The sequence below is a fragment of the Dama dama genome, chromosome X (assembly GCF_033118175.1).
Source record: "Dama dama isolate Ldn47 chromosome X, ASM3311817v1, whole genome shotgun sequence".
Taxonomy (NCBI): domain Eukaryota; kingdom Metazoa; phylum Chordata; class Mammalia; order Artiodactyla; family Cervidae; genus Dama; species Dama dama.
Genome location: NC_083714.1, coordinates 23166359 through 23310537, shown reverse-complemented (window position 1 = coordinate 23310537; position 144179 = coordinate 23166359). Strand labels below are relative to the sequence as shown.

The 144179-nt window shown below is 43.7% G+C and overlaps 4 protein-coding genes, 1 long non-coding RNA gene and 2 other non-coding genes across 8 annotated transcripts in view; 1 reads left to right on the top strand and 6 right to left on the bottom strand.

The window, feature by feature from the left end:
- The window catches only part of UBE2A (ubiquitin conjugating enzyme E2 A), a 9171-nt gene extending 782 nt beyond the window's left edge, over positions 1-8389 (bottom strand). Inside the window, exons 1-6 of the mRNA XM_061137411.1 lie at positions 8179-8389; positions 7977-8057; positions 7564-7589; positions 1859-1948; positions 761-849; positions 1-512 (exon numbers count right to left, since the gene is read on the bottom strand). The exon at positions 1-512 is cut by the window's left edge and continues 782 nt beyond it. Of these exons, the coding sequence (XP_060993394.1) occupies positions 384-512; positions 761-849; positions 1859-1948; positions 7564-7589; positions 7977-8057; positions 8179-8222 (459 nt within the window). The 5' untranslated portion in view covers positions 8223-8389 and the 3' untranslated portion in view covers positions 1-383. The remainder of the gene's footprint in view (positions 513-760; positions 850-1858; positions 1949-7563; positions 7590-7976; positions 8058-8178) is intronic.
- A 10139-nt stretch (positions 8390-18528) lies between these two features.
- STEEP1 (STING1 ER exit protein 1) lies at positions 18529-31776 on the top strand. Its single transcript, XM_061136070.1, has 7 exons — positions 18529-18713; positions 20211-20328; positions 25750-25791; positions 27599-27737; positions 28272-28361; positions 28963-29055; positions 30915-31776. Exons 1-7 carry the CDS (start codon positions 18590-18592, stop codon positions 30975-30977), a joined length of 669 nt encoding a protein of 222 aa, XP_060992053.1. The 5' UTR covers positions 18529-18589; the 3' UTR covers positions 30978-31776.
- On the bottom strand, positions 30670-30776 carry LOC133053240 (U6 spliceosomal RNA). Its single transcript, XR_009692173.1, has one exon. It is a non-coding gene; the product is annotated as a U6 spliceosomal RNA (small nuclear RNA).
- Positions 31777-42638: 10862 nt separating the features above from the next.
- Positions 42639-82201, bottom strand: LOC133052018 (uncharacterized). 2 transcript variants are annotated; one of them, XR_009691988.1, is made up of 3 exons: positions 82062-82201; positions 81028-81211; positions 42639-42807 (listed from the first exon to the last, which is right to left on the bottom strand). It is a non-coding gene; the product is annotated as an uncharacterized LOC133052018 (long non-coding RNA). The 2 variants fall into 2 exon arrangements; XR_009691989.1 differs by lacking the exon at positions 42639-42807 and adding an exon at positions 61004-61187.
- Positions 82202-83658: 1457 nt separating this feature from the next.
- Positions 83659-86454, bottom strand: SLC25A5 (solute carrier family 25 member 5). Its single transcript, XM_061136289.1, has 4 exons — positions 86257-86454; positions 84789-85275; positions 84463-84603; positions 83659-84069 (listed from the first exon to the last, which is right to left on the bottom strand). Exons 1-4 carry the CDS (start codon positions 86365-86367, stop codon positions 83912-83914), a joined length of 897 nt encoding a protein of 298 aa, XP_060992272.1. The 5' UTR covers positions 86368-86454; the 3' UTR covers positions 83659-83911.
- Positions 86455-95194: 8740 nt separating this feature from the next.
- Positions 95195-136936, bottom strand: SLC25A43 (solute carrier family 25 member 43). The gene is made up of 5 exons (XM_061136277.1): positions 136662-136936; positions 128974-129215; positions 123625-123797; positions 98045-98179; positions 95195-97219 (listed from the first exon to the last, which is right to left on the bottom strand). The coding sequence occupies exons 1-5, from the start codon at positions 136934-136936 to the stop codon at positions 97019-97021; spliced, it is 1026 nt and encodes a 341-aa protein (XP_060992260.1). The 3' UTR covers positions 95195-97018.
- TRNAE-UUC (transfer RNA glutamic acid (anticodon UUC)) lies at positions 108893-108965 on the bottom strand. The gene has a single exon. It is a non-coding gene; the product is annotated as a tRNA-Glu (tRNA).
- Positions 136937-144179: the final 7243 nt, after the last annotated feature.

The window sequence follows — 144179 nt, the reverse complement described above, 5'->3', positions numbered from 1 at the left end:
AGCAATCATTTTGTTAAAAACAACATTCCTGTCATCAAGCTATGCATAAGCACCACTTGTAAAACAACTCATTTTAAAAGCTTAGTGTAGAGTAACACAAAACTGCCCTAAAACTGTAAATAAGATACAAGAGAAGGGAAATTAAGCATTAGTATTTTTGCACGTAACCCAGGTACAGTACATTTGATCTCATAGAGGGTGTTCTCTGATGTTTAAGGAGAGGGTAGAAGGGATAGGAAAAGCTTGGCAAGGGAAGATGGAAACGGCACAACAGCTATTTTGCTTTTAATAAAGTAAATGTAATGACACTGAAGAACAGGAAGATGACAAACACATCGATACATATTTTCCTTATGACTGCTGCTTCTTTTCTTCCACCCAGGTCAACAGTCACGCCAGCTCTGTTCTACTATCGCAGAAACACGTTTTTCATACTCCCGCTTGTTCTCCTGGTACAGCTGAGCAGCCTGGCTATTTGCTGGACTATTGGGATTGGGTTCATCCAGTAGAGACTATAGAGACATTTTGTAACAAGTCAGTTCCTCAGTGCCTAGATATATATCACTTGAATTATCCTAGGTAGCAGCTAAATTTGCTCTCAGCATGATAATCTTCAGTTACATTAGTCTGCTATAGCTAGGCAAATATGTTTTCTGGTGGCTTAGGTCTTAATGACCTACTTTTTACTTAACTTATGACTTTCAAAAAACAATTGCTAATATAAATGGATCAAAGGATAGTCACATTAAGGAAAATTCACCTGTATGGATGTTAAAATGGAAGACACATCATAGGTTGGACTCCAACGGTTCTGAAGTATGTCCAGACATATGCTACCATCTGCATAGACTAAGAGCATAGAAGTAGGTTATGTTAAACATAACAAAACCATTAAGGTTTTAACATCATAGTCAAGACAAATAGAGTCAAGAATACTTTGCTTTTGAGGTTTACAAAAGATTCCTAAGCTGCTTCTCAATTATATTCCTAAAAGAAGTGTCATAATCACTACTAGTGAAACAACTGGGATGATCAGAGAATGTCAAATATAATTTGCGTAAAACTGGAAGATACTTAGTGCTTGTTATTCTGAAAAGACTGTCCTGTTATCCAGGAAACCACGCGAATTTTTTTTTAACAGGGTTCCTAGTCATCCACAGGCTTATGGGAAATTCATTCCACCAAATTTCTAAACACTACCTCTTACTGAAATAACAAAAGATAGCTCAGAGTTCACAAAGTTTCGTTTTGGCATGAAGATATCAGGTATTACCTGATGCCCGGGAATATTAACCTGAATAAAAGGCAAATTGTTCTAGGCTTGCTACTAGGAAGGGAAAAAAAGTGAAGTACTAAGTTAGAATCACCTGTGGTACTTTTCTAATATATTGTATACCTGGACCTTAACCACAGAATCTGATATTCAGCAGGTCTGGAGTGAGGCCAGGGGATCCATAGCTTTTAAATGTTCCATGCTAATTCTGATATGCATCCAAAGCTGAAAATGGTTGTTTTAAATCTAGTGAACATAATTACAACACAAAATTACCCCAATCTGGCCTTACATTAAAAGGAAACCTCAAGGACACCTTTATTTTTATTTATTAAGTAAATGATAAAATCATCAAAACCAGAAGGCTCTCAGATTCCAAACAAAGTCAGTGTCCCTTCACAGCTTCATTCTAGGACCTAGACCAAGACAGCAATAGGCCACCATGAACAAGACTAGCTTTCAGAAAACAGTAAGATGCCTACACAAATACTCAGGTTCTACAGACGAATAAATAGGAAATGTGGAATACTTCCCCAAATAAACAGTACAGCAATTTAGAATACTCTATTAAAAAGAGATACTTGCCATTTGGATGGAACATCTTAGAGACAAATCTAACCGTTGGTGGCTTATTCGGATATTCCTCAGTGAATTCTATTGTAAGCTTAAAGGTTCCTGTAATTAGAAAAGCAAGGGTTAAGAAAACATTTATCATTTTGTTCAGTAGTACTTCGTTTTTAATGCTACATGACTTGTTTTTCAAATATTATATGAAATAATGCAAAGATATAGAGTAGAGAGCAAAGAGACCAGGTAAGAGGTACAGCTCTAGGAACTGCCCTAAACATGAACAGTGTGGGAACCGCCACTCAAAGGTGATTCATTTTTTGTTTTTCCATTATTCTCCTCCAAACTTAAATACAGCTATCTTAAACTCAAAATTACTGCCTGCGGGATAACTTTAGCCCCTGTATATTTTGAAGACATCCTTAAAATGACAAGCAACTACAGCCAAAATTTGGCCTTCCTCCTTCAGAAGACTGAAAGACCTTAATAAAGTCCAATTTTCATCAGCTGTCATCTTAAATTCTCCAGTGATTTTTAAATGGACTAGAAAGAATGAGCACAAAGGTTCAAAAACCAATGCTAGAAATACAAATCAACAATCAAATTATTTTTAAAACAGCAGGGAATAAGTATAAAAGTGTTCCCTGGCTCCTTTTCATGTAATAGCAACTCTATAATGAAAACATAATTGAATGTAAGCCAGAAAAAACTTCACAGTCTCTCTTAAAAACCCTTAAGTATGACTCACAAGGTACTTAACTATAAAACCAACTCAATAATTCACACTAATGGAGGGAATTAATGGCAGAAATAATTTAAAAATCACATTAGATTGCATTCGTATCTCCAGTAAAGTTCTTTCTAATGATGTTTGTTTACGCTACCATTGAAACAAATTATTTTTCTTGAATATGTGTCAACTAAGGTCACTGGAGGCCCTAAAACATACTAGGTTAGAAACTTATTTATAAGAAATAGACAAGCTGGATCTAATTCAAGAATTGTTGGGGGACTTCCCTGGGGGTCCAGTGGTTAAGACTCCATGCTTCCACTGCAGGGGAGCAGGGGATGTGGGTTCATTCCCTGGTTGGGGAACTAAGATCCCACATGCCATGAGGCACAGCCAAAAAAAAAAAAAGAATTGTTGGAAGTTGTGATTCGGGGAGATTATTTCCTTCAAGATGTTATTTTTAATTGGTTTTAATAAATTCAAGAAAACAACTGGGCAACTGTTTTTTCCTGACTGAAATTTCTTCAAGTAATCTTAAGGAATCAGTTACTATCTGGTATAAGGTGATGCATGTTCCACTCTATTACTCTGGTCCATTTAATACAATACTTATTCTAATACAATAGACCACACTTCAAATAAGATTATAATGTGTTACTGGTTCCTTCAGAGTTAGGAATTTATTTCTTCCTTGCTTCCATTCTGCCTTTCCACTTAAGAAAAAAGATCACAATCATTTTACTCCTAGATGTTACATAGAACAATACCAAAATGTGTGTTTTCTATCAGCAAACTCACAGTAAACAATTTGCTAACAAAGGTGCCCTTGGTATGAACATGTGTCCCAAAGTTTCAGAATAATGTAAAATGCAACATACGGAGACATATTCAACAAACTATTTTTACTCCCTAAAATTTTAAGTCAGATTTAAGATACTATGAATTATAACTAAGGACAAACAGTATAGTATTTTGAAATGGATAAACATGCTCTAGTCCATCAGAACACACTTCACCTTTATCACCACCTGGTCATAACTCTTCCTATTTTTTTAGGGAGAAAGCATAGTTCTTCCTTTTCGGTTCTACTAATATTATAATATGCAAGAGAAAGTGGGAATGAGTGTGAGTTCAAAACTTTGAGCTTCCTTATGTATCTCAAGCATAAACACATTTGGCTCAGTGTTGATATATACTTAAATTATAGCTTAGAGATTTATCATCAAGAAATTGCTCTAAAATTGGACAGATTTAATAGTGTGCAGAGCTCCCAGGTACTTTAAATTAAAACCATCATTAAATAGGGTACTTAAAGGTGGTAAAGCCACACAGAAGGCAAGCATAAGTATAAACAGTGGGGCAAAGCGGAAGCTTTGCAGTCAGATCTAGGTTCAAATCCTTGCTTTGCTACTTGCTTGTTATGAAACCTTGGGGGAAGCTGCTTGACTATACCTCAAGTTCCTCATCTGTAAAATGGGTTAATAATAATGCTCACTACATAACACTGTTGTGAGGTTTAAATGAGGCAAAGATGCACAGTGATATAAAACAAGTACTTCATAAATTCTACAGTTTCACATCTCTAGACCCAGTTGAAGGAGGCAAAACCCCAAAATCCAAACCATCATCAGTAAGAAAAATACAATTAATGAATTCAAGTACTAGATAGTACTTTCTTTCTGACCTACACCAAACACTCACAGTGAAATGCAAGTTGAGAACATAAGCTGGTGGTTCACAAAACCCTTGACTTGAGCTTTCTGCCTACTGCTTGCTGAAAAGTTCAACAAGGTGGTTACCTAGCTACCAAAGAAGTTAATCAAGTCTTTTAGAACAGCTTACTTAATATCTTGAGAAGTGAAACCACCTGCTTATGTCCATATGAATATAAATTAGTAGGACTTACCCACATCTTACTCAAAGTACACATTTAAAGGGATGTTTCATACTTTTAGCTGCATTAAACAATGAGAACCTCTTCAGTACAAGTTTCATTGCAATTTCTGAGATCCAAAACGAACGATAAGCATATTTAAAATCCTAGAATTAATATTATGCAATTGAGCCTAAGCTTATCCTCTGAATATTTAGAAGGATAGGCTTTAAAACTTAAAGCCTTTGAAAACTTAAGCCTTGCCATTATTGTACACAACCTGTACTGATTTTTTTATCTTCCTGAGGAGGCCATAACATTGTAAGGAAAGTATGAATTAATCCATCTATACCTAGGGACCCGGACAACTATATAAATGTGTTAAATGGCTGATGTGTGGCAATAGGGAGTGATGTGGTTAGTGTATGTTCTGCCTAAAAACAGTCACAAATTCAACTTTTGAAAATATTGTACTGGCCAAAGAAAGCACCTCTGTAGGTGTTTTCTGCCATTTAGCCACCAGTTTGTGACCCCTGAGGAGGAAGCAAAGTACATATAAATTTTTTTGATGATTGAAAAAGTCTGGCTTTTAAGATAATAACCAACCTTCATTACAGGATTTATGTACCTTAAGAACACCCCTTGTGGACTTCTAAGTGATTCATTTAAAAAAAAAAGACACCAAATTCTTCAGAATACATCCACTGAAAAATCAAATACTAGTATCTTACTGTTACCATTCACAATTGTCAGATGATGCGGTGGAGAATACATTGTTTCTTAACCTTAATATTCAGCATACATGCCAAGATATTTTATGAAGACGCATTTACCCCCAATGTTTTGTTTGGTAGTGTAAGCTCTTGGGAACATAGTCCTCTTACTTCAAGTGTGTGAAGTTAAATCGAAATACCTTGAAGAGTTCCTATTTTTAAAAGTTCAGCTCTTTAACTAGGGCCTAGCTGTTCTGGAAATGTCTGCTCCAGATGGTTACAAGGAATCAGCAAAAGTAGTTTTGAAGCTGTTGATTTATATCATACATTGGCAACAGCAAAATCAACTATGCCACTTGTTCCTAATCGGGCCTTTCCAGTAAATTTCCTAGCTGTAAATGAGGTATTTTTAAATGGTAAAAAAAATTCTTGTAACCTTGGTTAGTGTTTGAGACACCTGAGGAAGCATTCAGGGATAGCAGACTACTCAAAAGAATGAATCAGAAAAGGGTACTGTCATTTAGCCTGAGTAATTCCTTTCAGTAATGTAAGGGTGGAGAGACACATCATCAAAAATAGAACCAGTAATGTCAAGGGGGAAGGTCCAGGTAGATAATGGATTCCATAAGTACTTTTCCAATTCATACCACTTAAAGCGAGAGAAGCACCCTTGAAATATTTAAGTTGCCAACCCCTAGCAAAGCGATGTACTATTAATAAAGTTGTGCCCAGCATAAAGCAGTCCGAATAAAATCAGGAGGAAAAAAGAAGCCAATGAAAATAAAGCCTGCTGGAGCTAAAGCAAATACACAGCTAATTTGCACATAAAGCTTAAGTATGAAGAACCAGCACCGATCTAAAGGAGGAAAATTAAGCCTAGCTAGCTTTTGCTATGGATCAGATCAGTTCAAATGATTTACCGCACGCACCAAAGCAGTATGCCTTGAGGATCACACTCCCCTGCTGTCATTTCTTTTTATCAAAGCACTGAAGAACAGTGATATTTACCCAGGAGGTGAAGGCAGAGAAGAAACTAAAAGTATCCAAGTTACTGTCTACAGTCTGCTAGAGAAATCTGAGTGTTTGAGTCAAATCCTAGAACTGGTTGATACTCATTTACCTGACAACATCCTGTGGTTGGTAACATCCAAAGGCAATCTGACTAGGGAACTTTGTTTCTACTGAATAGTTTGTAGAAATGCTTTTGTTGCCACCTTCAAATGGAGGTGTATGCATATGTGTGTGCCTATGTGTACAGATCTCTCTCAAATGCTCTGTGACCAAAGGAATACAAGGCATTGAGAAGAAAATAAATAACAGACCCTTTTCTGTTTAAAAATACCTCAAATATTAAAGATTAACATCTTTAATCAGCAGTTCAAATACTTTTAATCATCTTTTTAAATGCATTAAGCTTTCAAAAGCAATTAACTACACACACACATACACACACAACTGAGTGCACATAAAACTATATCAATGTCAATTTCCTGGTTGTGCACAGTCATTCAAAATGTTACCAAGGGAGAGGGGGGAACAGGTGAAGGGTATACAAGGTCTCTCTGTATTATTACTTATTACAACTCCACACAAATCTATAATTATATCAAAACAAGAAGCTTTAAAAAGTCCTTAAAAAGCAACTTAGTGTGTTTTTAAAAGTCAAACCTAAACCTAAAAATCATGTACCTATAAGTACGTGTAGTATCTTGAAGTAGGTTGGACACTGGTAAGAGAGTACATTAAGGCTCCCCTCAATTGTGAAACTGCCTTGAGATCACTGATCATAAAGTCTTGATAAAAGCACATGCTGAAAACTCATTTAAAAATATGAAACAACAAGCTGGCTATTGAAGGTGTCATTAAAGACCATCTTAAAGCAGTGAGGCTGAAAAGCACTCAATGTCAGATTGTAGAAACCAGACAGTTGTGTGCAAGGGATTCCTGCATCCATTCAACATCCAACAACACACATGAAGCACCTGCTGAACACAGTTCCCACCCTTATGACAGAATTCTGAACCAGATGGTCCCTGGGGTCTCCGAGTCTATCAGCAAGTGGTTGGGTTGATCCTAACTCAGTATCCTGATGGAGGGGGTGGTGGTGCTGAATTTAGCAGGATCACAACCCAAACCTCACAAATCCTTAACATCAGTGGTATCATGCTCCTTTTAAAAAGTGACTGCCTTCCTCAGATTTTTTTTAAGCAGCAGGAAAAAAGGTGCAGTTTTAGTCAAGCGGACAATAGCCAGAACAACCTGCCACAGACTGGACTCTTCTCAAGCCTTTAGTAGGCAGAGGCCAGGGAGGAGCGGGTTATTAAGTAGGAGGCACTTCCAGGCTGACTGGGAAACCCTTTCCCCAGAAGATCAGGGTCCCGAAAGGTGGGTAAAGAAACTCTCTTACCATCCTCAAACGGGGTCCCTTCAGGCCTACAACACAGAGAGAAACAAGTCAGTTCCCGCAGCGGGGGCTCCTCTCTCCCCGGTTCATCTGAGGAGGTGGCTATCATGAGCTCTGCTCGCCCCACCTCTGGTAAACCACCGCTTCCCGGGTTGCAAAGCCACTACCAAGAGAGCTTTGGGGCTCCGAAACCCCAGGCAAGCCGAAGCGCCACCGCTCCCCGCCCCGCCCCCCTCCGAACCCCAAATGGTTCCCCTGGCAGCGGGAACCGAGCTAATCGAGGCACAGGCTCCGGGGAGGCGCCTAGGCCCAACGAGCCCCAAACCTTCTTGCTCAGTCCCCGCCTCCGCACCGGGCCGGTCCCAGGGGGCACACGGGTCCCCCAGCTCTCACCACCACCCGGAACGCAGACTCACCCAAAAATGACCGCGTTCCAAACCATGATGTTGTTCTCGGACGGAGCCCCGCTGACTCCGGCTGGAGGATCCTCCTGCAACCTTCAGGGAAACAACACAGGCACCTCCCGCTATCCAGCCCCCGCCGCCAGCCAAACCCGCTGCCGGCCCCGCCCTGCGCCCCGGCCGCAGCCCCCGGCCCCCAGAGTCCCGGGCGGGTTACCTCTTGAAGTCCCTCATGAGACGCCGCCGAGCCGGGGTGGACATGTCTCTAGCGGGGTCAGGGGTGGGGCATACACCGAGCTCTCGGGTCCCCGCGGGTGGTGAGGAGGCGGAGGAAGCCGGAGGAACCAACGGAGAAGCGCCTAGAGGAACCGCACTGCCTCTCCTAAGTCGAGGGTCGGTCTGGCGCCGGCTTAGCACCACCCCAGAGTAGACCGGGGCTGAACCAACCTGGAAGGAAAGAACGGGGGTGGAACGCCGAACGCCGGACAGGCCGTACCAAGACGGGACAGGGGTGGGGGGAGGGACGGGAACTTGCTTAGGTCATTAAACCCCTAAGGGACGCGGGGAGCCAGGGTGAGAAGCAAGCTGTGGGCCTCATGTTAATTGCCGGGAATGCAATAGGATCGGGTGGTGGAATCGGTCCACCTTCACTTGCTAATTCTAAGACGAACCATGGGAAGATTTTTTTCTGGTTTTCCTTTTTCTTCCTTCTTTTGAGATCAGATCACTTATTTAAAGTGCACACAGTGGTTGAGGGGGAGAAGGATGAAGTCTCAGTGAGGACAGAGTTGACGAAGGCGAAACCGCTTCTCCTAAAGCCGGAACTCTAGGGGGTACACCTCCTACGGACACGGGAAACTGGGGAGGAAGCTGTGTGACTGGTCAAAATCACTGAACATCCAAAGAGTAAATCGACCTCGACGGTGAGGTCGAGGGTCCCTTCTCTATGGGATGCATGTGCGGGCCCCAACGTTTAGGCCGATGATCACCCCCAAAGCAGGATGAAATGATGGTGTGTGTCCTGGGGAGGCAATGAGAGCTGGAGGCAAGCAGAATGAGGCGTTAGCTTTGGGCACTCACAATTTGGCTCTGGAACCACATTCCCCTTGACAGTTCAACAAGCCAAGTGGCTACTATATGTTCAGAAGAGTCCAAGGGTATGAGAATATCCGATTGCAGAGAATTGGAAGAGCAGTGAGTCTGAAGTAAAAGGAACGGTAAGATGCAGGTGAAAAAGCTGTAGGTTGCAGGGAAGAGTCACAGTTAGTATGTGGACCTGCAAAAGCAATAACAGTTTTAAAGAATATTTTTTAAAAAGGTCAACCCCAAATAACATAGAAGGTAGGCAAAATACTCATTTAAGAATTTTTTGGAAACATGAGAAAAGTAGGTTTAGGTTCATTCAGGGAGAGTTTTGAATGCCAAGCTAATGGCTTCCTTGAAAGTTGGTTGAGCAGAAAGGCAAGGTGATCAGAGCTGTACTCATTGGAGACGGGTCCCAGGACAGCAACTAGAAGACTCTTGAAGTATTCCAGGTGAGAGGTAGTGAACCAGGCAATGACAATAAAAACGGAGAGGACTTGCCAACAGAACGTGGGGACAAGAGAGAGGAAGGAGTCTACGGAGGCTCAAGTTCTGGGGATTTCCCTGGTGGCTCAGGGGTTAGGGCTCTGTGCTTCCGATGCAGGGGACACCAGTCAACCCCTGGTCCCAGAATTAAGATCCCCACAAGCCTCCAAGTGCAGTGTGGCCAAAATATGGCTCAAGTTCTAACCCCCAAGATAATTGAGAGTTTGAAGTACCATTACCTGAATAAGGGAAAAGAGAGGGGAAGGGCAGTTTGGGGAGAGAAAATCTGGGGACTTGCTGAGTTCATGGGACTAGTGAGACATCTACCTGAAGATATCCAGAAGATATCAGATATGCAGGAATTTGTTTCTAAAATGGGAAACAGGAGGCACTTGACAATGGTAATGATTCTAGCTACTGCTTTACAACAGGTACTCTCATGGCCAAGGATTTATATCTCCCATTAATTCTAATATATCAGTTAAGCAAATCTCCCTAATATACCATCACATGGCTGTGGTGGGAAGGGGGCACAAAAGTAAATTTAAAAACTTCCTTTTCCTCTCATCTAGGAGCTTGCTGTCTACTAATACACACATATGGAATCAACAAAAGCGAGATTTATGAAAGCAAGTGCATTAGTTTTCTATTGATGTTTAACAAATTGCCACAAGCTGTTAGCCAACTTCAGTTCCCTGTCGTTGCAGGACTGAAGGCCCCATTTCCTTACTGGCTGCCAGCCAGGGACCAGTCTCAGCTCCTAGACGTTATCTACACTCCTTGCCATGTGGCCTACTCCATCTTCAGATCCAGCAGCAGAGAATTTCTCTCCCACCAAATCCCTATCACACTTTTAAAAAATTTATTTCTTTTCCTCTCACAATTTGAATCTCTTTCTTTAGGAAGAGCCCAGCTCACTTTAAGGCCTTAACTGATTAGGTCAGGCCCACCCCAGATAATCTCCTGATCTTCAAATCATTTCATTTGGCACCTTAATTACATCGGCAAAATTGCCTGATAGCAGAACTCAGATTACTATTTGACTGAATAGCTCGAGAAGTGACCAGAAATCTTGAGGAAGGGGGTGGCATCTTAGAATTCTGCCTCCAGAGCAGCAGCAAATTGCGGAGCAGAAACAAGTGACTCCACAGATGCTGAAGAATCTGTACAGCAGGGGTATCATCAATCTGGTGGGGTTAGAGCAAGCTTCCTGAAATGGGTTTATTTCAGTGTTGCTTCAGAAGAGACGAAAGCAGGGCTAGGGAGGGAAGAACACAAGTGGCTCCTGAACAACACAGACGTGGACATGGGGCTTAACCAGGATCTGGGGATAGTGGGCAGATTAGAGAGGCTAATGCAGACTGTCAAGACCTTGACTTGGAAAAGTGAGGATGACAGAAGTTGATTAAATGCCCTCAAGTGTGAGGATGAGGAATTCAGGCTTGCTAGGCAGCTTTTATAGGTGTTTGAGCCTGAGAGAGGTGTACTGAAAACATCCCACTGAGAAATGGTATATAGTATACTGGAGAGGAGGTGAGGTCTGGGAGGTTTCTGGATATAAGGGACTGGGTATAAATGTCTGAAACTCACCGATGGCTAGAGATGCGTGTGAGTGTGTTGTGGGCTTGTCTGTTTTCTGAAACCTCTTTGCTGAATGGCTAAGGAGTAGCTCTTTGGGAGCCCCAGGGCACCAGGGTGTGGGGAGAGCGTTGCCTGACTGCAGAGTGGAATTGCATTGCAGGAACACTGTGCCCCCACATTCCTCATCAGAAGCAGGGTTGTCATAGCAAGCAGCACACAGAAGATGGTTCTCCAGCACAGACGGTTATACGACTGGAATGTACTAACTATAGCAGAGCTGGCCAAGCCTTCCTTCCACCCCCTTCCCACCTTGATATCTTGAAGAAATACCTTCTACACAGGCAAGCATCCCCTCTTCCCTCCCAAGCACAGGGGTCAAGAAACTAGAAGTCCTTTTCAATTTAAAGACAAGTTTGTCAGCGATGTGGGCTTCCCTGATGGCTCGGGGGTAAAGACTCTGCTTGCAATGCAGGAGATGCAGGTTCGATCCCTGAGTTGGGAAGATCCCCTACAGGGGGAAATGGCGGCCCACTCCAGTATTCTCGCCTGAAAAATCCCATGGACAGAGGAGCCTGGTGGGCTACAGTCCATAGGGTCACAAAGAGTCAGACATGAGTGAGCAACTAACTGAGCATGCATGCATGTGTTAGCAATGCAACTGCAGAGAAGATAAAAAATAATTGTTCATAGGCAAGGATTTGAGAATTTTCCTAAAAGGGAGGACTGTGGAAATACGGGACTATACGACTAGGGAAATTTAGACTTTCATTTTTGCTTTCAAAATAGATTGTGATTTTCCTGAACTATTTCAGATTGAAGTGAGAGACCAAATAAAATATCATTTCCTGCCTTATGAGGCTGGGAGTTTGTATTTCTGTTAGCCAGTGAAGGCATGGAATTTATTTTTCTATAGTTTCCACTTCCGTCAATAAAATTTAGTGCAAATGAGTACCAGTGAGATGGATTTTGGACTTCTGCTCTCCAGAAGTGTAAGAAAGTCAATGTGAGTTTTCTTAAGCCACTAAATTTGTGGTAGTTACAGCTAACTACCACTACAGTGGTAACTACAGTTACCACTAAATTTGTTGTTACAGCAACAAAAGAAAATGGATATAAATGGCCACAGTGTTGCATATGAGAATAAAATCAAACCAGCCACACCCACAGGCAGACTATATAACCCAATCCAGCCTGCTAGCTTTTTTTCCTATGGCCAAGGAACAGAAAATAAAATCAAAAGATTTTTCTTGACTCTAATATAAATCTTGGAAGACAAGTCAAGAGGCTCACTTGCAGGAGACAATAGTTGTCACAGTGTGTGTTCTTGGCAGTAAAGGTAATAGTGTGCTGTCCATCTATGGCCCCTAGGACACAAGGAGAGAAAGAGAGGGAGGGAGGGAGGGACGGAGGGAAGAAAGAAATGGGGAAATTAGGGCCATGAACATAGGATTTCACTATCCGCTGAACTGCTGAATCAAGGCAAACAAAGGCATGGCTGAATAATGCACCCTCCTCATGATCTTCACGTCCTAAACCTGTGAACGTGTTACTTTATATGGCAAAAGGGACTTTGCAGGTGTGAGTAAATTTAGAATATTGAGATAGGAGATTAGCCAGGGTTAAACAGGTGGCCCTGATGTAATCACATGGATCTTTATAAGAGGGTAGGAGGAGTCTGAATTCAGAGAAGGTCCTGTGATGATGGAGGTAGAAAGTGGCATGATGCAGCCACCAGCCAAGGAGCCAAGGGATGCTGGAAGCCTCTAGAAACTGGAAGAGGCAGAGAATGACTTTTCCCCTGGAGCCTCTAGGAGCAGTCAGCCTGGCTAACATCTTGAATCTAGACCAGTGAGATGGATTTTGGACTTCTGCTCTCCAGAAGTGTAATACAATCAATTTGGGTTTTCTTAAGCCACTAAGTCTGTGGTAGTTGTTACAGCAACAAAAGAAAACGGATACAAATGGCCACAGTATTGCATATGAGAATAAAATCAAACCAGCCACACCCACCAGCAGACTGTAACCCAATCCAGCCTGCTGGCTTTTTTCCTATGGCCTGCCAGCTACGAACGTGTTTCTATACTTTGAAATGGTTGCAAAAGTCAAAAGAAGGATAGCATTTAATCATATTTCATGACACATGAAGATGATATGAAGTTCAAATTTCAATGTCCATAAATAAAGTTTCACTATGGTTGCTTTTGTGCTGCAATGACAGAGTAGCTGTGACAGAAAGTGTGTGGTGCCCTCACCAGTTCCCACTGTTGGTCAGTCCACTACAAATCACAGTGACATGGTTGTAAAGCAACAGTGTTTTGGGAACCACTTCTTTCACCATGTTTTGGCATTTTTAAAAAAATTACAACTGCATGCCTAGCATGTCAAAACAAGAAAATAAGAAAGTGGATTTTAAACGTTGTGCTTTCAAGGCATGGTGGAGTGTAGATGACTTGGTCATCAATTTAGATGTCAAAACACTGTGTTTATTACATAGTGATGCTATAGCATGGCTAAAAGAATACAATATACCTCGACATTACCAAACTAAGTATTCATCACAATGTTCCCAGTTCACAGGAAAGCAATGGTTAGGCAAATTAGAAAGTTTAAAATAGAACATCTTATCATAGCAGAATTCTTCACAAAAGTGAAAAATGAAAATGAGGTTGCTGCCAAAGTAAGTTTCTGAGTGGTTCATTTGTTAGCCAAGCAAAGAAAACCATCTACTTACTGGTGGTGAGTTAATTAAATCATGTTTTATTGCAAAAGCCAAAGAATGTGTCCAGGGAAAATAAACTTTTTAAAGACTTTCAGCAAGAACAGTGGCTCAGAAATTGAGGACACTGGAAGCAACACCAATAGTAAGTTTTTAAAAACAGGGCAAATGGTTTCAAGTGTTTTCCCTTGGCTCTTGATAAATTGACAGATCTTAACAATACTCCTCAATTGTTGTTGTTTACTCAGAGGGTCAATGCTGAGTTTAAAATGGTGGAAGAATTGGCCTGTATGGATAGCCTGTGAGTGAAAGTCGCTGCTTGTGTCTGATTCTTTGTGACCCCATGGACTACACAGTCCATGGAATTCTCTAGGCCAGAATACTGGAGTGGGTAGCCTTTCCCTTCTCCGGGGGATCTTCCCCACCTGGGGATCGAACCCAGGACTCCAGTATTGCAGGCAGATTGTTTACCAGCTGAGCCTCAAGGGAAGCCCAAGAATACAGACAGCCTGTAGATGACTTCAGATGAGAATATTTTCGAAAAACTCAAGAAAGCACTAATCCAATACAACCTGAAGTAGAATCTGCTAAGATGCATTTTGAATATGTATGAAGGAGAAAAAGGCTTAGTTGGGCAAATGTACAAAACTTGCAAAAATGGAAGCTGCTTAAATCCTATAGTTATTTGTTATCTTACTGAACAATAGGTACTTCACAGGAAAACATTTTAGTCTATCTGTGTTACTCAACCATTTGTGTCAACAGTGAACCTCATTCACTCTCGTGGACTAAACATTGTCAGTTTCATGAATTTTTGTCAGATATAGAGGCTGAATATTTTAACTTGACCCACCAACAGCAGTTCAACAGCTTAGCGGTTGTAAGGGTTTTTTGTCATTGTTGTTTCATCTGTTTTTGTATTTTTATAGCTCATGGCTGGAATTGGGAAAATTTTCTGAGCCAGAAGAACCACCCTCAACTATTCCATTCACTATTATTGAATACTGAATGGAATTAGCTTTTGCTGGAGACTTAATAATGTTATTTAATAAATTTAACCTACAATTACAAAGCAAAAATGCTTCTTACCTGTGACACTTATGCTGCAGTGAAATCATTGCAATGACGACTGGCACTTTTCGAACCACAAGTAATGTCTAGTTACTTAATCACTTCCTGTGCTGTTAAAAGTTAAAACAGACTAGATTTGCATTCCCACACGAATTTGCTGTGGATATATTTTCTGAACATAAAACCCATGGTGTTTTATGGACCCTGATGTGAGTGCAAAGGAAATTTCTGTATTTCAAAAGCAGTTTAACTGTGCAATTGAGGAACTCCCACTTAAACATCAATTGGAAGTGATCATTCTGCAATGTAACAACATGCTAAAATGCAAATGTCAAGAGAAGAATCTGATAGAATTCTGTAAGTGCTATCTAAGAGATGAATTGTTGTTTAGTCGCTAAGTTGATCCCAAAGACTGGAGCCCAGCAAGCTCCTCTGTCCATGGGATTTCCCAGGCAAGAATACTGGAGTGGGCTGACATTTCCTTCTCCAGGGGATCTTCTCAATCCAGAGACTGAACCTGCATCCCCTGCATTTCAGGTGTATTCTTTACTGCTGAGCCACCAGGGAAGCCCCAAGAGATGAATATGCTCAATTAAAACTCAGATGCTTGTAGATTGATATCAGTATATGGCAGCACTTATCTGTGTTATGATTTTTCTCAAAGATGAAACACATAAAATCTCATTACTACAGATAAGCATTAACAGATAAATGTCTGTAGCTGATTTTTATTAAGACCTTTATTAACAGTTGCTTGCAATTTGTCAATTCTTTTGAAAAAATCAAGTTGTAAATTTTTATTACAGATGAAAAATGAGATTCTTATCAATCTTGACAAATTGAAACAACTTATAAACCTTTAAAATTGTATTAAAAAAATAAAAGGGAATTCCCCAGTGGTCCAGTAGTTAGGACTCTGCACTTGCATTGCAGGAGGCATGAGTTCCATCCCTGGTTGGAAGCTGAGATCCCACATGCTGCGAGGCATGGCAAAAAAAAACAACTGTAACTGATTTTGATAATAGGAAACACTCACTTTGAATGCTAATTAAGTGAAATACTATCCTCTTCATAAAAGAATGTCATTCCTCTCACTAGTAGATCTGTATTATGAAAAATTATACTCAATTATTATATTTTGAATTCCATTGATAAAACATTTGGGAAAATTTGTTTTCTCTAGTGATATAAATACCTACATAAAGTTCTTGATTTTGCCTCTTGGCTTTCAAAGTCTAAAATATTTACTCTCTAGCCCTTTGCCCATCCCTGCACTAGACTAAGCCACATGAGGGAGGGAGACTATTTATAACTGATCACTATGCAACCAGAGTTGTATTAATAAGCACATTGCCTGCACACAGTAGAAGATATAGAAATACTAAATAACATAGACTTATAGGGATGACATTACACTAAGACCTAAGGAGAAAATGCTGTGAGTCTTAAAAGACTTGATACTTCTTTTATGCTTTAACTCATGTTCATTTGAAGGCTAGAAGATGGCTTTAAATTCCCACTGGTTTACATCTTGTATATCTAGAACACTACTCTTCTTCCAGCTATTCTGTCAATTTTCTGGTCACCAAACTCCTGCTTTCTTCAGTAAGTTCTCTGTTAAAAGTCCACTATTTTGGTGTCATCCAAAATAGTGTCAAATGGTGTCACTTGAAATGATCCAATGTAAGCTATCTAAATGTCCTTACTCTGGGTGGCCTCAGGTTCTGGTCCTCCACAAAGAGCATTCTGGGAGAGTTTCTTGGTTGAGGAAGGAAGGGTGGGAAGATGTTCCCTAAACCTGTGGCAAACGGGATCATTCAGATGTCTCTATTTGCAAATCACCTGATTAGCATAGAGTATCCAAAAATACATAATGAAGTCTCATGATTCAACCATATAGTAACAAATAGCCCAATTAAAAATAGGCAAGGATTGGAGTAGGGATTTCTCCCAATAAGATATTTAAATGTAAAAAAAAAAGTATATGCAAAGGTGCTCAGTATCATCAGCCATTAGAGAAAGGCAAATCAAAATGGCAATGAGATACCACCTCACACTCACTAGCATGGCTATAAGGAAAAAAAAAGATAATTATTGGTGAGGATATGAAGAAATCAGAACCCCACATACACTGCTGGTGGTAAATGTAAAATAATAAACCTGCTTTGGGTAACATTCTTAGGAGTTCCTCAAAAAGTTAAACATAAGGTTATCATATGACCCAGAAATTCCACTCTTTAGTAAACATCTGAGAGAACATATGCCCTCACAAAACATAAAAGCATAACAACATATGTTCTTACAAAAACCTGTGCACCACTGTTCAGAGTAGCACTGCTGTACTCATTAGATTACAAAAGTGGAAATAATCCAATTGTCCACCGATGAATGAATACACACAATGTGGTATATCCATACAACAGAATATTATCCAGTCATAAAAAGGAATGAAGTTCCTTTTTAGTGATTCATTTTTTTTTTTAACTGATTGATTCATGGTACAACATGGATGACCTTTGGAAACAAAACTGAAGGAAACCTGATACCAATAGCTACATATTGTATGATTTCATTCATTAGAAATTTCCAGAAGAGGCAAATCCAGAGAGACAGAAAGCTAGATTAGTGGTTGCCAGGGGCTGGGAAAGAGGTGGAAAGAGTGCCGGCTAAGGGATTTCTTTTGGGGAATGATGAAAATATCAGGTAGTGGTGATAGTTGCAAAACTTCATGAATATACTAAAACCCACTGAATTATACACTTTGAAAGGGTGAATTATATGTTATGTAAACTAGATCTCAAGTTCTAAGATTCCTCAACTTCATTATGTACTCATCCTGAATCAGTCAGTTCAGTTCAGTTGCTCAGTTGTGTCCAACTCTTTGTGACCCCATGAACCGCAGCACGCCAGGCCTCCCTGTCCATCACCAACTCCCTGAGTTCACCCAAACCCATGTCCATTGAGTCAGTGATGCCATCCAACCATCTCATCCTCTGTCGTCCCCTTCTCTTCCTGCCCTCAATCTTTCCCAGCATCAGGGTCTTTTCAAATGAGTCAGCTCTCCGCATAAGGTGGCCAAAGTATTGGAGTCTCAGCTTCAACATCAGTCCCTCCAATGAACACCCAGGACTGAGCTCCTTTGAAAGTGAAGTCGCTCAGTCATGTCTGACTCTTTGCGACCCCATGGACTGTAGCATGCCAGGCTCCTCCATCCATGGGATTTTCCAGGCAAGAGTACTGGAGTGAGTTGCCATTTCCTTCTCCAGAGGATCTTTCTGACCCAGGGATCAAACCTGGGTCTCCCACATAGGCAGACGCTTTACTGTCTGAGCACCTTTAGAGGCACATTTAAAATCTGTATTATGCATATAAAGTGTAAATAGCCCTTTTTTATTTCTAGTTACATATATGCATATACATATGCAATGTATATAGTAATATAAATGAATAATTTAAATGATTAAGAGTGTCCCAAGTCCCAAGTAAAGCAGTCCCCCAGAACTTAAGGAGGTTCTGGCAGACACCAGGCATCCCCCGTGCCTCTTCGACTAATGGGAAGGCCCGGAAGTTCACGTGACTACCATTGACACGTGACCAACCTTTCAGTTGGAAGAGCCGCGACGCGTGTGTGACGTCACTTTTGCGCGACCCGTAATTTTGGCTTAGCGTTTCCTGGCTGCCGCTCTGAAGTATGCCTAAAGTAGTGTCCCGGTCCGTCGTCTGCTCTGACACCCGGGACCGGGAGGAATATGACGACGGCGAGAAGCCCCTTCACGTCTACTACTGTTTGTGCGGCCAGATGGTCCTGGTGCTGGGTGAGTGGTCTGCAAGGAGTGCAACTTCGGGTTCTCGAGGGCGGATTTCCCCTGGCTGTGATCTGAGAGCCGCGTCTCTTTGAAGATTTTCCCCTCCATTAAAATCCTCCGTACCCCTCGCCGCCTCACTCCAGGGAGCTTTTCTGTATTGTGCTTCATCTTGTAATTCTGTATGCAGACCGCCTTCAAAAGGAAATTCCTCGTTTAGAAAAAATATACTCCTTGTTCTCCCTCTCTGCCTCTAGAAACTTTGTGACCTTTCTGCCCGGTACAAAGATTTTGTAATAGCTTTTATCAAGTGAAAAGAACCCCTCCCCATTGAGCCTACATTTTCCTCGAGCTATAACCTCATTTCTTTACTTTTTTATAGCAAAATTTCTAAAAAGAATTGCGTCTGTGGGCTGTCTCTGCATCCTCATTTCCCATTCCTTCTTGCCCTCACTTTTTCACCTAACCATATAAACGTTATTTGTCAAAGTTACTAACGAAGGTGTTACCTGTTTCAATGATCAATTATCAATGCCCATTTAAATCCCCCCTCAGCATTTTACAGAGATGATCAGTCCGTCTTTCTTGAAACATTTTCATTTGCATCCAAGACTCTGCACTCTACTGATTTTCCTCCTACCTCGATTTTCACACTTCTCAGTGTCTGGCTCCTCTTTCTGTCTCAGACTTTCAGGCATTGCACGGCCCTGTGGCTCAGTCCTCTTACCTGTTCTCAATCTGTACTCACTCCTTAGGTGATCTCAACCATTTCCAAGCTTTAAATACTATCTGTATGCTGATGACTCTCAAATGTTCCTCTTTAACCTGCACCTTTTCTCAAACTTCAGCCTATTCAGCATCTCCACTTGGATGTTTAATAGGCCTCTCAAAAGAGACCATGTTCTCACAACACTGTAAATCAACTATACTTAAATAAAATTTTTAAAAAGAGACCGTTTTCAAAATTAACTTCCTGATCCCCTACTTTCTGCTCTCCACTGTTCCTCTCAGACTTCCCTATTGTATCAGTGGTACCACTATTCACCCAGTATCTCAGAATCTTTCTTGACTTCTGCATTCAGCCCATCAATACATTCTTCAGGTGCTTCCTTGAAAAGCTATCCAGAATCTGACTGCTACTTACCACCTCCATTTCTACCACTCTAGTCCAGGCCCCTCCTTTCCTAAGCATATGTACCAGGAACAGAAAGACTCATAGAAAACTTGAAAGGCAGTGCTGGGAAGGACTTTTGAGGTAATATAATCAGATAAGGGGACAGACCCCCAAAGAGGAAGTGGTTTGCTGAAGATCACCAGTAGCACAGCTGGAGGTAAAATCCAGATCTCCTGACACCAAGTCATTTTTTGTTGGAAAATTCAATAATAGCCTTCAATAAATGTGATAATTGTAGTAAAAATTACAGTGCAAAGGGCCCCCCTGAAAAGTTCTGATTGCCTCAGGGTATTTTTCAGTGACTCTTGTGACCAAATCTTTCTTCATTCCTTTAGACTGTCAGTTAGAGAAGTTGCCCATGAGGCCCCGGGACCGGTCCCGTGTGATTGATGGTGCCAAACACGCCCACAAGTTTTGTAACACCGAAGATGAGGAGACTATATATCTTCGGAGGTAAGACGTTGATGTTCTCTGTCTAGGATTTTCTGCTTGTGTTGGGCTCTAGTTCTGAGAAGTATAAATACCCCATCTAGTATCGAACAGGTCATGTATTTGGGGCCCAATACTTTGACATTTGTGGTGGTTCTCAACTTCTGTTAATACAGCCATGTTTTTATTGTGCTTTGCTGAATTGGTGAGATGTGATTCTATTGCCATTTGATAGCTGTAATTTGGGGCTTTTGCAAGTAAAATAAGTTTCAACTTGTAATCTCTTGGAGCACACCAGGGCACACTGTACTAAGGACTGGATCTGCAAAGATGAGTAAGGCATCGTCCTTTCCATTAAAGAGTTCATGGCTCAACAAGGGAATGTGATATGATATGATATCACATTCACTATTGTGATATGATAAAATACTGGTGTGAACAGAAGGCTCTGGGAAAACAGGAGCAGGTCATCTTGCCTGACTGGTGGTCAGGAAAGACACCAAAAGGTGGTGGCATTTGTGTTTGGCCTTGAACTAGGATTTCACCAAGTAGGTGAGGAACATTCCAGGTGGAAGGACTATGGAAGCATTAAAAGCATCGAATACAGTGTGCTTGGGAAATTTAAGTAGTCCCTTGTGGCTGGAGCCCAGGTTACTTTACCAGAAGGGGTTCATGGAGCCTGGAGTAGGGACAGAATAAAATGCTAAAGTAGACAAGTTTGGATTTTATGTAAAGGCCATACACTACATCCAGTAAACAAGCAAAGAACCCTGCCCTTACAGAGCTTATATTCTAGTGTTGAACCAGAAAAAACTACCAGCTGACATCTAGCTATGTGTATTTAAGAAACCAAACTGTTATCAGCCCACACTGATGAAAAGAGTTAGAAACTATTGCTAGGCAACATTCAGTGCCAAATCAGGCTAGAATTATGCAGTTGAAGAGAAAACTGGTTATATACAAAATACAAATGGAGGGTGCAGATTATAAAACATATGAAATTCACAAAAGAAGGCCCCCCAGGTAACATTGGGGAAGATTTATAAATAACATGCTCTATGTAAAGCAAATTCATTCTCTTGTGCTTTTTCTCTCTCTGGTAACCTTTATTCAGGTTTCTGATTTTGAAAATTATTAACTGATTGTCTTTAGGATTACCAAAATATTTATTACATGTATTATATTAGTTAATACAGGCAGTGATCTAACAACAAAACTAGGCCACAGGCTCCTGTGGCACTATAAGGCAGATGCCCTCACCTCCAGGCCAGAAAACTGGGTGGCCCCAGACTGCAGTGGCAACCCTGGAATCCAGTCAGCCTGATCCTGGGAGTGAGCCAGCTTTGGGTCCAGCCTTAGTGCCTGGTATTGCCCAGGCCAGTGGTCTCTGGCCAGGTGCTTCTGTTGGGCCACAGTTCTCAGAGTTTACCAACAAGGCATGGAAGACTTTCTCCTTGGTTGATGTAGTTCTTGCTCTAATCATAAACAGTCTTTCCAAGGGCCCACTTGAGCATGCTCCCTTCCTAGCCAGGGCGAAATTTCAGTCTGATCGTACCCTTCCTCTTTAGCCAGCTGAATGTGGGAGCCCTGGTTACTGAAAATATGGCAGTCTGCCTAATCACGTGCCCTGCAACCTGTCACTTTCCACATCCACTACCACCCTGTGTTGATTACAGTGGTTTTGTATTAAGTTTTGAAATTAAGTGTGAGTCTACCAACTTGGTTCTTCTTCAAGACTGTTTTTTGGCTATTCTGGATGCTTTACAATTCCATGTGAATTTTAGGATCAGCTTGTCAATTTCTGCCAAAAAAAAAAAAAAAAAAAAGCCAACTGGGATTCTGCTAGGGATTATGTTGAAGTTGTAGATTCATTGGAAAGTGTTGCCATTTTAACAACATTAAGTGTTCAGGTCATGAACATGGAACGTCATTCCATTTACGTAGGTCTTTAATTTCTTTCAGTGATGTTTTGTAGTTTTCAGTGCACAGGTTTTGCACTTCTTTTGTTCAATTTATTCCTAAGTATTGTATTCTTTTTGATGCTATTGTAACTGGAATTGTCAACTGATTTTAGAGGAAAGGTTTGTCGTTTACCAGTGAGTATGATGTTCATTTATGTGGCTTAGTAGATGTGAATTTTTCATAGATGCCTTTTATAAGGTAGAGGAGGTTGCCTTCTATTTCTAACATATTGAAGGGGCTTTGAATTTTGTCAAATGCTTTTTTTGAATCTAAGATGATCATGTGTTTTTTCTCTTTTATTCTGTTATTATAGTGTATCACATTGATTGATTTTTTTGTACGTTGTACCAATCTTGCATTCCTGGGGTAAATTCTGCTTGGCCATGTGGTATATATAATCCTTTATATGCTGCTTGATTCGGGTTTTTTTTTTTTTTTTGAGGATTTTTGTCTGTATAATTTTAAGCAGTGTTGATCTCTAATTTGTTGTTTTTGTTGTTCTTGTGATAGTTTTGCCTGATGTTCAGGTAATGTTACTGACCTCACAGGATGAATTGGGAAGTGTTTCTTCCTCTTTTGAAATGTTTGTGAAGCATTGGTATTAATTCTTCTTTGAACTTTTGGAGGAATTCCCCAGTGAAGCCGCTGGTCCTGGCCTTTTCTTTGCACAAAGTTTTTTGATCACTAAATCAATTTCCTTATACTTATCATAGTCTAGTCAGATTTTCTTTTCCCAGTGAGTTTTGGTAGTTTGTATCATTCTATCATTCCTGGAATTTGTTATTTTCATCTAGATTATCTGGTTTGTTGGTGTATAGTTATTCATAGTATAATCTTAAAATCTTTTTTTTATGTCTTATCAGATCAGTAGTACTCCCTTGATCTTTTTAGGTCCCAAGAACATTAGACTATTTGTAATTCTCTGGATATGCTCTGCTGTTTGGCCTTTTGCACAGAGTTGCCCCTCTGCTTGAAATCCCATTTTTCTATCAGGACTGTTGACATCACCTCACGAAGCCTTCCATAACTGCCTCAGACAGATTTGGTGCTGCCATCGCTGTGTTCCTGTCACCCCGTTCACTTTCCTCCATCTAAGAACTTACCTCTGTGGTTATAATTTTCCTCGCTAAACTTAAATTCTTTTAAGAATTCATTTAGTCAGTGTTTATTGCAGTACTGTGCTCAGCTCTGGGAATAGAGTGTGAGCCAGACAAGCGTGGTCTCTGCTGATCTCTGATCTCATGGTCCTTACAGTCTAGTGGGATGACAAAAAAAATAAAGTAATTATGATTATGGAAAGTCGTACAAATAAAACAAAGGGCTCATCCAGAATCACATGAGAACCTCTTCAAAAAAGTGTTCAGGGCAGGCTGTTATAACTAGGTGATATTTGAACTGACACCAAAAAAGATGAGACTGTAACAGGTGAGAAGTGCATTCCAGGCAGAGAGAAGAGTGTGTGTGAAAGATCAGACATGGGAAAGCACTTATTTGTTCCAAGAACAGAGGAAGGCTGGTGTGGAGAGGTCACAGTGAGCGGGAAGGAAGGTAGGAGATGAGGCCGGACCAGATTCTCTGCCCAGCCAGTGCCTAGAAGGCCATGGTGAGGAGTTTGTGTTCTATTCTAGCTGTCCTGGGAAGCCACTCTTGCCTCTCTTTGGAGAACGACTGAGAGTGAGATAGTAATGAAAGCAGGTTCTAGAATAAGTGCTCAGAATTTTTATTTTAGATATGAACTTAGAGTGGAGAAGTCCTAACTAAGTATCATATACACGATTGATTTGATCATGTAAAAATCCAAAATTTCCACATGGGGGAAAAAGTCAAAGACAAATGTCTAGCTGGAGAAGAAATATTTGCAGGAACCCTTAACATTTGCACGTTTCCTTAATATAAAATAGAGATGGACTTCCCTGGTGGTCCAGTGGTTAAGACTCCACGATTCCACTGTAGGGGGGGCGCGGGTTCGATCTCTGGTGGGGAAATAAAATCCCATGTGCTACACAGCTTAGTCACAACACAACACAAAACAATAAGAATAAATAGAATAAAATAAAATGACAACTCAGTAGGCCAAAAATAGACTGACTGTTTATCAAAAAAAAAGAAAATACAAATGTCTATTAACTATATGAAAAGATGCCTAACTTCACTCTTTAAAAAAAAAGAAATGCAGATTTTGAGATCTCATTTTTCACATGCCAGATTGGCTGTCATACATTTTAATAACATACTGTGTTGGTAAGACTGTAGGGAAACAGGAAGTCTCACATTGGTGGTGGGGTATACAGTGGTTCAACTTCTGTGCAGAGCAATTTGGCTGTTATCTATTAGAATCTGAAGTGGATACACTTGGAGGATTTACCCAGCAGGTAAGACATTTTGGTTCATCCATACAAATAGATAGAATGGAGCCCTGATAAACAATGAGGCAAGTCTTTATCAACTGATTGGGAAGGATAACATATTTTTTTAACCAAGATATAAATTTAAGTGAACAGAGAGGCTGTTTCACTTTAAGTGAACAGGTGGGCTACATTTGTCTAAAAAGGAAGAGAAAACTTTGCTGTATCATCAACTCTGGGAGGAACGGAGGAAACCAGTAACAGTATTTGCCTCTGGGGCTGGGGGAGGGAACCAGGCGTGTGGAAGATGAGTGGAGAGGATATTTACCTTTCACTTTATACTCTTTTCTATACCATGTGCGCATACTGCTTATTTAAAAAGTTGAAACAGGGAGGGAAGTGAGGAGACTGGGGGGTAGCTGGGACAATAATCTGGAGAAGAGATACTAGTGGACTGGGCTGAGACGGTGGCAGGAGGGTGGAGAAAAGTAGGTTCAAGACCTTTTTTGGAGCTAAAATCCACAGGATTTGTGGATGAAGTAGATTGTGGGAGATGAGGGAAAGAGAAGACAAAGGTGAGTTCCAGGTTTCTATGAAACAACTGGATGGGTGGAAGAGTCTTTACCTCCCAGTTATCTATCTAAGGCAATGTTGTGTGGGCTGTTGAGCTTGACCACCTTAGTTCAACCTATTCTACTTCCTAGCTCTGTGACCTTGAGCAAACTGTGTAACTGCTTTGTGCTTCTTCACCCTCATCTGTAGAATGGGAATGATAATATGACCTACCTCATAGGGTAGTTGTAAGGATTAAATGAGTGAATACACGTATACTTTAGAACAGCTCCTGGTACATAATAAAAGCTATGCAAGTGATTATCACTGTTGTTATTGTTGGTGTTATTGTTACTGTGAACCCGACTGCTTCTGTGACTGTAACTACTACCACACTGCCTCCTCTGTCAGGAGGGTGCCTGTGGATGGAAGAAGTGCTTTAAAATGAATACACGTGTAAACCAACAGCTGATCTAGGAAAGGAAAGCTTTTGAAAAGCCATTTTAACATTTGAGGAAATGAGCAAGTGAGGTTGGTAGGTTATGAGATTTGTTCGGATCTTTTTTAACTTCCATTTTCTGTGCAGACCTGAAGGCATTGAACGACAGTACAGGAAGAAATGTGCAAAGTAAGTATTAACAGTGTGGGTTTCCCTGAGCATAAGAAAGTTGAGGTAGTGATGTGTTAGGAAAAGCATAATTTGGAGACAGTTCTCTGTTATATCTTTATCCTTATAATCTTTTTTTTTATCCTTATAGTCTTAACCTGCCTTCAGACTTCAGTTATGCAGGTAGGCTTCTTGAAGAGCTGCAGTTGGCCAAATTACACCTCTGACCAACTGTCCACAAAAAATGGATTTTGAAACATATTATTTTTTAATTGAGGTGTAACTTATATATAATAAAATTTGCTTTCTTAAGTGGACAGTTTGATGAGTATTGACAAAAACATACAGGCACATAACATCACCCCTCCTGTGACATAGTACATTTCCAGGGCTCCTTTGCAGTCAGTCCCCCTTCCCCTGGCCAGCACTGGCCTACCTTCTGCTGCTGTAGTTTTACTTATTCTAAAATGTGACATAAACTCTGCAGTGTGTGTTCTACTGCATACAATGTGTATCTCTTTCATATGGTTTCTTTCACGTAGCATGATGCTTTGGGGGTTCATCCAAGTTATGTGTAATGGTAGTTCCTTTTTATCACTGAGTAGTATTCCATCGCACCACAGTTCATTTAACCATTGACCCATTGAAGGTCATTTGAGTTGTTAATGACTTTGGCTATCACAAAGAAAGCTGCTATGAACATTCCAGTGTAAATCTTGTGGGAACATGTATTTTCTCCTGGAGTGGAGTTGCTCAGTCTTGTGGTAAACATAACATAGTCTAATTTAATCCAAACCTATTTATAAAGTCTATTACAGGACCACAGACCCAAGAACTTTAGAGAGTATTATTTAAAAATATATATATGATATCCAGCTTTAGATTGTTAGCAGTGAGAATATTAAACTTCAACAAGTTTAATCTTGTTGATGTAATTACAGTTCACTCTTGGATCACTGACTCAATGGACATGGGTTTGGGTGGACTCCGGGAGTTGGTGATGGACAGGGAGGCCTGGCGTGCTGTGGTTCATGGGTTGCAAAGAGTCGGACATGACTGAGCGACTGAACTGAACTTGGCTCTCAGAAGACTCAGACTAGGAGAATTAAAGCAGGGAACTGGCTAAGAGGACGTTTTAGTTTACAGTCAGACATGACTGAGCGACTGAACTGAACTTGGCTCTCAGAAGACTCAGACTAGGAGAATTAAAGCAGGGAACTGGCTAAGAGGACGTTTTAGTTTACAGCCACATTAGATTTGTTAGATGAGTTTAATCGTATCTTATGGGTGTGGGTCTACTTCATTTAGCTGAAAAAGTAGAATAGAAATAACCAACCACAGAAAATATGCTGTGAACTTAGTTCTGATTGCTCAAAGCTTAGTTGGCGGACCAGCCACAGTGGAGCCTTTCTGCTGCTTCTTGACCCTGATAAAACAGAACAAGGCAGAACCCCACACTAGTTCCCCAGACTTCTGGGAAGAATGGCAGCAGTTTTGACTGGAAAGAAATCAGCAGCAGGAGCCAGCGTTTGCCATACTTGTCTAATGATCAGAACTGCATGGGATGCTAAGAGAGATTTGAAGGCCTCAGCCCCCAGAGTAACTCAATCAGGATCCCCTGGGGGGTGGGACCTCGGAATCTGATCGGCAGTTGTAACAAGCGCCCTCAGTGATTCTTATCAAGTAGTTTTGAGAAACATCAGGAAGAGCTGATCATTAGTTGATGCCACAAACACACATATTTGCAGAGTCTGAGCCCACTTTGTGAAGCAGTGTTTGGGGGGTTTGGATCCTGAGGCCTGCCTGAGATTCACTCTGCTATTTGCAGGTGTGGGCTGCCGCTCTTCTACCAGTCCCAGCCCAAGAATGCTCCTGTGACCTTCATTGTGGATGGAGCAGTGGTCAAGTTTGGCCAGGGTTTTGGGAAAACGAACATATACACTCAGAAACAAGAGCCTCCTAAGAAGGTAATTATAAATGAAGGAGACAGATGAGTTAATGGAGCTACAGATATAGTCCTAAAACTTTAGATTATGGTGCATGAGAGCATGCCCCTTGTGTATGCTCTCTTTATTAAGAGGATGCCATTTTTGTGTATAAGCAGATGTTACAAAATTTTAACACCTATCGTGTGTTCTTTTTTCTTTCCTACAGTCTGCTTTATGAATAAAGTTGGAAATTGTATGGCTTTTATTCACATGTACTTCCTTTGAAATTTCTTCTTTTTCCAGTGTGAGCAATTAGAGATGGAATGCAGAAAGTTAATCTTTAAATATATTTTGAAAACCCTTGATGTCAAATATTAGAAAACGATAGTGCAGATTAAAAGATGGGCACTTTTAGATAGGCCGGCCTGTCCCAAAGAAGCAGATGTTCCCCAATAATCCCTCTCCTGCCCCCAACACCCAGGTTTGGGCACTTGCACACTCAGATTCATACACACTCACGCACACATGGTTCAGAGAGGTGAACTAGACTGGTTCCTCTTCCTGCATCTCCAGGTGATGATGACCAAGCGAACTAAAGACATGGGCAAGTTCAGCTCTGTGACTGTGTCTACTATTGATGAAGAAGAAGAAGAGATTGAGGCTGTAAGTGCTTTTGCCCTCAGGGGAGTTGGATGGGAGGGGACGAAGGGGGACTCTCAAACTAGACCATTGAATAGCAGAAAAGCTAGAAACTTGCCTCTTAGACTTCACTCTAGCTACTAAGGAACACTGTGACAGTGGGCTAGTTCCTGTTTCCCTGGATTTCAGGGAAATGTGTTTCAGGGACATCTGTAGGATGAGGGACAGGGAGTTGGACTAAATCAGTCATTTTTTACATACTGTTTTTTGAGAGGCCTTAGGGAGCACATCCCTCTTCAGTTGAAAAATTACCAGACTCAAGGATTTCCGGTCCCTTTCAGTCCAGCTTTGACAGTGTGGGCATCTGTCCTTAGCAGGAGAAGCAATTCCCTTTATGGTACTTAAGTATAATGATGTTTACACAGAGATGTTCTCTGTTATTTAAACATGGTTTCAGTTGAAACCTGACTCCCCCAGATTACTGAAAAGCTGGAGTGGAAAGGGAGCCAAATTCGGCCACTTCAGTAGTGATTTTATAACCTGAGGAGTATAAACTTCTCCTGAGGTCTCTGTTACTCCTCTTGGGTGAGACTGCTGGCCTGAGGATGCTTCATTCTTCCCTCAGAGAGAAGTTGCTGACTCGTATGCGCAGAATGCCAAGGTGATTGAAAAGCAGCTGGAGCGCAAAGGCATGAGTAAAAGGCGCCTGCAGGAGCTGGTGAGTGGTGTGGGGTAGGGGGGCAGGCACTGAACTGTTCCAGTTCCTCCATCGCAAAGACCCTCGGGTGGGCGGGGGAGCCCTTTAGGAAGTCTTTCGGGGATATGGTGTAGCTGGCTGCCGGGTGTCTAACCCTGGGCTGTGGCTATCCGTACATAACCTCCTCTGTGATAGTGAGCAGGATCCCAGCCCCCAATAATAGTTCTGGTTAGCCAGCCCCAACCAGAATGATCATTTAATCTGCTACTTGTGGTCCAAGGTCAGGAGTCCAAGATCAGGGTGCATGGGCACTCCCGCAGGATGGGAGGTGTACAGTCGGGCTACACTGGGGGGCCAGGATTGGGACTTTTCACTGCTGCTTAAAGCACTGCTCCCACCACCACTGTCTGGGCTCTTTGTTGAGCACGACCGTCCTTGTGTGATGGAGCCTACATTTCTGTTTTCCTGATAGTAATTTACTTATGATGTTTCTTTAAAATAAGACATCCTGACATTGATGTCTCTGTAGAGGATATTTTTGGTGACACAGGTAGTGGGTCTTGAGAGCCACTTGACCTTGCCATAGTGATCTAGAGAGAGCCATGCTTATCAGACTTTCTGAAGTGAAGGGCCAGTGCATCTTCTTTATAAAAAATTTGTCAAGAGCAGGTTTGTAATTTATAAAATGTCATAAAGGAATTTGCCTTAGTTCTTTTTATGAAATTATTTTATTACTCTGTCAAATTGCTATGTGGATATACATGCTAAGTCGCTTCAGTCATGTCTGACTCTTTGCAACCCCATGGACTGTAGCCTGCCAGGCTCCTCTGTCCATGGGATTCCCCAGGCAAGAATACTGGAGTGGGTTGCCATGCCCTCCTCCAGGGGATCTTTGTGACCCAGAGATCAAACCCGTGTCTCCTGCATTGGCAGGCAGATTTCTTTACCGCTAGCGCCACTTGGGAAGTCAAATTAGAAGCTATAAAAGCTTCTAAATGCTTACTGTCAATTTTTGTTTGTATCTTTGTGGACTGATAACAAACAGTTCATGGACTGCGTAACTTTTAAGTAGCACTGTTCTAGAACAGGGTTATTCCTCCTGTTCTGCTAAGAACAGGATACTGGTATGTCATAATATTGATTCCCCCCGCTCTTCAGGGATCCTGGAGTTGTGGAATCCTTATACTGATTGCCTTTGACCGGAGCTCTGTGTGTTTACCCCATTTTACCATACAGATGTTATCATCTTCTATGTGTATCATAACATCAGAAAGGTTGGAAAGCAGTTGCTATTCATCACAATTTTTTTTATTTAAAAAAATACTTATTTATTTGGCTGCATTGGGTCTTAGTTGTGGTATGTGGGATCTAGTTTTTTTCCCGATCAGGGATCGAACCCAGGCCCTCTGCATTGGGAGTGTGGAGTTTTAGCCACTGGACCTCCAGAGAAATCCATCATGATTTTGTTTTGTTTTGTTTTGTTTTATTATTAGCAACTTCTGCTTAATTTATATATTAACTTTTATCATAGGCATCATATACAGGAAAAAACTTAGTATATATAGGGTTTGGTGCCATTCATGGTTTCAGGCAACCACTGATGGTCTTAGCATGTATCCCCTGTGTTTTTTTTTTTTTAATATGGAACGCTTCACAAATTTCTGTGTCATCCTTGCACAGGGGCCATGCTAATCTCCTCTGTATCGTTCCAATTTTAGTATATGTGCTGCCAAAGCGAGCACCCATCATGATTTTAGATACACGGTTCTAGTTTGTATACTAAATGAGCATGAGCAGATAGTATTGGGGAAGTTAGAATAAGGCAGGAAAATCAGAGTTTCATGTCATGTATCCGGACATAAACTTTTCTTTCTTTCCAGGCTGAACTGGAAGCCAAGAAAGCAAAAATGAAGGGAACCTTGATTGACAACCAGTTCAAGTGATCGGGACCTTTCTGTGGACCCATGCTGGAGGCAAGCATTTAATATCAGGATGAAAAAGAGTGTTTTCTTGACTACATGGACTTATTCTACCTTTATACTCCAGCAGAAAGCTTTACGTGGCTTCCCAGTGATTATCCTACTTTGAGTCCATCTGACCTGATTTCTAGAGACAGATTTTTCTCAGTCTTTCTGTATTTATGTCTTCTGTACTATTTTTTGTTCATTTGATGTAAACTTCTTCATCTGTGTAGAAGCAGGTCTATGAATAGATCAATGCTTGTGTGTCTCTAGTTTCTGAAGGAACTGTTCTTATTCTTTCTTCAAAGTTAATGGAATGTTTAAAGATTTTTGAAAAAAAAAAATATTGTGATGTGTCATAGAAAAAAGCTGCATGAGTTATATTTAAAGTTACAGCAGGCCAGATCCTTTTACATGGCTCTGTCTCTGTTCTTAGACTGGCAGGTATTGGTTAGGGTTTGAATCTCTCCACTGTTTGAGAAAATCCGTAACGAGCCAGAATCTGCATAAAGTTCCCTTTACCTCAAATATTAAAACTGCAGGCAAACCAACCCTCATCAGACATTGTACTAACAGAGGGAAAAGTCAGATTCCAGTGAGGGGGCAAGATAGCTCAGATCTGAATGAAAATGGGATCTGGGTATGCAACCTAAGGGAGCTACCATCCTGTCAAGTAGCTGAGAATGTTGCTCCCTTGTGTGGGCATGTGGGAGGGAGACGTGATGGAGTAAGAAATGATAACTGAGATAAATAAAAGTTATCTGTTGACTCTTTTATTTCACATTTGCTGTTTGTGAAGGAGTGTTGTATACATAAATATTTAATGTCACGCTGCTTCAGTGACACCATTATGTAGTGTTTGCATCATGTTTTTATCTGTTCGTCTGTATTGCAAGGTGTTGGGGCAAGAAGAGTACTTTAACCTCCTTATATTACTTACATGGCTTGTACTTAGCATAAGGCATGTAGTGAGAGGCCGATGGGAAATAGTAGGGCATTTTTCTTTGCTATTTCCCTCCTGATTTCTGAATTTAGAAGGAGAAGTAGTTTGGAGTGAGAGTAGATGTGAGCTAGCAAGAACTGGGAAAAAAGAAGGGTGGGAGTCCTGGGAAAGTCCGGTATGGGGCTGTGTGACCAGGATCTCACACTGCCTTTAGCTTTCATGTCTCTTCAGTCTCCTCTGATCTATGACAGTTTTTCAGTGGTATCTCCTACTTTTAATTTGCATTTCCCTAATGACAGATGATGTTGAACATATTTTTCCTTTTTTTATTGTGGTAAAAAACATGTAACATAAAATTTACTGTCTTAACTATTTTGAAATGCACAGTGTTTTGCAACAGATCTCTGGAACTTTTTCATCTTATAAATCTGCAAGTGTATACCTGTTAAACAATAACTCTCCCTTTCCTCTCTCCCTAGTTCCTTGAACCTCCATTCTACTTTCTGTCTCTATGGATTTTACTACTTTAGAAACCTCGTATGAGTGGAATCATCCCAGTAGTTGTCTTTTTGTGACTGGCTTATATTTTGCATTGAATAATGTCCTCAAGTTTCATCCATGTTGTACCATATGATAGAATTATGCATAGACCACATTTTGTTTACACATTCATTCATCAGTGGACATTCATGTTGCTTCCTCCTCTTGGCTGTTGTGAATAGTGCTGCTGTAAAAACACTGGGTACAAATATCTCTTCAAGACCCTGCTTTCAATTCGTTTGATTATATATCCAGAAGTGGGATTGCTGGAACATGTGGTTGTTGTTATTCAGTTGCTCAGTCATGTCTAACTCTTTGTGACCCCGTGGACTGCAGCATGCCAGGCTTCCCTGTCCTTCACCATCTCCCGGAGCTTGATCAAACTCATGTCCATTGCGTTGGTGATGCCATCCAACCATCTCGTCCTCTGTTGTCCCTTTCTCCTCCTGCCTTCAATCTTTCCCAGTATCAGGGTCTTTTCTAATGAGTCGGCTCTTCACATCAGGTGGCCAAAGTATTGGAGCTTCAGCTTCAGCATCAGTCCTTCCAATGAATATTCAGGGTTGATTTCCTTTAGGATGGACTGGTTTGATCTCCCTGCAATCCAAGGGACTCTCAAGAGTCTTCTCTAATACTGCAGTTTGAAAGCATCAGTTTTTCGGCGCTCGGCCTTCTTTATGGTCCAACTCTCACATCTGTACATGACTATTGGAAAAACCATAGCTTTGACTGTACAGACCTTTGTCAGCAAAATAATGTCTCTGCTTTTTAATATACTGTCTATGTTGGTCATAGCTTTTCTTCCAAGATATAAGAGTCTTTTAATTTCATGACTGTAGTCACAATGGAAACAGTGACAGACTTTATTTTCTTGGGCTCCAAAATCACCGTGGACGGTGACTGCAGCCATGAAATTAAAAGACACTTGCTCCTTGGATCATATGGTAATCCTGTTTAATTTTTTGAGAACCCTCCATACTGTTTTCCACAGTGACTGTACCGTTTTTACTCCCATCAGTAATATACAGGGCTCCAATTTCTCCACATCCTCACCAACACTTATTTTCTGTTTTGTTTTTTTTAATTATTTATTTTTTTCTGTTTCTCCCAGCTTGTAGGATCTTAGTTCCCTGGCCAGGGATTGAACCTGGGCCCTTGGCAGTGAAAGCATGGAGTTTTAACCACTGGACAGTCAGGAAATTCCCTTTTTTTTTTTTTTTTTTTGATAGTAGCCATGCTAATAGCAATGATATATAATGGTTTTGATTTGCATTTCTTCAGTGAATAATGATGTCGAGCAATTTTTCATGTGCTTTTTGGCCATTTGTATATTTGGAGAAATGTCTATTTGAGTCCTTTGCCCATTTTTTAAATTGGATTATTTTATTTTTTTCATTGTGAGCACAGTTTTACTTGCTAATTTTCCATCTATGTATCTTCCTTGGTGAAGCATATGCTCAGATCTTTTACTTATTCTTAAGTTGGGTTTGTTTTTGTATTGTTGAGTTTTAAGAGCTCTTTATATAGTCTGGATAGCAATCTTTGATCAGGTATGTGATTTGCAATATCTCCCAGTCCATGGTTTGTCTTTTCATTCTCTTAATAGTGTAGTGCCTTTCTGTGTGACCCAGGATCATGCAGATTTTTTTTCTATATTCTAAAAGGTTTATATTTACATTTAGATCTATGATCCATTTTGAATAATTGTTGTATAATGTGTGAGGTATGTGTTAAGGTTTTTTTTTTCTTTCATAAACATGTCCAGTTATTCCAGCACCATTTGTTGAAAAGACGTTCCTTTCACCTTTCAGTTCCCTTTGTGAATTTGTCAAAAATCTGGGAATTCCCTAGTGGTCCAGTGGTTAGAACTCAGTGCTTTCACTGCCACGGGGCCTGGGTTTGATTCCTGGTTGGGGAACTAAGATCATGCAAGCTGCATGGCACCACCCGGCAAGAAAAAAAAATCAGTTGACTATATTTTTGGACTTTGTCTTCTGTCTATTGTCTGTCTATTCTTGCATCAATACCACACTATTTTGATTTGAGTATTACAGCTTTATATGTATCTTGAAACTGGGTAGTATGACGCTTCTTTGTTCTTTTTTAGAATTGTTTTACTTACTCTAGTTCCTCCGACTTTGCATATAAATTTAGTGGAATGGTATGGTATGTCCAGAATTCTTGCTGGGGTTTTGATTGGAACTGTGTAAAATCTAAAGATCAGGTTGGAGGACTTCCCTGGTGGTCCAGTGGTTAAGAATCTGTCTTGCAATGCAGGGAACTCAGATTTGGTCCCTGGTTAGGGAACTAAGATCGCACATGCTGAGGAGAAAGTAAGCCTGCGAGCTGCAACTACTGAGCCTGTGCTCCACAACTAGAGAGCCTGTGCGCTGCAATGAAAGATTGTGCATGATGCAATGAAGATCCCATGAGCTACAACTAAGACCTTACACAGCTAAATAAATAAATATGATTAAAAAAAAAAAGATCCAACTTGGGGAGAATTGACTTCTTAATAATATTGCATCTTCCAACCTATGAACATGGTCTGTCTCTCCATTTATTTAGATCTTTGATTCCTTTTGTCAGTGTTTTATAGTTTTTCGTGTATAGATATTGCCAATATTTGGTTCAAATGTATACCTTCATTTCTTCTGATGCTATTGTCAACCTTGTTGTTGTTGTTGAGTTGCTAAGTTGTGTCTGACTCTTTGACCCCATGGACTGCAGCACGCCAGGCCTTCCTGTCCCTCACTATCTCCCAGAGTTTGCTCAAGTTCATGTCCATTGAGTTGGTGATGCCATCCAACCATCTCATCCTCTGCTGTGCTCTTCTCCTTTTGTGTTCAATTGTAAACCTTACCTCCTTTCAAGCAAGGGAAATCATCTCAGGATGTATTTCCAAGCTTGCTAGGCTTATTCTTACATAAACTCAGGCCGTAATTTCCATTTATCTCCTGACCCCAGGCCCTGAGTCCTCAGTGTGACTTGTCTTATGGTGGTGTTCTGACTCCCCAGAACCAGTGTCTGAGTATTGCCCATTTCTAGTGGACAGTAACTCTGATCATTGCTTTTGGGGAAGGCCATACAGAAACTTCATGTTACATACTTGTGGCAAGGTCAAGGGGATGCTTCAATTCTTGGTTCAGAGGTCTCTGAGTCAACCAGTCTGGAATGGTAACAGGCCTGGGAAGTGGACAGTAACATTTCATTATAGCAACAATGATTAGAGTTAGGTGTACACAGGCCAGACTTATAGTTCTTTATTTTTTCAAAAAAAAATTACAAAAATCTGTAGGGTAACAGTCTTCTGCCCAAATATATTAAGCCACTGCCAATAAGTCCTAATGATCAAACATTTTGGCTAAAGCTTTGAACTTGATTTCTATTATGGCAGCCATGCTTAACTGAAAAAATAACTACATCTTACCTTCTTTGAATATTATAACATCTGCCCTGCAAGCTCCCAATTTAGAGTCAGTCCTACAACCTGCTTTCTCTTTTACCCAAATAGATGAATGTCCACATCTTATAAATTAGTGGAGTTTGACATTGTGAATTTATGGTTCCCATATCAGATGGGTTCTCACCATAGCTGGTTAATCCTACTATGTGTTTTGGGTTAGCCACTCTCCTGTTCCCCTCAGGAACAATTCAGAGCCTCCACCACTTTTCTCAAACTTCTCTGCCTATGAGGCTTCTCTCTCTGCAGATGATTTTCCTCCCCAAAGCACCAAGAACATAGGGGCACACTTGGTTGCATCTGCTCCCATCCTTTTCTCTCTTTAGTCTCAGTCTCTTAATATATATATATTAAGTATTTATTATTATATACATATTTCACTAGAAGTTGGGGATATAGTGGAGAACAAAGCAGTTCACAATCTGGGGGCAGGGGTGACCAACAAGTGAACAAGAAAATTATCAGGGGCTTCCCTGGTGGCTCAGTGGTAAAAAATCTGCCTGCCAATGTAGGAAGACACGGGTTCAGTCCCTAGTCTGGAAGATTCCACGTGCCATGGAGCAACTAAGCCTGTGTGCCACAGCTGTTGAGCCTGTGCTTTGGAGCCTGGGAGCCACAACTACTGAGCCCACATACCAGAACTACTGAAGCCCAAGTGCCCTAGAGCCCGTCCTCCCCAACAAGAGAAGTCACCACAATGAGAAGCCCACACACTGCAACTAGAGAAAGCTGCAGGCAGCAGTGAAGACCCAGCACAGCCAAAAATAAAAAATAGAGAAAGAGTTCACAAGCTGGTCAACTCATGAAAAACATACCTTTTAAAATTGCCCTGAGACTCTGCTTTGTTGTTGTTAGTCACTCAGTCACGTCCAACTCTTTGTGACCCCATAGACTGTAGCCCACCAGGCTCCTCTGTCCATGGAATTCTCCAGGCAAGAATACTGGAGTGGGTTGCCATTTCCTTCTCCAGCGACTCTACTTGGAATGAAATAATAAATATATATTTTAAAAAAGAGAAAATTATCAGTTAAAATAGTGTGATGTGATAGAGAGTGACAGTGGTCAGGATGGACTCTAAGGAGGGGCCATTTGAGCCATATAAGACCTGAAAGATGATAATACAAAGTCAGCCAGGTAAGGACCAGGGAGAAAGCATTCCAGATGATGGCAATGGAAAATATAAAGGCCCTATGGAGAGAGAAGCTGAGCATGTTGAAGGAACAGAAAGGCCAATGTGACTAGATTGTAATGAGTGAGAGAATGAACAAACAACAAGAGGTGAGGTCAGAGGAGTGCACAGAAGCCAGGCCATGTGTGGCCTTACAGGCCCAAATAAGGATTTGGGGTCGCAAAAGTACAGGGGAAAATTACTAGAGACTCTCAAGCACAGGAGTAACATGATTTATGTTTTAAAATCATTCTGGCTGCTGCATGGAGAATGGTTTATTGTTGAGAGGCAAGAAGAGAAGCAGGGAGAGCAAGGAGGAGACTAGTGTAGTAGCTCAGGTGAGAGATGAGAGTGGTTGGACTGCGGTAGTAGAGAAAGAGTTAGAAAAAGTGAATGGAGCAGTGTTCTGGAGGTTTTGTTATCAGTACTAGCTGATAGACTGTGAGAAGTGAGGCAAAGAGGGAAATCAAGGACAACTTCTTGATTTGTGGTCAAATAACTTGGATGAATTGAAGTGCAGTTTATTGAGATGAGGAGGAACCCCATTCAGGAGATAGCCAAGTGCTCTGTTTTGGACATGTTATGTTTGAAATGCCTATTGGCTATTGAAGTGGAGATGTCAGCTAGGCAGTTGAGTATGTAGTCAGGCGGGGAGGTCCAGCTAGAGATAGAAGTTTGGGAGTTTTCAGCACATCGGTATTATCTAAAGAGATGTTATCCATGAGACAGGCTGAGACTCCCAAAGATGTAAGTGTAAATAGCAAAGAAAATAGGTCCAGAGATTGAATCTTGGTGCACTCCATCTTTAAATGGTCAAGAGATGAGGAGAAATCAGCATGGAAGACTGAATAGAAATGGCTAGTCAAGTCCAAGGAAAACAGAAATATCCTGACAGCTAAGAGAAGTAGGTGTTTTATATCAGACAGGGGCCAGTTAGAAAACAGAAGCCACACTCAGAATTGTAAACAGGAAAATTTAGCATGAGGAATTGCTTACTTAGGAGAGACCTAGTCTTCCTGGGAAGAGCTGAGAAGCCAAGGAGGTGATGGTTAATTAACCCAGAAATTTAGCAACAGCAGAAAGCTGCTGCTCCTCTCAGTTCAGTTCCGTTCAGTCACTCGGTCATGTCCGACTCTTTGCAACCCCATGGACTGCAACATGCCAGGCTTCCCTGTCCATCACCAACTCCCGGAGCTTGCTCAAACACATGTCCATTGAGTTGGTGATGCCATCCGACTTCGCCTCTACTGGAGGTAAAAGTGATGTCGCTCAAGTCGAAGATCAGGGACCACACAGCAGAAGCAGGAAGGCTAGCCCTGCAGGAGTTTTGTCCATGGAGGGAGGGCCTATCCAGTGGGAACCATAGAGGATGTACAGTCACCACTAGAGATGACATTCCAAACAGAGGGAAAGGAAGGGGAATACCTTCCCTTCTCCACTTCTCCTGCTCTTTAATCTTAAGCCATTGATTCTCATTAGCCAAATGTATCAGAAAGTCAGAGGGACAGGGTGGCTGGGAAATGTTGTCTGTTCTATGCAGCAGAGCAGAAGAGGGAATGGCTCTGAGAGCAAACTCTCATCCACATGTAAGTAAGATGATGACTTGGAAATGGCTATGGCATTTAGCGATATGGAGGTCATTGGAGACCTTGACAAGAGCAGTTCAGTGGAGTGGTATGAGCAAAAGCCTGGAGGAGTGAGTTCCAGAGAGACTAGAAGAGGAATTGGAAGCCGTGAATACAGACAACTTTTTTTAGTTTTGCTATAAAAGGAAAAGAAAGAATTGGGAATATATGAAGTGGGAAATAAGGTTGACAGTAGGTATTCTCAAGAGGGAGAAATAACAGCATATTTGAATGGTGATGAGGAAAAAGCCAAGACAGAAATAAAAGTTGATAATGTAGGAAAGAGAAGAATTACTGGAGTGATGTACTTAGTAGGCAGGAGGGGATAAGATCCAGTGCAGAAGTGGCATAAAAATAGGATTTGGAGAAAGTCATTCATAAATTTAGAACAGGCCTTAAACATCACGTGCTCTAATGTCCCACATGCAGGGATTCAGACACATATTGGTCCAGGCTTTGCTTGAAAGTCTTCAGTGAGGGTAAACTTACCATTTCCCAAAGCAGCCATTACCATTTTAAGACAAATTTAGTTGTTAGAAAAATATTCCCCTTTCAAAACAATCAGATTCAATCAATGCCTTGTTCTGAATTGGGTTTTGATTTGGACAAACCAGCTATAAGGGTCATTTGGGGGTCAATTGGGAAAATATAAATATGTGGTATTAGATGAGATGAAAATTTATTAAATTGGTGGAGATTGTTGGCTGAAAAAAAGTTTGCAGAACAGTGTGGAGAGTGAACTTATTTGGTGTATTATATATTCATGTGTACTCACATACATATGCACATAAACAGAGATCTGAAAGTGTATGTATGCATTAAGATATTAACAGTGGTGATCTTGGGTAATGAGTATATGTCATTGAGTTCTAGTAGAACTTAAGTAAATAGATCTTACAATGTTTTAGGGAATAGAAACAGATAACTTTTCCCACTTTTTGATATGAAAATAGGATAACTGATACCAAACCTGACCGTGATACAGGAGAAATATATGGACCAATCTCACCTGCAAACAGATATAAAAATCCTGAATATAGTTCTAAAAGTTCTAAATAAAATATTAACAGATAGGATCCAGATGAAATTCTAGAGGCAGTTTCATTAATGTCAGGAACAAATCTAGGATGCTTGCCATCACTGTTATTACTCAATATTATTCTGGAAGTTCTACCTCACTGAATAAAATCAGAAAATTGAGAGAGGGGCTTCCCTGGTGGCACAGGGATAGGAATCTACCTGCCAATCAGGGGACATGGGTTCCATCTCTGGCCTGGAAAGATTCCACATGCCGCAGAGCAACTAAACCTGTGTGCCACAAATACTGAGCCCAGGCACCTAGAGTCTAGATATTTCTTAGTTATGATAAAAGGTATGTGTAAAAAAAATCTTACACCAAGTATCATACTTAAAATCTTGCCTCCTAAAACTGGAAATGAGAGAGGGATTCCCCATATTACCATTGTGTTGGGAATCCTAGGCAGTGCAATAAGAGAAGGAAAAAAAACAAAAAGTTTAAAGACTTGGAAAGGAAGAAAACAACACTGTCATTGTTAGTAGAAAACAGGATTGTGTACATAGAATATCCAAAAGAATTGAAGGATAAGCATTTGAATTGATAAATGAATTTAGAAAGGTTGCTGAACATGTGGAAAATGTTGAAAATCAATTGTATTTCTGTATATGATCAACAAACAGTTGGAAACTTCAAAAATATAATGTTAAGTCATTGCAATAGCATAAAAAGTACCCGGGGATAAATCTAGAAAAACATATGCAAGGCCTTGACATAGAAAACTATAACAGATTATTGAGAAAAATGAAAACCTAAATCAATGGAGTGATATAGTGTGTTCACAAACTGGAAGATGCAATATGTTTAAGGTGTCAATTCTCTGCAAACTGATTTATAGATTCAGTGAAACCCCATTCAAAAATCCCAGGGTTTGTATGTGTGTGCGTAAGTGCAGGAGAACTGACAAGCTAATTTATTTATTTATTTATTTTTCAGTGGGTTTTGTCATACATTGATATGAATCAGCCATAGAGTTACACGTATTCCTCATCCCAGTCCCCCCTCCCACCTCCCTCTCTACCCGATCCCTCTGGGTCTTCCCAGTGCACCAGGCCCAAGCACTTGTCTCATGCATCCCACGTGGGCTGGTGATCTGTTTCACCATAGATAATATACATGCTGTTCTTTCGAAACATCCCACCCTCACCTTCTCCCACAGAGTTCAAAAGTCTGTTCTGTACTTCTGTGTCTCTTTTTCTGTTTTGCATATAGGGTTATTGTTACCATCTTTCTAAATTCCATATATATGTGTTAGTATGCTGTAATGTTCTTTATCTTTCTGGCTTACTTCACTCTGTATAATGGGCTCCAGTTTCATCCATCTCATTAGAACTGATTCAAATGAATTCTTTTTTAACGGCTGAGTAATATTCCATGGTGTATATGTACCACAGCTTCCTTATCCATTCATCTGCTGATGGGCATCTAGGTTGCTTCCATGTCCTGGCTATTATAAATAGTGCTGCGATGAACATTGGGGTGGACAAGCTAATTTAAATTATATGGAAATAAAAAGGTCCAAGAATGACCAAAGCACTCTTGAAGAACTAGTGGGAAGACTTATTCTACTAGATATTATCTTATTATATAGTGAAAATAATTAAAACAGCAAATAAGCAGTGATAGGCAAATAGATCAATGAAATGGAATAGAATGTCCAGAAACACCTGGACATATCCTGCACAGATATAACAGATGTACAACAAAGGTGCCACTAGGAAAGGATTAAAAAAAAACTTTGCTGGGACAACTGTCTATCCATATGGCAAAAATAAAAGTTGACCACTCCCTTATATCATCCACAGAATCAATTCTAGGTAAATCATAGATCTATATGTGCAAAGTAAAATATAAAACTTCTAGAAAATAATACAGCAAAATATTTTCATTGTCTCTGGGAAGTGAAGGCCCTTCTAAAACACAAAAATACTACTAATAAAAGAAAAGATGGATACATTTGATGGCATTAAAATTAAGAGTTTGTGTTATTAACAGAGTGAAAAAGCAAGCCACAGAATAGTGTTAGTCTCTCAGTTGTGTCCGACTGTTTGCGACCCCGCGGACTGTAGCCCGCCAGGCTCCTCTGTTCATGGGATTTTTCAGGCAAGAATAATGGAGTGGGTTGCCATTTCCTTCTCCAGGGGATCTTCCTGACCCAGGGATTGAACCAGGTCTCCCACATTGCGGGCGGATTCTTTACCGTCTGAGCCAGTGGGAAGTAATACAGAAAAGTATATACAGAAGTAATACAGGAAGTGATACAGAAAAGTATATATAGAAACTCATAGCCAAAATATCTAAAGAACTACAAATCATCTTTTAGATAATAGAAGGCTTGACTTTTGACTCTTTGGGCACCAGTGCAGTCCCCAGATCCCCAAAGGGAGGCAAAGCCACTTATTCTTTTTTTGGGGGGGAGGGGAGGCTTGAGGCTTGCAAGATCTTAGTTCCAGACCTGAGGTGGAACCTGTGCCCCCTGCAGTGTAAGCTCAGAGTCCTAATCACTGGACTACCAAGGAAGTCCCAAGGCCACTTATTCTTTTTGCCTCTGAAGGCAGAGCCAGAGTCAGGGAGGGAGGTGGGTAAGTGGGACTTTGAAAGAGAATTTGCTGTCTAAAGACCCTAATGGAAAAGATTTTTTTCTCTCAGAAGGACTAGAGAGGGGGGATTGATTTTATTTTATTTATTTATTTTTAAAAATTTACTTATTTAATTGGAGGCTAATTCCTTTACAATATTGTGGTGGTTTTTGCCATACATTGACATGAATCAGCCACAGGTGTACATGTGTCCCCCATCCCGAACCCCCCTCCCACCTCCCTCCCCATCTCAAAGGTCAGTTCTTAATTTCAGCTTGCTCCTGCTGGCTCAGCCCTAATTCCAGACTGAAGAGGAGGAGAAGTTTCAAGGAAGCCCCCGTTTATCCTCCCAGGCCTCGAGGTTGGGGGTGGAGTGGGGAATCCAGGCCTGAGAATCCAGTGAGGCCTTTGGAATGGAGCTGGAGAGAGAGGGAGTTATTAATAGGCATTCCTATGGGACCTCCCCTGCCTCCCCTGTGAGGCCCAGCAGGGTTTGGAGGGCTGCCACGCTGGCAGCTGGTTTGGCTCTCCCGCTCCTAGGCACCAGACACAGTCTTCACTCCTTGTTCATTCGTTCTGACCTCAGCTCCTGCTATGACTCCCCCCCCTCAGCTCACTCCCTCCTGCACTGGTGGTCTTCTCCCTGACCCTCAGACATGTCAGACACATTCCTCCCTGAGGCCTTTGCATTTGCTGTTCCCCTGCCTCAAACACTTTTCCTTCAGGTATCTGCATGGCCCATCCCCTGCCCTGTTTCGGGTCTTGACTTAGGTGTCATTTTCTCAGAGAAGTCTTTGTTGCCCATTCTATCTAAAATTTCATTACCCGCCCCCCAATACTTCCTATCTTCCTTCCTTGATTTCCTTTTCCCTTAAGACTGTGTTTATTTTATTTACTTATTTATTTATTTTTGGCTGTGCTGGGCCTTTGTTACTATGTGGGCTACTCTCCAGTTACAGTGTACGGGCTTCTCACTGCAGTGGCTTCTCTTGTTGTGGAGCACAGGCTCTAGGGCCTGTGGGCTCAGTAGTTGTGGCACATGGGCTTAGTTGCTCCTTGGCAAGTGGGATCTTCCTGGACCAGGGATTGAATCCATTTCTCCTGCACTGGCAGGCAGATTCTTCCCCACTGAGCCACCAGGGAAGCCCTCCTGCGTATTTTTGTTGCTCATTTTTTTTTTTTTACTGTCCGGCACTCCCACAGTGAGGACAGGGGTGTTTTTTGGGGGTCACTGTTGTATCTCAGAGCCTAGTAGTTCCTGGTAATGTAGGAGATGCTCAATAAATACTGGTTGAATGAATGAATCAGTGCTTATTGAGTGCTGACTAGGTCCCCGCCTGTGCTGGGTGCTGAGGGTATGATTGAGAAAGATGCAGGCCTTGGCTCCTCAGGGAATTTGCTGTCTCTTCAAGGAAAGAGTGACAAGGAAGCAGGTCTGTTGGGAGCTCCCACTGTGAGACCCCAGACAGGAGGAAGAACCCTTGCTTGGTTCCTGCGCTCCTGCAGTTCCTGATGGGAGCCCCACTCACAGCGGTTTGGTTTCCAGGCTTCAGAGTGGGGGCTGAACAGGAGACTGCACCACCAGAAATGGGTCCCTGCCTTTTGCTTGGCTTCGTTGAAGCTGGGCCTGAGAAAGGAGTCCCTGTCACCTGTTGGCTGCTGCACTGGAGCCCCGCCACTGGGCCCTCTGCAGCAGTGTCACAGCGTCCCCACCCTGACCGAGCGACTCGTCACCATGGGCTGTAATCACCCATCGACCGCCCTGGGGCCACGCTAGAAGGTAAGCACAGGGCAGGGGCAGGGGCCACGTCTGTGCTGCTCACGGCTCTGACCTCTCTCGCTGTCTACTAGCCCAGGCCCTGGACCACACTCGCCAAGGAGCACGGGCACTGCGGGCCAGACTGCCCCAGTTTGAATCCCAGCTCTGCCACTTACCACCTGTATGATCTGGGGCAAGTCACTTAATATTGCTTGTGCTTCAGACTTTCCATCTGGAAAATGGAGACAATAGCAATACCCCCCTCATGGGGTTATGAGAATGAAGTGGGTTAATATTGCAAAGTGCTTGGAACAGCACCTTTCACATGGTAAGTGCCTGATCAATAGACACATGCTAAATACTAGCTATTGCTTGAATGAATGAACTGCAGTGATGGTCACCCCAACCTGTGCTGAGCTTAAATGTGGATCCCACGTGTCTCTAGCTCTGGGACAGCTCAAATCGACTGAATTTCTGGTAATGGTGTTAGGGAAATTTTAAAAAAAGGAGTAGTCTTGTTTAGGCTTCAGAGACAAAGCAGAGCAGGCTTCTGACCTTGCTTCTAACCTGCCTGGACACTGTCTTGACTGGGAGTGACTGCCTGCTTTGAGTGCAAGACTCACAGCACCATAGATAAGATGGGGGAGACATCTTGAGATTGTTGAGCCCCTGGAGGGGGCCTGGCCAACCAAGCCCCAGGCTTAGCTGCATTCCAAGTTTTACAAAACAAAATAAAACAAACAGCACTAACAGGAAACCAGGCTTGCAATTTGGTCACAGATTGATGATGATATCAGTTTGCGTCCGTCCAGGGATTATAAGCAGGAACTCTGAACTGTGATCTTTGAAGTCTTACTCATTGAGCAGACGTGCTGCCTAGGACCCTTTTCCCAATCTGGACTCCAGATGTGCTGTGACACGGGACTTTAAGTCTGGATGTTGGTCAAAACCCAATTTGGTGATGTGTTCTCTGCTCTTTCTAGTTCTCTTTTCTTTTAATGTTAGTATGTTGAATGTAAGCTAGATAATTCTCTAATAAATATCTGTATTATTTATTTGTATATAACGAGTCACTTATTTTTTTCTTTTTTTTTTCTTTTTTTCCTTTTTAGTCACTTATTTTGTTAACAAATCCTTTGAACCTGAGATGCAAGTGAAAACTTTCGGCAAAACAAATGGAGACCAAACCACAGCACCCAGGCTGGCCACCCTCAGAGCAGGTTTCTGTCTGTGTCCTCTTGTATCCTTTCCTGACTTGATCTCCATTTCCGCCCTGTAGCAGTGCTTGTGGCACCCTTGGGGTCCCTAGTTTTCATCTGCTCTGCCAGGGAGCTTCATTTCCCTCCATCTCTGTTTTTGCATTTGGGGCATGGTGCCCTGATCCCTTTGGGGAAAAGCTTAGGGCTTTCTTATTGTCTGCAGGCCAGGGCTGGGTTAGCCCACCAGAAACCTCATCCTGGTGCAAGAGATGGCCCTGGGCATGGTAGTGGGGATATGTGAGGTTGCAAGGTCAGGTTACAGAGCCAGAGCATCCTGAACTTCAGCCGTGAGAGAACCCTTGAAGTTTGGGACACGTGCATGCTCTCTCCCGGAGGAAGCTGGGGGCCTGCTGAGCCAGGTGAGGGTCTGGGCCAAGTTGCTTCCTTGGAGTGGACTAGCCTACTGCAGAGGTTCTTAACCTGGGCTCCACAGAGTTCAGGCTGAACTTCAGAGAGTCCTTGAATTCTTTGAAAGAAATATGTTGTGTGTATATGTAAGCAGGTGGGCATTTTTCTGTGGAGAGGATTCATTAGTTTCACTAGGTTTTCAGAGAGGCCCAAGAAGACACAACAGTTAGAAATCACTGGTCTAGGGGACTTCCCTGGTGGTCCAGTGGCTAAGACTCCACACTCACAATGCAGGGGGCCCAGGTTCCACCTCTGGTCAGGGAACTAGATTTCCCATGCTACTGAACTGGAGCAGGACCCTATGGTCCTTGCCCCACCCCCACCATGTCCTCTGCCTGTCTTTTGTCAGGCAGACAAAAACTAAAGTTTTGTGGAAAACTTTAGTCAAAAAATAAGTTTAATCAGAGAAGTAAGAAATGCTGAAACAAAGGAAAACAGACAGAGGAGATTAAATAATAGTAATGTAGTCATTGAGTATAGTCAACGACATTTAGCTGTTTCTCAAGGGCTATAGATAATATTCTGAGCCATATCCTGCAAGCTGTCTTAAGATACTGAAACACCAGGTGGAGAAGTTAAGTACATGATGACCAGACTGTACCCAGGACATGAGCTGCCACAATTCCAAGAACTGACCTCAAAGGAATGGGAACAAATGGACCCTGGAACTGAAGATTAAATGTACCTAAAACAACCAAGATGATGCTAATCAGACCACTATGACCAGTTTGAAGATGACTGTTAGAGATGATTGTGCTGTTTCCACATGTAGCCCCCCACTCTGTCTATAAAAGCTCTCACCCCCTGCTTCTTGAGGGGGGCGGTGTTGGCCTTTGGATAGATGTCTGCCACCCTCCCTCCCCAGTGGCTGCCATCTGAAATAAAGCAAACTTTCCTTTTCACCAACCTGGCCTGTTTATTGGCTTTTGAACAGCGAGCAGCCAGAACCCACATACATATCTTTCCGTAACACTACAAGAAAGATCAAAGACCCATATGCTCCAACAAAGACCCAGTTCAGTTCAGTCACTCAGTTGTATCCAGCTCTTTGCAACCCCATGGACTTCAGCACGCCAGGCTTCCCTGTCCATTATCAACTCCCAGAGCTTGCTTAAACTCATGTCCATTGAATCGGTGATGCCATACAATCATCTCATCCTCTGTCGTCCCCTTCTCCTCCTGCCTCAGTCTTTCCCAGCATCAGGGTCTTTTCCAATGAGTCAGCTCTTTGCATCAGGTGGCCAAAGTATTGGAGCTTCAGCTTCAGCATCAGTCCTTTCAATGAACACTCAGAACTGATTTCCTTCAGGATGAATTGGTTAGATCTCCTTGCAGTCCAAGGGACTCTCAAGAGGCTTCTCCAATACCACAGTTCAAAAGCACCAATTCTTTGCTGCTCAGCTTTCTTTACTGTCCAACTCTCATATCCATACATGACTACTAGCAAAACCATAGCCTTTACTAAATGAACCTTTGTCGGCAAAGTAATATCTCTGCTTTTTAATATGCTGTCTATGCTGGTCATAGCTTTTCTTCCAAGGAGCAAGCGTCTTTTAATATCATGGCTGCAATCACCATCTACAGTGATTTTGGAGCCTTAGAAAATAAAATCTGTCACTGTTTCCATTGTTTCCCCTTCTATTTGCCATGAAGTGACAGGACCAGATGCCATGATCTTAATTTTTTGAATGTTGAGTTTTAAAGCCAGCTTTTTCACTCTCCTCTTTCACTTTCATCAAGAGGCTCTTTAGTTCCTCTTCACTTTCTGCCATAAAGGTGGTGTCATCTGCATATCTGAGGTTATTGATATTTCTTCTAGCAATCTTGATTCCAGCTTGTGCTTCATCCAGTCCAGCATTTCACATGATGTACTCTGCATATAAGTTAAATAAACAGAATGACAATATACAGCCTTGGCGTACTCCTTTTCCAATTTGGAACCAGTCTGTTGTTCCATGTCCGGTTCTAACTGTTGCTTCTTGACCTGTATACAGATTTCTCAGGAGGCAGGTCAGGTGATCTGGTATTCCCATATCTTGAAGAATTTTCCACAGTTTGTTGTGATCAACACAGTCAAAGGCTTTAATATAGTCAATGAAGCAGAAGTTTTTCTGGAATTCTCTTGCTTTTCCTATGATACAGTGGATACTGGCAATTTGAGGTTTGGTTCCTCTGCCTTTTCTAAATCCAGCTTGAACATCTGGAAGTTCTCAGTTCACATACTGTTGAAGCCTGTCTTGGAGAATTTTGAACATTACTTTGCTAACGTGTGAGATGAGTACAATTGTGTGGTAGTTTGAACATTCTTTGGCATTGCCTTTCTTTGGGATTGGAATGAAAACGGACCTTTTCCAGTCCTGTGACCACTGCTGAGTTTTCCAAATTTGCTGGCTTATTGAATGCAACACTTTCACAGCATCATCTTTTAGGATTTGGAATAGCTCAGCTGGAACTCCATCACCTCCACTAGCTTTGTTCGTGGTGATGCTTCCTAAGGTCCACTTGACTTCACATTCCAGGATGTCTGGCTCTAGGTGGGTGATCACACCATTGTGGTTATCTGGGTCATTAAGATCTTTTTTGTATAGTTCTTCTGTGTATTCTTGCCATCTCTTCTTAATATCTTCTGCTTCACTTAGGTCCATACCGTTTCTGTCTTTTATGTGCCCATCTTTGCATGAAATGATCCCTTGGTATCTCTAATTTTCTTGAAGAGATCTCTAGTCTTTCCCATTCTATTGTTTTCCTTTCTTTCTTTGCACTGATCACTTAGGAAGGCTTTCTTATCTCTCTTTGCTATTCTTTGGAACTCTGCATTCAGATGGATATATCCTTCCTTTTCTCCTTTGCCTTTAGTGTCTCTTCTTTTCTCAGCTATTTGTAAGGCCTCCTCAGACAATCATTTTGCCTTCTCGCATTTCTTTTTCTTGGGGATAGTCTTGGTTGCTGTCTCCTGTCCAATGTCACAAACCTCCATCCATAGTTCTTCAGCCACTTTATAAAATCTAATCCCTTGAATCTATTTGTCACTTCCACTGTATAATTGTAAGGGATTTAATTTAGGTCATACCTGAATGGTCTAGTGGTTTTCCCCACTTTCTTCAATTTAAGTCTGAATTTGGCAATAAGGAGTTCATGATCTGAGCCACAGTCAGCTCCCGGTCTTGTTTTTGCTGACTGTATAGAGCTTCTCTATCTTTGGCTGCAAAGAATATAACCAATCTGATTTCAGTATTGACCATCTGGTGATGTACATATGTAGAGTCCTCTCTTGTGTTATGGGAAGAGGGTGTCTGCTATGACCAGTGCATTCTCTTGGCAAAACTCTGTTAACCTTTGCTCTGCTTCATTTTGTACTCCAAGGCCAAACAAGGCCTGGTATCTCTTGACTTCCTACTTTTGCATTCCAGTTCCCTATGATGAAAAGGACATTTTTTTTGGTGTTAGTCCTAGAAAGTCTTGTAGGTCATCATAGAACTGTTAAACCTCAGATTCTTTGGCATTAGTGGTTGGGGCATAGATTTGGATTACTGTGATATTGAATGATTTGCCTTGGAAATGAACAGAGATTATTTTGTTATTTTTGAGATTGTGTCCAAGTACTGCATTTCAGACTCTTTTGTTGACTATGAGGGCTACTCTATTTCTTCTAAGGGATTCTTGCCCACAGTAGTAGATATAATGGTCATCTGAATTAAATTTGCCCATTCCAGTCTATTTTAGTTCACTGATTCCTAAAATGTCAATGTTCACTCTTGCCATCTCCTGCTTGACTACTTCCAATTTACCTTGATTCATGGACCTAACATTCCAGGTTCCTGTGCAATATTGTTTTTTACAGCATCGGATTTTACTTCCATCACCAGTCACATCCACAACTGGGTGTTGTGTTTGCTTTGGCTCCGTCTCTTCATTCTTTCTGGAGTTATTTCTCCACTGATGTCCAGTAGCATATTGGGCACTTGCCGACCTTGGAAGTTCATCTTTCAGTGTCATATCTTTTTGCCTTTTCATACTGTTCGTGGGGTTCTCAAGGCAAGATTACTGAAGTGGTTTGCCATTCTCTTCTCCAGTGGACCACGTTTTGTCAGAACTCTCCACCATGATCCATCTGTCTTGGGTGGCCCTACATGGCATGGCTCATAGTTTCACTGAGTTAGACAAGGCTGTGGTCCATGTGATCAGTTTGGTTAGTGTTCTGTGATTGTGGTGGGTGGCCATTTCTTACTCTAGGGGATCTTCCTGACCCAGGGATTGAACTAAGACCCAGTGCAGTCAACTAAGTAGATTAGTTAATTTAAATAAATCACTGGTGTAGTCCTCAAAATATGGGAGGTATCATAGTCCTGGGAAATGTACAACCTTGCCATCAGATTGTTTGGGTGCTATCATGTACTGCCTGTGACCTTGAGCAAGTCACTTTACCTTTTAATGCGTCAATGTCCTCATCTAGAAAGTGAGGATAATAGTACAGCCACACCTTGGAGATACTGTGGGTTTGGTTCCAGATCACTGTGATAAAGCAAATATTGCAGTGAAGTGAGTCATATGAATTTTTTAGTTTACCAGTGCATATAAAAGTTATTTTTACCACTCCAGTATTCTTGCCTGGGAAATCCCATGGATGGAGGAGCCTAGTGGCCTACAGTCCACGGGGTCGCAAAGAGTCAGACACAACTGAGCGATTTCACTTTCACTATAGTCCCTTAAGTGTGCAATAGCATTATGTCTCAAATTAAAAAAATGTACATACTTTAATTTAAAAAGACTTTATTTTTAAAAATACTAACCAGCATCTGAGCCTCCATCAAGTTGTAATCTTTTTGCAGTAGTAACATCAAGATCACTGATGATGGATCACAATAACAAATATAATAATGAAAAATATGAAATATTTCAAGAATTATCAAAATGTGACACAGAGACATGAAGTGAGCAATTTGCTCTTAGAAAAATGGCACCAATAGACTTGCTCAATGCATGCTCTATGGCTTAGTTGTGTCCCACTATCTGAGATCCCATGGACTGTAACCCACCAGTGTCCTCTGTCCATGGAATTTTCCAGGCAAGAATCCTGGAGTGGGTTGCCATTTCTTACTCCAGGGGATCTTCCTGACCCAGAGATTGAACTCAAGTCTCTTCCGTCTCCTGCATTGGCAGGTGGATTCTTTATGACTGAGCCACCTGGGAAGCCCTTGCTCAATGAAGGGTGGTCAGAAACCTTCAATCTGCAAAAAACACAGTATCTGCAGGATTTCCCTGGTGGCTCAGTGGTTAAGACTCCACACTTCCATTGCAGGGCCTATGGGTTCAATCCCTGGTTGGGGGACTAAGATCCTACATGCAGAGCCACCAAAAAAAGAAAAAAACAAACAACCTCTCCCCCTAGTATCTGCAAAGTGCAGTAAAGTGAAGCACAATAAAACAAGGTCTGGTTTTCTCCAGATATATGCCCCAGTGTTCATTGCAATACTATGGAAGCAACATAGATGTCCACTGACAGAGGAATGGGTAAAGAAGATGTGGTACATATACACAACGGAATATCAGTCAGCCAGTGAAATAGTGCCATTTGCAGCAACATGGATGGATCTAGAGATTGTCATACTGAGTGAAGTAAGTAAGACACAGAAAGACAAATACCATATGATATCACTTGTATGTGGAATCTTAAAAAAGGCTACCAATGAAGTTATCTACAAAACATTAATAGAGTTACAGATGTAGAACATAAACATGGTTACTAGGGGTAAGAGAGAGGAGGGATAAATTGGAAGATTGGGATTGACAGATACACACTACTATATATAAAATAGATAACTAGTAAGGACCTACTGTATAGCACAGGGAACTCTACTCTGTAATGGCCTATATGGGAAAAGAATCTAAAAAAGAGTGGGTATATATATATAACTGATTCACTTGGTATACATCTGAAACTAACACAACATTGTAAATCAACTATACCCCAATTTTTAATTGAAAAATTAAAAAAAAAATGCAAAGTCTGCCTGTACCTGCTGTATAGAGTTCTTCAGAGGAAAAAAAAATGACGTCATAAAGGCAAACCCCTGGGGCTTCCCTGGTGGCTCAGTGGTAAAGAATTTGCCTGCCAATGCAGGAGACACGGGTTTGCTCCCTGATCTGGGGAGATCCCACCGTACCGAGGGGCAGCTAAGCCCATGCACCACAACTGCTGAGCCTGTGCTCTAGAGCCTGGGAGTCACAACTACTGAGACCACGTGTCCGAGCTACTGAAGCCTGCAAGCCCTAGAGCCCGTGCTCCACAACAAGAGAAACCACCGCAATGAGAAGCCTGCACACCACAACTAGAGAGCAGCCCTTGCTCACTGCAACTAGAGAAAAGCTTACACAGCAATGAAAACCCGGCACAGCCCAAAATAAACAAGTAATAATTTTTTTAAAAAAAAAAGCCCTTAATCAACTGTGCAGAGCATGATCAAGTAGGCGTTATCATTACACTCTGTGCGTGTGTGTTTCTGAGTCTAGAGGCTGAGGGATGGTGGGCAGTGGTTGGAGATCTTGGAACTCTTGCCTAGATCTGACAGGCTGCTGGAAGGAGCTGTAGGAGCTATCCAGCACTGGAGGCTCTGGGCAGCCCCATTGTATTTCTAAGGTACAACTGGAAGCAAGATCAACTCCCCTTATATCTAGAATGCTTTTAGGGCGCAGCAAGGCAATTGAGTTGAATTTGGTCTGCCAAATTGGTCTGCCATTCTCTGTGTCCTAAACTTTCTACAATTAGAGTTGCTGATAGCTTGGGCAAAAAACATGTGCTCAGTAGCAAATCTGTGCAGGGAAGTAGGGTGAGGCCCCATCACAAATGTTGACTTTGTTCTGTATTTGGCTGCGTCATTTATTTCCTAGGAGTCATATTGCTACTGCCAGTTACACAAGTTGTTGCTACTCACTCAGTTACTCATGGATGACAAGCTGGTTTCCTGTGAGAGGCACAGTTGGCAGTGTAGCCCACACTCTCAGCTGAGTGAGTTCTCATTCTAACCACTCCCCATCGTGTGGGGACCCCCTCTTCTCTGAAAAGCAAAGCATCATTTTGAAATAACTCTCCATATACTTCCTGTATGGATTTTAAAAGCCCATTTAATTGAGCTGTGTACTTGTTTTTTGTCACTCTAGTACCCGACAAGCTACCTGTTCTGATTTCATCATCACAGCAATGGCTTTGCTTTTGTGACTTCCTAATTAATTTTCCTTTGAATTTTCCTACATTTTGGATTTGCCTACTAATTAGATTTAATCCTGACTCCTGTAATTTCCATTCATCTGCTCATAGACATGTATATTTTCTTTATTGTCGACTCTGAGTTTTCTGATTGGTTTGCAATGTTTAGTATCCACATTGTTTTATTTCCAGTTAGCCAGATTGTTTCCATTAGCATAATTAACTATTATCATAACAAAAATCAGTTAGGTACCAGCATTCGTGAATTTAGGTCTTGTTTAGGTGGATTCTTTACCAGCTGAGCCACCAGGGAAGCCCAAGAATACTGGAGTTGGTAGCTTATCCCTTCTCCAGCAGATCTCCCCAACCCAGGAATGGAACTGGGGTCTCCTGCATTGCAGGTGGATTCTTTACCAGCTGAGCTACTAGGGAAGCCCTTGTTTAGAAAATAGTTGAGGTTAAAAGTTTTTGAATTTAGGAACATAGTGCAACATAATATTCTTCTGAAATGACACATAGACGTTTCCTGGTACAAACTAACTAAATCCAAGGGAGGACAGAGCCATATAGCTGAGGATGAGAGACCTTGAAACCTGAATGCTATTTGAGCCTGCCAAAATGATTCCTTCTCTAGTTTCATAGACCCCAACGCCACCTGGCGATCCAGCCCCATGTCCCTGGGCAGCTCCTCTTCCGGGTCCCGAAGCAGCCATCCCACCACCATTCATTCCACTTGCCTCCAGCCCACAACCCCCGCCAGCACCCCCTTTCAGCAGAAAGACCTATTTCCATTTTCATGAAGCAAAATTCAGGCCAACAGTGTAAACTTCAGCCTCAGCCTGACTGGCCCACAGATTCAACTCAAGTGCAATGGCGCCCCCTTTCTCTCTGTGGCGGGCATTGTATGTACTTCCCTGGACCCTCTTCATGACAGGACTCAGTGCCTAAGCCAACAGCTCTCAGCTGTCAGACTCCTCTGGGGACTGCCTCCACGGAAGAGAGCTGCGTTGGCCAAAGGCCAGCCAACTTCCTGGGGCAGCCTGTATCCAGTGACTGACTGATGAGGGGGTGTAAAGGCCCAGCCCCTGGTCTCAGCTCCTAGCTTTAAGCTCTCCCTCTCTCTCCATCTCTTCCCCTCAACGTGGAGATTTGAATAAATACCTTCAACAAAACCCTCCTTTGACACAGAGCTCCCTTGCAGCTTCAGTCGTTTCTTGCCCTTCAGTCTCAGCTGCTGGAATCAGCCCTCTGCAGTGTGGCTCCTGCCTCCATTACTCTGCTGAAATGTCTCTCCTTGTGTCCCTGCTCTCTTTTCTGGTACATCTGGCTCTGACAGCCATTCTCTCCTCCCTTCATTGCTAGGACACTTGGCTCGCCCTCATTTCCTTTTCATGTTTTAAGTGCCTGTGCACTAGCTCCAGAGTTCCATCCTTAGCCCTCTTCTCTTCTTATTCATAATTCTATTCCTCATCTCATTCATGAGCATGGCTTCAGCTCCCCTTACAAAGCATGCTAAGTTGCTTTGGTTGTGTCTGACTCTGTGTGACCCCATGGACTGTAGCCTGCCAGCCTCCTCTGTCCATGGGATTCTCCAGGCAAGAATACTGAAGTGGGTTGCCATGTCCTCCTCCAGGGGATCTTCCCCACCCCGGGATCAAACCCGAGTCTCTTATGTCTCCTGCATTGGTGCCACCTGGGAAGCCCTTTGTCATGATCTCTCCCTTATCACCTACTTTTGTACACCCACCACATTCTGTTGATTCTGTTTATTTCAGGGCTCTTAAATCCCTCCTTTATACCCTCCCTGACAATGTCCTCATTCAGGCTTTGAACCCACAGAATCCAGACAACTGCAGTGACCTCCTCAGGAGGCCCTTCACAGTCTGCCCATCTCTCTGCCAGAACCGTGTTGCTTAATAGTGCCTTGGATCACAGTGCTCCCCTATTCAGAATGCTCCAGTGACCACCCCCCACCCCCCCATTGCCTTAAGAATGAAGTAAAAACTCCTTTCAGGGACTTCCGTGGTGGCCCACTGGTTAAGACTACACAATCCCAACATAGGAGGCGTGGGTTCAATCCCTGGTCGGGAACCTGAGATACCACGTGCTGCATGGTGTGGCCAAAATATTAAAAAATAAAATAAGAATAATAAAAATAAGTTAAAAAAAACTCCTTTCACTGGCATCTCTCTGATCTGACTGCTGCCAGCCTGGCTTCATCACCCTACTCCCACTCCCATCTAGCACTTTTTATTCTATCACAACTGGACTCCTTGATGTGCTTTGAACATGCCTCACTCTTCCCATCTCAAAGCTTCCTTTGTACATGTCCTTCTCTCTGGAAAACTGCCTCATTACTCCCCAGTTACTCTTCCCTCCCCCATTCCCATTTATTCTTCGAGTGTCCTTGCAAACTTTCCTGACTCCCTGAGGCTGTCTTAGGCCCTCCTGCACCTTCCCTCCTCTTTATAGACATTCCCTATTCAGTGCCCCTCTTTCCATGTCTTTCTTTCTACCTGGCTGAGTTGCTGGAAGCCAACAGTCCCAGCCTGTGGTCCCAGTACTTGACACGGTATTTGGCAGTCGGCTGCCCCTCATTAAGGACTTCGGGGATGAATGAGTCAACAAGGCCTGAGTGTAGCAGAAGGAGGGAAGAGAAGCAGCTTGTGGGGTGGCAGACAGCAGATGCTCTGGTCCCACGATTCTGCTCTGAGCAGATACCATGTCTCTGGTCTCTGCTCAACGCACATTATCCCCAGATGCAATCTGCATTGGCCCAGAGGCCTGTGGGGTGGCTGTGATCTTGTTGCCTCTCTGCCTCAGAAAAGGAGCCCAAGTAAAGTCGAGTCTGCAGAGCTCTGCCTGGGGGCCAAGGCAGGCATAGAAGACCCTTTCCTGCTGCTCAGCGGCCATTCCCACCTGCACCTATGGTCACTGCAGGGCCACCCACCAAACCCTTGGCTGACTGTCTTCATGTAGAAAGAAGGGAATTCGAATCCTGACAGGGCTCACCACTGCTTTTGCGACAACTTTTGTATACAGCAGACAGAGCTTGCCACCCAGGTGCTGCAAAAGGATTCCAGCAATGCTGAGATGTTGGTGCTGTCAGCCTTTGGGCAGGGGGGTGGGGGGTGGCACTGGGTAGAGCCTGAGATGGCTCTTCCTTTTCATCCCAGGGTGCTAGACAAAAGTTCTCTGTGTGCTGCAACATGAAAAAGGTAGCTTCACATTGTTATTAATAAATCATATCTAATCCTTCTGGTCAAGTACCAAGAATTTCACAAGTGCCCCCCTGGGGCCTTGGCATCTTGAATTAACCCATCCATCTTCCCCCCAGTTAAAGCTTTGTCTCAGGTTTTCAGGTACAGTGGAGGGGACTTTGTTTATCCCTGTTTCACAGGTGAAGAAACTGAGGCATAGCGAGGTTGAGACCTACCCACAGTACTGGCATAGATGAATCAACCTGGTAGGGGTAGCTGGCTTCCCCCACACCAGGAGATGTGAGAGCACAGCCTGGCTGAGAGTCAAGCCCTCTAAGGCTGCCCAGCCAGCGCAGTACCTTTACACTCTGCCCACCAGAGGTCAGTAGGGTCTGTAGGAGCAGAGGGGGCACCTGAAGGTGGCTCCACGGCAGTGACAGGTGGAGCTCTTCTCCGTGAGAACAGCCTTGGCCACATGGCAGCTCCCTAAAAGGAAATCCTGCTACACAGCATTTCCGGGATGTGCCTCCTCCCCAGACAGATCAGAGGTTGTGCCAGGCCAGGGGTGTGCCTCTCCTGGGAAAGCTGTGGACGTTTCCAGGGGCAGCTGCCTTATTGTATGGCCAATCCTCAGGACACGATGAGCCAGTTGTGGCAGGTAGTGCCTGTAGGTGCAGGCTTCCCAGGTGGCTAAGAGGTTAAAAAAACCCACCTGCCAATGCAGGAGACATGGGTTCTATCTCTGGGTTGGGAAGATCCTGTGGAGAAGGAAATGGCAACCCACTCCAGTATTCTTGCCTGGAGAATCCCATGGACGGAGAAGCCTGGTGGGCTATAATCCATAGGGTTGCAAAGAGTCAGACACGACTGAGCCACTAAAAACTGCCTGTAGGTGGGGCATCTATCCTACATGCCCTCTGTCTGGAAGGCTGCAGTCATCTCCACAGGAATAACTGGAACCAAAAATATCACAAGGATGTGTCCACTGGGCCAGAACCTTCCTGGGTGAGGGACGCTGAGGGTGGGGGAGACTTGAAGAGCCATCTATATAAACATCCCCAGGATTTAGAATCAGGACCTCGGTTTGAATCCTGACATGTCCTCTTATTAATCATGACCTTGGGCAAGTTACTCACTCCCCTAAGCCTTACCTCTCATAATTAGTATCATGGGGAATAATAATACCTGCTTTTCAGGGTTGTCCTGACCACTTATTCATCCCCATTTGACAAATAGTGGAGGTCCTAGCAAGTCCCATCCTAGACTTGCTACCACAATCAGGGCACACGATGCTTAGATTTAATGCCTGGCACACTGTAAGTGCTGAATTAATGGTAAATTCTCTTTGAATGTCAGGCCATGAATTGGGACTCAAGAGAGCAGGCAGTTGGAGGCATTCTAAACAGAAGAGTAGCAGGAGAAAAACACTATTAGGGAAGGTTGCAGTGCAGAGGCAGGATTGAAAAAGGCCAGCCTTATCATTTTCATAGGGTTATTATGAACGTCATAAAGCACAGGCAGAGCAAGAGGCCAAGGGCTGGCTCATCAGGAGTTGAGCCCAGACTGCAGTTGGAGACCGGAAGTAGCAGGAGGGAGGAGGGGCTGGGAGGAATCCTCCTCTCTGCACCCTGGAAGCTGCTGGGCTTCATTTTCAGATCACCTTGCCTGTCTTTGGGCAGTGGTTTCAGCATGTGGGAAAAGGTGTGGGTATGTCTATACTGCATCGAGGACATGAGCCAGGGTGTTTGAAGGACACGAGAACACAAGGGTATAAAAATGCCACCCTGTGGGTGAGGCCCCATTCCTCTAACCCAGACGAGGGCATCATGAGATGCAAAGACCCCACCATCGTCCTTGAGTCCTTCAGTAAACTGTCAGCCATGAGTTTACCCAAGTCTTTCAGAAACTTGTCTTTTTCAGCCTCTCTCATCAACTGGGATGTTTTCCGCATGTTTGCTTCCTTCTAAAGAAATTATTTTCTTAAAAACACACCTCTCAGGACTTCCCTTGTTGTCTTGTGTTTGAGACTCGATGCTCCCAGTGCAGGGGGGTTCCATCCCCAGTTGGGGAATTAGGGTCCCACACGCCATGTGGCACAGCCATCCTCCCTTCCAAAAAATCAAAGCCAAACAAACAAAAAAACCACGCCTCTCCCAAACTTCACATGATGCCCTTTTTCTAGGGTATCAGCCTTTCCCTCTGCCCACCAGACTGCAGGTGTGTATGTCAGCAGTACAGAGCATGGCTGGAGGAAACCAAGGAGATCTTCTAGAAAAGCCCCGTTAGATAATTTTCTAAAAGCTGGCTTAAAACTCAACATTCAAAAAACTAAAATCATGGCATCCAGTACCATCACTTCATGGCAAATAGATGGGGAAACAGTGGAAACAGTGGCAGACTTTATTTTCTTGGACTCCAAAATCACTGCAGATGGTGATTGCAGCCATGAAATTAAAAGACGCTTGCTCCTTGGAAGAAAAGCTATGACCAGCATAGACAGCGTATTAAAAAGCAGAGACATTACTGTGCCAACAAAGGTCCATTTAGTCAAAGCTATGGTTGTTTTCAGTAGTCATGTATAGATGAGAGAGTTGGACTATAAAGAAAGTTGAGAGCTGAAGAATTGATGCTTTTGAACTGTTGTGTTGGAGAAGACTCTTGAGAGTCCCTTGGACTGCAAGGAGATCCAACCAGTCCATCTTAAAGGAAATCAGTCCTGAGTATTCACTGGAAGGACTGATGCTGAAGCTGAAGCTCCAATAATTTGGCCACCTGATGCAAAGAACTGACTCATTGGAAAAGACCCTGATGCTGGGAAAGACTGAAGGCAGGAGGAGAAGGGGACGACAGACGATGAGATTGTTGGATGGTATCACTGACTCAATGGACATGAGTTTGAGCAAGCTCTGGGAGTTGATGAAAGCCTGGCGTGCTGCAGTCCATGGGGTCACAAAGAGTCGGAAATGACTGAGCAACTGAACTGAACTGAACTGAGACAGACAGAGACATGAAGTGACTTGTTCCCAGCTACTAGGTGGTAGGTAAAACTGGAAATTTCCATAGACATCTGGTCAGAAGACTCACCTGTACTTTTCTTCCCAAGCCAAATGGTTTCCCATTTAGGCTGTATTTTTCTGGACTTCCCTCATTGCCTCTATTCTCTCCATCCCACCCCTCAATTTCTTTTCATTCTGTCTACTTGTTGGGTGCAGGTGCCAAGCTAGCCTAGGCCAATCAGGAGAGCTAGCAGGCAGGAAGTAGAGCAGTGGACCCTGGAGGAGGGCATAGCAACCCACTCCACTATTCTTGCCTGGAGAATCCCATGGACAGAGGAGCCTGGTGGGCTATGTTGGACATGATGGAAGTGACTTAGTATGCATGTAGGTGTTCTGTAACCGGGAAGTTCAGACACCAGTTGTTGCTCTTCCAACCTGGGAGAAAAGTCACCTCTGCCACCATCCCCTGCACCCCTCCCCGGCCCCCACTCCACCCCATGCCCTCCGAGGCCAACAGAAGTGCTAACTGGGAGCCATCTGCTCTTGGCATCAGTCTGAGAACATCCTGGGCAGCTGAGAGCGCAGTGCTGCCCTCCTGTGGTATAGGGGATGGGAACTGGCGAGGGTAACGATGCAGACACAAAGGCTCAATAGGCTCTGAAAGGGGAGGGTTCAAACAGATTTACAAAAGTCCCACTCCCTGCTGGGCACCCATGTCCCACCCAAACCACTTCCCCCCCCACACACATCTTCCAGCCGGTGCCTTCTGACCACACCATTCATGGGGTTTAGAGAAGAGGAGAGGCCTGCTGTGTAGTTTGCAGAGAGGCATGACTCTCTGGACTCCCACATCTTCGGGTCACTAGGACTGTTGTCCTTATGGTTCCACACCACCTATTAAGGAGACATTGTAAAACCATGCCTTATTCTATTAGCAGGCCCTGAGCTGAATGACCTGGGGAGTGTACCAAGTTGGAAGTTCTGGTGTGTGTGTCTGGGTTAAAATATTAAAACTTTCTGTTTCCAGGCCAAACTTTGCTCCCATGCTCCAGACCACACATTGTGGCCTCAATTCAAGCACCTCCTGGCCAGCCCCACTTGGCTGTCCCAGAGGCAACTCAAATTTGAAGGCCCAACCACACTAGACTCCTTTCTCTCCCCCTCAAACCCACAGTCTGTCCCTCCCGATGAGCCCTTTCTCGATAAAGGCACTGCTGCTCACCTATGTGGCCAAGCAGGAAACCTGGGCAACCTCTCATCCCACTTGTCCACATGTCTGGGCACCAAGTCAGGCCTCTTCCATTCTGCACGTTTTCACTTCATCAGCCTAGCCCTGCACACCCTGGCAAGACTTGAGGTCAGGCCACCATCACCTGGACATGCAGTCTCAGCCTCTTGATGTGTTTTCCTGCCTCCAGGTCCCCCACCATCCCTACCCACCCACCTCCATTCTCCACCCTATCCACAACCAGTGCTGAATGATGTGCCCAAGGCAACAGGAAGAAGGCCCTGCCTGACTGAATAGGTCTTTCTCTCGGAGTCTCAGGTACCCGAAGTTCCAGTCAATTCTGGGGACAGACGCTGACTTCACAGCTAGCTCATGCGTGAACAAAACCCAGTTTATATGATTTATCCTACTGACATAAGATTTTCCTGGACAGTAAGGACAGAACATGAAGTGGAAAGGAAGTTTTGACACCAATGAGGAAGTCGGGAGCATGCCCAGAATAGGGTGATGCACCTGTCCACAGAGCCAGAGGGCATTCCTGGGATTTGGGGAAGTGGCTTCCAGAAAATGGGTGGCCTGGGTCCTGCAGGGACCACTGGGAAGGAAGACTTCCCTGGCAACAGAGAGGTCTCAGGTGGGCAGCTCCTGCAGTGACTGGGGAGCTCCAGGTCTCTCTGGGGTGGAGTCACTGAAGATTTCCCAGAGGGAAGGTGCTCAGATCTTCCAAAATGTGGTCTGGAGCTTCCTTTCAGAAGAGAGGGAAGAACCGGGGAGAGGAAATTTAGGGTGAGGCTGGAAAAGCAGTTCCCATTCTCCCCCTGAGACTTCTGACCTGAGGAGGTGAGAGCCCCACGTTTCTGCTCTGGGTGGGTGGGGCCTGATTCTCAGAGTCTGAAGGAGGTGTCGCGCCTTTCTTTCCTGGTAAGTCTTCACAAAACACAAGGCTCTCTTCCCAACCCCCATCCTCTAGGTCTGCTGGAGAGACAGCCCCCTACAGCAAAAGCTCCGCCAGCCCCCCACTATAGTCCTGCAAGACCAGGTTGAAGCCCAAGCCCTCTTTGGCTGCTCAGACAGATTCAGGACACCACCCCGCCAGTCCTCCAGCAAGGTAACACCACTGGACTTCTTGGGAAGGGACCACCATTCTCATCTTTGTACCTCTTGGGTGAAGTGTCCCCTAAACATAACAGGTGCTCAGAAAATTAGCCCTATGCCTCCCTCTGCTCAGCCTACAGCATGCTGCCTTTTTCTCTCCATCCTTGAGCATCCTCTGAAGCCAAGCCCCTTCCCTGCCCTCTGTTGAGATTATATCTTTTTTTAAAAAAAAAGAAAAAGAAAAAGTTTTTTTGGCTGCACTGCATGGCATGTGGGATCCTAGTTACCTGACTAGGGATTGAACCTGTGCCCCCCTGCAGGGGAAGCATGGAGACTTTACCAGTAGACTACCAGGAAAGTCTCAAGAATATACATTTTTACCTTCCCTCCCAGCCCTGTTATACAGTGTATGTGACAATGATTCCAAATCTGTAACTACCAAGACCTACAAATTAGAAATCCAAGCATGAATCAACATTGTGGTGCGAGGTCTTTTTTAAAAAGTATTTCTGTTATGTGTATCTCATTGTCTTCCAATAAAGCCCAGATTCCCACTGTGGCACTCAAGTCACTTCAAGATTTGGCTGCTGCCAAATGGGGAGATGTTGGTCAAAGGGTATGAATTTCCAGGTATGAGTCAGTTCTGGGGATCTAATATATTGCCTGCTGACTATGGCTAATCATAGTGCATTACATACTTGAAAATTGTTAAGAAAATAGATCTTAAATGTTCTCAGCACAAAAACAAAATGGTAATTATGTGACATGATGAAGGCGTTAGCTAACACTAGTGATGGTAATCACTTTGCAATACGAAAGTGTACCAAACCATCATGTCCTATACCCTGGTCCTCTGTCTGTGACACCTGATTATAATTGTTTTATTATTTGGAAATAATTTCAAATTTTAAAATGTTGTGCAAATAAAAATAGCACTAGGAACACTTGTATACCCTTTACCCAGATTCACCTATTGTTAAAATTTTATCCTGTTTCCATTATCATTTGGCTTTTCTCTACACACACACTCTGTATGTACAGTTGACCCTTGCAAAACATAGGGTTAGGGGCGCTGACCATCTGAGCAGTCAAAAAATCTGAAAATCCATGTATAACTTAGAGTATCTGTATAACTTATACATATATGTGTTTCCTCTGTGTCTGCATTTCTACACCCAAGAATTGTGTAGTACAGTAGTATTGACTGTTGAAAAAAATCCCCATATAAATGAATCCATGCAGTTCAAACATATGTTGTTCATAGGCCAACTGTACATCTTCAAGGGCTGTCTCTGTTTCTGTCTGTCTCTCTCCATCTATCTCTATCCATATATACACACTTAATTATGTATATACAGTATATGGTCACACACCATACACATATATACATATTTGTATATCCATCTTTTACACACTCATACACACTTTTTCGGAGCCATTTGAGAGTAAGGAGTACACATCATGACCCTTTACGCCTCCACTTCAGTTTCTATCTCCCAAGCACAGAGGCATCCCCTCTGCCACAGCCATGGCCCAGCTCTCAGTTCATGAATTGAACACGGTCACAGTACTTGCTTCTACTGTCCGTATTTTTCTTTTGTCAGGTAACACACTGATGTCCTTCAGGACATTCCTCCCTGTCTAGTACCAGAATTACTCTAGGGTCGGGTATTGAACTGAGTTGCTCCTTCTTTAGCTTTCATTAAACTGGAACATTCCACAGCATTTTGGGGGTCTTTTATGACCCAGTGATTTCTGAAGACTACAGTTCCTTCTCCTGCTAGCACTTTTAACATAATGAATGCTCCTCATGTTGTTTCCTCATGAGTCGACTGGGGTCATGCCTCTCTGCTGGCATGCTGCTGTGGAGCTAATGTTCTTTCTGATGTGGAGGTACTCAGTGTACGTCTGTCTCTCATTGGTGATTTTAATTTTGATCACGAGTTCAAGGTGGTGCCTGATTTCTCTACTCTATTGTTTAGCCGCTCAGTCACGTCCGACTCTTTGCGACCCCATGGACTGCAGCATGCTGGGCTTCTCAGTCCATCACCAACTCCTGGAGTTTGCTCAAACTCATGTCCATCGAGTCAGTGACACTTGACTTTATACCTACTCTTCAATCTCTCCCTTGCCCATAATAAGCAGCCTGTGGGGAGACACTTTAAGATCATGCAAATATCCTGCTTCTCATTAAAATCTCCACTAAATTTAGCACCTATGGATGGTTTTTGTCCAATCTAATCTCTACAATGATTGCCGTAAAATGATGCATTTCCAGTTCCCACACTCCCTCCATCCACATTTACCAGGGTCAACTGTATTTTAAAATGTGTGTGTGGAGAAAGAGCCCAAATGATAAAGGAAACAGGACAAAATTTTAATTTTAAAATTTACCACTCTAGGGGACTTCACTAGTGGTCCAGTGGTTAAGACTCTGTGCTTCCACTCAGGGTGCACCAGTTCAGTCCCTGATCAGGGACCTAAGATCCCCACCATGCCACAGTTTGGCAAAAATAAATAAATAAATAAATAAATAAATTTAAAAATAAAATAAAATTTACCACTCTAACCATTTTGAGCCACTTTTGGTTCACCATACCTTCTAAGGGCTTCCCTGATAGCTCAGTTGGTAACAAATCCACCTGCAATGCAGGAGACTCAGGTTCAATTCCTGGGTCGGGAAGATCCCCTGGAGAAGGGATAGGCTACCCATGCCAGTATTCATGGGCTTCCCAGGTGGCTCAGATGATAAAGAATCCGTCTGCAATGTGGGAGACCTGGATTCGATCCCTGGGTTGGGAAGATCCCCTGGAGGAGGAAAAGGCTACCCACTCCAGTATTCTGGCCTGGAGAATTCCATGGACTGTATAGTCCATGAGGGCAAAAAGGGTCAGACATGACTGAGCGGCTTTCACTTTCACACCTGCTAAGGACTCTTGGCTAATTCCTATTCACCCTTCAGTCTGGGCTACCACAAATGGTGGTGTGCAACTGCAGGGGGCACCCCTTACATTGTAGCCATGCCCAGTGGCAGCCGTGGGTCTTGGTTTCTTGGAATTTCCTGTTGGAAGCTTTCCCAGATTCCCCAAGTGTCAATTAGGCAATCCTGCTCTTTGCTTCCAATGCTCTGTCTGCTGACCCCATCAGCATCCTTGTCACGTTATATTATCATTGTCTTCTTACTTCTCTGCTTCCCTCATTGGGAAACGATCTTGTCAAGGGTAGAACTTTCTCTTTCTCCTTCTCTGCTGTGCCCCACCCAGAAGATATATTCATCAAATGTCAAAGCAGTTAAAGAGGTGGGTCTCGTATTACAGCTAGTTACCTATATATATGGCTGGCTTCTCCGGTAGAGGACAAAGTCTTTAAGGGCAAGGACCACACTTAATTCATCTCTGTATCCTCTGCCCCTCCCCTTAGTACTTGGCACGGGGCCTCGTTTGTAACAGGTGTGGAAAGAACCTTTGTTGAATGAGTCCTCATGTGTATACTGGTCGTTAAGGAAACGCGTTTGTTCCCTTTCCACAGAACTGCACTGAACTCTGTGGGAAACGCCTGTAAACCACGTGCTGAGCCCTTTGTACCCCGCTCTTCTAGCCCAGCTGGGCCCAGCCCTGCCTGGTCACAAGGCACAGGGAACACAGGGGCCTGTGGTGGGGGTCACCAGGGTTCTTGTTACTGAGGCGGCTCTGAGAGTGACTGAGGGCTGTCAGGGACCCATCCTGAGGCCTGAAGCCTTCCCAGATGACAGTCCCTGGCTCCTCCCAGGGACCCTTCCCAGGAGCTCCTGGCTGAACTATACACAGTTGGCAAGCTGATCTTGGATGCCTTTCTGGTGCTAGACCATTTGGAAGGCACGCTGCTCTGTGGCTGGGTTGACGCAGAAGCAGGAGAGACCCAGTGAGACAGCCTAGGAGGAGCTGGGCTGACCACCCGTCCCTTTTGTCTGGAGCTTAGCCTGCCACTCAGGCAGAATGACCTCTGATGACTGCCCAGATCTGGACCTGGATTCCAGGCTTTCATCTTGCTCGGCAGCCCCTCAGAGTGGAGGCCCGTTGCCATAGCAGCACATACATCTTTGGGGAGGCTGAGCCATGCCCCCAGCTTGGCAACTAGAACAACTCTTCCCAGAAGGCACTGGCTGGGGAAGCTCTGGAGAATGCTCAGCTCAGCCCCCTAGAGGCAGAGTGGAGCCTCAAGAGCAGCCCCAGGCAGGAGTCAGCGTAGTGAGACAACTCCAGCTTTATGCTGAAATTTTAGCCTAGATATCAGCTGTTCTTTAGGTTTTCCTCTCTATGTAGGACAGCACTCAGTTTTTTCCCAGTAGGAAAAAAAATTGCACCCAGGGGCCCAAGATCAGCTAAGTGAAACTCTTGAAACTTACAGCTAGGGAATGGCTAAATTCAGGAAAATAGATATAACATGGGAACCACTAACATTAAAAGTTTTATTTTTTATTTCAAAAGCACTTATATAGCATTAACAGTGTGCCAGGGACTGTTTTAAATGCTTCACAATCTAACTCATTACATTCTCAAGACAATCTTTTAAAGTAAGTACAGTTATCATGCCCATTTTTACATTTGAAGAAAACCTAGGAGCAGAGAGGTTACATAACTTGCCTAAGGTCACACAGCTGATCAGTGGCAGAGTCAGGACTCCAGCCCAGGTAGTGTGACCCCAGACCCTGTTCTCTTTACCCTTCTGTCCTGCTGCCCCCCTGGGTTTGCAAACCTTGTAAGCACAGAGCAGGATAAGGAGTGGCCCTTCTCCCTCAGCACCCTCCTTTCTTCCTTGGGCACTTTCATTACATATCAAGTGGAGTCCAGCCTGTCCACTACTCACATGAGGAGGAGTGAGTGAGACAGCAAGAGTGTGAGAGAGAATGCGAATGAAGGCACTCTCTGAATGCTTGGATGCTTCTGGAAAAGCCAGCTCTGGCAGGGGCTGAGACATACCGCCATGGTTCCGAAACTCCTGCATTTTATTTTCTGAGCCAAAATTCTGAGCTGAATGTGCTTAGAGACTCCCCAGAGATGAGCATGGCATCTCTTTAACCCTAGCCTCAAGCAACAACCACCACCAAAGAGCAGCCAGAGCTAAGCTTTGGCTTGACACTAAACAGCAGGGAAGAAAGTGAGTGCACCAGGATGGTGTTTCTGAGCTTGCTGTTTACAGTCAGCAAGGCCCCAGTGACCTCTTCATAAAGCTTAGTCCTGAGAAAGCACAGTCAGAGGCCAAATGGGTAACATGTTGGTATGCCTGTGGGAACCTCAACTAGACAGAATGGACTCCCAGGGCATGGGTGAGGGCAACAAACTTTGGAGCAAACAATCCTGCAACCAACATACTTTTTTGCAGGCCTGTGTGTCTGGCCCTCTTCTAGGCACCGGGAATACAAATGTGAGTAAGAATGCTACCATTTGTGCTGACCTCTTGCATGCTCATGTCTACAAAGATGATCCCTGGTGGGCGGGGTGGGGGGGGGTACCGGTGGGATCTGGGGACAGAGATCACTTGGGGGTAGTTAGGGACCCGTGGTGGGAGGGTGACAGTGTTGCCACTGCAAACCCTTTCTGCCTTGTGAGTTTTGTCTCAGAGGCACATGTTACCTGTATATGACCTCTGCAAAAAATAAATAACATAAGAGTGAGAAACATGAAGATGAGTAAATAGGAAAGTCAACAGCAGGATAAGGGCTCACAAGGACATGTTCAAAGAGCTGTGGGTTGTGGGTAATGGAGGAACCAGGACAGAAAGACTGAATTTACCAATTTGTCCTCCTGGCTTGGGACACAGGCCAGGCTTTAGCCATGCCGGTTATTTTCAAGAGGTTTTTTTTACAATGTCCTCACTAAAGAAAAAAAAAAAAAGTGTGTTTTCTAGTCTTTTTTTTTTTTCTTCCCCCAAACATGTTCCATGAAGAAACTACAAACCTGACAAGAATGCGGAGGCAGGTGAGGCCTGCCCAAGACAGAAGGGATTTTGTCCTTTTGCAGCTTTGGCCTCCTCCTCCCTGTTTTGTGGACAAAGGTAACTGCGTGGTAAGAACCATTCACCTGGCAAACACACATGGCTCCCCAGCCAGGCCTGCCCCAGGCACGGAGAAGTGTCTCTCAACAGGCTGGGTGTCTGGCTGGTCGTCGGCCAATGCTGCCTGCTCACTGAGTCTCACCGGGCTGAGGAGCTGGCCCAAGCCTGAGAACAAGGGTCAAAAAAGCAGGTTCTGGTGGTTTTCAGGGTAACAAATGGACATCGTCAATTTTCTAGTGTGGAGTACGTTTTTTCTGGATTGTATGCTGACAGTTTTCAATCCTGGTCTGACTTTCCCTCACATGCCCCTCGCTACCTGCCAGCTTCCTTTCTCACTATGATCACTACCCTTACGGAACGCTCTTATGGGCCAGGCTCAGGCTAAGTGCTTTACATGTATTTTATTTCATGCAGTCCTCACAAACACCCAGTGAGGAAGGGACTGTGGCCCTCTTGGCTTTATAGATAAAGAGACTCAGCCTCAGAGAGACAAACAGCTAATAAGTGGTGGTGACCAGACAGTGGTTACAAGCCTATAACCACTGCGCTATTAAGGCTTTTAAGCACTCTGCGGTACTGCCTCTCATAAAGTTAATTTTAATATTAGCCTAATCCAACCCTATTTAGGAAGGGAAGTGTGCTGCCAAAAAATCACTTATGATATCCTAAAGTTAAATATAAAAGTTTTTCTGTGATTTCTTGTTTGGGGCTATTTAGGCCAAGGCTTTCCTCCAAGGGCCTAGGTACCCAAGGGTTATGTGGGTGCATACCATTTCGGTAGACAGGAAATGAGCCCAGCTCAGCTGGCCCTGAATCAGGGCCTGAAAAAAGATCTCTTTATAAGTTCAGCATGGAAATGAAAGCCTTTAGACCAGGCCCCAGGGACTAAAAAATGCCAAGAGCGTCTTTCTAGTTTATTGCCCCTGGGTTGGGGTGGGGAGGGTACTGCCTGGGGATGAGCATTTTGTAGCTGATCGCTGAGGCTTTTGTGGGTGAGAAGCCAACTTCTAGGTCCCATTGGGTCATCACCTTGGAACTGTAGATGCGCATTTAGGATTCAGAACAAAGAAACTTTCTGACTCCCTTATTCTGTATTCTTGGTTTAGTCCCACAGTGGGTACTCCTGCAGGCAGGCAGTCCCTGGGACTCTTCTCCTTCTTAGCTTGCTGTCCTGGTGGTTAATTCTGTGTAGACTAGGCTGAGGGATAGCTACTGAAACATTGTTTCTAGATGTGTCTGTTAGGGTGTCTCTGGAAGAGATTAGCCTTTGAATCAGTTGTAGAAATAAAAAAGGCAAACCTCCCCAGTGTAGGCGGGCATTATCCAATCTGTTGAAGGTCCCCCACCCTCCTACCAAAAAGGACAAAAGGCAGAAAAAAACAGTCAAATTTGCTCTTTTTGATTTGTCCATCTTCTACTGGGCTCAGACACGGATGCTCCTGATTCTTGGGCTTTTAGACTTGGACCTAGACTTATACCATTGACCTGGCTCTCAGGTCTTAAGACTCTTAACTGAGTTACATCACCAGTTTGCAGATGGAAGGTCTTGGGACTTCTTGGCCTCCATAATCAATCACATGAAGGTGAAAAAGTGTTAGTCGCTCAGTCGTGTCCAACTCTTTGTGACCTCATGGTCTGTAGCCCGCCAGGCTTCTCTCTCTATGGAATTCTCCAGGCAAGAATACTGGAGTGGGAAGCCATTCCTTCCTCAAGGGGATCTTCCTGACCCAGGGATTGAATCCGGGTCTCCTGCATGGCAGGCAGATTCTTTACCATCTGAGTCACCAGGGATCACATGAGCCAATGTCTATTATAATATATACACACATTCTGTTTCTCTGGAGAACCCAGACTAATAGACTTACTCTCATGGATTTGCATTCATCTTCTAACATGCTGAGGCTGGACACCAAAAGACTTTTCTAGCAATAGTCACTGGAGACACTCTTTCCCTCATATCTCTTCCCTGGCTTCTTCCTGCTGAGGTAAGGACTCAACTGCCTCCCAGGCCGGCCCGAGGGTCCTGCTGCACCAACCCCAGGGCAGCAGCCCTGTCCTTGCTAGCACAGACACAGTGGGCCAATCTGTGAACTCGCCCACCAAGTCTGAGGACATCCACTCTTTCCCTCTTCCTGGAATGCCCTCCCCACTCTGCTCTCACCACTCCTGCCTCTTCACCTTCAATGACTCACGGTAAAACCTACCTCCTATGCACCTGCCATTGTGTCTTCCAAGTTTTTTCTGTATTCAATATGTAGCCCATTGCTTTCTTATTACTATTAACAATAACAAAATCTTCAGGGGATTTCCCTAGTGGTCCAGTGGTTAAGAATCCATACTTCTACTGCAGGAGACATGGATTTGATCCTTGGTCAAAGAACTAAGATTTCATATGCTACGTGGTGCAGTAAAAAAAACTAACCAGACAAAAACAAAAGAAAACACAAAAATCCTAAGGACTTTAGCTAACATTCACTGAGAGCTGTTGTTAGACTTTCTTTCATTTACACATTATCTCATTGAAATCCCACAGCCACACTATAAGACAGGTGCAATAACAATTACTCTCCCCATTTTCCAGGTGAGGAAACTAAGACTCAGGGAAATTAAATATCTTGTCCTAGGACATAGAGCTAAGAAGTGGTAGACCTGGATCTGAACCTAGGTCTCTCGGATCCCAGAGCCATTCTTTGAACGAATGTGAGTTTACCTGTTCTCTTCCATTAGATTCAGTTCGTTAAGGGAGTCTTTTGTTTCTTCCGGATTTTTCCTCCAAACACCCAGTCCTGAGCTCTGCTTGGAGTGGGCAGTTGCCCAATTGATCTCAGTTTGCAGGAGCTCTGCTCTCACCATCACACCCCGCTGGGCATCAGCCTCGACTTCTATTTACCTCTGAGAGGGAGATGCAAACAGCAAGGCAGCCAGGAGCTAGAAGCAGGAGGCAGCGGCAAGTGTGACCAATGACCAATGATCCCCCTGAAGTCAGGCAATGGCTCCGTGGCTTCCTGCTGCTCACCTCGTGGCCACATCACACTGCACATCTCTGGCAGTGCAGCTAATGAGGCAGGGAAAATAAATGACACCTGACACTGACATCCTGTTCGTGCTTGTGCTTGTTTGGACAGCTGGGCTATCTATGCAGGAAGATCACCTTTTAATATCACTACATTTCAACGGCAACCAGACTCTGCCAGACATCATCTGCCCCCTTGTGGACTGTGCTCCTCTGACACTTGGGGAGAAGAGGAGAGGAAAACAGACGCAGTCTCTAAAATTCCTGGAAAAATAGCATTGTCTGAAAATCATGCAGGGCCTGGGAACTGGTGATGTTCACTGACCAGGGACAACAGAAGCCCTTCTGAGCCTTCTGGGTTCTTCTACTCTGACTGGGGCTCCCGACAGCACCTGGCTGCTCGCACTTTGCAGTAAAACCCACTTAGCAGGTCTCTGCATCTTTCTGACCTCATACCCGTCTCCCCTTTTAGTCTGCAGCCAGCTCTCAGCAGTCTCCTTTCAAAAATAAGTCCCCTTCCTGCTCCTTTTCCCATCATTCCGTTCTTCCCGTCTCCACTGCCCCCGCCCTAGCTTGTCCTAATCCCCTGCCAGTTAGAGCAGCCTCCACACCTGTACCTCCTCCCCTCCCGCCCTGCAGCCCTCGCCTCACCCCACTTTGCATAGGAGGTTCGCGCTGCCAACAGGGTTCAAGTTCAAAATCCCCAACCTTCCTCTTAGCCGAAATTACTGACTGATGGCCTATTGTATACAAAGTGCTCTTTAGAAATCTGTTCCAACCTCAGGGCTGGAATCACAATGGCTACCAACAGTTTCTGAGGGTTGCCACAGGCACTTTATACACATTCTGTCCTTGAATCTTCAGGACAATTCTGCGAGGTATTATTATCAGAATGGAAAATGAGTCTCAGAGATGTTAGACAAGTCAGTGTCCCTCTAATCTCCATTTGTCTCTCCCGACTTGTGAGGTGTGGGAAGCTTTGGTCTCCACTTGATAAATTCATTCATCTCCCTCCCTTTCTCCCCTCCCTTCCACCCCTCCAACTTTCCTCCCTCCCTTCCTCCCTTCCCTCCACACTTATCAAGATTCTACTACACTATGTGCCAAGGACTGTGCTAGTCACTGGGGATACAATAGTGAGCAAAAAACTACACTCTGGCACTTGCAGTTTGCAACCATTCATTCCTTCCTGCCTTGCACCTTTACTCAGGCCATTCCTCTGTCTAGATGGTCTTCCTTGTATTTCTTTACCAAAATCCAATCCAATCCTCAAAGCTGATCTCGAGTCTGAGTCTCGTGCCTGCTGGGGAGCCTTGCCTGACCATCCACCCATAGTGATTGCTGGTGTCATTCAACACTTACCATCTGAACAAGTCACTTGACACATGCAAGACCTTCTTGTATCCTTAACTTCCACATTTATGCATGGATCTTGTAACCCTGACTTTGTTGCAGGGAAGAAGCCAATTCTGACTCCATGTTGAAACTGTTTCTTTGACTTGCTTTTCATTGCTAATCATACAGAATGGTTAGCCTCAGAGAATCCTGCCCCTCTGCCTAACTGTTAAACTAAAGTGCCTTTGTTCAGAACCCTGTGCACCTGGCAGGAAGGAAGAAATTAACACATCCCCTGCCTGAGGCTTGCCATTCTAGGGATGTTTGCAAAATTAATGGCCTTTTTACTTTGTTTCCTCCCCTACCCTCATCTCTGATCTATCAAAGAACCTGGCATACAGACCCCCAAAAAGATGGTTATTTTGAGGCACTACCCTGCCATCTTCTCAGTCTGCCGGCTCTCCTTGCCTCAACACCTCATCTCTTGGATTCATTGGCCTGTCGTGCAGCGGGTTGAGTGAGCTTGGACTCTGTAACAACTTGACTGTTCATCTCATAATGGGAAACATTTTCACTCCTCAAGAAGCATTTATCCGAGCACCTACTATGTATTTTTAGCCGTGCAGAAAGTGATAAACCTTTGTGGAGCATCTTTGAATTAACAAAAAGTTTTCATAATTAATCATTTGATTGTCACAAAATGCTACCACTTCCATTTTATTTTTTGACTTAGAAATGGTAATTTAGATTACTTAATAAATATATTCTCCTCATGAAAGTGGAAATACTATAGGTCTGGCTACCATACTTGTTGACCACCCCTATGCCTTCCCATTCCAGATTCTCTTAGAGATACAGATGAAGAAGACACTGAGGCTCAGAGAAGTGACCAAGGTCACACAGCGAGTGTGTGGCGATTTTCTGACTCTAAATCTCTTGTTTCCATTTTTCCACGCTGCATCCCATGAGGAAAAGGACCCTGTTTACATATCTGTGTCCCGGGTGCTGTGCACGGTGCTCTGCACTGAAGCTGGGACTCAGCAGATATTTCCATTGTCAGTGGGCTTTCCCACACACCGGTTTCCTCTGCACAAGGCACTCACTGCATCTGGAGGAGGGCTATACCAGTCCCACCCGGTTAGTGAAGGCTCAGGTGTCAAGTGAGCACACGCAGACATCCTGCTAGGCGCCCCTTCTGCCGCCTCCGTGCTCTGACATCGAGGACCCCGACACTCTCCTGGGGAGTCATTACAGTGGGACTTCATGGAGGTGAGTCAAGTGTTCTCTGGGCACTCGCTCTGTGGCTACCAGTGTGCCAGGGGCCGCGTGTGGTGGTGAGGAGGGCTGATATTTCAACCCTTCTGATAGTGTTGTGGAGCCAAGACTTCCCAGGACACCAGACACACTTAGCGAGCCAGCCGGCACATATCCGAGTTCTAAATTATGCAAGCGTGGATGATGCTTTGGGGGATCAGGGGAGGAAGAGTATGGCCATAGTGGTCAGAGCAGGATACTTGGAGGAAGTGGGCTGGCCCAAGCTGGGTGAAGAGCAGCCGGCGTGGAGGGCGCCGCAACACCCGCCCCCCCAGCCCCCCACCCCAGCCCCGACCCAGGCAGCAGTGCCCGGCAGAGCAGAGACGCAGCGCGCCCTCTGCAGGCAGCTGCGAGGAGGCTACTGAGCCCGGAGAGGCGAGTTCGCCATTGGTCGCGGCGGCGGCTGCGCGGCGGGTCTCCCAGCCTGTATCTGTCAGCCAGCCTTGCATTTCCAGCAGCTTTCAGTCGCCATCAGGTCCACGACAGCCTCGTTTTCCCCTCAGGGCGTGCCCAGCCCTCCTGTCTCTTAGTTGCCTGCAGTCGCCTCCGTGGCAGGAGGGGACATCTCCCTCTGCTACTGCCTCCACTTCCCATCCGCCGCAAAAACTATTGTCGCCAACACGCCGAGAGCGCCCACTACAATGTTTCCCTTGAAAAATCCGGCACCTAAACGGACGAGGCTGGCGGTCTCCAGAGAACCCCGTGGTCATTTCACATCTAAGCACAAATTCTGTGCCCAGCTCAGTTCCAGGAGCATCCCAAGTACTAACTGATAGTACTTAGCACAATAGTTCTGTTCTTGACCCTAGTTTACCGCTGAGCAAGCTAAGGCACTGAGAACTTAGTACCTTGTCCACTTCCTGGCCTCACACCTGGAAAGAAGAAGAACCATCCTCTAATCACTACACCAAGGCGTCTCCTGACGCTGCAGACATCAGGTCCTTCCCCACCCAGGCGGATGGTTCCCTTCATACCCCTCTCCTTCCTCGGGACTCCCTGGTCATTTTCCAGGAACCACATCATCTCCTGGCCCTGACTTACGTGGGGGGCTGAGCTCTGCTTTCAGGGTTTTTAGCTGCAGGTGCTATTTATAAACATACGTGGCTTGCCTCAGTTATCCTCATCTGGAAAATGGTAATCACAGCACCTGCATCAAAAAGCAGCTGAAAGGATTAAATAAGAGAACCCACATACCACTGGAAGAGTGTCTGACCCACGATAAAAAGCTCAAGAAGTGACAATGGGTGAGCAATAAGAGACAGAATCCCTGGGGGCTTCCCACCCACTTTCAAAACAGGGAGCAAACCCACTTGCCTTCAGAGTAGATCAGAGGGTCACCTTCACTCTAGGGTTCTCTTCGGCTTTCTGTGGCCGGGGCTGTCTTGGAAGCTGGGAACATCAGGCCCAGGCACAGGAGTATGTCTGGTCTAATCAGCCCTAATATATCACGTGGGTGTGCAGTCAGTACAGCTTTGATGGCAGCGTCCTCAGGTGCCCCAGTAACATGCCTATTCCTCTCCCCTTGGAGTGGCCTGAGTCATGTTGTGTGACAGTCAGTGTTCAGCACTGTCACCATCACAACCAGATATCCATCAAGTATTTACTTGATGGAGGGATCCGTGTTTGGGGTTCATGATCGAATAGGCAGCATATATTCCCAGGAAGCTAGGGGCACTTGCTATGGAGTCATATCTATTTTTCACATAGATTTGGGGAAGGGGGGTTTCCAAGGCCCTGGCTCTAGCATGGATCACATAGCAGCAATACAGGAACATGGTGATTCCCCAATCCCTGCTGTATCCAGAGCCTCCCTCTAAGCCCAGGAGCTGGGCAAACAATAGATGCCAGTCAAGAAGGCCCAATGCAACATATTACTGCAGAGTTGTTCCCAGGGTGTAAGAAGCTGGATCCAGTCAAAATTTACTCCTGCAGATCAATAACCAAGGAACAAAGTTCACACGTTCATTCATCTCTCCCTCTAATGGACATTTACCACACAAAGTTTTCTGCTCCATGTTAGGAATGTTAAGAGGAACAAGACACAGTCCCTAATGGGGCCAGACAAATACTTAGTCATTATACAATGACACAAACATTAGAGTTCACTCACTTAATTATTTCTTGAATACCTACTATGTGCCAGGCACTATTCCAGGCACTGGGGATACAACCATGAATTGAGCATAAATAGACTACTTTAGCAGTTCAGAGGAAAGGGCAGCAAGCACTGGCTAGTGGAGTCTGGGAAGACTTGTGGAAAAAGGGGTGATCTCAACTGGGTCTTGAAGGACTGTGCATTGGCAGAGAGGTAGGGAAAGGCAGTTTGTGGGTGGGGTGGGGGGCGGGGTGGCGAGTAACTGGACAAAACTGCTCTCCATTTCAGTAAACAAAGAATGTTGCCTGCCATCAAGCCATCAGCCACTGCAGTTGCCACCCTCCCACATTAACATAGTGTGCCCTGGGGGAGGAATTCAGAATGGAGAAAAAGAAGATACCAACCCTAGATGCATATCTGAGGAAAAATTTCAATGAGCCCAGATTCTTGCATCTTCTATACATACAAAAGTGCTACAATCATTAACTTGAGATGTCTGTTTTTTTGTAATTAGCAGTAATCTTCTGATGTTTGACTATATATTTTTTTCCAGCAAAAACTCCATTGTATCCTGGCTTCTCCTTTGCCTTTCTGGAATATTTCCTAGGAGCTATGTGAGAGGCCATCTCCTTGAGTATGGTCCTCAAAAAGGTCCCTGAATAAAACAAACCTCACACCTTTTAGGTCGTGGTTTTTCTGCAGTAATAGTACATCAAATCTTAGAAATATGAGCATGAACACCTGGTGAGGGAATGGCAAATGGTTTGGTTTGGGACTTTGGAGCATGCACGGATGTAGCAGAACAAAAGGCACAAGTTACTGTCTCTCCATAGATGGTTCGATCAGCTAAAATAGACCAGCGCCCTGGTGTCAGCATTTTTCTGAGACCTGCACCCCACCCTTGGCAAGAGGTGAGGGGGCGCCAAACACCACCTGGTTATGGGGTTGTGTTAGCTGGGTTGAGCCTTACCCAATGGTCCAATAACACAATAGCCCCTGCCACAGGCAAGTAACCTTAGTAGGGGGCTCAGCATTCCTTGCTAAGAGCCTTCTTTTAAAAGGAGGGTCTGTCCTGAACAAGTTAAAGAAATGTGAATAAATCAAATGTAGCTTTAGGTTAAAGTAATTATTCTTGAACAATAATTCTTAAATTGGCTGGAATAGTAAATAACTCATATTCTAAAAATGAACTCTGTAAACAGTGCTTTCTTTGGTTATTACAATTTCTATTTAATATTTGTCAAGTGGTTGTCTGTGGTTGAAACTAGTCAGTTTTCATATTTTAATATATCATGACTCAAAATAAATAGTTGGACAGGCTCACCTTAAAGTTCTCTTTGAAAGTCAAGGACAGCTCAGAGTGCGTTACCTCACCTCTTAAAGCCTCAGTTTCATCAACTGTAAAATGGAGCTTATAATAATACCTACTTCTCAGGACTATTGAGAGAATCAGGAGAGTTAATCCAGGCAAAGTGAATAGCACAACATTGGCACACAGGAGGTCAAAAATAATTAGTTATGATCGTGCTTCTGTAGTTTTAGAGAAATCATAGTATTTGGTTGTATTGACTATTTAATCAGCAGAAGCAGGCTTAACAATCCAATCTGTCTAGCTCTAAAAATTCTGAAGAGTCACAGCCCTTGGTAGAAGATTTAAGAAATGATGTTGCAGCTGATACTGGTAAAAAAACACACACACACAAACACATATGTGTGTGTATAACTTTACTGTACATCTGAAACTAACACAACATGGTAAATCAGCAATATTTCAACAAAAGTTTTTTTTAAATGGGGACTTTCTTGCTTATCCAGTGGTCAAGAATCCATCTGCCAATGCAGGGAACACAGGTTTGATCCATGGTCGGGGAAGATCCCACATGGTGTGGGGCAACAAAGCCTGTGTGCCCCAACTACTGAAACCAGTGCACCCTAGAACCTGTGCTCCACAACGAGAAAAGCCACCATAATGAGAAGCCTGAGCACTGCAACCAGAGAGTAGCCCCTGCATGCCGCAACTAGAGAAAGTCCATGCACAGCAACAGAGATCCAGCCAAAAACAAATAAATAAATGAAAATGATATTGTAACCCAAACAAGAAAAGTTGACCTCCAATTTTCCTGGTAGACAGACTGAGGCACTAATCCATGATGAGCTCTGATGTGACCTAAGAGAGACAGGGAAGCATGGAGCTGAAGTGGGATTACAATTTCAGTGGCCAAACTCCCAGCTGTCTATCCTAACTGGCAAGCAGCATGCTTTTACCCAGAAGTCCAAGCCCCCGGCCTCTGACCTTCACTTCTAGGGTCAGCCCACTACAAGGCTCAGATTTTATAATAGAGGGACTCTTGACTCCTGAACTGAATTGCAAAAGTGAAAGGAGATCTTTTGCTTCCAAAGGTCTCAGTGTTGCCTCTCCCCAGCAGCTTCTTTCCCTAGGGAGTCACACCATAGACTTGGGTAATCAGGCAAGGACCTCATGGATTCCTTGAAATACTGTAAGAACAAAGGGAACCCTGGTGATCACATAGCACTCCTGGGCCAGCAGGGCAGTGGGGGTCTGGGTGTGAAGCAGGATGAATTTTTTTTGGCCTCTGCTCCCTTGAATAACCAGAATTGTAAAATAAGTGCTCTAACTTAAGAGTTCAGGATTACCAACATAACCACATGTTCCTATTCAGTGCATTCCCAGTGTTTTTTTCTTTACAACCTTTTCTTTCTTTGTGTGTGTGTGGGAGAGAGAGAGAGATTCACTTTCTATGGGACATGTGGCATTTTCTCGACTGTTTTAGAAATCCATAGGTCAGGGATAAGTCCATTACATCAGTCTCCCATGGATGAAACAAAACTCATTTAAGGCATTCCAATAAAACAGTAACAGTCGTTGTTATTGTTTAGTTGCTAAGTCGTGTCCGACTGTTTGTGACCCATGGACTGTAGCCCACCAGGCTCCTCTGTCCATGGGATTTCTCAGGGAAGAGTACTGGAGTGAGTTGCCATTTCCTTCTCCAGGGGATCTACCCAGAGATCAAACCCATGTCTTCTGCATTGGCAGGCAGATTCTTTACCACTGAGCTACCAGGGAAGCCCAGTAACAGTTGTAATAACAGCAAAATTGTGTAAAGCAGGTGTCCACATTGTTCTAAGCACTTTACACATATTAACCCTGTTAATCTTCATGAGGTAGGTACTGTTGTTATCTGTGTATGACAGATGGGGAAACTGAGGCAGAAAGCAGTTAGGTAAAAATTGGATAGTTGTCAAATGAGAAAGTTTGGTCTTTGAAAATGAGACCTCAGCAGAAACGAACAACATGGTGAAGCAACAATGTGTGTTGTGTGTGTGTTAGCTGCTTAGTTGTGTCTGACTCTTTGCTACCCCATGGAGTGTAGCTCTCCAGCCTCCTCTGTCCACGGAATTCTCTAGGCAAGAATGCTGGAGTGGGTTGCCATTTCCTTCTCCAGGGGATCTTTCCCATCCAGGGATCGAACCTCGGTCTCCTGCATTGCAGGCAGATTCTTTATCATCTGAGTCACCGAGGAAGCCCTCAAAGCAACTATACTTGAGTTAAAAAAAGAAAAGAAAAAAAGAAAATGAGACCTCCAGTCCAAAAGAGTCTTATGAGCAAGTCCTGGGCGAGAAGATGGGGAGCAGTAAGGAGACCAGGTGAGAAGGAAGTCCCAGACCTGGGTGATGCCTCTGCCTTCATGTACAGGGTTGCCTCCAAATTCCTTCATCTATTCCAGCTCCACCAGCAGGCATAGATGCAGGTTTTGTGGAGATATCAGTTTATATAATTATATTATTTGGGTGCCCCTTTTTAAAAAACATAAACATATCTTTTGAACATTTTACAAAACCCAATGACCAAATGAATATATTGCTGTGGCACCTCCGAGGGCTGGGAAGGGGTCCATGCAATGGGTGGCTTCAAGGCTGAAGCATCATTAGGTTCTTGGCAAGTCTCTCTCCATTAGGAGAGAGTACATTTGCTCCTCGCCCAGCAGGGCATTGGAAGCTCATTTAGACAAGCATTTCCCTTTGCACTCCCAAACACGAAACCCTAGGAAGCTGATCTGTCAATAGCGGTCAAGCAAAGACTTTGCCCTTGTTATGTCTTTATGGCCACAATCATCTCCGTTGTGGGAGTGAAAACATTAGAGATGGTAAAACGTGTCTTGTGATTAGATCCCAGAAGTTCCCTTAAATCTCAATAGTGCTAAATTTCCTCCCCTCATTACAAAAGTCACCCAAGGAAATGAAATCCCAGGATGGGGACCTCTCTTCAATTGACAGTCATGGATTAATACTTTTAGCCTGTAACTCAGTTGTGTCTCTGAAGAGGGTATAGCGAAAATACTGCCCAATCTGTCACTTGAACGCTGTTTATATTTGTTGCCGGGATACCAAAGGCTCTTTTAAGCCTTTGGCTAAGAAGAGCACCATGCATCTGAACTTGTTCACCTGCACTTAAACCAAATAAATGGCTGAAATGATGGGAAAGTGCCTCCAAAAATTTTGAGTGGAACACAAGGTACTTTTTTTGTGTCCAGAAATTGTAGCATCCAGTATTTGTTGTTCAAATAAATCTCCACTTGCATACCAAAGTGCATATTACAGATAATAAGATGAAGCTTTGAAAAGATGGATATTAACTATTTTGAGGTAAATCAGACCTCCTTTGACCCAAACTCCAAGCTGTAATTTTGTTGCTCAGCTTCTTGGTCTCGAAATTAATGTAAATCTTTACATTTGTAATTTTACTTGCCAACACCAACCCACCCACACAGTCTGCAAATGACTGTTCTGAGTCAGAGACTATTCACTTGCCACTGTGTTAGATATTTTAAAATGTTCTCGGGGAGGATTAAATCACCTAATCCCAGTCCTTTCACAGATTCTGCTTTATGTAAAAATGATGGAGCCAGAGAACATCTCAACTGGAAGGAACTTTAAAGGAGAAATTAAGGTTCTGATGTGAAAAGTGACTTGCCCCCAGGTCACTCAGCAACCAAAGCTAAAACTGCAAAGGAAAATATTGGCTTCCTTTTAAGGTTTTAATAAAGGATCACATTTAGAAATCCTTGCTCAGAATCCAGAAACTAACCCTTCCCCAACCTCCTGCCTCCAACAGCATCTGTTAAGTCCTGGTCCCCAGAGTCTGACACCGGTCTAAAAGAATCATGCCATTTTGAATCCAAGCCGTCAGAATAGGATTCAGATGAAAAACAAATCAACCACTCTCACAACAATATGCATTACAAATTTTTTGTCTGAATAGACAAGAAACTGTTCCTAATGGTTACTTTTGAAGACAGGGGTTAGGGATGGGACAGAGGAAATGCTTACTTTTCATTTTATATCTTTACTGTTAAACTTTGAGGACCATGTAGATATTAACTGTGTTAAAAACCCATAAAACAAATTAGAAATACTATGCTTACAAACCTCCTAGGAAAAAGGAAACGTACTGCAGGAACACGGACCCTTGAAAATCTAGTATCCGGCACGGCAGTACTTTAAAATTTTTTTGTACCTTAGTATTCGTAATAGCAGAGGAGGCTGAAAGGGCTCCCCCTGGGGTCTGAGGGCAGTGCCAGAACTCTTTCTACAGCTTTAAAACGCATTCAAATTGTGCAATAGACTCGCTAACATATCCACATCTCTTTTAATACACAAATAATGGCTTAAATGACTTACCGTCCACAACAACTGCCCCTGTGGGAAGACACCCCTGGTTTCTTTATCCGGCGGTCGGAGCACCCGGAGCACTGCCTCCAGTGACTGAGCCGAGTGGCCCCGGGAATGGAGAGCGAGGCTGTGTGCAAGCTGACCTGTATACTGTCTCTCTCACCTGGAATCGGGCTTCACGGATTCTGTTAGGCTTTGAATAGTAACAAAACAATGGCATAAATTAGGGGGTTGCTAAGATTGTGTACTATCAATGTTCACATGAGCATAATGGACATAATGAATTCTATAGCACTATCCTGCACAGCTTGGAGAGATTAAAACCACTTTGTCTTTAAATTAAATTTCAAAAATCATTGAACAACAAGAATAGAAAGAGCGAGGGGGGAAAAAAAAACCACACCTCATCTATGTCAGCCACCCAATTGTAGGAAGCACCACTTCTTTCTTTCTGATCATTAACGCTTGGTCCTAGGTTTATTTTAATAGCTGCCAGCTCAGTGAGTCCACATCTATTGTAATAACCATAAAGGGGGCTTGGGTTCTCTTGTATTATGGTTTTCAGCCCTAAGTGAAGAGCCTCTTATCCCCTTTCAGGATCAAATTCTCTGAAAAAAGACCCAATCTGAAGTTTATTTTATATAAATCCTACACAACATAGTATATCTAGGCTGTTGCAGAGAAAAGAGAAATGGGTTTGAGTTCATTCTTAAGTTGTTCTCTGCTTGGACAGATCTTCATTCCACAAAATGGATGTCTAATTATGAAAAAGTCACATCAGAGAGCTTACTAGATGCCGGGCACTACATTGATTGCTTTACATGCTTTATGTTATTTAACTCTCACTCCCAAGACCCCAAGGAACATAGCACTGTTATATCCCCATTTTACAGATGAGGAAACTGAGACCCAGGATAAGTGACTTGCCCAAGGCCATACAGTTAAGTAAGCAGCAGAGCTAGCTTACTTCAAATCCAGGTACTTCTGATTTTGGAGCCCCTGAAATCTTCAGTCTCTTAATAATTATCATAGTTACCACTTACAATGTTATGTATGTTCTATGGTAGATGTGGTGGTAGTGTTAATCACTCAGTCGTGTACAATTCTTTGTGACCCCATGGACTGTAGCCCGCCAGGCTCTGCTGTCCGTGGAATTCTCCAGGCAAGAATACTGGAGTGGGTTGCCATTTCCTTCTCCAGGGGATCTTCCTGACCCAGGGAGCAAAACAGAATCTCCTTCTTTAATCCTTGAAACAACTCTCAAAGGCAGGCATTATTAATATCATTTTATAGATGAGGAAACCTGGAGCTTGAAATTAACTTCCCCAATAGCACAGTTGTGGCATAATCCAGGCTTGATACCAGTAGTTTTGTGGGTTTTTTTTTTTTTTTTTAGCAACTTTAGTAAGATACCTTTTATTGTAGGTATCACTGAAGGTCAGGGATAAATCCATTATATATAAACATTGTGTATATTTAAGGTATATAACTTGATACGTGTACATTGTGTTGACTCAGGTGCTTGGCCAAGTGGCACATAACAAAAAACTCTAGGATCCTGTGGGAATAACGCCTGCCACGCAGACCCTATCTACGAGTGGCAGATAAACACGCTAGTGTGTCGCATTCCTCAGGAATTTTCACCTGTGCAAGTGGTTCTACTTTGACTGTTGTGGTTTGCCAGCCATGGTGCTTCCTACAAACCTCGTGTTCCAGGTAAAATCTCTGGATTTCTGAGGCTATAAGAGCTGCAGAAATTGCAAACATTCTCATGTGTATCGCAAGGAAGGACTTTTCCAAAAGAAACACATCCTCCATTAACTGGGCTGATTAAAATGCCAGCCAAAATGTAGACGCGGTTTCCTTTTTGGAAAGTGAGATTTGAGTTCGTGGCAGATCTCTCCATAATCTTTAACAGCACTGCCGTCTCAGCACTGCCTAACTATGCCAGTTCTAATCCTCTACTCTGAACAGGATTAAATTGACTTGCGACAGGTGAAGATGGAGGGGGGACGGCAACTGGACAAAAATTGGTAACTGTTACCACCTTATAGGCTTCCCTGATGGCTGACAGTAAAGAACCCACCTGCAATACAGGCCTGAGTTTGATCCCTGGGTCAGGAAGATCCCCTGAAGGGAATGGCTATCCACTCCAGTATTCTTGCCTGGAGAATTCCATGGACAGAGGAGCCTGGTGGGCCACAGTCCATGGGGTCAGAGTTGGACATGACTGAGGGACTAACACTAGCACCACCTTATAACACTTTTGTTTAAATGAAACTCATGGAATGAATTTCATCATGAAATGAGATGAAATTCAAGTGTAAAATTCAGCTAGTATTTCTTCATTAATAAGCACAAGATAGGAAAGGTGGGTCCGGAGTGCTTTTTAGAGAAAGCTCATCAGCTATGACTGTCCACAGGCAACGGACCAACAGTTTTTGGTTGCTCTGGGTCTGGAATGTCGATGGGTCACACAGCCAAGCTATTCTTTGCTAAGTGGATGGCTTAAGATTGGTTTTAGAAGAAAGCTGTCACCTCAGGATATACTGCAGCATTTATTAAACAGGCAGCATTTACTCAAATGTAGTCCTTACTAAATTATCAAATGTACTTTTAAATGAAAACAAACCACAAACAAACTATTCCAGGTATTTTTTATTTCTTCAAATTTATTTGCCAGGAGTGACTGAAATAAAAAATTAATTGGGTCCCATCGTCGTCATGGAAATGGCTTTAAGAGAAAACTGGTCAGGTGAATATTATTGCTTCCTATTTTCAACCAGTAAATAGTTGCCATTGATAAATAGACAGCTAACAGTCTGTCAGGAATGCTCAAGATATGTTATATAATACAACATGCCTAGTCACAGGAGAAAAACTAGGAAATAACTTAGGTGAACTTCTTGATTTCATCATACAGGACAAGCACAAAAGCCCCACCCATGCCTCTGAGAACATTGGACCACGCGCCTTTGAAAAAGGCTTTGGCTCCTTCGTCACGAGCAATCTTCCTCCAGCAGTCAAGCGTGCCTGTGTACATGATATCAGCTGCAAAGGACAAAGACAAAGGGTTGGTGACCCGAGGCTGATGAAAAGTCCTTATGTTTAACTAGACTAACCCAGCGCCCCACCTCTAAGAGTTACCGTCAGTTTTAAAAAATCCAACATTTACACATTAGTGTGGCCAATACTGCAATCTTAATATGGTGACTAAAGGACAACAGGGAGGTGCAGACAACCTGCTGGCCTTAACCTGACACCAGGCAAGCCCTCCTGGGCACAGGCACCCAAAAGCCCCGCTGAAAGGAGACTGTGCAGTGGATGCAGACCAATCAATCCCAGCTGGGATCTCAACAGACTGCCATTTTCAAAGGCAGGCATGGCTGGTCTGTGCCCATGTGCCCAGCCCACATCTGTATCTTCTGCTCCAGTGGAACTTACTTCCTTTGCGCCCTGACTGCATCATCATGCGGCGACGCACAGTGTCAAATGGATAGGAAGTCAACCCAGCAACTGCTGTGACTGACTGTGCAATCATCCAGCTGATGAAGATATGTGTGTTCTTGGGATCTGGAAGCATTCCTGAGAATAGGAGAGAGACACTTTTACCAGTAAGCAAAGTCTTCCTGTCTTGTTTTCCGTGTCTCCACCCGACCCCCAACATCTCCTCCGCACACCAAGGGCTGTATGGGGTGACCCTGGCTGCCTTCAGACAACCCTTTAAACCATCTCATATGGACAGTTCTGAAGCCCACGGGCAAACTTACCCTTGGCAGTGTCATAGATACCGAAGTAGGCAGCTCGGTAGATGATAATACCCTGCACAGACACGTTAAAGCCTTGGTACAGGCCTCTAATCCCGTCAGATTTGTAGATCTTAACCAGGCAGTCACCGAGGCCTCTGAATTCCCTTTCAGCTCCAGCTTTGCCCACGTCGGCTGCTAGACGGGTACGGGCAAAGTCGAGAGGGTACACGAAACACAGGGACGTGGCCCCGGCGGCACCACCTGATGCCAGATTCCCTGCAAAGTAGCGCCAAAACTGGGTCCTCTTGTCCACACCACCCAGGAAGATCTGCTTGTATTTATCTTTGAAGGCAAAGTTGAGAGCCTGGGTGGGGAAGTATCTGATCACATTGGCCAGGTTACCACGCCAGAAGGACAGGACTCCCTGCTCTTTGGGGATACGAACCACGCAGTCTATGATGCCCTTGTACTGCTTATCTGCAGTGATTTGCTTGCTGGCATGCTGCACCTGACGGAGAAGAAGGAGGCCAACAGAAAGAGTGATAATCACGAGAAAGGAAGAGAATATAGCATCTCAACGGACACCCTTTAAGGTTAGTTGGCTCCCGCCTGCCCCAAGTCTAGTCTTCTGTGTCCCACAGGTGGGTCCCTCCTAACCTTCTGACGCTGTCACAGACAGAAGCATTAAACCTCCACCCCTTTGGGTGAGGAGGTGCCACCCTCAAGCGGAGCCGTGACCTTTAGACCTGGGAGAAAGGTCACTATCTCAGACCCTGGTTCAGAGGCATTAGGGCGAGTCCCACGTCAGGCGCGGTCACCCTGGTGACCGTGGCCTTCGCCTCAGGTCCCCGGGAGCAGCTTCCCTTCCGCTCGGGTCCCCCTCTCCTGGAGGTGACCCGAGGGCCACCACCCGCCAGCCTGTGCGGGCGCGCCCTCTAGAGCCGGAGTAGCAGAGCGCGCCGCCAGGCCGCGGGGACGCGCCGGCGGCTGCGCGGGGGCGGACGCACAAGGGACACGCGCTTCCCGGCGCCGGCTTCCGGCCCGGCCGGTCTGAGCGCGGCTGCCGGCTGCGAGGCCGCTCCACCGGCCGCATGGCCTCCCCCAGGCTGTTATCTCCTTGCCACGACCCTGAGGTCCTCGGTACGGGCAGGTGTCCCTCTTTTCAGCGCCTTCGCCCTTGACCCCAAGGCCCGGGAGCCACTGACTCCCGGGCTGCCCCATCCGAGTTCGCTGCCTCTGGGATGCCCAGGCCCTGGTCTTCCTCCGCCCACCCTCCGCCCCCGACCCTTTCCGAGATCCTGAACTTCAGATCAGTAAAACACCTCTCTGAAGTCTGCCTTTTGGTCCTACCCCGCGGCCACCCCTGCTCCCACGCTGCCACTTCCCTGGGCAGATCCCGAGGGCTGGTTCCCCCCAGGCCCCGGACCACCGCTTCCCGCGCGGCCCCTCCCCCCACTTCCTGGTCACGCTCTCGGATCCCGAGACGTACCTGCAGCAGCAGCTTCACCCGCTCGATGGGCGCGACCGCGGTCTTGGAGATGGCCGCGGCCACTCCACCTGCCAGGAAGTCCTTGGCGAAGGACACGGCGGCATCTGTCATCTTGGAAGGAAAGAGTAAGCGAACGACTGAAAGATAGGCGAGGAACCGGCTTGGACTCCGGGGCTCTGGGGCGGAGCGAAGCAAATGGCTGATTTATATAGGGGGAGCCGGCGCCCGGGCGGCCGGCGTCGGGGGCGGGCGCAGAGCCCCGGCGCGCGGGGCGGCGGGGCCGCTGAGTGGCTGAGAGCGCGGAGGGAGGAGCCGTGGAGCCGGGCAGGGACCGCCCTCCGCGCCGCCCAGGCTTGCCAGCAGCACCTGACCCGGCCCGAGGAGGCGGCGGCGCCAGAGTACCTGACTCCGACGGGGGACCCCGGGGGGAGGCCCCGGGGTGCGGAGGGGGAGAGGTCACAGTGTGTCTGGACCAGAGTGAGGCGCGGTATTTAAGGGGACCCCAAAGAACCAATGAACAACACCCCCCCCCCCCCGCTACCCAAATTTGGTTGTCAAGAGAAATCATATTGAATGCAATATTTAAAAAATTCATATAGATAAACTGAGGCGCGCTGGTCGGTCGCCTGTTTTTGTAAATCAAGTTTACTTGGAGCCCCAAGGCTGGGGTGAGGGTGAGGCAAGTGAGGCAGGGCCCCGCCAGTGCAAGAAGAGAGCCTGTCTTTATTCAGAAATTTGAAACGTTCATCAAGGATTTTTGCATTCCTTTGGATTTTTTAAATGGTGCATTAAAAAGAATCACTCACTGATTCCTGAGTTGTTTGGTGTCGGCTAACATTTGGCGCCCGGTCAAGTGCCTCACTCTCCTCACCCTACGTCTGGCCCTGGCCTGGAACTTCACCGGTGAAGCGGGAAATTGGAGGAGCAGCAGAGCTGGGACACTGTCCGCGTGCCCCAGACCCGTGTTTGCAAATGCAGTTTAACGAAGATCTCGGGGGAATTGGCAGAGGAGCGTCCAAAAGGACTGGGCTAGAGGGTTGGGAAATTATTTGAGCCAGAAGCCAAAGCATAGAGGGTATATCATTAAGGTTAAGAGGTTGTGTGAACTAGATTGGTATTTGGGTTTCTGGGCCCAGGTAAAGCGCTCTTGCGTTGAGTGGATTGCTAATCTCCAGAAAAGTTTAGAGGAATCAACAGAACTAGATTACACCCATTGTTGTCAAGAGACAAGGGCTTGTTGAGTCCCTTAATCTCTGCACTGGGAAAACATTTGCCACACATGTCCTTAAAAACCTACTTGTTAGCTTGAATGCCCTTCCTCAGACTCAGAACGGAAGCTGAAGGTGTCCTCACCAATCCTATGTCTAAGTAATCACAGCCATGTTTACAAAAATAACTGTTGAAAACACCCACTGTAGCTGAGCCCTAGGTACCCAGCACACTGAAAACATAGATGGCATACCACTCAATTTCTTGCCCTCTCCCGCCTTCTCCAGATCTGCCTGTTAAAGGACCCAACTCTGAGATTCCTCTGGGCATGTCAGGATCTTCCTCTAAGTATACTTTGCAATTCATTAGTCTTTCCATGAACTTGAGCAATCCAAAGTGATGAGCACACACAGTACGTGTTCGGAGAAGAGAAATTTTCACTCCAGCTTTGTTGATCCTGAGGGCTATCTTTGACCAGTGTTCTGGAGAGGCCACTTGGTTCTCGCTAGTTGATTATAATAGAAATGCAGCTGGATACAGAAATGACCTTGCTGTGCAGTTTCAATGGTAGAGTGTGTTCTCTGAAAGTGATAGCCAATCCTCTACCTCTACTGGTGAGAGAATGAACAGTGAAAACAAAACATCGACGACAGCATTTTGTTTAGAGGGAGGTGGTTTTAGAATGCATTTCACTATACAATTCAAAACCTTTCTAGTCTGAACTCTTGACATTCTGATGAATAAATTTTTATTCAAATATTAATTACTCTGACCCAGCTCACTATCACTTATGTACCCTTTTCTTTTTTAACCTTTCCTTGGTCACATCTGCTACTTCCATTGAGCATGATGTGCCTGCCATATTCTACTGCAAAGCTCTTTTACTGTTTCAAGGATCTCCACATTTACTGTTCTGTTACATTTCACTCTCCACAAAAAGATGATCAAATAATTACGTAAAATTTGCCTCTTCTCAGTCTTTGGGTGCTTAAGTGTAATTTTACTGAAGGTGAAATACATTTAAGAGTGACTCCATGCCATGAATCCACTGTGAGCTGGAGCTCTCCTGGTTGCCTATGACCAGGTATACTTCAAGGAGTTGGATGTTCTCAAAAGTGTCAAGGTCATGAAAAAAAAAGAAAGACTAAGGAACTGTCACAGATTAAAGGAGACTAAGGAGAAAGACAGGTTAATACAATGTGTGATCCTGGATTGGATCCTGGACCAGAAAAAGGAAATGGTTGTACTATTGGTGAGATTTGGATATATAATCTGTAGATTAGTTAATAATATTCTACCAATAGTATTTTTAGTTACAACGGTTATGTAAGATGTTACCATTTGAAGAAGCTGAGTGCAGGATACATGGAAATTCTTTATACTGGTTTTTTTTTTGTGGGCAACATTTTTATTTCTGAAAGTTAAAAAAATTAAAAAGTCAAAAGAAAAAAAAAGAGGAAAAAGAAAAGAAACCAGGAGCAAGAGTCCAGGCAAACAGGGACTAATGTCAATGATAATGATGATGATGTTGACAATGATATAGACTAGTCAATTCATTCAAAAGAAATGCCTTCATTGAGACGTAGTGGGAGCTCTTAGTAACTACTATATTTCTGGAAGTTGTGTAGAATACACATAAAATTAAGGAAGAGAAAACAGAGCTAAGGCAGTGCCTACTGTCTCAGAAAAAACAAGGAAGAAGGTCAGAAATGATACTTAATGCCTCAGTTATCTATGTACTCACACACCCACTGTATGAGTAATAAAGTGAATGTAAAATGTCAATCAAGCAAGAAAAGACAATTTTATAGGTATTGTTCAAACTTGGTAGAATGGGACTTCTGACTGGCATCAGTAAAAAGAAGGGTAAACCTGGTTCAGAGAGATAACCATATAGGAGAGCAGAGTAGTAATATATCAAGAAAGTATAGCCAGTAATTCATTGGTAGGAGGGTGAAAAGCATTCCATGAAAATGAAAGGGAGAAATGAAAGTGATTGTCATTGTGGAAGCATACAAGAGACTGCCCATATAGATAAAAGCTATGAATAGTACTTCATGAAGTCGTCATCTTGGGGAGAAATGTTGATCAGAGACAAAAACCATCTGAGTATCTGCTACAAGTTTCATTATTCTGATAGCAACACACTGATAAATACTTGACTCTCTTGCTGATAATTATAGTTCTCAGAAAACTGAAGAAGCAATGAGGTAAATTGCTAAACTAGGCTTAATCCTGATAATAAGTAAGGAAGATCTCATTGTAAAGTGAAAGTGACAAGAATCTTAGGGAAACAGACCAAGACTGACTGGTCTGGATCTGTTAAACAAAGGAATGCTGGGCATAGTCAGATAGGTTAACTAACCTGTGTGAGTGTGAGAGTGTGTGTGTGTGTGTGTTTTAAAAGTCAAAAGGATCAAAGAAAAGATAAATATGATCTCTTGGTCAAACTCCAAATAGAAAGATAGCTCAGGAGGATGAAAGATTCCAAAGATAAAATTCAGATCCATACAATTTGCAAAAATTCCAATGAGAAATTAAGAAAGGAGAGATATCTAGTAAATTAAGCTGTCCTTCCAGATTCTTCTCTGATGAGCTCAAATTTTTAAAGTACATATATAGGTGGCAGAATGAAGGCTAGACTTCCAAGGACAAAGACCAAAGAGTATCACAAATCTCTAGGAACTGAGTCAGAAGGGCTAAAGTCCAGAATAAACTGAGGCTTATAAAATGGGAAGGACCACAGTAAAGGTTTCTAATGTTCTGTTTAGTGCAGGACATTTAAGGATAAGGAGCTAGAGCATGTGTGAAAAAGACCTGAGGGTCTTAGTTGACTGTAAGTTGGCAATGCCAAAAAATGCTAATGAGTCTTGAGATGGGTCAAGATGTTGGTCATGAACAGATCAGGGGACTTTCAGTCCCATTTGGGCCTCTGCTGTTGGCCCATAGAGCTTTGTGCTCACTTCTGGATGCCATTTTAAGAGGACGTTAACAAATTGGGACATGTTTAAAAAAGACAGTCAGGAAAGTGAAGTGTGTTCAAGTCATGTCATATGAGAAACGGCTGAATGAGTAAGAGAAATTTAACTGGGAAAGAGCTTCAGGTGAAGGAGGGCCATCATGATTCTCTTCCTAACTGAAGGACTGTCAGATGGAAGAGAATTAGACATCCTGTGTAGAATCAATAGCTGGTAGAAGTGTCATGAAGGTAGGCTTCAACTGAACAAGAAACAACTTTCTAAAACATGAGCTACTTGGGAATTCCCTGGCAGTCCAGTGGTTAGGACTTGGAAGTCTGACTGCCAAGGCCCCAGTTTCAATCCCTGGTTGGGGAACTAATATCCTGCAAGCTTGAGGCCAAAAACAAACAAACAACAAAAAACCAAACCACCAAACCAGTGTGATCGTGGAGGAGAAAACAGTTCTCCTCATTTGCTGGCCAGTCTTCCTGTCTTTAATCTCTCATTTCTATTTCAGCTTCTTGAACACTTTTGTTCACATCCAGTTTTCATCACATCACCTATGTTGCTCAAGAAACCAGTGACTCTCTTTTGCTTAGTGGATCAATCCTGAACTCTGCAGCTTAGCATTTGAAGCCCCTCCACCTCACCCAAGGGCTTTGTTTTTGGCCCCTTTGAACAGACTTAGAAAGTGTTTGATATGTTCCAGCCCTGGATAACTGCTTCAGATAAAACAAAATATCAATCTTATTGAGGTATAATTATATACAATGAAACTTACATTTTTAAAACTTTTAACACACATAAACACCTATGAAATTATCACTGCAGCTAAGATGGTGAACCTATCCATCACCACAGTTTTTCTAGAGCCCCATTGTAATCCCTCCCCAAGCAACCACTAATCTTTCTATCACTATAGATCAGTTTGCATTTCCTAGAATTTCATATGAATGGAATCATATAGTATGATACCATTCTTTTGGGGATGGGGGCATCTGGCTTCTCTCACTTAATATATATATGTGTGTGTATATATATATATATATATATATATATATACCCTGAGATTCACCCATGTGTTTCGTGTGTGTGTCAATAGTCAGTTCCTTTATATTGCTAAGTAGCTCCATTGTATGGCTATATAACATTTTGTTTAGCCATTCATCAGTTGATAAACATTTGGGTCATTTCCACTTTTTGCCTATTATGAATGATACTGCTATAAACATTCCTGTACAAGTTTTTGTATGGACATATGTTTTCATTTCTCTGGGGTAGATACCTAGGAGTGGAATTGCTAGGTCATATGGTTAACCCATGTTAAACCAGTTGAGGAATTTCCAGACTGTTTTCAAAATGATTGTACCAATAGCAGAGTACAAGAGTTCCAGCTCCTCCACATCTCGAGGCCTTTCCTTAGCTAATATCTCCTCAATGTCATTTCTTGTTGCTTCCCTCTCCCCCAGGGCTTCCCAGGTGGTGCTAGTGGTAAATAACTTGCCTGCCAATGCAGGAGACTTAAGAGTCGTGGGTTCGGTCCCTGGGTCAGGAAGATCTCCTGGAGGAGGGCATGGCAACCCACTCCAGTATTCTTGCCTGGAGAATCCTATGGATAGAAGAACCTGGTGGGCTATAGTCCATGGGGTCGCAAAAAGTGGGACACGACTGGAGTGACTTAGCACACACACCTCCTCCCCCAGGAGTTTCTTCCCATCTACTCCCTTGGTTGTCTCATTCAGTCTCTTGGCTTCACATGCCATCTATCTGCTGACCACACCCAAATTTCTACTTCCAGCCACCACTCCCGCCTGAGCTCCAGACTTGTCCTGTTTGGCCAGGACAGCCAGGTATGCTTTGTATCCTGACATAATTATCAATAATGTTCTGGTATATTAGTTTTCTATTGCTGCTGTAACAAATTATTGCAAAGTCAGTGGCTTAAGCAACACAAATTTATTATCTTAACAGTTATAGAGGTCAGAAGTCTCACACAGGTCTTACCTGGCTTAAATCAAGGTGTCTGGCAAGATTGCAATGCTTTCTGAAGGCTCTAGGGGAAAGTCCATTTCCTGGCTCATTCAAGTTATTGGCTGAATTCAATTCCTTGTGGTTGTAGGACTGAAATCTCCATTTCCTGGCTCTTGGACATCTTTGTATTCAAAGTCAGCCAAGTCCTTCTTGTGCCCCATTTCTTCTGCCTCATTTTGCAACCTGGAGTCTCTCTTCCACCTTCCTCTTTCATTTTATCTGGGCCTACCCGGATGCTAAGTGCTAAGTCGCTTCAGTCATTTTTGACTTTTTGCGACCCCATGGACTGTAGCCCACCAGGCTCCTCTGTCCATGGGATTTTCCAGGCAAGAATACTGGAGTGGGTTGCCATTTCCTTCTCCAGGGGATCATGTGGGTTTTTTTTTTTTTTTTTAACCACTAGCGCCACCTGGGAAGCCTGATAAACTATGATAATTTTTTCCATCTGAATATCCTTATCCTTAATCATGTAAGTCCCTTTTACTGTGTAAGGTAAATATTTACAGGTTCTTAGGTATTAGGGTATGGACACCCTTGATGGGGGGTTCATTATTCTGTCTACCACAATTGTTTTGGACAATTACATGAAAAGTCTATGGTCCAGCCAACTGCCTACTTGACTTCCCTACTCGGATGTCTCATGGGCATTTCAAATTTAACATGTCCAAAACAGAACTTTTAATTCCTTCTCCACCAAAACTTGGGCCCCCACCAGTCTTCCCCACCTTAGCAAATGGCAACATTATCTACCTTTTTAATAAGTCAAAAGTGAAAAACCTAGGTGCCATCCTTGAATTCTTTCTTTTATTCCCTACATTCAGTTGCTCAGCACATCCTGCTGATCCCAAACTGCAAAATCTGTCTTGAACCTATTCACTCCTCTCATCCTTATTGCCACCTTTCTAGTCCAAGCCATCACTTAAGTTTTTTTATTTTTTGTTTTTGGCTGTGTCACTTGCAGGATCTTAGTTCCTGGACCAGGGATTGAACCTGGGCCCATGGCAGTGAAAGCACCAAGTCTTAACGACTGGACTTCCAGGGAATTCCCCAAAAGTCATCATTTCTTACTTGGACTTTGTAGTAGCCTCTTAACTGGTTTTCCTGCTCACAGCCTTGCTTCCTTCCTAGCTATTATCCACATAGCAACCAGAGGGATATTTCAAAAATGAAAATTAATTATATAGCATCATCTCTGCATAAAAGCCTTCAATGACTCCCTGCTGCACTTAGAATTAAACTCACTTTACTCATTTATTTTAGAATTAAACATTTTACTATGGCCCAAGTGGCCACATATGACCTGGCCCTCTGTCCAACCACATCTCATCCGTTCTCACTCACCACACTGGCTGTGCTCACTTCTTTGTCATTCATCCAGCCTTTCCCACTACCAGTACCACTGTTGCACCTTCCGTTCTCCCTGCCAAGAATGCTCTTCTCTCTAGTTCCTTATGTGGTTGATTCATTTTTATTTTTCAGGTCTCATTTCAAATATCACCTCTCATAGTGGCTTTCTCTGGCTCCTTGATTAAAAATACTTCCCTTACCTCCCATGTAATTCTCTAATAAAGCACCCTGTTTATCCCCCTCATAACATTACAGTCTATACCTCACTTGTTGATTAGTTTTTTGACTGCCCCCCTCACTAGAACATGGGCAAGGACCTTAGCTGCCTGGTGTGCCATGATGCCCAGAGGGCAAGCTGTCATTGAACGAATGCACAAAGCCAGTCTTCGCACTCTGTTGCAGATACCTTTTGCTTCCTTCCACCTCTGTGATGCCACATATGCTACCTTCAGCCTGCAACATACTCTCCCCTCAACCTATTCTTCACCAACTATTATCCTTTCACTTCCTTCAAAATGTAATGTAAGACTCATTCCTTCCCAGGACTTCCCTGGTGGTCTAGTGGCTAAGACTCTGAGCTCCCAATGCAGGGGGCTCAGGTTTGACCTTGGTCAGGGAACTAGATCCCACATGCTGCAGCTAAGCATTTGCTTGGAGCAACTAAAGATGCCACATGCTGCAACAAAGATCGAAGATCCCACATATCACAACTAAGACCTGGAGCAGCCAAATAAATAATAACTATTGCAGGAGACTTGAGTTAGATCTCTGGGTCAGGAAGATCCCCTGGAGAAGGAAATGGCAACCCACTCCAGTATTCTTACCTGGGAAATCCCATGGACAGAGGAACCTGGCCAGGCTACAGCCCATGGGGTCGCAGAGTCAGACACAACTTAGTGACTAAACCACCACCACCATATAAAAAAAGACTCATTTTTTTTGTATACTTTAAATCACTGATTTCACTAAATGAATCAATTATGGAGCCCCTTGGTAATCTTGTTAATGGCTGCTGCTATATTATCATGCCCTTGCTTGTATTTGCTTTGTAATTATAGTCATTTCATATGTGTAGGTATGTTTTGTTGCTGAAGACTAGAAGTTACTCCTGGGTCAATATTGCATCACATATCTTTATAATCCTCCTAAAGTACTTAGCCCAGTTTGGTGGTGCCCATTGCAAACACTAAAGCAGAAAAGCAGAACGTTTCCTTCATACCTCTGGGAAAATACAAGAAGTTGGAAATTTGTTTTAGGAACAGTACTAGAGTTTTAAAAATATTTCTTTACAGCTTTCAGAAGTTTTTAAAAAGTTGTTCACCTCAAGGAAAATCAAGAGTAACTAACATCAACTATTCACTCTCGGTTAAGAATCTGTTAAACTCACCTGTCACCTCTAAACTCACCTGATGCGAAGAACTGATTTCTTGGAAAAGACCCTGATCTGGGAAAGATTGAAGGCAGAAGGGGATGACAGAGGATGAGATGGTTGGATGGCATCACTGACTCGATAGACATGAGTTTGAGCAAGCTCTGGGAGTTGGTGATGAACAGGGACGCCTGGCAAGCTGCAGTCCATGGGGTCGCAATTGACTGAGTCGGACAAAACTGAGGGACTGAACTGAACTGAAACCCTAACTGATTGGACTACAGATGAGATTTTCTTGTGTGTATTAACTTCTCTTCTCCATAAAACACAGTCTGCCTCAGTGGCTGGAAAAATGAATTATTTTGATATATTTCAATAGGACAAGTTTAAAGATTTTGAGAGTTTAAAGATTTTGGCCAGTATATATATAGCAATAGTTTTCTAACTCAAATTAGTAATAAATGACCAACACATAATTTTTCTTTGGAAAATAAATTTAATAGGGAAAAATACTTCCAACATACTGAAAGTCTTTCTGTGTGTGTATAAATTAACAACTTAATATTAGATATTGCTTTTTAATGCATAGATAGGCTATTCAAAAGATACAATTACATAAACTTGACATAGAATCCCCAAGGTGGAATAAACCTAAAATTTGATTTTAAAAAAATCTAGTAGACATGATTAGCCCAAAGTGCTTTTTTAGCTACATTGTCGGTCTGTGTGTGTGTCAAATGTTCTGTTTGATCCTTTCTAGGCAACTGGGACATGCTGTGAGAATAAGTTGACTAAATAATTTATTTTCTGGGTAGGCTTGCAAAGCAAGTTAAAAAGGCAGAGAATTCAGGACATTTGAACTATACATGACTAACTGAAAGAAGGTCTTCTAGGGCATAACAAAGCAGTCATGGTATAAACTACCTTCTAGAAACACAAGAAGGCTTCAAATTTAAATAAAGAAGGCTGGATCTACTATGACGGTGGTAACTTTTAAATGTTAAATGTTTTCATTTAGTTTCTGGTAAGGCATAATTTACATCATAGTGCGTGCACTCTGAAGACAGCCAGGATTGTGAGTTCTAGAATGACTGGATTGGGAAGTCTCAAGTGAATCTGGGTGAAACTAGGCTGCCATGGGTTAGTGTAAGCTGTGAGCCTGTGGCGGAGCTCCAGCATGCTGTCTGCCCAGTCACTTCAACAGCACGTTGCTCTGAGGGGTCATGGCCAGGCCCTTTCTTTGGTGTTGCATACACTGACTATTTGATGCTTTTGAACTGTGGTGTTGGAGAAGACTCTTGAGAGTCCCTTGGACTGCAAGGAGATCAAACCAGTCAATCCTAAAGAGAATGAGTCCTGGATATTCATTGGAAGGACTGATGTTGAAGCTGAAGTTCCAATACTTTGGCCACCTGATGCAAAGACCTGATGCTGGGAAAGACTGAAGGCGAGAGGAGAAGGGGATGACAGAGGATGAGATGGCTGGATGGCATCATCGACTTGATGGCCATGAGTTTGAGCAAGCTCTGGGAGTTGGTGATGGACAGGGAAGCCTGGCGTGCTGCAGTCCATGGGGTCGCAAAGAGTTGGACACGACTGAGTGACTATTTATATCCAGAGTGTAAACTGTACATTTCATTACTGCTAGTTTTTGTTATAAAATCACGGTGGTGCAGGTGTTCACAGGGCCATCACTCTGGAGCTCAGGTGTGGCCAAAACTTCTCATTTCCAAGAGCAGCAGACAGGAGCACCCTCTCGTCACTCCATGCGTGCACAATTCTGAGGCTCTGTTCCTCTCTGATTGCAACACGCCTTCAATCAGTGCACCTCTAGTTCCATTCAGTTTTAAAGAGTTGGTTTTTTAGACTTTAGTTGTCCAGTTTTGAAGAACTTATTTAATTCCCGTAACTCCTGGGGCTTTAAACTCTGATCCACCCCTGGGGTCAATTTATAGCTCAGAGGAGACATGATGTAACCATTTTGGTAAAGACAGATTCTCTTGCAGAACTCAAAGGTGCCAAACATAACTCCAAAATATGGAACTATCTGTAGAGAAAAAAAATGAAAATCATGTGAAAATCTTAAAACATCAATGCATCTGCAATCAATTTGGATCAGGGTAAACTGAGATAAAGGCTGTAAACAATACAACATGGTCATTCTTTTTGGAATCAGGGAAGATGGAAAAATGCAAGCCGGCCCAGTGAGGATTAGGGAGAGGAGTGGCAGAGCCATTGAAAGGCCTGCCCCGGGGAAGCCTGGGTGTGGGTTGATATGCATGTAGACAACCTAACACTGCCTGTCAACATACACTTGCCTTTTTGTGGCCATGCCATGCATGGTTTGTGGGATCTTAGTTCCCTGACCAAGGATTGAACTCAGCAGTGAAAATGCTCAGTCCTAACCACTGGACAGCTGGGAAATTCCTAACATAATCTTGTCTTGATTAGAATCATTTCTATGCCCACTAGTGCAAGGTTAGTCCACAGTTCTTAACCATTTTTTTTTAAGTCATGGAGTTCTTTTGGAAAATGGTGAAAGTTACAGATCCTTTCCTCAGAGAGACGCACAGATGCCCATATGGACACATTTTTTCATACAATTTTAGGATAGGGGGTTACAGTCCTTTTAGGAGTCTATGAACCTCCCTGTTGGGAAGCTTGACACTAAATGCTTAGCTCCTCTGGGATGGGATATCAGATGCCCCAAAACTGCACAGGGTCCCCACTCTTCAGGGCTGACAGCCAGCCTGCATTCACAGGCTCTGTGCTAGAGGAGGTGTTTCCAGGCAAACTAGAGGGAGTGGTAAAGGTGTAGAAAAGGGTGGCAGTGGCAGAGGCGGACAAGTGGGAGACTGACCATTCCTCTCACCTTCAGTAGGTTGGCTGCCAATCCATTCCAGAGCCCCAGGACCCCTTGGGCTTTCACTATCTGCCGGAAGCAGTCCACTGCTCCTGAGAAATGGACATCCACTCCTCCACCATGGGGAAGGTAGGGGCTCTGAGCCTGGTAGGAAAGAGAAGATGGGATGAGGTGATTTAGTCACTGGGAAATAATGGTTTTGTCAAGCAGCCAAGGTCTCAAGATTCAATGTCCTGGCCAAGATGATGAAGAATGGCCGCCACAGGACTCTATCTTTTCTGTAGGCTTAGAATGAGTATTAGTGTGCAGGAAAGCCATGACGCCCTATTCACATGTTTGGGGCTATTGTTCTTGGAAGGAAGCAGCTATTCTGGACTGACTCCACTTCATACTTAGCACTGCCTCTCAATCTATACCCTCTGGACATGGTAGACACCTCTCAGGCCTTTAATCTTTTTTTTTTTTTTTCATTTTCATTTGTCTTCTTTATTAGCTATAAGGATTTAACACATATGCTATACTCACAAACAGCTGCAAGCTGCCAAGGATACTGTTTTACATTAAACGGGTTGTAACAGAGACTTTAATCTTTTTTAAATGCCTTCTGTTTCCTTGTCGTAACTGATCCCTCCTCTGTGAAGCCCTCAAGTGGGGGCTGCTCATTTCCCCACCTCACAGATGTCCTGGGATGGGTAGTAGAGGGAAGGGCATTCTTCCAGCTCCTGCTTTCTGTTCCCAGACTCTGGCCACTCTCATGTCAAAAGCTCTCAGCTGGGGCTGGTGGCACTAAACCACACTCGTTGCTGTTTTCAGTGACTGGCCTCCTGGCCACTCTTCTACACTCACTGAGGCCTGTGACACCTAGTAGCTCCCCCTCTTCCACACTTACCACCATCATAGGGAACTTTAGCATCTACAGTCATCCCATCTCAGACCTTGTTTCTAGACATAGGCATCAGTGATCCTCACCTTGACACTCCTTTGACCACCCACTCCTTTGGTTACCCCATGGATTTCATCACCACTCCCAGTACCATTCTGGCTGACCACCAAAATGCCCCATCTCTGAAAGTAATTTTTTGTCCCTTAACAAAATAATTTTATGATCAAATGAAAGAACTTTTCAATATACCATCTACAGGCAGAATTGACACCACTCATCCAGTGTGAGGGGGACAGCCCTTTATAGCTGGCTTTCAGAAATGATGACACATTTACATCAAGCTATGCACCTACTTTGGTTCATTTCTGAGATGTCTAGTTGAGGTCAATATAGCATTTTATTATGATGGAACCAAGCTTTTCCATGTGGGAGAAGCAATAGAGTATATGAGTCAGAGAAGCATAAACCCTGGAGTCAAACAGGTTGGGTTCTAGTCCATGGCTACTCCACTTACTGGTCATGTGACCCTGAGTAACTCATCTAATCTTGTCAAGCCTCAGTTTCCTTATTTAGAAAATAGGAATAGTATCTGCTGTGAGAATGAATGAGATGTGCATGCAAAGTACTGGTGTCAGGCACATGGAAAGGATCAATAAATATGAGCTGAAAGTGAAAGTGTTAGTTGCTCAGTCATGTCCAAATCTCTACAGCCTTATGGACTATAGCCTGCTGGGCTCCTCTGTCCATGGAATTCTCCAGGCAAAAATACTGGAGTGGGTTGCCATTTCCTTTTCCAGGGGATCTTCCCAACCCAGGGATTGAACACGTGTCTCATGCACTGCAGGCAGATTATTTACCATCTGAACCACTGGGGAAGTCCTGCTATGATTATTCTGTACAAAGTATTCTAAATATCAGTGAAACCCCTAACCTGACTTATGAGTCCTCTGTCTCCACTTCAGAACTGCTTGGACCAGTGTCCTCATCCATCCTGCTCCCCCGCTCTCCGATGCCTATTAACCATAATCAGTTGGATCACTAACTGATCTAGTCACAAGCCCTCTCCCTTGTCTCCCATGCTATTAGTTCCCTGTTGGCTTCAGGGTCCTCCTTTTCTTGTCCTCCCAGCCCTTCTTTTTGTTCCTCGTCTTAAAATCCTTGCCCTTCGTCCTTCAGCTGATCTCCATCCCCCCTCCCCACCAACCTCTTCTCTGCACCAAGCTGCTGAACATGAATCCACAAAAGGACAGATCGAATCCACAAAAGGACAGATCGGCACTAGTGAGGCTTTGAGGTCTCTAGCCTCTGTGGGCCATCATACTGCAGGGCGAGCTCTGGAAGCATCATTTCCCATTCCTCCCAGTGGCTCTTCCCAACCTCACCACACACAACGCCCTGCACACCACACCATGTCCTCCGTCCCAGACGGAGTTTGTGTTATGCTGCAGTTTGTGGGGAAAACAGATCATCTTTCCTTCCTACTGGTGCCCTGGATCTCACACCTTTGAATTCTTTTTGGCCACCTTTCTCAAGAGACCTGATTTCCTCCCTTAGCAAATGAATAAACTCAAGTCCCTCCCATATGAAAAAACTCCTTCCTCCAATCTTTGTCTTTTAGACTCTGCCCAATCTCGCGTTCCCCAAGTAACATACAGTAAAATTACCTTGTTTGGGTGTAGTTAGTTACATGAGCATAGACACATGTATAGATGGGCTTCCCTGGTGGCTCAGTGATAAAGAATCTGCGTGTCAGTGCAGGAGACGCAGGTTCAATCCCTGAGTCAGATCCTCTGGAGGAGGAAATGGCAACCCACTCCAATATTCTTGCCTGGTAAATTCCATGGAGAGAGGAGCCTGGTAGGGTACAGTCCATGGGGTTGGAAGAGTCAGACACGACTGAGGACTGAGCATACATGGACGCACATGTGTAGATCTGTGTGACCACCCCTGTAATCAGGATATAGAACTGCTCCATTAGCCCCCAGGATTTTCCTGCTCCTTTATGATCACAGTCACCCCCACCCTAACCCAGGGCAACCACTGATCTGTTCTGTTCCTATAGTTTTGCTCCCTGAGAATGTCATATAAATGGAAATATAGAGCTTGTAACTGTTTTGAGATGGGCTTCTTTCACTCAGCATGATGCCTTTAAGAGTCATCCATGTTGTGTTCATCAATAGTTATTTTTTTTTAAACTGCTGAGTCATATTCCATTGTGCGGATGTATCATAATTTGCTTATCCATCTAGCTGTGGATGGACATGTCTTTCCCTTTCCATCTGCACTTCTTGAAATAGCTGTCTACTCTGGCTGACTCCACTTCCTTTCTTCCTACCTCCCCACTCTACCCACCTATTCTGCCATCTGTCTCGATTACCCTGCTGAACTGATTGTGGCCAGGCCTGTCTCCTTTCCTTGCTCTTTCATAGTTGGTATAATTACTTCTTTTCTTTATTGGTTGCTCCTACCCCCAACTAGAATTTCAGCTCTGTAGGAAAGGGATTTCTGTTCTCCATCAAGGCAAAGGGTGAACTTTGGGGTTAGGCCTTCCCCTTGAGGTATGATAACAACCAAGCACAGACCAGAGTATGAGAAAAGGAATGTGAAATGCCTAGAGTTACAGGAGCCAAAAATGGTCAGGGGTCTTTGGCCAATGTCTTTAAAGTGTTCATCTTAGCACTATTCCGACATGGCCTCTTTTCCTTCCTACCCCGTTGAGAAAGAACTGCAGTCAAAGAGATATTAAAGCCTCCTTTCCCTTAGAAAGAATCAGCCTAATTGCAAGGCTTGAAGCACCTCCTGCTACTGGAAGATTGAGATATTAAAAAGAGGAGATTGTGCTCATGTAGGAAATTAACTGTCTTATTCTGTTATGAGATAATATTATTGATTTATCTTCTGCTGGTTTCCAGTAAAATAGCAAAAAGCCCCCAGTCATGAGTCAAGGTAATAATTTTGCAACCTGGGGTCCCTTACCACCACTAAAATAAAAAAACACTAACCAAGTTACATGAATTATATAACGGGTTCAGTTATAGTCAATTTGTGATGAATCAGGGGCCATCTATGGTCAATCTTGGGACCTTAACAATCTTTTAGATGTCTTTCCTTCACTCCACCTTCAGTGTGGACTATTGCAATGGACTATTGCAGCAGCATCCTTAGTAGTCTCTTCGGGACAGAAAAAGTTTGAGACTTCTTGCCTTCTGTCTCTATAGAGCAGCCAGAGTGATTAAAAAAAAAATCTTTTTACTCACCTGCTTAAAATATTTTAATGACTTTATTAAAGCCACTGAGAATAAATATAAAATTTTCACTGCTGTCTGTAAGCTGTAGTGGTAATATTGTAATAAATATTTAACAACTGGTTCTGTGGGTGGAGGAAGCCCTGAGTTGTAGCATTTCTTCATTTCAATGTTGTAAATACTCCCACCATGGCAGATTGCAGGCTACCAACTGTGAGGTCAACCAGCACCCAAATTTGCTGCAATTTAATAATCAGCTCTCTTGAGCTGGTAGGAGATGGCTGAACACATGACGCGAAGGCTCAGGCTCTGCATGACCTGCCCCAGTACATATTTTCAGTTTCATCTTGTGCCACTACACTTCAACTGCACTGGCCTTCTTCCTGTTCTCCAGCCCCCTCTCTCCTTTGAGCCAGAGGATCATGTAACCGACTATCTACTTGACATCTCTCCAGTTAAATGTCTAATAAACACCACAAACTGTATATGTATTTTGACCTCTTTGCTCAGGCCCCAAATTGGAGTTACCCTTAAGTTCTCTTCACCCCTCATGTATACCACTCAAAACTCATCAGATACTGTCACTGCTTTGCTTCAAAACCTTCACCAACCCCCAATTTTCCAAAGGAAAACTTCCAGAAGGAGTGTTTTCCAAAGAAAACTTAACAGAATTCAATACTCTCTACAATTTGGCCCCCACCTATCTTCCCAGCATCATTTCCCAATATCACCCCATGATGGGTTAGCTTCATGTGTCAACTTGGCTAGGCCATGGTCAATACCCAGATATTTGGTTAAATACCAGTTGGGATGTTACTGTAAAGGTATTTTGTAGATGTGATTAACATTTAAGTCACTAGACTTTGTTAATTTGATAAATTAGGAGTTTGGGATTAATATATACACATTACTGTATATAAAATAAACAACAAAGACCTACTGCATAGCACAGAGAACTATACTCAATATTTTGTAATAACCTATGATAAAAAAGAATCTGAAAAATAATACAAATATGTGTGTGTGTGTGTGTGTGTGTATATATATAACTGAATCACTTTGCTGTACAGCTGAAACTAACACAACATTGTAAATCAACTATACTTCAATTTAAAAAAATCACTAGGCTTTTGGGTAAAGCAAATTACCCTTCATAATGTGGGCAGACCTCATCTAATTAGTTGAAGGCCTTTAGAGGGAAAAAGACTGATCGAGGTGCCCTGAGAAACAGTGAATTCTGCCTGCAGTCCACCTTTGGACTTGAACTGAAACATCTCCAGTCTTTTCTTTTCCTGTTTTGTGCTCCCTTAGGTACTAGTTAGACCTCTGCTGTGGGTCAGGCTACCTGGTATAAGTTATCTGGATGCAATCTCTGGGCTGGCAGTCAGCAAGCTCATGGGATCAGACACTAGGCAGTCCTCACTGTCCCAGCTCTTCAGGGTCTAATACCCTTCATTGCACATACCAGGCACTAATCAAATGTCAAACAAAATTCCCCTCAATGTCAGTGTCACTAGTAGCTTTCTCCAGTACAACTGTTTACCTGTGACCAGGCTCAAATAAGCCACATGTATGGCCAGGAAATAAAACAATGGCCAATATTTACAGAGTTATAGGTGTCAGGCATTACACTGAGCACTTGACATGGACTAGCTCATTTAATCTTCACAGAAGCCTCATGAAATAGGCAGTATTATCTTACTAACCCTGTTTTATGGATGGCAAAATGGAGCCCAAGAAAAGAGAAATTTTCAAAATCAGACTGCTTGAAACAAGTATCAACTTGAATCTGGGTCAGATTGAAGCTCTACCCCACTAAGCTACACTATTTCCAGTTAGATTACTACCTCAGCCCTCTGCAAACCTGTTACCACATATCAACCTTGAATATGGGTGCCACAGCACACACGCTGAATGAATTCTTTATGCTAGGACTGGAGCTCATGGTGGTGGTGTTGAGTCACTCAGTCGTGTCCGGCTCTTTGTGACCCTATGGACTGCAGTGTGCCAAGCTTCCCTGTCCTTCACTATCTCCTGGAGTTTGCTCATGGTGTGGTATGAATAAATGCTTCTACAAGGGTCACACTAAACAGATACCCAGAAAATGGATAACCAACAATGTCCTATTGTATAGTATATGGAACTCTGCTCAATATTATGTGGCAGCTTTGATGAGAGAGGAGTTTGGGGGAGAATGGATACATGTACATGTATGGCTGAGTCCCTTTGGTGTGCACCTGAAACTATCACAATATCATTAATCAGCTCTACTCCAATACAAAATAAAAACTTTTTTAATTAAAAAAAAAAAAAACAAATAGACACCCAGATTGCAAAAGCAAAATCATATTGCTGGTTGCCCCCTGGACTGAATGTCTGTGTGTCCCCAAAGTTCATATATTGGATCCCTAATCCCTACTGTGATGGTACTTAGAGGTGGCAGGTGATTAGGTTATGAGGGTGGAGCCCTCATCAATGGGATTAGTGCTCTTATAAGGGGACACACAATGTCCTCTCACTCCACCATGGGAGAAGACAGCAAGAAACTGGCTATTTGCAAACCAGGAAGTGGCTTCTCACCAGATACCAAACCTGCTGGCACCTTGATCTTGGACTTCCCAGTCTCTAGAACCATGAGACATAAGTGCTTGTCAAGTCACCTAATCTATAGTATTTCTGTTATAGCAGCTCGGACTAAGATATCCCCAGAGAAAGAAGGAATGGTATGGCCATATAGCCATGCTTCTCAACCTTTAGCTACATATTAGACTAAACATGGAAGCTTTTCAAAACCATCAATGATTGGGATCACCCCTGGAGACTGATTTAACTGACTTGGGGTGAGGTCTGGACATCAGCATTTTTGGCAAACTCCCCACATGAGTCTGATAGGCAGACAGGTTGAGTTTCACTGGTGTGGGCCCTTCATAGCACACAGTAGCTAAGGCTAAGACCTGAGCCCACCCCCCTGCTGCTGATAGTGAGAGTGCCTGGGCAGTGAGAGCACATGGGCACTGAGGCCAGACTGCTTAGATTGAGACCTCAGTTTGCCACTCACTAACCCTGGGACTTTGAGCAAATGCCTTGACCTACCCGAGCCTCAATTTCCTCATCTGTAAAATGGGATAATAATAATAATGCCTATCTTATAGGATTGTTGTCAAGATTAAATGAAATACATGTAAAGTGCTTAGAACAGCATTTGACAAATAGTAACGACCATTATCATTACTATAGAGTATTTCAGCTTGGAGAATAGGGAATTCCCTGGCAATCCAGTGGTTAGGACTCTGTGATTTTACTGCCAAGAGCTCAGGTTCGGTCCCTGGTTGGGGAACTAAGATGCCACAAGTTGTGCGGCATGGCCAAAACAGAAACCCCCCCAAACCTAAAAAGCCCCCCAAAATACCCAAACAACAGCAGCAGCAACAACAACAACAACAAAAACCAAAAAACCTCCCAAAGCTTGGAGAAGAGACAAGTATACTGAAGACTAAACCAACCCAGGAGCCTAGAATGCTAGACTGCCATTTGCCCAAACTGTATTTTACTACTAAAGAGATACAAAGCATATCAGGTTATTAGCCACAAGGCCCTGAACTTAAATTCTCCCTCCATACAAACCCAGGTGACTATCCTGTAGTGTCAAGTTCAGATCTGCCAGAATGGACATGCAGTGTTCTACAGCAGACATCACTTGAGAAAGCTGAGTCCTAGATCTGGCTCTGCCACCATTTGCATCGCCTTGACCAAGTTCTTGAATTCCTTGAACCTTCCTTTCCTCACATGTCAGGTTAAGGAGGCTGGAACTAAATGACCTTGAAGGCTCTTTCTTGCTCCTCTAATCCATGCTGCTGGTCCTACTCCACACTCCTTCCTGCCCCTAGGACTTCAAATCTGTGCTTCCCTTTGCCTAGCTAAGTCTTTCTCACCGATGAGACTAAACATTACTTCTGCAGGGAAGTCTTCCCAGACCTCCAGCCTAAGTCAGGAGCCCAGTAAACACTTTTGGTCACCCGGTACTTCTCTTTCATGGCATGTAATACAGTTTGTAATGATCTAGTGTATAGTGCTTCCCTGGTGGCTCAGATGGTAAAGAATCTGCCTGCAATGTGGGAGACCTGGGTCCGATCCCTGAGTTGGGAAGATCCCTTGGAGAAGGAAATGGCAACCCATTCCAGTATTCTTGCCTGGAGAATCCAATAGACAGAGGAGCCTGGAGACCTACAGTTCATGGGGTTGCAAAGAGTTAGACATGACTGAGCAACTAACATTTTCACTTTCAGTGTATAATTATTTCTTTCATGTCTCCCCACCCCCCATACCTCATAGACTAAATACCATGAGGGCAGTGACTATGTCTATCTTGTTTATGGTTTTGTTCCCAAAGGCTACCAATATGCTCAGTGCCCAGAATGTGCTTAATACATATTGAAGGAAAGAAGGATTGGATTTGCAGTCAATGGAAATGATAGGTAAACACTTCAAAGCAATGTGCTTGATTGTTTCTGTGATAAACTCCCCAGAGGTCTTCTACCAGAGGCAATGTTTTAGGTTTTTTATTCTTTCCATGAGTACTGAAATAATTAAATAATACTTGTGAAGATGTAAACTCATATTCCCTTGATTAGAGCAATCCTAATTCTAGGAATCTATCCTACAGATACATTTGCCCATGTGGGAAATGATGTATGTTACAAGGATTTTTGTTGCGGCATTGTTAATAACAGCAGCAAACTGGAAATAATCTGAATGTCTATCAAAGAGATAGTACATCATACTATGGAACACTATGTCACCATTTAAAAGTATGTGGCAGTTAAATCTGGACTGATAAGGTGCCATCTCCAAGATACATTTTAGGTGGAAAAAAAAACAGTGTAGAAGAGATATATGCATGCTGCTGATTTTCTAAAAACAAAAAGAATATAAATACGCATGTTTATGTATATCTTTGGATAGACCATCTTTGGAATGACTAGGTAAAAAACTGGAAACAATAGGGTTTTCTCTGCAGAGAACTGGAGGGGCCAAGGGACAAAGGTTGGGGAACACTAACTTTTTAATGGACACTATTTGTGCCTCTTGGGATTTTTGTTTCAAATGTGTATGTTCCCTATGCAAAAGGTAGAATGTTAATTGTAAAAGAGCATTAATCAAGACAATAAGAAGATAAACCACAGGCTAGGAGAATATCGGCAAAAGTCATATCTGATAAGGGACCGTTATCCAAACCATAGAAAGAACTCTTAAAACTCAACAATAAGAAACAACCCAATTACCACTACACATTAACTAGAATGGCCACAATCCAGAACACCGAGGGCAACAGATACTGGTGAGGATGTGGGACAACAGTAACTCTCATTCATTACTGGTGGGCATGCACAATGGTACAGTCACTCTGGAAGTCAGTTTGGTGGTTTCTTACAAAACTAAATATACTCATAGCATAAGAGCCAGCGATTGTGCTGATTAGATATTGGTTATTTACTTAAAGGAGGTTAAAAATCTATGCCCTCACAAAAACCTGCACATAGTTGTTTAAAGCAGCTTTATTCTTCATTTCCAAAGCTTAGAAGCAACAAGATGTCCTTCAGTGTGTGAATGAATAAATGATCTAGTATCAGGCAATGAAATATTATTAAACTGAGAAAGGTATGGGTTACCAAGCCATGAAAAGAGACAGAGGATATTTAAGACGTCATTATACATTTGCATAAATCCATAGAATGGACAACACCAAGAGTGAACCCTAAGGTAAACTTTGAACTTTGGGTGATTATGTTGTGTCACGGTAGGTATCAGTTGTAACAAGTGTTCCACTCTGGTGGGGGATGTTGATACTGGGGGAGGCTGTGCCTGTGTGGAAGCAGAGGGTCTGTAGAAAATCTCTGTATCTTCCTCTCCATTTTGCTGTAAACTAAAACTGCTCTAAAAAACCCAAAGTCTTCATTAAAAAAAAGAGTATTTAAAAGGAGAGACAGAGGAAAGAATACACAAAAAAAGAAGAAAAGAGTCTGCTAGTTGGCGCGAACAGGAGCTCATAACCTTTCACTTGTTATTTGGAAACAACTTCTAACTTCTGCAGTAATATAGGACACAACCTGAAGACCATACCATCCAGTTTCCAAGCTGTCTGAGAATGTATATTCGTGGAAGGCAGTTGGGCTAAGAGGCTTCTGTTTGTTAGCAAATCCCGAGGAGTGAAACAAGCCAAAAAAAAAAAAAAAAAACAATGGTATTAAAGTAAAAGGGCCTTTATGTCTTGTGAGCCACATGGCTCAAGTTTCTCTTGGCAGAGCTAGGTCCCCCCAAATTGTCCTCATACAGCTGAGAAACACCCTGGCTCCTTGGGCGGGGGGGTGGGGGGGTGTCCACGCAAGCGGGTATAGGCAGCTGCTCCCGGCTTGGCAGGCCTACAAGCCATCCCCCATAATGACCCACTCGGAAAGCCCACAGTGACATGGGGACAGTGAGGAAATGGACAGCAGGCTAGTATTTTGCTTGGGAAGAGAAGAGAAATAGTTCCCATGTACCAGCTGGGGGTGGAGGTGGGGAAATCAAAAGTGCAGCTGGACCAGACTCGAGAAAGCAATTGAGATGCAGGCATGGGAGCAGCGGAGGGAGGCCGTGGGAGTGTGTGCAGGGCAGAGCCAACTTTTAGTGTCACCTTCTAAAATTTTGTTTTTATTTTTTGGCCACACCCCACAGCTTGTGGAATCTTAATTTCCTGACCAGGGATTGAACCTGGGCCCTTGGCAGTGAAAGCACCAAGTCCTAACCACTGGACCATCAGGGGTGTCCCCAGTGTCATCTTGACAGGGAGTGAGACTGCGTAGGAAGCTTGCAGGAAAAGATTTGGCAGATGCCAGTTTTCAGCAGGCTGGGAATATACAGACACATGCAGTAGCTGCACCCAGTGGCCTCTGGGTAAACACCTGTTAAATTAACCCAACAAATGAATGATCCACTCCACTACCATCACTTCTCACCATTATCTATAGAGATGGGAAGATCTTTTGAGGTCTTGCGATGCTAGCTCATTTGTGTGTTTATAGTGATCATAGAAAACACATAAACACACCTGGCCTGGCTTTTGTAGCTCTAATCAGGCCTTTGATGCCTGAGTAGATTCTGAAGAGATGCTTCAAGAATAAAAATAGTACCTTAGCTTTATTGAGTATTTATCATGTGTCTGGCTCTGTGTCTGCATTAACCCCATTCAGTCTTCTCCACAGGAATATGAACCAGGCACTAGGCTTCTCCCCGTGTTTTTTTTTTTTTTTTTTTAAGATTTTTAAAAATTTATTAATTTTTTTAGTTTTATAAATGTTGAATTTTTTTCCCAATTATTTTTATTAGTTGGAGGCTAATTACTTTACAATATTGTAGTGGTTTTTGCCATACATTGACATGAATCAGCCATGGATTTACATGTGTTCCCCATCCTGATCCCCCCTCCCACCTCCCTCCCCATCCCATCCCTCTGGGTCATCCCAGTGCACCAGCCCTGAGCACTTGTCTCATGAATCCAACCTGGACTGGCGATCCCCATGTTTTACAGAGGAGGAAAGATGAGGTTCAGAGAGGCGATGTGGTTTACCCAAGTTCACACAAAGAGTAAGGGGCAGGGCTGGCATCTAAAGCCCACACTCTGGACCACAGAGCTAGTCTGCCAATGAAAGCTTTAAGATAAACACAGCTATCAAAAGCAAATGAGCAGGGGAACTTCCCTGGTAGCTCAGTGGTAAAGAATCTGTCTGCCAATGCAGGAGACACAGGTTTGATCCAGGAGGATCCCACATGCCGTGGGGCTTAGAAGCCTGTGCGCCCCCAACTATTGAGTCTGTGCTCTAGAGTGTGAGAGCTGCAACTAAAGAAAAAAAAAGCCCACGCAACAACAGAGACCCAGCACAGCCAAAAACAAGTAAATTATTAAAAAACAAACAACCACCTCCCCTAACAAATGAACCTGGTGTTCCAGTGGTTAAGACTCCCAATTCAGGAGGCATGGTTTCAATCCCTGGTGGGGGACTAAGATCCCATATGCCACATGGCGTGGCCAAAAACAAACAAACAAACAACAAAAAAAGAGACAAACAAACCTCCAAAACAAATGAATAACATCTATGTGAGGGAAAGGAGGTAAAAACTGGTGCTGCATTTCTAAAGCTGGCTTGATGCCAGCAGAGGGATTCACAAACCCCAGTGTGCATCTCCCCCTGACAGCGGGGCCTACAGATGAGTGCTCACAGCTGTGGGCCTTTCCTGGGACTCCCCTCCCTTCCCTGTCTCTCTTCACCCCAACCCTGGAGGCAGGGGGAAGGGGAGCTCCCGTTTTAGCTGCTGTTATTGTCCAACTGGAACTCAAAGAAGTCTGCTTAGTAGAGGCTGGCCATTTCGATTCCCAGACTTTATCTCTTGGAAGGAACAAGACAGTGCAGGTCAGGAGGAAAGGGCAGAGAGATTTTACAATGAGTGGAATTAGGAAGGCTCCTCCCTGCAGCCCCTGCCCCCCCCGCCGCCCCCACCCCATGCCTGCCCTATAGGGGATAGTCTTGTTTCCATGATCAACAACTGCCATCCCTAAAGTATTTAGGGCACTCTACACCTTTGGAAAAAACAAAGGGGAGACTTCTTTCCTTACACCTTAATGATGATATTCAAACAAAGCCACCTGGCTTGAGGGATGTCCAGACCTCTACCAGGATCCGAAAAATGTCCTTTTTTCCCCCCCTCAGAATGCCAAGGCAATGCTACTGACTGAGGCAGAAGCAGTCAGTTCCCAAAGGGCCCAGCCCCCAAAGCAAAATGATGGCAAGATGCAGTGAACTCAAGGTAACGTTCCCATCCTCTCCCATGACCCCGAGAGCTGAGAACCCAGCAGTGTTTGTATTTCTGGACCAGCGGGTGAGTTAACTGTGCTGAGGAAACAGAACTCTAGTCCTCCTGAGACTAGATGCCATGTCAATCAAGAAATGCTGAACTAGGCAGGACACCTGAAACTCATGTAGCACTTCCTGGCAGGTGTGATGAGAATAATCTACACTCTCTCATGCTGGGGCTTTGCACCTGCTCTGCCATGGGCTCGGTGAGCTGCTGGGGTTTTCTTCCCAGTCTGTCTGAGCGGCATGGCCAGTCTGAGGCGGCCAAAGGTCCATGGCTGCTGAATGTTCTCTGCTCCTCATTTCAATCTGCCGGTTTCAAGCCTTTCGTTGTCAGGCTGCCAGCGACCAAAGAAAGCCAGGGCGCCTGGTTTTCCAAAGATTTTTTTTCCCCTTCCAACTGAGTTAACCATTCCTTGGCCAAAGCCACTCTTGTGCCCGTTTCTGAGCTTGCGTGCTGTTTATTTTTTATTTTTCCAACTGAGGCCCAGCGTTCCCAAATCTCAAGATTAGATTTCATTCTCTGTCATCTTGAACTAAAAAAAAATGTAACTGATTACTTAGCATCTAGGAACAAGCCTCTGGAGCCCTGGTGAATAAAGCATGGGCCTGAAGGAAAGACCTGATTTCCTAGCCCCCGAGCCACTTGGTAGCTAAGTGAATGCTGGGCAAGTAACTTACCCTCTCTGTGCCTCATGCCTCATTTCCTCACCTAGAAACTAGGGATACTAACTATACTTACTTAATAGGGTGGATGAAGAGGATGGAATGGGATGATACACAGCCTGGTCCACATTACAAGATGAATAAATGGTAGTTATGATCACCTTATTGTCATTTCTTATTTCCAGGGGAAGACTTCCCTGTGGTTACCTCCTCCAGACATATTTTGTCCCCATCCTTATGCCAGATCTAGATCTGTTCCTTCATATCACGTTTACTGAAATCAACATGCAAGTACAAACACTATGATGCTGATTCATCAAGCACAAAGTGGTGGGAGGCTGTTGTGAAGAGAGGGTGTCCATCAAGACTGTTTTTCTCTGTCCTTTTAGCTTATTTACTTATCTTGAAATGGTGACAGGTGTTGGAGCTGAAATACACAGAACAGGAGAGCTAAGGCTGGGGGTGGGAGATAGTGCGTGATCAGAGCAAGGATTGCAGGCAGTTTGAGGCAGGGGACAAAGCTGATGTTTCCCTAGGTTAGCAGGCAGGAAAAGGCAGGCTGTTCTTACCTTCACACAGGGCAGGGATGAGCACACAGGCTTGGGGCTCACCCAGCAGCAGCTGAGGTTCAATTCTGTACTCACAAGGCAGTGGGAACTCAGAAGCCAGCCCTGAACTTTATTCATTTTAAAACAAGTATCAAGTGCCTGCAATATGAGGTTATGTGCTATGGGGACAAACAGATGTGTAAGACACACGTCTCAAAGGCAAGGAGCTCAGTCTGGAAGGAATCATGAACACAGAAGATTATGACACAAGGAAGCATGTGACATGGGCCTGCAAGCTATAGAGAGGAAGCTATGGGCAGTCAGAACCGGGAACCTCTTTCCTCTTGAGAAGGTGAGAGAAAGTTTCAGGAGGGAAGGGTGGAGGCGTGCAGCAATGGTGGAGAGATGGTAGAAGGTGGGGTACGTGGAGAAATGCTATGGAAACTAAACCAGCTGGACCAGAGTGTACACACAGGCTAAGTGTATTATTTAAAAGGGGTTGAAAAGTGAAAATCAAATTGTTAGTTGCTCAGTTGTGTCTGAATCTGCAACCCCATGGATGGTAGCCTGTCAGGTTCCTCTGTCCATGGGATTCTCCAGGCAAGAATACTGAGATGGGTTGCCATTTTCTTCTCCAGGGGATCTTTCCCACCCAGCAATTGAACCCAGGTCTCCTACATTGGCAGGCAGATTCTTTACCATCTGAACCACCAGGGAAGCCCTAAGAATGGATGGAGTGGGTAGCCATTTCCTTCTCCAGGAGATCTTGCCAGCCCAGGGATCGAACCTGGGTCTCCCCTATCACAGGCAGATTTTTTTTTTTTTTTTTACCATCTGAGCCACCAGGGAAGCCACTAAAAGGGGCTGTTCAACCATAAAGCTTCTGGAACAAAATATGCCCTTGGGGGTGGGGGTAGTGACAGTGAAGACAGCATCTGTAGTTATTGACAGAGCACACTTTTAGTTAACTTGGATTTTCCTACCCCCCAATGCCCTCCAAAGTGGTTTGGAACACCCTCATTTGTGGTTTTACAGAGGCAAAACACCTGTCTTGATCTATCACAATAGGACCGCTGTTTGAGGGGTAGGAAAGTGAACTCATTTATCAAATGAAATCAACAGATATGTGCTGTTTTAAGTCAAAAGAGTGCTTCCCAGGTGACTCAGCAGTAAAGAATCCACCTGCCAATGCAGGAGATACAGATTCGATCCCTGGGTTGGGAATATCACCTGGAGTAGGAAATGGCAACCCACTCTAGTGTTCTTGCCTGGAAAATCCCAAGGGCAAAAAGAGCCTGGTGGGCTACAGTCCATAGGGTCACCAAAGAGTTGGACATGAGTTAGCGACTAAACAACTTGAGAAGAGCCAGCCACCATGAGGCACATCTCAGGTGAGATGGAGGTGGATGCTCCAGGCAGAGGTGACAGGAATGTGAAATACACTTATTCTTCAGGGGGATGGAGGAGAGGGGTTAAGGAGATCATTTTGATTGAACTGGAGGCTGGAACAGGCAGAGGTTTAAAAAAAAAAGTCCTGTTTTGTTTAGCTCAGGCAAAATCTGACAACTTGTATTTGCCAACGTTGAAAGATTGGGGGATCTCACAAGAAAATCGGGATTTTAGGCTCCCTTGAAAAATGGGCCCACATTTCTAAATGGCATCTACCATTTGGAGAAGGGGAACTCACTGTAGCCTCCACTGGCCCACTTTGTTCCGTGCTGCGATTCGTATTTAGATGCTGATCACATTTTGTAAGCACAGTGCAGTTAGCTCTCCAGAATGCTTCTGAAAGCCAGGACGGCTCAGAGTGCATTTGCAAGCTTATTCTTTAGGAGGTGAGTGTTACGTTATTCGGGTTTCCCTACTTTCTCTTTTTTCCGTTACCTCCAAGTTCTTGCCAGCATCTGATTGTGCAACTCCTGATAGAGGGGGCCTCGGTGCAACGAGGGTGGCGAAGTTGGTAAGGGTGGCCTGCTGGGCCAAGCGGCCCAGCCTTTATTCTCAGGGCAATAATGGACATGACAAAGGCAGATCTTAAGAAAATTCATCTGGCAGAAGCCCATAGGCTGGGCTGGAGGAGGCGGAAATGAATATTGATCCTGGTGATGCAAGTTACTCAGTTACTGAGTGTGTGGACTTGGGCGGGCTACGGAACGTCTTAGTGCCTCACTTTTCTCCTCTGTAAAATGGGCTTGATAAGAATAGTACCAACCTGGCAGGTCTGTTGCCAGGATTAAAATGAAATAATGAGCATACAGCATGTAGCACAGTGCCTGGTTGGTACATCAGTGCCCAATGCTTATGATCATTTTTAGAATGAATCCTGAGATCAATTGGAAGATTACTGCAGTAGTTGATGTATGAGCTGGTAAGGTCCCAGAGGAGGGAAGGGACAGTGACAAAGACCAACACGGGAGTGTTAGGAATGAAGACCCAACTGGGTTCAAGGCTGACTGGGGGAGGGGGAAGAGAGACAACTTCTGGGTCTGCAGCCTGGGTAAGTGGGGAATGACCACACTGAAATGGAGAACCCTGGGAAGACAGTTTCAGGAGAGGGAGAGGTCAGTTTGATACATACTTCAAGGTGACCTGGAGAGGTGTCGGCCAAACGGCAGTGTCCAGCTAAGCGATGAGAAGTGCAGGAGCAGGGCTGGGGAAATATGGCTCAGGGCTGAGGATGTGGGTTATGAACATGAGGAACCCAGAGAGGGGAGAGGCACCCTGGAGGGAATGGATGAAGCTCTGTGCCCAGTTCAGCATCTCGGTTTGAACAGCTGGGGCCTCTCTTGACCCAGAGACAGTGCATATTCTGCTCAGTCAGCTGTGCCACTTGGATACCACCTTTGTCCTTCATCTTATGTGCTTTTAGTTCAAATGCTGACCGGGCCTAATCCTGCTTGCCTTGTGAGCCCTGATGGGGTCAAAGTCCCCTGTGCAGAAAGTGACAGGCTAACACTTGGTTTTATGTTTGATGAAATGAAGATGCCTAATATGGACTGTAGGGAGGGGGGGAGGTCAGGCAGAATTGTGGGGGACCCAGCTTGTGGCTGGCGCCTTCCTCCTGATCTTCTCAGAAGGCCCACCGTGTTCCAAAGCTCCACCTTCTCAGCTGCTCCCTGGATTTTCCCAGCAGTTCTCTCTCTCTTTTTCCACATAAACTGTTCAGAGAACCATTTGCTCAGGACTCCCCGGTCCTCATGGAGGCAAATCAATCTCCATCTACTTGTTTCCCTTCTACTTGTTCTCTCAATATACTAAGTGCTGTCAGCCTCTTCAGTCCCAAGCTCTGGGTTAGGTGTGAGAGAGACAACGGTGGCAAGGCTGGGTGGTGTACCTGGAAGAGCTTGAGTTGAAATGTGCTGAAGTGTGGCCAAGGGCATTTCAGGCACAGTGGTCTTGGGGGCCACGAGGGCACACAAGGTGGGGGGCACCTCATTGTATGTGTGCACAGGGCTGACTCACCCCCTTCCCACCAGCAGCCATCCCATCAGAACATGCACATGCATAATTTTATTTACCTCTCCAGTCTCTAGCATGCCAGCCAGGAGCCAGGGTAAGAGAAAGAAAAAGGAATAAAATGAGTGTAAGCACGGTGAAGGAAGGGCTCAGCTGGTTAAACAAGACTTCTGATTACTGTCATTAGTGCTCAAAAGACTTCCAACCCGACGTGGCATTAAACAGACAGATTGTGTGTGTATGTGTGTGTCTGGATAAAGCATATATATTAGAAGAACGAGACCTTCAGACAAAGTGGCCAGTCAGTGTGGGGGTGAGGAAATTTCCTGTCCAGCTGGTTATCTAATGGACACCTGACGTTGATTTGCTTCCTGATAGACAGTGTAAGGAGGAAAGCCAATGGAATGGAAATGTTACCATTAAGTGTGCTCGGGTCAGAGGAGCCTGGCTGCCCTGCAAAGCTCTCTCCTTATACATTCAGCTGGCAAACCTTGCCTGCTCCCCAGGGGGAGGTGGGGGGAGACTTAGGAATACTCTCTCTTCTTGGAGAAGTTGGATTGAGTACTTTGCAGGAACAAACAACCGCAATAGAATTTAGGGCTAGCCTGTTGTTTCTAGGTTCCTTATTCTCCAAACTGAAGATGTATTCTGAGCTGGGATCAGGAGGTTGTAAGCTGGACAGTGATCACCAGCGGCAAGGCTTCCATACCCTCAGGTAGTGCTTAGTTACGCTCCGTTACTGCAGCGACATCTAATGGTCAGAGAAAGCAATGCATATTTGCATTTAAAAGCAGCCTGTGGTTCTGCCTCGGGAGGTTAAATTTTTTTTAAAGTAGGTTGTCATATATGGAATTTAGAAAGATGGTAATGATGACCCTATACACGACACAGCAAGAGAGACACAGATATAAAGAACAGAATTTTGGACTCTGTGGGAGAAGGCGAGGGTGGGATGATTTGAGAGAATAGCATTGAAACATGTATATGACCATATGTGAAACAGATCGCCAGTCCAGGTTGGATGCATGAGACAAGTGCTCAGGGCTGGTGCACTGGGATGACCCAGAGGGATGGGGTGGGGAGGGAGGTGGGAGGGGGGATCGGGATGGGGAACACATGTAAATCCATGGCTGATTCGTGTCAATGTATGGCAAAAACCACTACAATATTGTAAAGTAATTAGCCTCCAATCAAAATAAATTAATTTAAAAAATAATGTAGGTTGGACAGGGTATTATTGTTTATTGTTGTTGCTGGTTAGTCGCTAAGTCGTGTCAAACTCTTTTACAATCCCATGGACTGTAGCCCACCAGGCTCCCCTGCCCTGTCCATGAGATTTCCCAGGCAAGAATACTAGAGCAGGTTATCATTTCCTTTTCCAGGGTATCTTCCAGATCCAGGAATTGAATCCGTGTCTCCTGCACTGCAGGTGGTCAGGGAAGCCCCATTATTGCTTATTAACTCCTGTAAAATAACATTTTGACTGCAACCCTAAGAATTCACTTCCTGAATCTTTAGATGACATTTTTATGTTGTCATTCATAACTGGATGTTAATCATATTTTATGAAAACCAAGCAATTGCCTCTTTGAATTTTTTTTTTACAACCATCACGACTTTGCACTATTTTAAAGCTTCTTGTTGGAGCTCTGTGTATGCATTATGAAGAAGGTTTCTATCGAAGGGAAAAGATGGTCAAATTTTCCTCCAAATACCCACTTCTGGGCTTCCCTGGTGGCTCATGGTAAAGAATCCACCTGCCAATACAGCACATGAGGGTTCAATCCCTGAGTTGGGAAGATCCCCTGGAGAAGGAAATGGCAAACCACTTCTTGCCTGGAAAATCCCATGGACAGAGGAGCCTGGCGGGCTACAGTCCATGGGGTCACAAAGAGTCAGACACGACTTAGCGACTAAATGACAACAACCCACCTCCACTATATAGTAAATTGCTGTGGTAAGTATATATTCTAGAGTAGAAGGTGGTGGTGGCTAGATTTCCCCATAAGAGGTCACTGTTCTAGCTCTTGGGTGAAGAAAGGAATGCTAAAAGTTTACAAAGAAGATTGAAACCTCTATTCCCATATTTAGATGTCATTGAATTTCATCTGAAACCCTTTGTGATACTGTGATTTATAATAAGAAATATATACTTGATCTTCGTCCCCATTTCTGGCACAGAGCTCCTATAATATTACCTTGACATTTCCTAAGTGATGAGAGCAATAAAGGTGCCTTGGTATTCATAACAAACCCCTTTCAGTCACACCTGAGTTTATGTTAATACAGTGACTTTTGGAAAGCATTGAAATGGATGGAGTCCGCTTGCCAGTAATCCAGTGAATAAACTAGTTTCCTGAGTTGTGTGAGCCACTCTAGCAAGTTAATCAGATTCAAGGACGGGGCTGTGTGAACCTCTAATTTATACTTCAGAAGCTCAGGTAACAACCTAGATTTGAGATTGAGAGGGTAACAGGCAGGAAGGCCAGGGGTCTCCAAATGGAGGAAATAGGCTGCAAATGTCAGACATTTTTCTCTCTCTTAAGCGGCAGGAGGAAGCGAACTAGCAACTAGCGATAGTTTTTTCCTTCTCTATACAAATTTAAAAGGAGGTTTCTCTTAAAATACTGTGTTGCCATAATGACACCTGGTTTCACCTGAAGCTAACTATTCTCAAACCTTGAGTTAACCAATAGTTTTCTTATGGAAATATTTGTCTTAAGCTATGTTAATGTGCTATGCATTTACCCCAGACTCTTATCTTCTGCCAAATGGCTCAGAACGTACTTGACAAACCAGTATGTTAAACTCAGATATTGTTCCCCTAATCTATGTAAACGAAACTATTTGTATGGTAATCTGCCCTTCTACAAGATTCAAGTCAATCATTTTATGGCCTGGGATGAATCATCTGGTGCCAAGATTATCCCCAAATACAATTTATGGATGAGGGGCCTGGTGCCATTCTGAGTTTTAAGACATTCCTTTCTTTTCATTAACAGACTGCTAGTGACTATATAACATCCAGCTGAATACTAGCAGGGGGGGTACTGTTTCTGCCCCCTTCTGATGCCTATGTCAGAAGCTTTCTCTATCTCCTTTATACTTTAATAAAACTTTATTACACAAAAGCTCTGAGTGATCCAGCCTCGTCTCTGGCCCCGGATTGAATTTGTCTCCTCTGGAGGCCAAGAATTCTGGCGTCTTATTGTTCAGCAACAACCTTTCAAGATCGGCATCTGAAGTGGGGGGTGGTCTTGTGGGACTGAGCCCTTAACCCAAGGAATCTGATGCTGTCTCTGAGAGTGTCTGAGTTGAGTAGAATTGTAGGACTCCCATGTGCCACTGGAGACTTGCTTGGTATGCGGGAAAAAGACCCACACACTGGAGTTGGTCCTAGAATCTAACCCCTTTTCACTGACTACCCCAAACCCTGGGTTTCCCAGGTGGTACTAGTGGTAAAGAATCTGCACACTGATGCAGGAGACACGAGAGACATGGGTTCAATCCCTGGGTCAGGAAGATTTCCTGGAGAAGGGAATGGCACCCCACTCTAGTATTCTTGCCTGGATAATTCCATGGACAGAGGAGCCTAGAGGGCTACAGTCCATGGGGTCTCAAAGAATCAGACACGACTGAGTGACTGAGCACACACATCCTAACCTCTAGGTCCTGGGTTTGGGAAGGCTTGCTCTAGGGACGAAGTGAGGTCACGAAACCTTGAACTCTGCATAAGGAACACTAAATTGTAAGAGGTTCCAGAAAGTGCTGGGTAGATGCCTCTGGCTTTACTATTTCAAAAAGTGATCCTCAAAGCATGGAAGCCAGTGATATAAGCAGCCTTAGTCTCATCCATCTTTTGATGGCCAACCAGCGAGAGCCCATTTTCACTCCTGACAGGAAAAGAAATTCTGAGGGCCAGGATATTAAAAAAATGAGTAAAAAGCTTGTAGTATACCATACTTCTTTACCACTCAACTTCACCCTGGATTTTTTAAAGAAGCTATCTTTTTTAGAAAGACCATACTTTGGCCACCTGATGTGAAGAACGGACTCATTGGAAAAGACCCCGATGCTGGGAAAGATTGAAGGCAGGAGGAGAAGGGGACGACAGAGGATGAGATGGTTGGATGGCATCGCTGACTCAATGGACATGAGTCTGAGCAAGCTCCAGGAGTTGGTGATGGACAGGGAAGCCTGGTGTGCTGCTGTTCATGGGGCTGCAAAGAGTCAGACCTGACTGAGTGACTGAACTGAGCTGAATAATTATCATATGAAGAAATCAATTTTTCTAAGAATTGACCATATGAAGTTGCCCTTTGGGTATGTCAAAAAAGGCTGTTGGCAGTGTCATATGGTTCAGTGTAAAAAAAGAAGACTGAAACTAAAGGGGAGACATACTGTATTCCTCAAAAAAGACAGAATATCTTATGTAAATTATTCCAAGTATGTAAGTTTAACATAAATCCAGTCATAATCACAAGGTAGTTCTAAAGTTCATCAGAAACAACAAATGACTGAGAATAATCAAGGGAAGGTTGAAAAGTGTTGAGTGGGTAGATGCCTTGCCAGACATTAAAAACTATTATAAAGCTTTAGGAATTGAAATAATGTGGCACTGGCACGAGGACAGGCTGACAAATCTACAGTTCAGGATACACAGCCCTGAGACAGACCCTATAACATATATACATCTAGGATGGGCTAAAAGTCACAGAACAAAGTAGTGGGGAAAAGAGATGATTTCAAAAATGGTGCTTAAACAATTGGTACATTATTTTTGTTTTTAAAGTCAGGTGATTACCTCACATCACATCACAAATAAATTCTAAATACATTAAAGTGATAAGTGTAACAATTACAATAAAAATATTTAAAGAAATATATCAGTGAATAGTCATATGATTGTGGGATGGGGTAGGTCTTTTACACAGAAGAGCAAAGTTAAAAACCCCAGAATAGTAACATGTATATATAATTGCATAAAAATTATAAAATATGTACAATAACAGCATAAATGGCATTAGAAGCCAAATGTCAAATGCATGCAGTAAACGACAAAGGGTTAATATCTTTAACATAAAGACTTCTTACCAATTAGTGAAACAAAAAAGCTAAATAGCCTAGAAAAATAGGCAATGGGTACAAACGGAAAATTGACAAAGAAATACTAATGACAAATTGATATATGAAAAACATGCAATTTGCTTGTAATCAGTGAAATTCAAATTAAAGCAACATGACAACATTTTTCAGCTATCAGGTTCACAAGGATTCAGAAAGTGAAATCACCCTACTCACTGCTGTTGCAGGCATCAACTAACAGCCTTTCTGGGGTGCAAACTTCATTAAGACCTTAGACTTATTTTTATTTTGTGGCCTGTATTTCTAGGAATACAGCTGAACAGTGTCATTATAGATGTGAAAAAAATACAAGGGCTTTCACTGCAGTATTATTGTACTGAAGAATTAGAAACAGCCTAAACAATTAAACATGGAGAAATTGTTATTTATGGTACGATGGAAGCAGAAATTGAAATTATACTGCCACAAACCAAGGCACACTTAGGGCTACCAGAAGCTGAGAGAGACAAGGAAGATTCCTCTCCTAGAGCCTTCGAAAGGGCCATGGCCCTGCCAACATCTTGGTAGTAAACTTCTAGGCTCCAAAACTTTGAGAGAATAAATCTGTTTTTAAAAAAATTATGGCACACCCAAAAGAAGCTGTGCTACATATATATACATATACATATATATAATGGAATATTACTCAGCCATAAAAAGGAATGAATTTGAGTCAGTGGTACTGAGATGGATGAACCTAGAGCCTGTCCTACAGAGTGAAGTAAGTCAAAAAGGGAAAAACAAATATTGTATATTAAAGCATACACATAGAATCTAGGAAAATGGTACTGATGAACCCAACTGCAGGGAAGGAATGAAGATACAGATGTAAAGAGCAGACTTATGGATGCAGCAGGGGAAGGAGAGGGTGGGACAAATTGAGAAAGTAGCACTGACATATGTACACTATCATGTGTAAGATAGCCAGCTAGTGGGAAGCTGCTGTGTAATACAGGGAGCCCAGCCTGGTGCTCTGTGATGACCTAGAGGAGTAGCGTGGGAGGGGGGAGGGAGGCTCTAGAGGAAGGGGACATATATATATATATTTATGATTCATTTGCGATGTTGTACAGCAGAAACCAACACAACATTGTAAAGCAATTATCCTCTAGTTAAAAAATATTAAAACGGAAAATAATTATGGCATATCCAAATGGTAGAATATTATGTGATAACTAGAAAAGATGTTCTTAATACTTGATGGCCTCAGGCAATATCCATTATATAATAAGTGATAAAAGCAGATAATTTTTCATTTATTATATAATTTTTACATACAGTAGGAATGCAATTTTATGAAAAAATAACTTTCCATATACATATATATTTATATTTATGCATACACATCTGCATATACATATGAACGCACAGAAGTAAAACTATTAATCACTATAACACATGGCTATTGGGCTTATAGGTAATTCTTTTCTTTGTCATGCTTTTCTGTATTTCCCAAGTTTTCTATAATGTATGTGCATTCCTTTTTTTTTTTTTATTGTGGTAAAACACACAAAACAGAAAATTTGACCATTTTAACCATTTTGAAGTGTATGTATTACATTATTCTTAAAATGAGGGATAACAGTTTTTATCAATAAGCATATACTAGGCAGGTTCTCAGCTTGCATCGACATGACAATTACAATAATGTGACAATTTCAAAAATTTGTTTGGACAAAGGACAAGAAAGGAACACAATCCAGAGAGATGAAAAGTTTGATGGACTGGAGCAGCAGAACTGGGTGTAACTGTGATGTGTGTTGTCCTGAAGGCAGCTTTTCTTTATAGGTTGAGATAAATACTTTCAGGCTTTTTGGTGCTGAGGAAAGTGAGGCCTGGCTCAGCCAAAAAAGGCACATGGAGAAGCTGGGGGCCACTGAGACAATAGAAGAAGTTATAGACATGAGGAAAAACAAATTCAGCCAGGGCTGATCATTTAAAATTGGATTCAACTGGCCCCAAATGAATATCTGAGCAGCTTTTCAGGATACATCAACTGTATAAATCCAGATTTGCCCAGAAAAGTCCAGGAATGCAGGTAAGACTTTTGATGTAGTCTGAGGGGAGGCTAGCAGAGAAGAAGCATGGTTCAGGGCAGATGCGAAGCCCCATTTGGTTTTGAGTTCACCCCCCAACTGTGTGAACCTGCCTTTAATCCTCATCCTTACTTGGACCACTCTGATTTTTCTTCGATCAGAATTGGCTGATTCTAGGCTTAGTTCCTCACTATGAGACCTTGACTATCAGGCTTTTGCCTCTGTGGTTTGTAGAGAAACTGAGTTTTCCTAGGTCACAATTAGGAAAATGCAGGGTCAAGCCCGCTAAGACACCGAACTCATTTCATATGCAGTTACTTCCTCAGCAGGGGAATCAGGGACTACTGGCCCCTTGTTAGTGACAGTTCCTGGCTTAGTTTGGTTCTTTCCAGGCTGTTTCGCTGAAGTAAGGACAGGCTGTTAAGGCCAGAGTGATCTGTCCTCACTGTGGAAGCCACCTAGATGGGGCAGTGGCAGCTATGAAGTGAGGGAAGAAAAGTGGGCCTCACCTGTAGTCTACTTCTCTGTAGACCTAAGAGAGCAGAGGGTGGGAATGGGGAGGCGGCATGGGTTCATGCCCATTGCCCTGAAGTTACAGCAGAAATGCCACGGAGTGGGGCTCTGCAGAGGGTTTGTATGAGCAGTCATGAGCATTTTGGATCCTGGTCTTGCTCAGTCTGTGTTCTTTGCTGTTGTTACCCACCCACAAACAAGGCAAGGTCCCCCCAAACACAACTCCTCACCTGCATCTTCCTCTTCACCGTGTCAAAGGGGAAGGAGAGGGTCTGGGTCACTGTGGCAGCCAGGCAGACATTGGTAAAGTTCTGGAGGAGAGAGAACCGATCTCGGGGTCCATTCCAGATTTTCTCCAGGTTCATGTAAACTAGAAGGGAGCCGGCAGAGAAAGGGAAAGCACCTGAAAAACAAGGCCAGGGAGGCTGTGATGGCTCAGGAGACACTGGTTTGAGAACATAAATGCCAGTAGGGAACCCTAGGGAAAGCAACAGGACCAGCCCTGGGCTTGTGAAAAATCACTCCAATGGAAGCAGCAGGCACTTTCTTGGGTAATGGTCACGTGGTATATTTTGATCGGGTTTGTGTCATTGATCACAATGCATCGAATGATTCCCTGAAGGTTTGTGTATTCTATGTCCATTTCACTTTTAAAAGAATCATAAACAAATATCGAACTCTAGTTAATAATATGCACGCTGAAAGGTTGAGGGGTGAAGTGTATTGATGTTTGCAATTTACATGAAAATCATCAAAAAATACATGACTGATGAATGGCTAGAGGGATGGATAGATAAATGATAAACCGAAACATTCATTGAAGGACCTGGTATATGCTGGGTATATGGGTGTTTCCAATTCTTTTTAAAAAAATTTATTTTATTTATGTATAGTTGATTTATAATGTTGTGTTAGCTTCTGATGTACAGCAAAGTCATTCAGTTATATAGTCTTTTCATATTTATTTCCATTATCGTTTATTACTGGATATTGAATATAGTTTCCTGTGCTATACAGTGAAAATGAAGTCGCTCAGTCATGTCCAACTTTTTGCGACCCCATGGACTGTGACCCACCAGGCCCCTCTGTCCATGGAATTTTTCAGGCAAGAATACTGGAGTGGGTTGCCATTTCCTTTTGTTTACCCAGGGTATTTCCAATTCTCTTAACATTTTGGGGTGTTTGAAATTTAAAAAAAATAGAGTGTTGGGGAAAAAAATCACTCCTATAAAAAAAATTAGTGGGAGGTACTTAATCAAGCTTTGGAGTTTAGTGGGTACTGATCTCCAGTAGAAGGTAATTTCTGTGAAAACTGAAGAGTGAGATCGTAGTAGTGAGGGAGGGAGGTTACTTGACCTTGCTTCTGGGAATGACGTGGCCATATCAGGGCCCAGTGGGCACCCTGCACTGTGTGGCAGCCTCACCTTTCTTTAAAAAAAACAAACTTATATTGGAGTAGAGTTGATTTACAATGTTGTGTTAGCTTCTGCCGTACAGCAAAGTAAATCAGTTATACATATACATATATCTACTCTTCCTTAGACTCTTTTTCCATATAGGACATTACAGAGTACTAAGTAGAGTTCCCTGTGCTATCCAGTAGGTCCTTATTAGTTATCTTTTTTTTAAAACTTTTTATTTTGTATTGGGGTATAGCTGATTAACGATGTGGTAATTTCAGGTGATCAGTGAAGGGACTTGACCATACATATATATGTATCCATTCTCCACCAAACTCCCCTCCCACCCAGCAGCCTCACCTTTCTAGGAAAAGATGGTGAGCAAGTAGTGCAGTAGTTGGCACTTTGAAGCTTCCAGAAAATTTTGGACCAATCTGAAGTTTACACAGGGACTAAATTTCTCCCTTAAGATGAGATTTAAAAGAGGAGCTAACACTAGTCGGGTTGCTCATCTTTAGAAAAATGTAGTATTTAAAAAATTTTTTTTTCTTTTTAATTTTTTTCCATTTATTTTTATTAGTAGAAAAATGTAGTATTTGTTTAATAAAAACAAAAATGACATACCAACACTATATTTTCATTCAGAAAACATGAAGCTAATGCTATGTGATGGGCCCTTTGCCAGGTGCCAGGAATACAAAGAGGAGTGAGCAGGCTAATTCCTGGAGATGCTCACCATCTAGTGGGAGAGACAGACAGATAATGAATCATAGTAGGGGGGCTAGGAGGGCTATACAAAGTGCTTTAGGTACACAAGGATCAGAGGGATCCATTTTGCCTGAGGGAATCAAGAAGGACTTCACAGAAGAAAGAACTTTTCAACTGGGTCTTCAGGAATGAACAGGAGTTCATCAGACACTGACAGAGCAAGCAGAGGGAACAGCATATACAGAGAGTGGTATTTCCAAGAAATGCCAGTATTTCTGGATGGCCAAAACAGGAGTGAAGGTAGAATGTGGCAGGAGATGAGGTAGGGATTGGCCAGCAGGGCCAGGTCTGAAGGTGCTAGTATGCCAGAAGGAATCTGGGTTTTCCCCTGTAGCTCCCAGGAGTCAATGAAGGCTTTTAAGGAGGGGCAGTGGGAAGAGGGTGATGAAATGATTAACTTGCACTTAGAAAGCTCACCACACCCCTGGCAGCAAGGTACAGGGTGGACTGGGGCAGGAGAGACCCAGGACTGGGACCAGGTAGGAGCCTCTCATGTCAGGAAAAATCATGAGAGTGTGACCTGGGGCAGAGAAGACGAGGATGGAGAAGGGGCAGACTTGAGAGTTTTAAAAGGTGAAATTGACAGCACTTGCGGCTGAAGTGGGCATGGGGTGAGAGGAGTCAAAGTTAAGATTATATGTTTCTTCTGGCTTAGGCCACTGGGTGAAAGAAAGGCGGTTTCATTCACAGGGACACAGGAAGGGAGCAGGCATGCAACTAATGAGGACATCAGGTTTAGTCCTGACTGATGTATCAAGGGAATATCAGGTGGGGGTGTCCAATTGCAGGCATTCATACTACCACTGAGAGCTGGTAGTAGTCAGTGGCTAAGAGAGAGGGCTCTGGGGTTGTATTGCTACATCTTCTGCTTTCTATCTATGTGGTCTTGGGCAAGTTGCTTAGCTTCCCTAAGCATCTATATCACCTGTAAAATGTGGCTTAAATGAGGAGCTGTATGCAAAACGTTTAGGACAGTGCCTGGCACACAAGAGCAATAGATGTTAGTCACTGTCATAATAGAGATGAGATTGGGAGTCATTAGAGTATAACGATGTTTGTTTAAGCCACTAACTTAGAGGAGGCCACCCAGGGAGGGAATGAAGAGTGAGAAGAAAACTCAGAAAGGAACCGGGGAATAGCGACAGGTAGAGGGCTGGCAGCATCAGATGAGCCAGACAAGAAAGAGCCAAAGAGAGGTAGGAAAAGACATCTAGAGACAGTGGGGTCCCAGAAGACAGGTTTCTAGAATAAAGGGTGATGGATCTCATCAAATACTGCAACAAAGGTCAGATAAAAGGCAAAAGTCTACTGGATTGGCAACTGGGGGTCCTGGTAACTTGTGCAGGTGTAGCCCTGGCAGAGGTTCCAAAGATCATAGAAGCTACAGTTGCTACCCTGGTTGTGCTCAAAAATGTATGGATGTACTCGGAGACTCCTTCCTGCTGTCATATGGGGAGTGTGTGGGACTCTTTTCCTATCAACTTGTGCTGAGCCACCTGCAGGCTGTCCTGCTCCCTCCCAGGCCAAAGTTAGGAAGGGGGTGTATGGCTATGGACTAGAACAAAGCTAATCAACTCTATATTGAATCCATATGACCTTGAACTCAAGAGATCATTCTGTCATTTTTGAAGCAGAAGATATTAAGAAGAGGTGGCAAGAATACACAGAATTATACAAAAAAGATCTTTATGATCCAGATAATCATATGGTATGATCACTCACCTAGAGTCAGACATCCTGGAATGTGAAGTCAAGTGGGCCTTAGAAAGCATCACTACGAACAAAGCTAGTGGAGGTGATGGAATTCCAGTTGAGCTATTTCAAATCCTGAAAGATGATGCTGTGAAAGTGCTGCACTCAATATGCCAGCAACTTTGGAAAACTCAGCAGTGGCCACGGGACTGGAAAAGGTCAGTTTTCATTCAAATCTTAAAGAAAGACAATCCCAAAGAATGTTCAAACTACCACACAATTGCACTCATCTCACACACTAGTAAAGTAATGCTCAAAATTCTCGAAGCCAGGATTCAATAGTACGTGAACCATGAACTTTCAGATGTTCAAGAGGAACCAGAGATCAAATTGCCAACATCTGTTGAATTATGTAAAAAGCAAGTGAGTTCCAGAAAAGCATATATTTCTCCTTTGTTGACTATGCCAAAGCCTTTGACTGTGTGGATCACAACAAACTGTGGAAAATTCTGAAAGAGATGGGAATACCAGATCATCTGACCTGCCTCTTGATAAATCTGTATGCAGGTCAGGAAGCAACAGTTAGAACTGGACATGGAACAACAGATTGGTTCCAAATAGGGAAAGGAGTATGTCAAGGCTGTACATTGTCACCCTGCCTATTTAACTTATATGCAGAGTACATCACGAGAAACATTGGGCTGGATGAAGCACAAGCTGGAATCAAGATTTCCAGGAGAAATATCAATAACCTCAGATATGCAGATGATACCATCCTTAAGGCAGAAAGCGAAGAAGAACTAAAGAGCCTCTTGATGAAAGTGAAAGAGGAGAGTGAAAAAATTGGCTTAAAGCTCAACATGCAGAAAACTAAGATCACGGCATCTGGTCCCATCACTTCATGGCAAATAGATGGGGAAACAGTGGAAACAGTGTCAGACTTTATTTTGGGGGGGGCTCCAAAATCACTGCAGATGGTGACTGCAGCCATGAAATTAAAAGACGCTTGATCCTTGGAAGAAAATTAAGACCAACTTAAAGAGCATATTAAAAAGCAGAGACATTACTTTGCTGACAAAGGTCCATCTAGTCAAAGCTATGGTTTTTCCAGTCGTTATGGATGGATGTGAGAGTTGGACTATAAAGAAAGCTAAGCACTGAAGAATTGATGCTTTTGTATTGTGGTGTTGGAGAAGACTCTTGAGAGTCCCTCGAACTGCAAGGAGATCCAACTAGTCCATCCTAAAGGAAATCAGTCCTGAATATTCATTGGAAGGACTGATGTTGAAGCTGAAATGCCAATACTTTGGCCATCTGATGGGAAGAACTGACTCATTGAAAAAGACCCTGATGCTGGGAAAGATTGAAGGAGGGAGAAGAAGGGGATGACAGAGGATGAGATGGTTGGATGGCATCACCGACTCAATGGACATGAGTTTGAATAGACTCCGGGTGTTGGTGATGGACAGGGAGGCCTGGCATGCTGCAGTCCATGGGGTCACAAAGAGTTGGACACAACTGAGTGACTGAACTGAACTGAATGGACCTTGAACTCAGTTAAATGGATTTAACGGGTTACAAAGATATACAATACATTCATATATATCCCTTGAACTCAGTAAAGTGGATTTCACTGGTTATCAACAAAGATATACAAATCATTTGTATAGATCCAAGAACACAGCCTTTTCTTGGACAAGGTGACAAGTTCCATCTTACCTAAAACAGTAAGGGAAACCCCTCGATAAAGGGCCAGGAATCCTTCCTGTTGATAAATAGTAGAAAATGCATGGAGGATCCCTCTGTAGGATGGTTCCAGCATGTTCTGCACAATTAACCGGGTTTTGATGAGGTCTGTAGGATATGTCACAATGGTGGAAACCATCCCTGCGAGACTCCCAGCCATGATGGAGCTCCACTGGGAAATATGGCCCAGGTCATCCGTGAACAGCACGACAAACCTGGGAGAAAACAGGGAGAAAGGCCCAAGGGAATCAGCTATGGATTGTGTTGGAGTGTTCAATGCTACTGATTGCAACATTTCCCCACGTTTGGAAATGCTTTACGAAGCAAAAATTACTATACTAATGTATTAAGATAAATGAGTAACACATTCAATTCTACTATATTTATATAATTCTACTTAGCTCTAAGGAAGAGATACCTAACCTTCTTATTTCTATCTACCCTAAGTCCATCCACTTCATCTTAAGCATTTTCCCCTTTTATTTGCATAACTGTCAACCCTGGCTTGCCTGTGGGGTGTAAAAGAACAGAAGTACTAAATACTGAACTGGAATGTGCTCCTTTGATTTGGTTGCAACTTCAATGAAATTGGTTGAAACAATGACTTTAAGCATTCCCAGTAATTGAGGTTTTTTGTTTTTGGCTGCCTCAGGCAGCATGTGGGATATTAGTTCCTCAACCAAGGGTTGAACCCGTGCCCCCTGCACTGGAAGCTCAGAATCTTAACCACTGGACCACCAGGGAAGTCCCTTGAGTTTTAAAAATATATTGGTTTAATAATTGTAAGAGAAGATGCATGACCCCACCAACTGTCAGAGACATTAATAAAAACAGTAACAAGATACCATTTCTCATCCAGCAGACTGGCAAAGATGAAAAAGTCTGATAGCATCAAGTGATGGTGAGAAAGTATGGAAACAGGAATGCTCACCCACTGCTGGGAGAGGTGTACATTGGCAGGTCACTTTGCAGTATCTAGTACAATTGGAAGAAAGCCTACTTTCATCCCAGCAATTCCATTTCTCAGTGCATATCCTAGAGAAACTCTTGTACATATGAAGACATAAGATGTACTTAGAGACTCCTTCCTGCAGTAAGATGGGGAGTGTGTGGGACTGTCTTCCTGTCAGCTGGGTGAGAAATGGTATTTTGTTACTGTTTTTATTTGTTATTTCTTTGACAGCGGGGTCATGCATCTTCTCTTACAATTATTAAAACAATATATTTTAAAAACTCAAGGGATTTCCCTGGTGATGCAGTGGTTAAGATTCTGAGCTTCCAATGCAGGGGACACAGGTTCAACCCCTGGCTGGGGACACTTATTATTAACACATTGTTTGTAAGTGAAATTGAATAATCTAAAGTCCATTGGTAGAGGAATGGATAAATTGTGGAAGTCATATAATGATACCATAGATTAATGCACTTGGAACTGTGTATTTACACGGATAAATCATAAAAGCATAAAGTTAAGTGAAAAAAGCAAGTTGCAGAATGACCTATAGTGTATGGTAACTATCTATGGTCATTTCTCTGTATCCACAGGTTTCAGAAACCCCAACAGGTACCAACATCTGTGGATGCTCAAGTCCCTCACATAAAATGGTGTATTATTTGCCTGAACTGAACTGAATTGAATACTTTAAGTCAGGGGCTTCCCTAGTGGCTCAAACGCTAAAGACTCTGCCTGCAATGCAGGAGACCCGGGTTTGATCCCTGGGTCAGGAAGATCCCCTGGAGAAGGGAATGGCAACCCACTCCAGTATCCTTAACTGGAGAATCCCATGGGCAGAGGAGCCTGGCGGGCTACAGTCCACGGGGTCACAAAGAGTTGGACACAACTGAAGCAACTTATCAGGTACACTGGCATACTTTAAATCATCTCTAGATTACTTATAATACTGAATACAGTGTAAATGCTATGTAAAAATTTGCTGGGGCATGGCAAATTCAAGTTTTGCTTTTTGGAACTTTCTGGAATTTTTCCCCCCGAATACAGTATTTCCAACCTGTGGTTGGTTGAATCCGTGGATGCAGAACCTGAAGATACAGAGGGCTGACTACATTTAAATCAAGAAACCCATCTACAAAACCATATTTTAAAGTAATTATGGATAGATATAGACATGTAAAAAAAGTATGAAATAGACCCCCAAGAAGGTGGAGAGCAGATGGGACTGAAAAAGAGAATGAAAGGGACTTTATCATTATCTGTAATATTTTATTTCTTGTACTAGGTCTTCCCTGGTGCCTCAATTGGTAAAGAGTCTGCCTGTAATGCAGGAGACCCAGGTTCAATCCCTGGGTCGGGAAGATACCCTGGAGAAGAAAATGGCAACCAACTCCAGTATTCTTGCCTGGAGAATCCCATGGACAGAAGAGCCTGGTGGGCTACAGTTCATGGGGTCACAATTAGCTTAAAAGATACTTCAAGTATTTTTTTTTTGTTTCTTGTATCTTTTAAGCTAATTCTCTTTTATGCTGTCAGTTCTGCACTGTGGGTATATGAGTGTTTGCGTTTCGCTGCAGTTTCACAATTTAGTCCCAAATGGTTTTGGGTGGACTTTTCTATAGGCAAACTAGAAAGCCACTCTGTTACAATCCCTCTTTCTGGAAGCAGTACATACCCAGTCATGAGGGCCTACGTTGGCAGAAATTGTTCTAAGAGGACTTTTACATGGTGCATGTTCCTGGGCCAGGAAGCAAAGGAATTTTATTCATTCTTGGGAACTGTGGAGAAAATAAACAAGGGCTTGGAAACCAGGAAAAGTAAGATTTTCTGTCAGAGAGTAGGTAGGGGGAGCGGGAGAGGTATAACAAGAATCTGAATAAAAGGAAGGTGAACAGAGCTAGCTAATAGTATTGTATCTTTTTAAAAATGTGAGCATCCTGAATACTTTGGCTTCCAAAGCTCCAGCAAAGATGTGTATTTCTCGCTTTTTCAGTTTGGCAGCAGGCCAGGGCCTCCTGACTGACGAATAAGTGTTCAGGTGAAACCGCTGAGAGAGTTCTAGATTAGCTCCTTTGCTCCCAAGTAAACACTTATCTATTAAAAACATCTCCTTCAAGCTGTAGGAAAGTCTGGACTTCATTTTGTCAGCCTCAATAGCCATTTGAGTGAACCAGCACGACCTTTTAAAGATACGGGTAAACCAAGTTGGTTCTCCCTAGTAGGCCGTCTGCCTTGGTTTCACTGCCTGCGCCCTTTTGAGTCCTTCCTCCCTCCTCTCTCCCCGGCCAGTCGAGTTAGAGGGGAACCTTAGCAGAGGGATGGGAGACAGAGGAAGTGGAAATGCTTGGCTAGAGGGGTGGTCTGCAGCAAGCTGGAACAATCTAGAAGAAGGAGGAGTTTGAAGGCCAAAAGAAACACCATTCATTCTCATTGCCTTCCCCTTATTCTCCATCCCAGAGCACCCGTGCATGCATTCATTCCCCAGTCACTTAATAACATCGCACACTGTGCAAGCTTTCAGCATAACATCATGAGAGTTCAACGGATCTACCAGAGAGATGTCTGATAGGGGCGGCCCGAGAGAAATTATGGTCTCTGAATGACTTGATGAACTAGGAAGAACCACCCTGCCTTCTGTCACTTTGCTTTATAAAGAGGGTCTTGCTAACAAATATACAAAATCAAAAAGAAGAACCAAGGAAAGCCCTTTTTCTCAGACTCTTACTAATACAGAGGCGAAGACTACAGATCGTTCCTCTTACAGAGTCAAAGCAGGGCAACCCTGATAGGCCATCAATGACGTCATCTGAATCCCCACATCTTAAGTGCTTGTCTGATTGGCTGGGGCAGCAGTGTTCCCCTTTCTGCTCTTCCTTGCACTCCCACACACTGCACAGAAGCTTTTCCAGTGAGACTGGATAAGCTGATGAACGGCAGTAACCCCTTCATTTCAGGCACACGGAGATTACACACACCCTTGATGTATGTAGTTAGAACTGCCAACACTTCAACCTAACACAAGTTGGCAGCTAAACACAAGCTCGTGAATTGGTTACACAATAAGGAAATGGTGTTGGTGATGAACAATTTCAGAGTTTCAGGGACCCAAAACGATGCTTATACAGCTAGACAAACAGCTGTAGCATAAAGTTGGGTGAGAGTCTACATCTGATAGCCATCCATTGTGTTAGGTTTTATTTGTTTAGTACAAGGACCTAGCTCCTCCCCTACTCTACTGAGTGGATTCTTTTCATTGTAAATCCAAGTAAGGAGATATGTCATCATTACAACATTAAGCAGAGCACTGGACTAAGCAGAAGACCTGGTTTCAAGCTCCAGCTCTGCCATTAATTGTGTTTGTGGACAAGTCACTGAACTACTGCATTTTCTTTTTTTAAATTTTTTATTTATTTAATTTTGACTGTGCTGGGTCTTCATTGCTGTGTGGGCTTTTCCTGAGTTGCAGCGAGTGGGGGCTACTCTCTAGCTGTGGTACATGGGCTTCTCATTTCGGTAGCTTCTCACTGCAGAGCACAGGCACTAGAACTCCCAGGCTCTAGAGCACAGGTTCAATAGTTGTGGCATGTGGGACCTTCCTGGACTAGGGATCAAACCTGTGTCTCCTGCATTGGCAGGTGGAATCTTTACAACTGAGCCACCAGGGAAGCCCCAAACCACTGCATTTTCTGAACATTCTGTATGTTTATGCTTTTTATTCAAACCCACAAGCAACTAACTGTTTTGCAAATTCATGGTCAGGAGGTAGAGATTAATCAGTATAATGATGGACCCAAGGTATTGTCTTAATGTAGGAAATCTGGCATCATGATTGATCAACCACTTTGCTGCCTATCACTGAAATATTTCCTTTTGATTTTCAGAAAGAAACTAACCTTTCAGGAAAACATTATTAGCAAACCTAGCCTGATTAGCTATCTGTTCTTCCTCTCCCACACAGCTCCTTTTCTCCATTCCCACTGTCATCAGTCCATTTCAGATGCCCCTTAGCCACCACATGGACTAGTGCAACCGGTTCCTAAATGGTCCTGCTACCCCCCAGCCTTGTTCCTCTTTAGCTGTCCTCTGCAGCTACCAGGTGACAATTCCTGTTGAATTGCTTTAATCACAGCACTCCATCAAAAATCCCCCCCCAGTTACCCTTGCATTCCAAGTAAAGTCCAAACTCCCTAATCTGCCCCTCCAAGATCTCATTCCAACCTGCTTTTCTGGTTGTATTTTCCATTACAGCCAGACACACACCTTATGCTCCAGTCATGCCGCATGCCTTCCCACCACTGTGCCTTTGCTTATGGCATTACCTGCAATATTTTTCTCCCCATCTTTGCCAGAAAACTCCTACTCATTCTCCAAAGATCAAACTCGGATGGTTTTTCTCCACTGAGACATCTTCACATCTCCTCCCTCATCGGAGCTCTGTGAATTTCTATAGCACTTTATCCTCGGCAGTCACATGCTATGGACACACTAGTTTTATTCTATTGCTCTGGAAGCTCTGGGACACAGGGACCATGCCCCTTTCATCCTTGCATCGTCCCCAGCATCATGCATACAGTGGGCACCTAATGAATGCTGACAGAAAGGCAGTATGAAGTAATAGGGCATGGGTATTAGAGTCGGAAAGCCAGGTGGTGGAATTCAGCTCTGTCACTGATGGGTGGTGTGGCCATTCTGAGCCCAACAGTGCATCTGTAAAGTGGGTATACTTCCTGCCCTGTGGACAGTACAGAGGAGGAGACAGGTGTAAATATCCAACGATTTACACACACACACACACAAATATCCAACGATTTACACACACACACAAATATCCAATGATTTACACACACACACACACAGAAATATCCAATGATTTACACACACACACACACACACACACACAAAATGGTAACTAGGTAGAGGTAATGGATGTTAATTAGCTTGATTGTGGCAATCATTTCACAATGTATACATATATCAAAGCATCAACTTGTACACCTTAAACATAGATAATTTTTTATGTCAATGATATCTCAAAAAAGCTCTTAAAAATCCAATGATATGCAGTCATCCCTCTGTATCCATGGGTTTCAGAACTAACTGCAGATTGAAAATATTCAGAAAAAAATTCCAGGAAGTTCCAAAAAAGCAAACCTTGAAGTTGCTGCACAGTAGCAACAATTTACATAGCATTTACATTAAATTTACAACTATTTCCATAGTATTTACATTGTATCAAGTAGTATAAGCAACCTAGAGATGATTTAAAGTATCCAGGAGGATTGTGCAGGTTACATGCAAATACTACTCCATTTCGTAGAAGAGACTCGAGCATCTGGGGCGGGGTGGGGTGGGGGGAGGGGGAGGGGTGGAGGTTATCCTGAAACCAATCCCCTCCCGGATATGGAGGGATGTCTGTATATATTGGAGAGGGTTAGCAGCAAAGCCACAGTACTTAAACCAGCCTTTGAAGTTCTGCTTCCCTCCCCGTGGTACACATTCCAAAGGAGGAGCTCCATACTTTGTGGACAATACAGTAAAGTGGGGAGAAACTGAATCATTAAAACTCAGAGGAGAAATGTTTACAGACTGCTGGCCAGATGTTGCTGAGGGCAAGGGGGCTGGGGAGGAAAGAGCCTTGACAGAAATGCCCCACCATCTCACTACTCTCCTTTCCCAGAGTAAGAGAGGCAACGCTATTCCCAGGCATAAGTGAAATGAGCGCTGGCCTGGAGGAATCAGTGATAAGGAAGATTCCACTGGGCTTGTCAGTAGTCGGATCAGACTTCCAGCTCTAGCTTCCCTGAGCCAAAGGCAAAATCCTTCGACTGTCAGTCTGCAAGGCAGACCTACAGTGTTCAAGACTGTGGACTGTGTCTCTCTAATTCTGAGCCAAGGCCAGGCTTCAGAGTTGGCTGCTGTTCCCAGTGAATGGGGAACCCGGGACCATCCCCCCAACTACAGAAACATCTTCTCTACCTGAAACCCCATCCCTACCACTTCATTCTTTTAGGCTGTGTTTCCAGTTAATATGCAAATATCTCTGAGTTCTTGAGGAAGCTTTAAGACTCATCAGGCTAATTTATATCTTTAGAAGTTTTTCTAAAAAGCAGCTGTTTTTGTGGGAGGTGTTAAAAGGAGGCCAGTGAGCAGTGAGGGTGGGGCAGCCTCTGTAGGACCCCAAAGGCCAGTTTCTTGGGGGAGAGGGTGGGGAGCCGAACTCCATGGCCTTTTGGTGGCAGTGGATTGGGCCCTCTGTCCCTAGCAAGTACTGTCTTCTGGGGGTTCTGGTCACACAGACACTCTTCCATACACGTATCTTCAGGGGTCTCTCTCCCAAGCCAGCCAAGGCAAAATTTCCAATTTGGTGGACAGTGGGAAGGGGGTTAGGAGCCATCTATCCGGAGATTTCTTCACTCTTTCCCCTCACATCTCCTTTCGCCCTCTTCCGCCTCCTCGCCCGTCCAGCCCTGTCAGCCTCTCTGGGCCAGAGCTGCATCCACCTCAAACTGCAGAAATCCCCGGAAAAGGTGAAGAAGAAAAGGTGGGGACTGCACTTTGGCAGTCGCCTTCTGGCCCAAGGGGCTCCCAGGAGATCCGGAAGGGGGCGGGGGCGCACCGCCGGCCCGATCCCCAGCACCCCGCGGCGTCGGGCCGCGGGATACCCGGCGGCGGCCCCCGGGCCCCGGCCCCGCCCACGCCCGGCTCTTACTTGCGGTAGGCGGCTAGCTGGACGGCGCTGCAGGGGAAGAGGCGCAGGCAGGCGACCGCGTTCCCCTTCCACAGGGCGCGGGGCCCCTCGACCCGCCACACGCGGAGCCCCGCGGCCCACGGCCCCCGGGCGCGGCCGCGCACGACGCCGACCTGGGCCAGTACGGTGGCGAGCTCCAGCGGCGCGGTGAGGCTGAGGCTGAGCGCCCCCGCCAGCCCGGCGCAGAGCAGCCGCTGGCTGCCCGTCAGCCGGCCGTCCCGCCGCCAAGTCGCCATCGCGCGTCCGCGGCCCGAGCCCCGGGCGCCCGGCCGATCGCGTGGCTCGGGCCTGGGGCTCCCGAGCTCCGGCGCAGGGGGCGGGCCAGGCTCCGCCCGGCGTAGGGCGGACCCGCGGACCGGACGGGAAGCCGGTCCGCGGCCGGGGCCGGGCCCGAGCGGGCCTCGGGCCGGGGCGGGGTTGAGGAGGCTGGTCCGGGGTTGAGGCCTTGGCCGCGCCGGTTTAGTGTCTGATTTTCGGCCAAGACGTTTCTGTTTGCAGTTGAGAAACACTCACCGCGTTCTTTCAAGGCCTAGGCCGCTGTATTTGTGTTCTGAATATTCAGAGCCGCACCCCCCGCCGCCCCGCCACATTTACACCCTTTCTCCCTTTCCAAGGTCCACCTTGCCCCCTTCCTTCTCTCGCCTCTGTTCTCATTCCTGCGACCTCTTTTTTTCTGCCCCTAGGAAAAGCTTTACAGATTTCTCAGGGCAGAAGGGAAAAACCTTCTATAACATACACACGATATCCAACACTTGACAAGTATCAGGCTTTTCGTACATTGTCTTATTTAATCCTCAAAACAGTCCTTAGTAGGTGTGTCCCCATTTAGTACTCTCAATTCGAGAGGCCGTTGGTATGGTACTTAGAGCTTCGACTCCAACCTGCGTTAGCATCTGAGCCCTGCAGTTTACCAGCTGTGTGACCTTGTGGAAGTCACTCAACCTCTCTGTGCCTCACTCGCTTCATCTATAGTTTTTTTCCTCTAGGGGTTGTTGTAAGTAGTAAATGAAAAATGATACAGGTAAGCACTACAGATGTGTTAACTATGATTAGATGTTGTTTTTACAGAAGAGGAAACCAAGACAGAGAGATTGACTTGTTCTAGGCACACAGTGGCTAAACGCCATCTGGCTTCAGGTCTCTTTTGTGACAACATTCCCTAATAGCTACACTAAACGTCCACTGGGACAGCAGAGTGTCTCTCGAGTAGAGACATCTTCGGTGGTTTTGTGAGCTAAGGGGACCACAGGGGCAAAGAAGACTTAGCAGTCAGTTACTTGGCCAGAGTGTAAGAAGGATTTTGATAAGTTTTTAAAAATTCAAAATTTCTCCCTGGTTTCTCTTCTTACAAAGCCGTTTCAGTAATAATAATGGAAAGGTAGTCCAGCAGTCTGTTAGTATAAGACATCCCAGTTGCTTTTAGGCTTGTATTGTTATTTTCTACATTTACTAACACATGATGATATAAAGATCCTTTTCTTAAAGGTGTTGCTGGGTTTTGATCAGGGGAACTTGTTCTACCTATTTATTAAACAGCAACAGACTGACAGACAGAATAGACTGTGTGGTTGCCCAGGGGGTTGGGGAGTGGGGGAGGGATGGCTTGGGAGTTTGGGATGGGCTTATGCAAACTATCATATAGAAAATGGATCGGGCTTTCCTGGTGGTCCCGTGGTTAGCAAGCTGCCTTGCAATGCAGAGGACAGCGGTTCGATCCCTGGTTCGGGAGGATCCCGCCTGTCGCGGGGCAACTGAGCCCGTGAGCCATGGCTGCTATGGAGCCACAGGCTCCCTAACAAGAGACGACACCGCAGTGAGAAGCCCGCACGCTGCAACTAGAGAGAAGCTGCTGCTCATCCCAACTGGAGAAAGCCCACATCCAGCAATTAAGACCCAACACAACTAAAAATAAATATTAAAAAAAAAAAAAAGAAAGAAAATGGATCAATAAGGTCCTACTGTAGAGTACAACGAACTATATTCAATATCCCAGATAAACAATCATGGAACAGAATATGAAAAAGAATGCATATGTATGTAACTGAATCCCTTTGCTGTACAACAAAAATAAACACAACATTGTGAATCAACTATACTTCAATTTAGAAAAAGGAAATGGAAAAAGAGGACTTGTTCTAGTTGTAGAAGCCTTGCTCTGCTCTCAGCCATTTGGGATGCTTATTTTTCTTGTTTTGTGAATTCTCCTGTCTTGCTGTAAGCTAATTTCATGGCTGTGGGAGGTTGAGGAAAGTAGGTTTATGACTCTGAAGACCAGAGGACATGAATTTCACAGGGTTTGAATTGGAATTTGGGGACTACAGTAAGGAAACCTTGAGTTACTAGTCCTGTCCTAAAGCACTTTGTTACAGGACTAGATTCTAAAGGTCCTTCAGGGAGCTCTGCCCTGGGAATGGAACAGTTGATGGAATCACCACATTGTGTGGAGTTTGGCTTGACTGGGTTGTACTGGTTTTGTTTGGATTTAAGGCAACTTATATGAGCATTTCAACTGCACCCACCTCGGGAACCAGGTATCCTTTTTTCTTGAGCACTGCTGTTCTTTCTGTTTTCAGCAAGAATAAGATGTTCTAGTGAGCCAGAGGCAAGAAGAATCATTTTAGTCTTCACAGCTGTGGGCCAGGAGAGATCATGAGTTGATGGTCTATTTTAACCTCGAAAGTAATTTTTCACAGTAGGTACCTTGCACAGTAAACTGAGTAACCGCAGAGTATTTTCTTTGCTGCCTTCTGTCTTTTCATGGCCATGTGCAAACAGAACAAGGTTTGTTCTTATTTTACTCAACTAGAGTCCCATTCATTTGCTAAGGCATGGGAACATTATGTAGATTAATCTTAAACATAAATCAGTCCTTGAGGGTGTCATATATTTGGATTGCCACTTGTAGACTTGTTAACCTCAGTGCCTCTTCATATTTGTTGAAAAGTCTGTGAAGAATATAGTAAGTTAAGGATCTCCCAACTTTGGAAAAGGCACATAATATATATATATTTTCGTTTATTATTTTTTCATTTATTTTTATTAGTTGGAGGCTAATTACTTTACAATATTGTAGTGGTTTTTGCCATACATTGACATGAATCAGCCATGGATTTACATGTGTTCCCCATCCTGAACAACCCCCCTCCCATCTCCCTCCCCATCCCATCCCTCTGGGTCATCCCAGTGCACCAGCCCGGAGCACTTGTCTCATGCATCCAACCTGGACTGGCAATCTGTTTCACACTTGATAATATACATGTTTTGATGCTGTTCTCTCAGATCATCCCACCCTCGCCTTCTCCCATAGAGTCCAAAAGTCTGTTCTATACATCTGTGTTTCTTTTTCTGTCTTGCATATAGGGTTATCGTTACCATCTTTCTAAATTCCATATATATGCATTAGTATACTGTATTGGTCTTTATCTTTCTGGCTTACTTCACTCTGTATAATGGGCTCCACTTTCATCCGTCTCATTAGAACTGATTCAAATGAATTCTTTTTAATGGCTGAGTAATATTCCATTGTGTATATGTACCACAGCTTTCTTATCCATTCGTCTGCATCTATGGGCATCTATGTTGCGTCCATGTCCTGGCTATTATAAACAGTGCTGCAATGAACATTGGGGTGCACATGTCTCTTTCAGATCTGGTTTCCTCGGTGTGTATGCCCAGGAGTGGGATTGCTGGGTCATATGGCAGTTTTATTTCCAGCTTTTTAAGGAATCTCCACATTGTTCTCCATAGTGGCTGTACTAATTTGCATTCCCACCAACAGTGTAAGCGGGTTCCCTTGGAAAAGGCACATAATATGAAACTGAGGTGCTGTATTAAAAATAAACGTATGATAACTAAAAAAAGGAGAAAAGAGGCAGTACGTGAAATAATCTTAGAAGTAGTATTGTAACTTGAGGAAAAAGGGTGGCTAGCTGATTCAGGCCAGTAGGCAGCCTCCTTCTCAGGTCCTTCTCAGCAGACCTTGGGAGATGCTCACGGTTTTGGATTCTTCAGCTCTCACTTTTTGTTTCTCTTCTCACAGAGTGAAATCTCTCAATACATTACCTTAGTTTAGCTTGCTGATGTTTCTAACATTATAATTGATCTTGCTGTATTTATGCCAATGTTGGTGGATTCCTGCTCTCTTAATTTGCATTTTATTCTTTAACCTTATGGGATTTTGTAAATTGCAAATGTAGAATATACCTGTCATACCAAGGAAGGCAGTACAGAAGTGTATTAAAAAACTGTCTCCCTGAACATCCTCTGAGGTAACATTAGAGAAGCCAACATTAAGAGCTTGATGTGTGTATGTGCACGCGCGCGCACACACACACACACATACACACACCTTTTCTGCAGTCAAATGCTCTAGCACTGAGCTATACCCTCTCTGCTGTGTGTATCTTTCCTCATCTTTTTTAAAAATGTTCAAACAAATATTCATTTGTATGAGTATTTCCCTTCTCTCTCTCCCTCCCTTCCTTCTAAACAAAAAAATGAGATAAAACCACTGGAAGTATGTAAAAAACCCTGATAATCATGTTGTAGCCACACGTTCTGGGAAACAAACTTACTCAGAAGGACAATGCAGATAGTGGAGTGCAGTTTATTATACCTGTGGGCCCAAGGCAGTGTCTCGTCTTAGCCAAGGACCCTGACCAGTTTTTCTGAAAACCCTGTATACCTTAAGTGTACGTGCCCAAACCCACCTCTCCAAATTCCCTGAAACTAGTCTGAACAAAGGAAAAGAAAGATACAATCAAAGTTAACCCGTGATTCATATGCCTTAAGCCTAGGTAGTTAACAGTGGACAATTATTGATAGGCCTGTGGTCATACCCCAATAAGCATAATAGAATTTATGATTCTATTCGGCTGCACAGATAATTAGGGTATTCTTTTAGGCACCAGAGAGTCTAGGTACGAGCCCTGGGGCTCTTCCATCCAGGGGGCCTGGTTTTCCAGTTGGTATGTTGTTTCCATAAATACTGGGCATACAGCTCAAAGTCCACAGTCCAACCCAAGATGGAGTTCTGCTTTTGAGATGGAGCCTGTTCTGTCTGTTTCCTCCTTCAATCAGATTATGTCTAGGGAAGAAAACTGGGAGTGGTGTGAACAGAGGTGGAATGGAGATCAACTTTTGACTATGTGCCCTTTTGTACTGCTTTTTTCCCCCCCTCTTTTCATTTTACCTTGGGTATGTCTTATCCATTAAAAAAAAAAAAAAAAAAAACAACTCTTGACCATCATCAATTTTCCCCAAAGCCTTTCCCATTAGGTGCAGTGTTTCCCGTTTTTCCCATTAGGTGCAGTGTTTCCCATTAGGTGACACTGGCCTTGCCTTCCTGGAGGTGTTGGCTTTGAAATGTTGAACAACTCTTGGTGAAGTTCTGAATGAAATAGAATACAATCTGCTTTCTATTTACATGGTAATTGCATTCCTAGGAAGTTCCATGTGCATAAACACTGTGCAAAAAATGTTTTGTCTTTATGAGTTAAGCAGAGTTAAGTTTTCAACTCTGATAATGAGAAACAGCTTTTCCACTTACATGGTGCCTGGTGGGATCTTTGAAAGTCATAAAGGATGCAGGACAGTCTGGTGCATTGCAGCTATGCAGCATCCCTGCCCTGCCCATTAAATGCCAATGGAGTCCTCCAGTCCCTGTGGGCCCCCTCCCCCCAAACTTCCAAAATGCAGTCTAGGAAGCAGCACCATTCCTTTTGAGAACCACTACTCTAGCTGCTCCCTCTGCTTGGAAAGTTCTTTCCTCAGATATTTGCAGAGCTTATTCCTTGTCATTCTGAGCTCAGCTTAAATGTTATCTCCTGTCAGAAGGCTGACCAGCCCACCATCTCCACACCCTCATTCACTCTGCCACATTGCCCCATTTCAATCCTCTGTGTGGCATTTTCCCTTATTTGCTATTTTTCTTTCTTGGTTTATCGTCTGTTTCCAGTTACCAGAATGTAAGTTCCATAAAGGAAGGGATCTTGTCTCTTGTTCACAACTGTGTTCCCTGTGCCTGGAACACTGGCTGGTGCATAGTTAGTGCTCAGTAAACATTAGACCAATGAAAGATGGAAGAAAGTGAAAGGCTGTTGCTGAACGATAAGACCCCGGGATTCTTGGCCTCCAGAGGAGACGAATTCGATCCGGGGCCAGAGACGAGGCTGGATCACTCAGAGCTTTTGTGTAATAAAGTTTTATTAAAGTATAAAGGAGATATAGAAAGCTTCTGACATAGGAATCAGAAGGGGGCGGAAAGAGTACCCCCCTGCTAGTCTTCAGCTAGATGTTATATATAGTCACTAGCAGTCTGTTAATGAAAAGAAAGGAATGTTTAAAAACTCAGAATGGCGCCTGTTGATTCATTCCAGGCCATAAAACGATTGACTTGAATCTTGTAGAAGAGCAGATTACCATACAAATAGTTTCATTTAAATAGATCAGGGGAACAATATCTGAGTATAACATACTGGTTTGTCAAGTAGATTCTGAGCCATTTGGCGGAACCTGACTTGAAGACAGAGTTTGGGGTAAATGCATAGCACATTAAGATAGCTTAAGACAAATATTTCTATAAGAAAAATGTATTGGTTAGCTCAAGGTTTGAGATTAGTTAGCTTCAGGTGAAACCAGGTGTCATGGCAACACAGTATTTTAAAAGAAACCTCCTTTTAAATTTGTATAGAGAAGGAAAAATGTCGCTAGTTTGTTTCCTCCTGCCACTTAAGAGAGAGAAAAATGTCTGACACTTGCAGCCTATTTCCTCCGTTTGGAGACCCCTGGCCTTCCTGCCTGTTACTGTCTCAGAAGGAAGAAAGGAAGGAAGAAAGGAAGGGAATTCTTTCTTCAGTTTTCCATGTTGGAAAAGATTAGCAGAACATAATGTCTTTACGAAATTACTTATTTAGATCTAACCCATGGTAAAAACTCAAAGATGAGCTAGATTCACAAGCTTGGTAGATTTATCAATTCCCAGTAAGTACTGTCAGTTTTGTCAGAAATTGGATGTTTGATATTTTAAATTTCCAGCCACACCTGTAATTCTAAAGTGAACTGTGATATCTAACAGAGACTCTTTGTACCCAATCTTCATTTTCACCATGTCTTGAGCAGCAGTTTTGGCAAGTGTGTCAACAGTGACTTCAGTAGCTCTGAACTTTGTGGTTAAATAGAACACTATAAAGTGTGGCTTCCACAGCTTTTTCATTTTTCTCCCTTGGCACACTGTATTTTAGCTTTAAGTGATGTTTGACTATCCTTCCATTCTGCTTCAAAATTTTTGATAATGTTGAAGACGCAGGGTTTCATATCAAAATGTGCAAGCCTTTTCCTTCTTTCATTTTCTCATTCGTTTATTCATTCCACAAATGTTTGCTGAATTGTTGCTGTATATCAGGAACTAGGTTGGGGATACATATTTTACATAGTGGAATTTAATTTGCTCCCATTACCAAGCCATGGTAATCCAAATTT

Coding starts and splice junctions, on each gene's coding strand:
- STEEP1 (XM_061136070.1), top strand. CDS start 18,590: ATGCCTAAAGTAGTGTCCCGGTCCGTCGTCTGCTCTGACACCCGGGAC. Junction 25,792..27,598: donor TACAGGAAGAAATGTGCAAA/GTAAGTATTAAC, acceptor TGCTATTTGCAG/GTGTGGGCTGCCGCTCTTCT. Junction 28,362..28,962: donor AAGAAGAAGAGATTGAGGCT/GTAAGTGCTTTT, acceptor TTCTTCCCTCAG/AGAGAAGTTGCTGACTCGTA.
- SLC25A5 (XM_061136289.1), bottom strand. CDS start 86,367: ATGACAGATGCCGCCGTGTCCTTCGCCAAGGACTTCCTGGCAGGTGGA. Junction 85,276..86,256: donor GGGTGAAGCTGCTGCTGCAG/GTACGTCTCGGG, acceptor CTTCTCCGTCAG/GTGCAGCATGCCAGCAAGCA. Junction 84,604..84,788: donor TATCTATGACACTGCCAAGG/GTAAGTTTGCCC, acceptor TCCTATTCTCAG/GAATGCTTCCAGATCCCAAG.
- SLC25A43 (XM_061136277.1), bottom strand. CDS start 136,936: ATGGCGACTTGGCGGCGGGACGGCCGGCTGACGGGCAGCCAGCGGCTG. Junction 129,216..136,661: donor CAGCTAGCCGCCTACCGCAA/GTAAGAGCCGGG, acceptor GTTTTCTCCCAG/GTTTGTCGTGCTGTTCACGG. Junction 98,180..123,624: donor CGGTGAAGAGGAAGATGCAG/GTGAGGAGTTGT, acceptor CTTTCCTACCAG/GCTCAGAGCCCCTACCTTCC.